Source organism: Sceloporus occidentalis, unplaced genomic scaffold (assembly GCF_023333645.1).
Source record: "Sceloporus occidentalis isolate IW3139 unplaced genomic scaffold, rSceOcc1.0.p SCAF_4, whole genome shotgun sequence".
Lineage (NCBI taxonomy): Eukaryota > Metazoa > Chordata > Lepidosauria > Squamata > Phrynosomatidae > Sceloporus > Sceloporus occidentalis.
In genome coordinates this window covers 176,579,737-176,723,915 of record NW_028316984.1, presented here as the reverse complement: position 1 = coordinate 176,723,915, position 144,179 = coordinate 176,579,737, and the positions used below count along the sequence as shown (strand labels likewise).

Below are 144,179 nucleotides of genomic sequence, written 5' to 3'. Positions count from 1 at the left end.
TTTTGAATGATTTTTGTCTGTATGCCACTCTAAGTCTTATTATAGAGGGATAAATACAGGGAGAGAAAGAGACAGATCGACTGAGGTTACTGCCACACTGCAGAATTAATGCAGCTCGACACCACTTTAACTATCATGGCTCCATCCTATAGTTTCCTGGGATTTGTAGTATGTTGTGGCACCAGAGCTCTCTGACAGAGAAGACTAAGTAGCTCACTAAAACTACAAAACCCAAAATTCCATAGCACTGAGCCATGGCAGTTAAAGCTGTATCAAACTGCATTAATTCTGCAGTGCAGATGCCACTTGAGAAAATGAGAAATAGCACACGAAGAAGAGTTGGTTAATAGATAATCAAGGAGCTCTGAAAACCTAACATTTTATTACACTTCCCAGAATCCTCCAACCAATGACTGAGAGGTGACATGATAGCTCTCTTTAAATAACATTGGAAGATAGGAACAGAATTCAAAAATATCTAGATAAACTAGAAAATTGAGCAGAAATTAATAAAATGAAATTGAGTAAAGACAAACACAAAATTCTGTGTTTAGGCCATAAACACAAATGCACACTTATAGGATGAAAAAGACATGGTTCATTAGTACTACATATAAAAAGACCCTTGGGATTACTGTTGATCATAAGTCAAACATGAGAAAGCAGTCCACCTCCTTTGCTTATAGCATTTATCTTTAGACCACAATCTTTCCTTCCAGCTTCTTGCTCTTCAGCATAAACTTCTTGAACTCAAAAGACTGAGAGGTGACATGATAGCCATCTTTAAATATCCAAAGGAACATCATGTAGAAGATGGAGTAAGATTATTTTCTGCTGCATAAACAGGGACACAAGCTAATGGTTTCAAATGTTAAGAAAAGAGATTCTACCTAAACATTAGGAAGAACTTCTTTACTGTAAGAGCTGTTAGACAGTGGAATTGACTGCCTCAGAGATGGCGAATACTCTAGAGGTCTTTAAACAGAAGTTGGATAGTCCTCTTTCAGGAGTGCTTAAGTTGTGTATTCCTGTATGTCAAGGGGTCCTTGTGGTCCCCTCCAGCTCTAAGAGTCTATGATTCTGTGATTGTACACTTTTCATTCTTACAATATGAGCTCTGACAACAAGAATTGGTAAAGTTACTTTTGGACTATGGAAACCTGTCAAGTGTCTCATATGTGTATAAGTTATATGTACACTGTACATGCAGATACACATGGACATACATATGTACACACACACGTATCTGGAGACATTGATGTTAATGAACTCCCCACAATTTACTAATTAAGCATAACTGTACGACTTCCACTTCATGAACATAATGTAGCATTTTTGTCAATGATTTCTAGATAACCACAACCAGGATGGCAATTTGGGAATCCTGGGTGTCATAATCCAAAAAGCATCCCACCCCAGCTCAGTAGATAACTCAAATATATAACTCTCCTTTGTAGTAAAACATTGAAATTTCTTTTGTACCATGCTGTTCTTTAATAATGATGGACACTGATTACACACACACACAAAGATTGGCTTCATTTTGGCTCTTGGCTAATCAAATGCTTTAATTTCCTTCCTGGTATAACTGAAGCGACTTTTGCAAGAGTGAATATTCCTTAATGGGTCTCTTTCTGTTTTCTTCAGAATCATTACACTAGACTTTTGTCAACCACACATCTGCTTTCAATATCCTGCTGTTGCATATAAATGAGATATGATGACTAAACAAACGAGCCACCCAATTAAAGATGTGTTGCCCCTCACTTTTATGAACATGCATGAAATAAATGGGCAGCTTGCGTGTAAAGTAACATATGGATGGTGAGTTTTTAATAAGTGACTCAAGTAACCTGAGCTGATTGAACTGAGGTTTAATCAAGAAGCATTTACTCAACAAGCATGTTCAATGTGATAATGAGTGTCCTTATTTGATCAAAAAGAACTATAATGTTTTGCTTTTTTAAAAAATATAGTTTACAAAAAGCACTAAGAGGGAAAAATAGAGGAGGAGGGAAATCACACACATGCACATTTTATAATTCTAGCATCTGGATTTTTTACATGAAGCATCACTCAAAATTTAATCAGATCTGCAGTCTGCCTATCAAAGGGCCATAATGGCACCACGGCTTCCCTAGGGAGTTTTGATCCTCTTCGGTTTGCAATAAATTACTTATTCTAAACAGTGCTTTGGGGCTTCTGAAGCCATAGAAACAGCGAGTCTGCTGTGCCTTTAACAGCTACATCCACAGGCACAAATGAGCTGGAACAGGTTTCCAAACCTTTGCGGCAATACTCCAGAAAAAGTAACACCTGCTGATTTCTGCCTGTCTTGCAATGAGAATTAAAGGCCTAATAGCTTGCCTTGCTGTGGGTACTGCTGCTCCAAAATTGTGGAATGACCTGCCGGAGGACATCCGTCTTATCACCACCTTAGATGCTTTTAAGAAGGCAATCAAGATGGATCTCTTCCGGCGGGCCTTCCCTGACTGACCTCTCAAAGAAAGAAAGTTAGCCCCATCCATCTCTAATGGTCCATTAATGTCCACTCCATTGTTATTGATTTAACTTTTAACTGTTGAATTTTTATTACTTTCTAATGGTTGGAGAATTTAGGGGTATTGTAATTTTTATTTTGACCTTGTATTTTTAGTTGTGTTGTAGTCCTGCCTCAATCCACAGGGAGTGACGGGAAATATAAATAAATCACATTATTATTATTATTATTATTATTATTAGGCACCATGAGTTTGAGAGTGGAGCATCATTTGCCATTCAGCAAAATGTTTTCTGTTGGCATGATCCAGCAGTGTTTGTCTGCTGGATTCATGCCAGCTGCACTGTTTCTATTTGGAAGGCAGAATCTGCTCCTGGCACGAGAGAGGACTGGATTTCCTACTAGAATTTCCACCCTATCCTTCAGTTGCTCCATCTGTGGGGAACAATGCACCAAGTACATAACAGCAGCAGACAAACATGGCCAGATCATGCCAGCAGAAGGCATTTTGCTGAGTGGCAAATGATCCTCCACACTCATCTCATGGCGCATAATACCCACAGCCAGGCAACCTATTAGGGCAACCTGGGCAAAATATTGCACAAGTACATCCTGTCTCTGGCAGTAAAAAATACAACAACACAATACACTAACTAAGGAACACTCTGTTTCTCTTTCATGATAGCCAAAATATAACTCAGGGCTTGTCTACACCAGCCAGAATACTCTAGGCTGCTTCCAAAGAATTCTGGCCCTGGAGCTGACCTGGATTTCCTCTGTTGCCTCTGTACTCTGTAGCAATGCTGGCCAGCTGTCTACACACACATTCTTGTTGTGTCACTTGGCACCACCATCTAGGGTCAGAAAAGAGACACTTAGCGTCAATCCCATGGCTAGGTGCATTGTTGTAACCTTAGAGGGAGTAACTTGTGCCAGCAGTGACACCAGGTAACATAGTTGAGACACATGTGTAGACTGCTGCCCAGAGTCTCTGTGGATTACTCTGAGTTTTCCTGCAAAATCCAGAACATTTAAGGCAGATTTGGTGTAGAACTAGCCTTACATCATGAAGACAGTCAGCACTCAAATCAGAGATCGTGAAGTTAGATCACTGTGAAGATGGAATGAGACCATTTTATTTGGCCTGTGTAAATGAGCCCTCACTCTTTCTAATGGCAGAACTGGTCCTGAGTCCAGCATCTTTTTCTCATCAGAGGTCTGGATGTTTTTGTGAACCTCAAATTGTGCATCATCACATCTTGTTGCAGTGAATTCCAACAACAACAACAAAACAAGAAAGGAATAGCTCTTCTCAATTCCACAAGAAGTGGGATTCAGAGATATTTTGCCTCTGAACATGGAAGTTCCACCTAGGCATAACAGATATTAAAAGCTATTGATGGGCCTATCCTTCCTGGATTCATTGAATCCCATTTCTAGAGCCATCTAAGCTGCGGGGGGTGGGGGGGGGGAGATCATCACATCTTTTTGCAGTGAATAACCATGACAACAAACAATAACAAATACAACAATAGTCATTGTGACCCATAATACCAAAAAAAGAGAGCAAGAATGGAAAATCTGAAAATGGAGTGAATAGCGCATACTTGTGGGTGTGTCTAGAAAATGTATTTATAGCACTAAGGATGATCTCACTTACTGGGGCATGACCTATCACAGTTTGCCATGTGGCCCCTTCCTACTGTTGACATTCAGCCTGAAACATGCTTGTCCAAAGCTAATATGGCTCTACATCCCACAAATATCCCCAGAGGGCTAAAGTCTCAAAGACAATCTGAATAAGGACATTTACACTCTGATACATGTTCACTGTAACATTACAATTACAAACTCTCCCACATTTCACAGAGAAAAACTATCATAGTACTCAAGTGGCCAAACGCCACCCGAGTGTGGCCAACATGGCAAAGATTATTACTGAGGAAGAATAGAAAAGCTAAAGACATTGCAGCAGTTTGCTTTTATCTGGGTCTACTGGGAAGGGCAAGACTTTGTCCCCTCCTTTCCTTTCACTGTTGTTGCTAATTGAATGCAAACTACTTGAACATTTTGAAATGAGTTTGCAAACTGAAGTAGGCCAAAGAGAAAGGAGGACATGGAAGGAAGACAAAGAAACTGGGGCATTTAAAAGTGGAACCACAGATGATGAATCAGGCCTGTCCCTTCCAAATTAACTGTTGGAGGGTATGCTTCCTCACACACATTGCTCAGACTTCCAGATCTTAGGGACTGATCCTTCTCTGTACCTCAGAGCAACAGGAAAAATTTCAAGGTAAGAGTGTTGTCTTGAAAAGTGAATGTTCTACTCTTGTGTGTGTTTTTAATGTGAATGCCATACTCTGTGTAGCTGTGATTGATGCTTCATCCGTTGTGCTTAATATCATCTCCAAAGGCTGCCCCTTGTAACCATCGCCAAAACCCGTCTCCTGTGACATCACAAAGAGTTGAACCTAGATTTCACATCTAGGCCCCAGGATCTCAGCAAATGGAAAGGGCCCAAACAGACAGGCCAAAATACAGCTGCTTCAGGTCACTTTGGAGGTATGCTGTTTAAATGGCACATGCATCTTAAGAATCCAGAATCTTAGGACTGGAGCGTGGCTTTTGCGTGGTTTCTGGACTCTTAGGATGCATGTATCATTTAAACAGCACACTTCCAAAGTAGCCCAAAACAGCTTTATTTTGGCCTGTCTGTTTGGGCCCTAACTGACTTAACAACCTTAGTTCCATTGCACCAAGTCACCTTGAGTAGGAATGGGCAATCGCTGACATTTCAAATGTTGACGGATTTGTACTCCCATCATTTTACACTATTTCTCATGCTGGCTAGGAATTCAACATCTGGAAGGCCATAAGTTTCTCTGATGGATTACAATTGATATGCTGAATTTGTTCACACCTTTATTCTAGGACAAGTATACTGTAGTTCTATAGGTCCACATCTTCATGATCCAAAACACAGTGCAGAAATAATCCAGTTTGAGACCGCTTTAACTGCTCTGGCTGAGTGCTAGGGAATTCTAGGAATCATAGTTTATTGTGGCACCAAGGCTCTTTGACAGAGAAAGCTAAATGTCTCACAAAACTATAATTCCCAGAATTCCCTAGCACTGAGTCAGTTAAAGTAGTCTCAAACTCGATTAGTCCTGCAGTGTGTTTTGGACCCACAATTCAGTTACTGTATTTGGGCTGACACATAGCAACAATGGTATATTTCAAGACGCTTGCCATATTTACATTTCTGAATGTGCTTTTCCCTTGTCACAGGCTCCATCAGGTCTCCTTGCATGAGGTTTCATTAAGTCAAGCTGCAGGCAGGCACCATATTTCTAATTATTGAGGCTGGCTGGTTGCCTGGCTACTTCACTCTTGCTATACTGATAGGACTGCCAAGACAGTCCTAAAAACAAATCATTGCATATTGTTAAACCTTTATTCTCTGTGCTCATTCTAGGCAATCTATTTGGCAAGCAATGTGAAACAAATTCTTCTCACACAATCTCAGAAATAGTTCATATAGGTATTTTTCATCCTTTTAATTATTTTGTAAAAGTATTCTTATAGTCTTTTCTCTCCTGGATATCTGTGTTCTCTCTATTTCCTTCTGCCTTTCTCTTCATGGAACAGTGTCACTGTCTCCTTTATATTTTGGCGAAGCTGTTAGTTCAAAAGGAGGCCTGCGAGAGATGGGTAAGAGGATCTTTCCACCTATGTATGCCAGTACTAACTCCAAAAAGAATCTGGTCTCGATGAATAAGAGAGTTTTATTTAGAAATATTCAAAGGTGTGTGCAAACCACAAAACCGATGCAACCTTAAGAACCATACAAGGCTAACGGAAAGAAAGTTGTGAAAGGTTGGATAGAGAGAAATTGGGAATTAGAGGAAGTGATAATTACCAGTCCTGAGGAGAGGGATCCATGGAAGATAGAGAGCACTTTAGACAGAGTCTGAGGGTTATATAGAGAGTGGAACACAGCCTTGGTCTGTAGCAGCAAATTGGCTATGAGTAGGGTGGATATTTATATTCTGTTTTGTGCCCTCGAGGGCTACTTAATGTTCTCTCATGGTGTAATAAAAACTTAATGGTTTTCCCATGGAATTGTCAAAAGGACTCCAGAACAACTGATGGCTTTAGCATTGAAGGGACAAATCTTTGATAGGATTTGAGATTATGAAGATTTTCAGACCAGCACTTAAGCACTGATAAAATGCTACCAAAGCATTTAGGAAGCATGTGTGTGTAAAAGCCTGATGCGCTTCCTAAACGTCAGGGAATCGTTGGTTCCCCTCCGGTGTCCCTGAATAGTTCAGGGAGCAGCAATTTCTTATGAATGGAAACTTCATGCTTCCTAAACATTTTAGCAGCGTTTTATCAGTTTTATCAGCACAGTAAGTGCTGGTCTGAAAATCTTCAACCTCTGGATGGTCAGATAGAAAGGGTTGAATAAGGACACAGCTTACAGTGAGGAGGAAGTCTGGTCTTTAACTACCTTGCAATGGGACTACTTGGTCTTCATGATGAGAGGATAAGTGGAAAGCCAGGGGGAGGATGGAGTGATCAGCAAACCAATTTAGTGCTATTTAGGTCTCCCACATGTCTTTGGGCCAGTGTGCCTTTTCCATACAAAACTTCCTAGTGTTCCAAAGGTCACTGTGACCTTATAAAAACATGTCAGACACTAGATCTCAAATATAAATATATAAAACCCCTTATTCAGTGAAAGGAGTGTAGGGTATGCTAACACTACTAGTAGAACTGACCTGCTGATAAGTCTGTGAATCCTGCTCTTAGGCTGAAAGTGACTTGGACCAAGCTTGCTAAGCAAGGAGTGTCACAGGCCCTGCGATTTCATAGCCAAAACAAGAGGCCTATGTAAAGCCTCCGGTGATGCCACGTGGCAGGGCCAGATAGATTGTGAGGGTAAAATATACACTACCTTGAAATCCTTCAAGGGAAGATGGGAACTGAATTTTAACAAATAAAGTCTGTCATTAGAATGGGATGAAGGTACATGATAATGGGTGCATCTACACTGTAGAAATCATACAGTTTGAGAACACTTTAAAAGTGATAGCTTCATCTTATGGAATTCTGGGGTTTGTAGTTTTTAAAGAGCTTTAGTCTTCTCTGCCAAAGAGTGCTCATGCCTCACAAAACTACAAATCACAGGATTTTGTGGCAGTTAAAAGGATGTCAAACTTCATCCTTTGTACCTTTTGGGGCAAGATTAGTCAGGGGGAAAGGCAAAAGAGTGGTACCAAGCCAGCATGTTTTAACTTAAATATTCTAATACCTAGGCCTTAGGAGTAGGGTTGCCATAACCTGGCTGCACCCGTGTATTTCCTGATTTTAGGGGCCCCGGGCCCCTCCCGGCACGGGTGCAGCCCAAAAACCGGGACCCCCCCCCCCCGGTTGCAGCCGAGTTGCTGCAGCCTGCAGGGCCTTGCTGCCCTCCTCCTCCTCCTCGGGTAGGCGGGGAGGAAGAGGAGGACAGCGAGGCCTGCCTGGGGCGGAGGAGGCGCCTCCCCGTGCACCCGCACCACCCTCCTCCTCCGCCCCCTCGCCCCCAGGCTTCGCGCCCGCCTGCATAGAGGAGGCGAAGACGGATGGAGCCAGCGCCTCTTGCGCACGGGTGCGCGGGGGGAGGAGAAGAGGGGGCGGAGGAGGCGGGGAGGGTGGCGCGCCCGCGTGCAAGAGGCACTGGCTCTGTCCATCTTTGCCTCCCCGCGCGGCCGCGCCACTCTCCTCCTCCTCCTCCACCCCCTCTTCCCCAAGCCGCGCGGCCGCGTGGAGGAGGCGAAGCTGGAGGCGGTTCGCCTCCTGCGCGCAGCCGCGCGCCACCCTCCTCCTCCGCCCCGTCCGCCCCAGCCCCCAGGCGAATGGAGGAGGGGGAGAAGGAGAAGGAGGAGGTGGAGGAGGTGGTGAGTGAGTGGCCAGAGAGGCCTCAAGGTGGGGTTTTTTTTTGGGGGGGTGCTTTTAATGCTAACAAGTCTCCCTTACTTTGACAGTGATAGTGTGGTGGTGATGATGATGATGATGAAGATATGAGTGGGTCAGCTTGAGAGGCATGCACGCACTGTTTCAGAAGCCGAGAGAATGTGACTTTCCAAAGTGCCTTTTCTGTGTGGTTTTGGTTCTGAGGCATGGTCAATGTAAATTGCTGTGATTTTTACAAACTCATGTGCAGTGAAGAAAAACCAAAGTCCCTTGACACACACTTCTGAGAAGTACACTTGGTGCAAGAACGGTGAAACCACCTTGACATGTTCAATATGCATAGCCATGTTAAGCCATGCTAAGTGTTAAACCCAAGGGGTTTGGTTATGGAACAAGCCTCTGATGCAAGAGGCCATGTTCAGTAAAGCCATGTGAAATGCCCAAATGTGCTGTCGTGTGTGTTTTGGAATGGAGGTTGGGGGTGTTTTGCCAGAAAGGGAAGTCCATTTCTGACATCTGTCTAGAAATAATGCCCAAATGTCCTCCATTTTGATCATGCCTAAGAAACAGGCATTTATATTAACATTTTTTTAAAAAAATCAATTTTTTAAAAAATGTGTCCTACATTAGAAAATTTGTCCTACATTTGTCCTACATTTGTCCTACATTTGTCCTACATTTGTCCTGGTTTGGAGGTCCTGACTTATGGCAACCCTACTTAGGAGAGACATTTCAGTCTTACAAAATGAGGAAAATCTATAGAAGTTCTGTGAAATCACCAAATAATGGTGTCAAGGGGAAGAGGCTATGACTTCCCAGGAAAATCAGAGCAAATCAGGTACAGACCCCTGGAGAGGCAGATTTGGCCCTAGGGCCTGAGGTTTCCCACCTAGGGCTGCCATGTGAAATAAAGCACTGGGCTCCTCCTCCTTTAATGGTTGTGCAAAGGAGGGAATTTCAGCAGGTGTTGCTTATCCTACAACAAACAACTAATGAAATTCCCTCTTCTACACCAACATTAAATGGAAAGGATCTGTCTCTCCTGGTGGGATATGGGGGCACAAAACAGCCCTGAGGGACACTTTGCCCACCCCTGAAAAGGGTTCCTCAGCTGTTCCATAAAACTGAATTTTGAAGGCCCTAATCCCCAAATGTTGCTTTTTGGACCATAACTCCCAAATTTTCCAGACAATTGGAGCCGTAGTCCAAAATGTAACTTCTAGCCAGAATTATTGCTGAGGCCAGAGGAAGTGAACAAGCCCCAGTGCCTCTTAACTGGATCAAATGCACTGATCTTTCCATTTAAATTACAATAGAAATACTATTGACCCATGCTTCCTATGTCCAGTACAGTAAATACTTTTTAAAAAAAAATCCAGATAACGTTTCAGATGAGATTTGGCCACTTATTGAATTACTGCTGCTGCTGGAACGGCATTGAGAGTGACACAGAAATAGGAATGTGCTTAATTAAAACTGACAGCCATAATGGTGTTGCTTGTTATAGTGTCAGGGGGTTGTCTGTAGCTGCGCTGAACTAGAAGCACTGCTAAATTCTTAACAAAGAATGCTGGCTCCATTTAGGTCCATGTGGATAACTCAATTTTGCCTTTCAAAATGAAAGAATCCTACATCTTTAGTGAACTGACAAAACCAATCTTATGTTCAGACTCATTGCCAGTTCCCAGGGGGTAGGACATACACTTTATCTATTAGTTGAGTATATATCTTGCTTTTCCACCAGTGAACTTTGAGTGATACACTGTATATTTTTCCTTTTCTCTCCACTTCATCCTCACACACCCCAGAGAGGTGGGTCAGGAGTGATTGGACCCAGGTCTCCCAGTGAGTTTCATGACTGAATGGAGATTAGAACCTAATTTTCTCAAATCCCAGCCAAACACATTGACTGTTACACTACACTAGTCAATAAAGATTTGCTAATAGGAGACAAGAGAAAAAGGCCAAATAGGAAAAGAGGAGGAATAGTATTATATGTCAGGGATTTTTACACCTGTGAAGAGATCCAGGACTTAAATCCTGGAAGCCAGGTGGAGAGCACTGAGCAAACTAATTTTTGGCTGCTCCAAAGAACAGAACCTGGAACAATGGATGCAAACTACAGGAACAGAGATTCCATCTCAACATTAGAAGGAACTTCCTGACAGTAAGAGCTGTTCCACAGTGGAACACACTCCCTCAGAGTCTCGTGGAGTCTCCTTCCTTGTTGGTCTTTAAACAGAGGCTGGATGGCCATCTGTCAGGGATGCTTTGATTGTGAATTCCTGCATGGCAGGGGGTTGGACTAGATGGCCTTTGTGGTCTCTTCCAACTCTATAATTCTATTAGGCTTTTAAAAGAGACTGAAAGCACTTTGTGACAGACTTCTTCCATGACTTATGCTGAAATCTACCAATGAGATCCAGGTCCAAAAGTCCCAAACTTTGATTTGCAGAATTGTTAACCTAGGAATTTCTTCTGTGTTCCAAAACTTAATGATGCCCAGAAACACTATTTCTACACAAAAATTTCCTCCTCATTGTCATAAGCATTTTTCTACTGAAGCAGTGTCATTTAGGATGGAGTGGAAGTTGCTGTTGCTATTGGAGAGAGAGAGAGAGAGCATTGTTCCTCCAAATAAGATATCCCACAGTGAAATTTTACTGGAGTCCAAAAATTTCTAGCCTTGCAGAGAGTGAGACATTGCAAGTTATCTGACCTTCAAGTCATCTGTTGATTTATGGATTAATTTCATTGAGTAGTCTTAGGCAAGGAATACTCAGAGATGGTTTTGCTAGTTCCTTCCTCTGAAATATACCCTACGGCACCTGGTATTTGTTAGCTGTCTCCCATCCAAGTACTAACCAGAAAGTACATGGAAACTATGGCGCGTTACAGACCGCCCAAAATGGTTGGTCTCGTGCCGCTGCCGGTTGCTGCATCTGGGAACCGCAGCAGCCAAACCGTGCTGTTCCCGGACGCAGCAACAAAGAAGCGCCAAAATGGCGCTTCTTCCTGTGCCCCGGAAGAGGCGCCGCAAGTAGCGAGGTGCATACTCGCGGGGCCACTTACGGTGTGCAACGTCCGGACGCTGTGTGTCTGCGATGTCAAAATGGCGGCGCCCATCTGTATGCAGTACTGCCATTTTGACGTAGTTGTTACGCGCGAGGGGCAAGGCGCATCAGGAAGTGCCGCCTCTCACGCGTAACGACGGTGCCCCATAGGGCCCGTCCAGAATGCGCCTTAGCTTCCAAGACCAGACAGGATCTGGCATGCACACCTACAACTCCTTTATGTCTTTGTACAGTATGCCCCCTTTCTTTGGCTGCCTAAACTGTATTTCTAACTCTCAACTCAAGTTTTCAGTTATTGCAATGCTAGTAATTTGGGGACCAAAGAAAAAATTAATTAAGGGGACAAAATCCTTATGGGGTCTGTGTTTCCAAACTCCTCCAAGTGAGCCATGAAACTCACTGCAGGACTTTGGCCTAGTTGTACAACATTATTGTTAGGATAAGATTCCATGTATGTGTTTGTTTTTATATGCTGCTTGGTTTTTACTGATATTTAACTGTATAGATATGTTGTGATAAGTGTTTTTTTGATGTAAGTTTTTTAAAAATCCTGTGAACCGCTTTGATCGTTCCAGAAGAGCAGTATATAAATAAAGTATATTATTATTATTATTATTATTATTATTATTATTTGAGGGAGATAAGAGCATTGCATGCCACCTTCTGCTCTCCTGAAGTAAGAGGGGATGTAAAGATAATTAATCAATAATAAAGTCAAAAAGAAACTGAGATTCAGAAATGCTTCCTAATCTACTGCAGATTACTCAGGCATTCATACCCTCCAACTGTTCCCTTTCTGCAGGGACACTCCCAATTAATCCTCTGTTGTCCACTTTTTCAGGAGCTTTTAAAATGTCCCAGGCGCGTTACAGGCGCGCCTATAGTACTAGGGTTAGGAAGGGGTGTCACTTCCTGACGCCCCTAACCCTAGTGCGTATTGGGTACATAAAAAATGGTGGCGCCCTTTCACATGGTCGCCGCCATCTTGACGTAGCAGATGCATAGCGTCCGCACATCGCATCCCGGAAGTGACGCTGTGAGCGCATGACTAACGCCTCGCGGAACCACTTCTGGGGCATAAAAAGAAGCACCATTTTCAGGCTTCTTCTTGCCGCGTCCGGGAACCACGCGGTTTGGCTGCTGCGGTTCCCGGACGCGGCAACCGGCAGCGCTGGCAGACCGCCACTTTCAGGAGGTCTGTAACGCGCACTAGTTTCTCTCTTTTTCTCCTACTTTCCCCTTTTGACCTCAGCATACATCAACTGCTGCAAACAGAGCCATTAACTCAGCAGTGGAGGGAGAAGAGGAGTGGGACCTCCTGTAAACTTGGGCAAAAGCAAATTGCTGCAGGCTCTCTTAGCTTCCTCATTAATAACTTTTCACATCTTGACCAGACTCTGATATTGCTTGGCTACATGTGTGTCCTGGTTTTTATCTGTTAAATGTTGGAGTGTTATAGGCATCTTCCCAGAGATCCAATTCTACATTTGCCTTACCATTTCCTTCTAGTCTAACAGATCTCTCTGCCTATGCTGCATAGGCATCATGTGTCAGCTGTCCTGACATTTACTGGTGAGCAGTTTAGAATGCCAATTACCCAGTTTTCCCATACTAGAAAAGAAAATGGGCTTGCACCCCTTTTGTCCTACTTAAGATGCATCTTGTGACTATTAACTCCATCAGGGGTGGGAATTTTGAAGCCTTCCAAGTTTTGTTAGACTGCAACTTCCAGCAACCTAAGCCAGCACAGCCAATGGTGGGGGATGCTGAGAACTGCAGTTCAGCAACGTCTGGAGAGCCCTTGCCTCTATATGCTCCTGCATCCTACTCTTCTCCCCATTTGCTATCTTTCAAACCCTCCCTCCCTCCCTTCCTTTTTTTCTTTTATTTTTCAACTAGTTCCAGAGTCTGTCCTCTACTGACTCATTAAGCCCTTTCCTTGCAAAGTCTAGGGTATTTAATTACAACTGTGTTTTACATTGAAATGACAGAGCATGCCATTGACTTGGCTAATGAAGTGTACATATTAGCAAGAGCAATGATTTCCACTCTGTCAATATATTGTCCCATGAGGCAAGCCCACTTGACTGTTGACTGCAGCAGTAGTACCAGTCAAGTACTACCTAACTGAACAAGTAGAAATGCCACGTGTGGGTCTGTATTTGTAACCACAAACAGAGATTTGCAGCAGCCTAACATGAACAGAAAGAGTGGTTGTTGAAAATGATGTTGATGCATACAGGAGAAAACACTCCCTGAGGTATCTTAAGGGCTGATACCTTGAAGTTGATCCAGGGAGGCCTCAGCTGAATTCCATATTCCTACAAGCGTCTTGCCAGCAAATGAGCCCCACCACTACTCATCAACACCACTGGAGTTTATCAAATGGGATGGGAGACTCTCAATTTCAAAAGAGAAGATAGCAAGGTCAATTTGAACATTTACGTAATTACGTGATTACTTATCACACCTTAAATTCACTGTAATGGCCTCCCCGAATGTGACCTAGATTCTGTGCAAAGTAAGCCCTCACATCATCAGTGGGTTCTTAATTGTGAATTGGCACCCTTGCGCATGCTCAGTGAGACTCCAGATGACTGGAGCATAGCATATTTGGGTGAGTGAGAGAGAGGAACCAAGGAACCCCACAATTTACAAAAGAGGTTGGGGGCGGGGGGTGGGAAGAATGGTTGAAAGAACATGTGCTATTCATGTTAAAATTAGCATATATTCACTCTTGTCACGTTAAAACGTGAATATAATGGTTATCCAATAGCTCTGGGTCCATGCCTCTTAATTAGCAGGCAGCAGTTCCCCCCCCCCCCCCCCCCCGGGCAATGCTGGAGGACAAGCGGAAGCAAAATTGAAGCGGAATTGCCACGTGGCTTCATGGGAACCTCTCCTTCCAGATTGGGGGGACCAGGACCAAAGGAGACATGTACATCACACCAAACACCAGTGCCCTGAGTGCGAAGTTGCCTAGGAACAGGGTTTGGGACTTCGCTAGTTCACCGAATTTACTTAACTGCGGATTGACACGTGATTGCATTTGGAGTGCATTTGGACTGCCAGCGATCGCGTGTGGTAACCTTTCATGCAATAACGTCAATATGCATGATTCCATTCAGGATGACACTGGATTATACTTCCAATTTCAGTTGTGTGATATCATCCAGAGACACTTTTCCTATGCTTCTGACCCATTTCTTCACTCATTTGCCTACAACCACTCACTCAGGCTGTGTCTACACTGACAGGAAAATCCCGTTTTATCTTCAGATAACCCTGATCTGCAATAATCATGGAGTTGTCTACATTGTTGCCACAGACATCAGAGCAAATTCAGACGAACTGTTCACATGCTTCTCCCTGTCAAACTCATCCCAATCTGATAAATCCCAATATGCAAGGCCACTCCAGTTTTTCCCTACTCCCATGCATGCAAGTGTAGTATTTTTTAACTCCTCACTATCAGGCCCCTCACTGATATCAATATGGAGTACAGTCCACACATGGACACTCAAATCCAGAATAAATCCCAACTCTATTTGGTCCAGATTAAAGCCCTCAGGTGAAGAAAAGGCTCAGATTCAGCCCCAATTGACCCACATATCATTTGTACAGCTTGCTGTGAAAACTAGTTGTTATTGTTAAGGTATGCCTTCAGCTTGTTTCTGATTTATGGCAACTCTAAGGCAAACTTATGTTGTTATTGTTGTTTTTGCAAGATACTTGTTTAGAGGTTTGCCATTGCCTTCCCCTGAGGTTGAGAATATATGACTTGCCCAGTGACCAAGGTGGCAGTAGAGGTTTGGTCTTCAGAGTCATAGTCCAAAATTCAAATCGCTATGCCACTGTGGCTCCATAGGTGCAATCATTTTGTTTGCACACATGCTTTATTGAGATGTAAACCTGGATGCTGAAGTGTGTCCCAGAAGTAAACCTGTTTGAGTGGGGGGTTTTGATTGACTGATTGAAATTTTATTTCTATACCGCCGTTCCCACGATCACGGCGGTTTACAAGCAATACAAATGCAGTACAATGCAAGTTAAAAAACAAACTTCACAATAAAAACACCCCAATTAAAACCAGCATAACTATACATCATTAAAATCCACATAGAATCAATCAAAATTTCTAATCAATCTAAAAATCCATACAATACAACACACAGTACATAGGGGAAATACAGTCAGGACATGTGAGGGAAAGCTTGACGGAATAAATGAGTCTTCAGGTTCTTCTTAAACGACTCCAGGGAGGGGGCTAAGCAGAGCTCCTCAGGGAGAGCGTTCCAAGATTGCGGGGCTGCCACAGAGAATGCCCTTTGCGCTGTTGATACATATTTAGTCTTAGGGACGCTCAAGAGATTTTTCCCCCCTGACCTGAGTGTGCGGGGCGGATTGTATGGGGAGACGCGGTCCTCCAAGTACTCTGGGCCCAAGCCATTTAGGGCTTTATAGGTCACAACCAACACCTTGTATTGGGCCCGGAAGCGAATTGGCAGCCAGTGAAGATCTTTCAGTATCGGTGTTATGTGGCTGGCCCTGGAGCTACCAGTGACCAGTCTAGCAGCCATATTTTGAACCAACTGCAGCTTCCGAGCTTGGTACAAGGGTTGCCCCATGTAGAGCGCATTGCAGAAATCAAGTCGAGAGGTTACCAGTGCATGCACCACTGTTTCAAGGTCCCCCCGGTCGAGGTAGGGACGCAGCTGGCATATCAGCCGAAGCTGATAACAGGTGCTCCTAACTGTCGCATCCACCTGAGGAGTCAGGTGAAGCGACGAGTCAAGGAGCACCCCCAAACTGCGAACTGAGTCCTTTACGGGGAGCGTGACCCCGTTCAGGACAGGTGGACAGACCTCCTTCCCAAGACCAGGAGAACCTATCACAAGCACGTCCGTTTTCTCTGGATTCAGGCTGAGTCTGTTTTCCCTCATCCAGCCCATTACCGACTCCAGACAGGCATTGAGCGGAGAGATGCCATCCCTAGTCACTGCATCAGTCAGAGACACAGAGAAGACTATTTGGGTGTCATCAGCGTACTGATAACACCGCGCCCCGTGTCTCCGGATGATCTCTCCCAGCGGCTTCATGTAAATGTTAAATAGCATAGGGGACAAAATCGCTCCCTGAGGGACCCCAGATGTGAGGGCCCTCTTATCGGAGCGACAGTCCCCCAGCTCCACCATCTGGAATCTACCCGAGAGGTAGGAATGGAACCACTGCAAAGCAGTGCCCCCGATACCCAACTCTCCCAGGCGATCCAGAAGGATACCATGGTCGATGGTATCGAAGGCCGCGGAGATGTCCAAGAGCACCAACAGGGACACGCTACCCCTGTCCATGCCCAGACGGAGATCATCAACTAAGGCGACCATGGCAGTCTCAACCCCATAGCCCGCCCGGAAGCCGGTTTGAAATGGGTCCAGATAATCCGTATCCTCCAAGACCCTCTGCAGCTGGGAGGCAACCGCCCTCTCGATCACCTTCCCTAAAAATGGCAGCAGTGACACAGGCCGATAATTGTTTCGAATTAGGGGGTCAAGGGAGGGCTTCTTTAATAAAGGTTTTACAATGGCCGTTTTTAAGTTCGATGGAAAAAGGCCCTCCCTGAATGATGAATTGATGATGCGACACAACATTTCTGTTGTCGCCATTCCCCTTGAACTGCCAGCCATGAAGGACAGGGATCGAGAGAGCAGGTCGTCTTCCTAACGCTGCTGAGGATCCTGTCCACATCCTCGGTACTTACAGACTCAAACTGATCCAGTATAACTGAGTCCACTGAAGCTCTGGACGCCTCTACTCCTGATTCTGAACCAATAACAGCGTCAAGATCAGCCCTTAGCCGAGAGATTTTATCCGCGAAGAAGTTGTTGAAATCGTCACAGCAGGCTTTAGATGGCTCCAATAGTGGGTTCAGGGGGGGAGCCAACTGCGTAAGCTCTCTCACAACCCTGAACAGCTCTGCTGGACGCGACTCCGCGGACGCAATACGTGCAGCATAGAACGAATTCTTAGCTGCACCTATTGCCACTCTGTAGGGCTTCAAAAGAGACTCTAGGAGTGTCTTGTCGGCTAAGTCCCGATGTCTCCGCCATTTGCGCTCTAGTCGTTGCACAGCCCGCTTCCTTGCCCTGAGATCTACCGTATACCAGGGCTTTTTATTGGAAGCAGGCCGGAAAGGACACTTGGGAGCGATGCTGTGTATAGCCCTGGAGAGATCAACATCCCAGATGTTGGTCAGGGCATCAACAGAATCGCCGTCAGTTCCAGAGGGTTGATCTCCTCCAAGGCTGGCAATCCATTGATTCTCATAAATGACTCCATCTTGTCTATATTTGATTTAAGGTTATTTCCATACAGCCATCTCATTTGTTTAAAAGGTTTAGCCTCTCAGAGAAGTGATCTCCATCACAGACTACTGCTCATCACAGAGGGTACCAAAGGTGGTCTACAAGGGACTGCATTGTTTGATAAATGAGATCCAACCCCCTGGGAGAGTGAACCCAACAAATCTTTGAGAGAAAGAGAAAGAGCATAGATCTTAATGTTGCCAAATGAACAAATAACATTACAGTGGTCCCTTGGTATCCTCTGGGGTTTGGTTTCAGGACCCGCTGTGGATACCAAAATCCGTGGATGCTCAAGTCCCATTAAATATAATGGCATAGTAAAATGGTGTCCCTTATATAAAATGGCAAAATCAAGATTTGCTTTTTGGAATTTATATATTTTTAAATATTTTCAAGCCATGGATGGCTGATTCCATGGATATGGAGACCCTACTGTATTTACAATTGTGAATTGTAAAGTGTACAATTGTAGTTTGTGCCCTTCCAGTGACCTGTGCCTTAGCTGTGGTGTATTATTTTTCTTGAACTTGCATCTGTATACTATGATCTCAATTATCTTGTTCCAGGTTTAACTGCAGAATACTTCTCTGAGAGTGAGCCATGATACAGAAGTCACTTAATGAGTGCCACATTCTTTATTTTAGGGTATGAGGGCTCAGTGTTTTGGACACTGTGCCTTTCAATCCTTCAAAGCAAAATCAGGGTTACTAGCTTCCAAATTCTCTGGCTGCCTAAGCAAATTAGTTGTAAGCTGCTAATGAGCTCAGGTTTATGCTGATGAGTTGTTGGTCCCCATTGTAATGCAGTGTTGTTGTTGTTGTTGTGTGCTTCCCAAGTCATTTTTGGCTTATGGCAACCTAAAGTGAACCCATCACAGGATTTTCTTGACAAGTTTCTTCAGAGGAATTTTGCCATTGCCATCCTCTGAGGCTGAGACAGTGTGACTTGTCCAAGGTCACCTAGTGAGTTTTGAGACTAACTGTGTGAAAGAAGCTTTCGTAGACGAGGTCTACTTCATCAGATGAAGTAGCATATCGATGGCTATTCATACAGTTTGATTATAAAGGTCCTTTCTTGGCAATGGTTCACTCCATGCATCTCAGGAGGTAGACCAAAGCTTATGCTACAATTTCTTTTGCAGAATTTGGGTCACTACAGACTGGCACTTTGTGCTGGCCTATAGGCAGAGCCATGGCACAGCGTCCACATGCTGTACACCATGATTCCGCCCCATCACATCATGATGCCGTGCACCCTTCTAGATGGCGCATGGCATCATGGCATGGACATCACAACTATGATGCCCTTTAGAGAGCGCAAAAAGGAGCCGGTTTTCGGGCTCTTTTTGTGCTCCCTAGAGGCCAGATCGGTGCCAGAGCATGCAGTTGCTGTGGCACTGATCCGGCCATTAAAGGGGCATGCTGCTCATCTGTCTAGCTCCTTAGTCTCAAAGGTGATACAAGATCCCTTTGCATACTGAAGCTCCTGTTAAATCAGTGGAAGTTATCAAGTGCAGGCTGAGTCTCCCTTATCTGGAATTCCAAAATCTGAAATACTCCAAAATCCGAATTCACCCACATGAGTGGTTGAGATAGTGACACCTTTGCTTTTCTGATGGTTTCATGTACAAAATTATTTAAATTATTGTTTATAAAATTACCTCCATGGTAGGTGCATAAGATGTACTGTTGTTGTTGTGTGCCTTTAAAACATTTCAGATAAGAGAGATTCAGCCTGTACCAACTGTTTCAATTGATCCACTCTATTTGGGATAAATAAAGTTTAGCTTTAAATTATTCATTTTAAAAACACAATTTGACAGAACTTTTACCTTATTATTTTAGATTTTACAAGATTTCCAGCCAGAAATATCCTTAGGAAATCTACTGATCCCAATATTTCTCAACCCCGCCCCCAAGTGTTTCTCATGCAATATAAATACTTGCTCATAGCTAATTTGTACTTTCAAAATTGGCAAGCATTATAATATATTTATAACCTATCAGATTTTCTGGCATCATTCACCAAACAGTGACATTTGTAGATTTTTCCAATATTTTCCAGCTTTTGGACACTGGCCAAAACATTGTTCACCAAGATCTCAGCTGACATGTGGGTTGTTGATGTTTTTTTTTTTGTTGCAGACAGACGAATTCAACACCTCCTTTGCACAGTAACCCCTCCAGCCATCTCCAAACCCACCTGTCTTTTGCTGCTGTTTAATGACTAGTGGAGAGTGGGGGATGGAGTGACTGAGAAGCATCTGACTATGTCCCTCTAGAGCTAGGCATACAATGATGAAGTCATCCTCCAAAATTTGAGGTGTGTGTGTGTGTGTGTGTGTGTGTGTGTGTGTCCATCCCCAGAGGTCCCAGAGGAAGATGTTGTCTGGGGCATAGTGACATGCTTCTTGGCTATGGATGCCATAACCTGGCTGCACCCGTGATTGTAACGGTTTTGGGGGTAATGGCACAGTCACGGTCCGGTTCACTCTAAATCCCGGGTTTGGGTCCTGGCCGGCAGCCATTGCACCTAAAGGGAACACTCGTCCCCTTGAGGCTGGCTGGCCAATGGCAGAGCAGCTGGGGCGGAGCTGTTTTCAGCCCCACTCTGCCATTGGCCAGCCTCAAGGAGGAGGTGGACCCTTGGAGGAGGAGGAGGAGGAGGAGGAGGAGGAGGAGGAGGAGTGAGACTCTGGGCCAGCCAGGGGGAGGGGAAAGCTCCCTTTCTTGGAGTATGGCGAGGAGGAGGAGGAGGGGGAAACAGAAGGAGGAGGAGGAAGAAGAAGAAGAGGAGGAGGAGGTGGGTGCCCATTTTCAAAGGATTCCCCCTCCCCCCCAATGACGCTCATGTATCCATGTATCCCTGGGGAGAGTCCTCCATGACACTCATGTATCCATGTACCCCTGGGGAGAGTCCCCCCAAGCCTCTGAAATATGCAAGAGGCCATGTTAAATAAAGCCATGTCAAATGCCCAAATGTGCTTCGTGTGTGTTTTGGAATGGGTCCAGAAAGGGAAGTCCATTTCTTCCTTCTGTCTAGGAATAATGCCAAAATGTCCTCCATTTTGATCATGCCTAAGAAACATGCATTTATATTAACATTTTTTAAAAAGCATGAAAATTTTTCTGTGTCCGACATTTTACAAAATGTGTGCTACATTTGAAAATGTTGTCCTACATTTGTCCTACATTTGTCAAGGTTTGGCAGTCCTGACTTATGGCAACCCTATTCTTGGCCAACCCTCATTTGAACAGTACCATTCCAGGCGACAGCATTTTTGGGGGGACCTTACTTACATACTTAATTTACTCTTCTGTGTTGTTGTTGTGCAGAGGTGGCCCTACAGAGATCTTAAAGTTCCCATCGCCACCATGGTTCCTTATCAGTGGATATGCTGAAGGATTCCTGAGAATTATAGTTCCCCAAAAATCTGGAGGACGAGAGGTTTCCTATATGTGTTATAACTTTACTGAGATATAATACGTTATTGTCTTTCGTTTGCACTTATTACATTTGCATTTTTCCCAGTAAGCATGGCCTCTTCTCCCTTTTTATCCTCACAGAATCTCTGTGAAGACAATTAGGCTGAGAAACCACAGCCAACCCAATGGCACTTAATAGCTGAACAGGGATGTGAACTAGTTGCATTCCGATACAGCAGTCATTAGTCTACCCTACCAGCAGCACTCCAGGAAATGTGACATGAATGATCCTGCATTGTTCAAATGCTAACTGTTATTATAACTGCAATTTGAAATTTTAAGTAAATTGTAGCGTCTGGGTTTTGTTGTTTCAGAAGAACCGACTCAGTGCTTTCAAGCAATTTTGCTTTGATAATTATTAAGTTCTTTTTCTTTTTAACATTGTTTTATCAGCTATTCAGGTTCACTGCTTGAAAAGTCTCAGAAAACCAACCTTAAAAGCTCTCCAGCAATCTCGGTGGCCCCCTAAATAGGAAAGTTTGCTTTTACAGGCGAAAGTCATCCTCTTTGTGGGATATCGCTGCAAAGAGATGTGGTATAGAATAGTACAGAGGTTGTACAGCAATACAGAGAGAAGTTCCATTTCAGGTGTAATGATAAACTTTCCTGTCCAGGTAAACTATGGCTTAATTTAGCTACTCCCATTTTTGGGAACAGGCAAGAGGTTGTGACTGAGCAGCTTGTTCCACCTAGTTTAGATTCTGAACAATTCTCACTCAGCATTTTGTGTAAATATAGTCAGGTGCTTTACAGAACGCCCAAAAAGGGTGCTCTGTCGGCGCCCGTGATTGCTGAGACAGGGAACTGCAGCGGACAAACTGTGAGGTTCCCCGGCACAGTAAAAAAAAACCGCAAAAAGCGGGTTCTTTTTGCGACACGTAAATGATGCCACAAGGCGCCAATGGCGCACTTGCAGCGTCACTTCTGTGCCGCGACGTGCGGATGCTAAGTGTCCATGATGTCAAAATGGCGGCGCCCATGTGTATAGGGCACTGCCATTTTGTATGTGCTTGACACATACTGGGGTTAGGGGCGTCCGGAAAGGACGCCCCTTCCTAACCCTAGTACGTGCCGAGCACGTACTTTTTGACGGTGTGTAACCCGCCTCAGAGAGTATTCCTGGTTTGAAATAATGACTATCCAGAACGTTGGCATTTGTGCTATTTTTAGGCGATATTACCAGTGCTGTTACTATTTAAGTCTCATTTTTGAAATAAAGTGCTTTAATAAAGTACAGTCGGCCCTTCTTATACACGGATTTTTTATACACGGATTTAAGCATACACGGTTTGAAAATGTTCCAAAAAAGTATAAATTTACCTTGATGTTCCATTTTTTATTAGGGACACCATTTTTCTATGTCATTATACTTAATGGGACTTGAGCATACACGGATTTTGTTATACACGGGGGATCTTGGAACCAAACCCCAGCGTATAACAAGGATCCACTGTAGTTATTCCAGCATCGAAGTGCATTGGCTCCCATGGCAGGACAAAGGTGGGGAAATAAATAAATAAATAAATAAATAAATAAATAAATAAATAAATAAATGTGATAGTAACTTGGAACAGTTAATTCCCCCCGCCTCAAAAATACTTAATTTATTTATTTCCCCATCTTTGTCCTACCATGGGAGCCAATGCACTTTGATGCTGGGAATGAAAGACAGCTAGGAATTGCAATCTTCATCTAGATTTGCCTGGTGAGAATGGGACTATACAAAGTTGCCATGAAATCTCAGAGAGAAAAATAGAAATATTTTTATACATTCACATGTCAGGCAGGAAGTATAAGCTTAAATCCATTTGCTACTGATGAGTAGAGTTGACCTATTGAATCAACAAGGGCTGATGTAGCATTCAACAATTGTCTCAGTGGGTCTCATGGTATTCACATCTACAATAGACCCACTGAATCAACTGCTTAGGCAAATCCCATTTATTCAATGGGGCAGTTCCAGGTGAGACTAGCAATTGGATTTAAGCCACAGTAACCTCACAACTTTGGCACAATGGGTTGTATAGTTCTCTGCTATCTCAAATGTCCCCCACACATACACAAGCATGGCACTACAAGAAAGCTCCATAGATGGGTTCTTTGAGAAGGTCTGATTTCTTTTTTTTAATTGAGTTTTTACAATAAAATACATAAAGTCTATAGAACAATGACAAAAACAACAGCAACTGTTAACTACAAGGGTCAAAGGTATGTATCTGATGAATAGTTATTTTGCAGCAGAATAAAAAAATTCGTTCTCAGCAATAGCCAGAGAGTCTGGTTTGTCAAAGTATAGAGTGTCCATCCAAAGATCCATCTGTGAAGTAGGAGGTTGGATCCGGTGGGAGTGATGATTAACATAGTCAATAAAGATCATCCAGTCTTGAAATGTATCAGTCCTTTTGTGGCCAATGCAAAACCTTGTCATAGCAGACAGTTTCTCCATCAACCACATATCCCAAATTCTGGACCACCAGTTCTCAGTGGAGAGGTCACCTGGCTTCCAACATTTGGCTACTTCTAATCTGGCAGCAGTAATAAGACAAACGATCAGTTTCCTATGTTTCAAGTTAGAATTACCTTTAACAAATATAGAAAGCAAAGATCTGACTTCTAAAGTATCTGCACATCAGTTTCAGTCTTCTCCAAGACCTTGACTGGATAATGTTAAAATAGAACTGGACTGGATTCTCTTAACCCAGAAAAACGCTGCAGCTAAAGTAATCTCTTCATTTAATCTCTTCGTTAGCTTTCCAATGGGAGACAGTAAATAGGATTTGAAGACTAACAGCAAAAGAGCTGCTGTCAAAGCAGACTATATAGCAGAATAAAACTTGTTACTATTCATTATTTTTCACCACAACAGGCACAACTCAGTCAGCAATAAAAACTCTTCTGTCCTATTCACATTTACAGTTACCAGTGAGTTAAATGCAGCTTCAATTTCATTGTACAGTAATCAGAACTAGCTAGCTTTCAAGGAGGACTGCTTCCAGTGTTGCCTGAGCAAACTCCCATACAAAGGACGGTCACCTCCCATCCTAGCCTCTCCCTCCCTCTCTAGTCTGTTGTCTACCACTCAAATCTACTTCATACAGTCTGCTGCCACACTGCAAAATTAATGCAATTTGGCATCGCTTTAACTGCCATGGCTCCCTCCAATGGAATCCTGGGATTTGCAGATTGTTGTGGCACCAGAGCTCTCTGACAGAGAAGGCTAAATATCTCACAAAACTACAGATCCTCCCAGAATTCCATACCATTGATCCATGGCAATTAAAGCAGTGTCAAACTGCACTGATTCGGCAGTGTAGATACAGCCTAAGCCTGATGAAGAAGTCAGTAAAATTTCAAAAGCTTGTGTTTTTAGTGGGCCCAATAAAGGTGTCACTGTTATGTGGATTTTGGATTTTGTTGTATCATCAGTAGTAATTTTTACTTGTCCAAATACCTAAATTGGTAGTTCACATCTTCAGAACGATGTGTGGTTTTCCTTCCCAACTAGTAAAAATGGGAGAAATATGCTAAAAATATGAAAGGAAGGAATGGGCCTGACTGCGTTTGCTCACGCAACTGAATGGAAACCACATGTGTCCTTTTAGTCTATAGAATTTTCCAAACATGTTTTCCCTTTGCTTACTTAACTGCTTTTCTATGGCATGTTTACACAGAAAAGCTAGTCAATAACAGGCCGTGTCAGCTCCCAGCTCACTAGCATTGATAATGATAATAAATAAATAATAATTGAATATAGATATTATTTTGAAAAGATGAATGTCCCTTTCCTTGCCATTGTCCCTGGCTTGATTGCTATCAAACAGTCTGCTTTAATAAAGACTCATTTGTTTTGCCACATGGCCCTGTTGACAGGATACAAAGCAATGGGGGAACACAGTAACCAAATTAGTTCTATCACTAGGATAAACATAGTCGATAAAATGTACACGTCTCTTGTTCAAGAGAGGAAAAACAACACTTACTTTGTGGCCAGTTACAGCACTGCATAATCATCAGTAGCCACAGTTCATCTGCAGGCCTAATATAACCTTAAAAGGTTCAAAAGCTCCCCTAACAGATGGTCATGTTGCCCATATCCAAACAAGGATTCTCTTTATGTTACTGATCTCTGCTGTTAAGAACATAAGGAGACCTGTGTTGGATCACACTAAAGACCTGTCTAGTCCAATATTCTCTTCTCATGGTAGCAAACAACCAGACAACTATGGACACACTGATGTCATGAGGGTTGGTGTCACCCAGTGCGGTAACCGATGGTGTCATCCCCCCCATTGCCAACCATACAGAATCCTTAATGAAGTTCTTTGTACTCATAAAATCATATTTCACATGTATCACCGAAGGTAATGGTAATAGCTGTGGCATAAAACAACTAGAAAAATTAAAATTATACCTTCACATTATATTATTGTACATAGGGCCCAAATGTATTTACGTGTACATAGTTTCATGCGGTGAAAGTGAAAATTTGATAAGATGGGATTTTTTTTTTAAAAAAATTAAATTTTATTGGTAAAATACATACTACAAAACCAAACAATCATTAGTCAAACAGTAACAATACAAAACAGAATACAGAAAATAAAAGAAAGAAGAAAAAGAAGAAAAAGAGAAGAAGAAAAAGTTTATACAAACACTTCCACTTACCAGTCTCTTCTTAAAAGCATCTATCACCTATCTTCAAATTCTTAAATCAATCCTTACTTCTTATATCCAACATGTTTCTCTCATATTCAGTCTCTATCATACCTCAACTTCCTTCCCTTACAACACTAGAATATTTGTCCCTGCTTATGATTTTCCTTTTCACCCCTTTTTCCGACATGTTTGAAGACAAAAATCATTCATCGTTCATCTTACATTACTATGTTGCTGTTCACATTTACATGCTAGTATTTGCACTTACACTTACACATACTAAAGCCCCTGTAATTTAATATCTTTGGCAGTTAAACAAATAAATGAATAGGCAGTTAAACAAATAAATAACCTGCCTTCACATTCCTTCTCCAAAACGTACAAACATAAATATCTCACTTTTAAACTTTATTCCTGTTTAAAGTTTATAATTGCAGTTTCTCCCCATTTTAAAACAAAAAACCAATTATTACTTTACAATATCTATATGTTTGTTTACTTCTGCATTTTGTAACCCTCTAGCCATCTTATCCAGTTCTATTAATAAGATGTGGTGTTTTTAAAGAACATTTTAAAATAATAATTTTAGTTTATAAAAAATTAATTAAAAATAAATTAAAATTTAATTTTAAAACAACAACTGGAGCCTCTCATTGAGCCTAACCTCCCTCACCCCCTCTCTTCAGCATTTTAATAAGAGACTGGAAAGTAGATGTGTTTGTATAAACATTTTCTTCTTTCTTTTATTTTCTGTATTCTGTTTTGCATTGTTTTTGTTGTTGGGGAGCAGTGGTGTCACCCCCACTTAAGGTGCCACCTGGTGTGGTCCATACTGCATGCACCCTCCTAGTGATGCAAACAGAACATGAGCTCGACATTGTGTTCTCTGGCAAAAGTGGCACTGAGAACCATCTTGGAGAAAAATATATAACTATCAGGATTAATAGTCAACGATAACTGCAATTACTGAGATTAGTAAGTGTGTGTGCCTTCAAGTCACCAGTTGATTTATGGTGAACTCCATAAATTTCATAGGGTTTTCTTAGGCAAGGAGGTGTTTTTGCCAGTTCCTTCTTCTGAAATGTAGCCTTTGTTTTTGCTGCTTTGGGCCTTCAAAGCATAACTGTCTTCTGGAGACCCTAAGGAGACCCTATCAAGGAGTTTTCTTGGCAAGATTTGTTCAGAGGGGCTTTGCCTTTGCCTTCCTCTGAGTTTGAAAGTGTGTAACTTGCCTAAGGTCATTGAGTGGTTTTTCATGGCTAAACAGAGATTCGAACCCTAGTCTCCAGAATCATAGTCTAACACTCAGACAACTACACCATATTGTCTCTCACAAATTATAGCCTTGTTGTTGTTATGTGCCTTCAAGTAATTTCTAAGGCTTGACAAGATTTGGTCAGAGGAGGCTTGCCATTGCCTTCCCCTGAGGCTGAGAGAGTGTGTCTTGACCAAGGTCTTTCAGTGAGTTTCATGGCCAAGCAGGAATTGAACCCTGATCTCCAAAATCATAGTCTAACACTCAAACCACTATGCCACACTGACTCTCTAATATATAGCCTACAACACCTGTATTTAATAATAATAATAATAATAATAATAATAAATTTTATTTGTATACTGCTTTTCCACAGATCAAAGCGGTTTACAACCGTAGAAAACCATTACAACCATAAAAAACCGTTACAAAACATCTCTAGATAAAAACCAATTATACAAAATTTAAAACACAGTCATACAGCAAGGTAAGGCAGGGAATCAATGGCATCAACATACACAACTTCATTTATCGGGGGAAGGCTTGACAAAAAAGGAAGGTTTTAAGCCTTTTTTTAAATGTTTCTAGGGGGGGGTCATCAAACGGAGCTCCTTGGGAAGGCTATTCCAGATTCACGGGGCCATCACTGAAAAGGCCATCTGGGATGTAGAAACATATTTGGAAGGTGGAATTTCCATAAGATTCTTCCCGGATGTTCTGATTGTTCGGGGCGGATTATATGGGGAGATGCGGTCCCTCAAGTAACTCGGGCCCAAACCATGTAGGGCTTTATAGGTAATAACCAACACCTTGTATTGTGCTCGGAAGCGAATAGGCAGCCAGTGAAAATCTTTTAAAATAGGTGTTATATGGTCAAACCTAGATGTATCGTTGACCAGTCTGGCTGCCATATTTTGTATTAACTGAAGCTTCTGGGCTTGGTACAAGGGTAGCCCCATGTAGAGCGCATTACAGAAATCTAGATGAGAGGTTACCAGAGCATGTACCACAGTTTCAAGGTCCCTTTGGCCCAGGTAGGGTCACAGTTGGCATATCAACTGAAGTTGATAGCAAGCACTTCTGACCGTCCCATCTACTTGAGATGTCAACTGCAGGGACTGTGGTGGAAATTCCTTGTTGAAATAAAAAGCCATAGAAACATGGAGTCGCTTTGGTTAAAGAAAAATAGGTTTTTAAAATAGAGGCTTGGAGTTTAGAAAAAATTAGAGCAAAGGGGTAAAAACAGCATCATGACCCGTAAGAAGCTGGCACCAACAGAATTAGACATAATATACACAATTTAAGATAAGGATACATTGTTGATGTTCAAAAGCAAGGTTAGAAGGAAAGCTACTAAATTCCTAAAGGAGGGGGTAAGGAGTGATGATGCAGTTTTAATGTATGCATGTATTTCTGTTCTGATTGTAAGAATTCTGTATGTTTAAATTGTAATTAGCCAATCAGGTGTATTGAAGAAGCTTCTTTGTCTTCAATAATATAAAAAGAGCCATTTTGTCTTGTTTGGGATCTCAGCTTTTTGGAACTTGAATTCCACTGAGTTCAATGTTTTCTTTGTCGACAATTGGAAATAAACTTATGGATTTTCAGTCTACTAGGTCCTCTTGTCAATCATTGCTATGCCAGGCCTAGATCTTTAAATTTCCTGAAATTTCTGTTACGAGACGAGTCCAGAAGTACTCCTAAACTGCGAACTTTGTCCTTCAGGGGAAGTGTGACCCCATTCAGGACAGGTGGATAAACTTCCTTCCCTGGGCCTGGGGAACCTATCACCAGTACTTCTGTTTTCTCTGGATTCAAACTGAGTTTGTTTTCCCTCATCCAGCCCATTACCAACTCCAGGCAAACATTCAGAGGAGAGATGCCATCTTTAGTCACTGCATCAGTTGGAGACACAGAAAAACATATTTGGGTGTCATCGGCATACTGATAACACCACGTCCCGTGTCTCCGGATGATCTCTCCCAGCGGTTTCATTTGTTGGCAGACTCCCATCCAAGTAAAAACCAGAGCTGATCCCATTTAACTTCCTAGACCAGATGGGAACTGGTGCCTTTAGGGTATTTAGGCCCTGAGAGTAGGATACAAAGTCATATCGATCTAGAAGGCAACCAATGAGGTTACCTGCTTAGGTCTGGGTCTGGAGTGAATTATTGACAACAATGAAAATGATTGTTTCTGAACTGCTATTACTCATGCATTGCATTCATTTATTTATTTCCCACCTCCTTTCCAATCAAAATAGCTTATAAAAGTTAAAACATCTAAATCTTTAATATTAATGTCATGCAAAAAAAAAATCAAAAATACAATTAAACTAACAATAAAAATAAAAACAGCTTAAAGCAAAACCATTAAAAGAAAACAAACAGAATACAGTACATTCTGGATTGTCCTTTTTTCCCTAAGCAATCAGACACTAAAGGCCTGCTAAAACAAAATGGTCTTTACCTGCTAAGGATAGCAAGGAGGGCGCCAGTTTAATCTCCCTAGGGCTGCTTCTATACTGCAAAATTAATGCAATTTTATGCCACTTTAACTGACATGGCTCAATGCCATGGAATTCTAGGATCTGTAGTTTTGGGAAATATTTGGCTTTCTCTCTCAGAGAGCTCTGGTGCCACAAAAAACTACAAATCCCTACATTCCATTGGATGGAGCCATGATAGTTAAAGAAGGGTGTCAGACCATTAATTCTGCAGAGTTCCAGGGAGGGCGTTCCAGGACCTGAAGCAGCCATTGAGAAGGCCAGCTCTTGTGTTTCCACCAGAGGTATCTGTGAGGGTGGTGGGACAGAAGATCTCAAAGAATGGACATGCTCAAGTGGGAGTATAAGGTCATTCACATAACCTGGACCTGAGCCATATAGGACTTTATAAGTCAAAACCAGCATAGAATCTTAGGGGCAGTACAGACGGGCAGCTAGAAGCCATCCCTGTAAGCCCTGCGTCTGTGCTGCAGCATCCACATGCTGCAGCACAGATGCACTGTCCAAAAGGAGCTACTCTAGGTGGCTCTTTTTTTGCACTGTCATAAGGGCTATGACACAGCCCTATAACGCTTCTTCTGCCCAGAGGCGTGTGGGCACTCGAGCACCCTTATGTCATGAGGCTGAGCCCCGTGTGGACAGGGCCGCAGCCTTGTGATGTAATGGCGCCAATATTAGGGCTCGGCGCATATAATATGGGTGCTGTGTCATAATGAGCCCTAATATCGACGCAAGCGGCTGGTCTGTACTGGGCCATAGAATCCTAGAGTTGGAAGAAACCTCGAAGGCCATCCCCTTGCCATGCAGCAACACACAGTCATAGCACCCCCAATAGATGCCCTTCGAGACTCTGCTTAAAGACCTCTAAAGAAGGAGACTTCACGACTCTCTGAGGGAGTGTGTTCCATTGTCAAACAGCTCTTACTCTCAGGAAGTTCATCCTAATGTTAAGCTAGAATCTCATTTCCTATAGTTTGAATCCACTGCTCTGGGTCCTGTTCTCTGGAGCAGCAGAAAACAAGCTTGCTTCATCCTCAATATAACATCTCTTCACATATTTAAACAGAGCTATCATATCAACAAAAGAGATAAGATTAGTCTGGCATGACTTGTTTCTGAGAAACCCACTTTGAATTGTACTCGTAAACAGGCTCTTTTTCCTTTTCAGCTTCTGAAGGGTTGATGGTGGGGCTGATCCTGCCACCAGCAGTGGTGTCACTGAGGTTGGTGTCACCTGGTGTGAAGGGGAATGAACTGCCTTGTCCTCCCACCGCCAGCCAGTCACCCTCCCAGACCACTGAAGCCCCCCACCCAGAAACGCATTCAAGGTCCATCTCGACTGCAGCCACACTGGATCCAGAAGGCAGTCCCTGCCCCCCAGAAAGGCCTTCAGGGTCTGACATGGCAGCAGCCACACCACACCTGAAGGCACTGCCTTTCCAAGAGCTGCTGTTATTGAAGTGGGTGGTGCTGCAGCCTCTGGAGGCCCCATTGCAGCTACTTGGTGAGTGGGAAAGCACCCTTTCTTGCTCACCCAGTAGCCATGCCAATCCCTCTGGGTGTATAGTCCCACAAGATGATAATCATCTCTTGTGTGTCACCCAGTGCGGTCTGCACCCTCCCCCTCCACTCCTCCTATTAATTCCAGTGGTCACCAATATTTCTAAGTTTCATAAGGTTATTAGGCCAGGAAGATCATAGTAGGGTGCTCCTTGTCATAGTAGGGTGCTCCTTTGGCTTTTTGGACAAAGCCTATTTGCTTGCTGCTTTCTCTTAGCCCTAACAGTGCAGGAGGTGAAGGAGATGACAAGGTGTGCAGAGGTTATTGCATCTTCCCCTTGTTTCTCTCTTTGTTTACTCAGAAAGGATATGTCTACAGACATCAACACAGGAAGGGATAGCAGCAAGTTCAGCAGGCTCTGGGGATTGGAAGTGGGCCCAGAAAAGTGGCAAAGAGCCTTGGCAGTTGCTCAGTGGTACTTGGTTTTAAGAGCATTAGCGATAGTTCCTCTTTAATATTTTATTATGGCTGTAGCAATGTTATCAGTCAAAGACATAAATAGCCAGTCTTGCTCACTCTCATACACACGCACACACATTTTCTCCTTTAAGCATGCATAGTTAATAGTTTTATTCTTATCCTACAGCTATTAGATGTTTTAGAAATTGGATCTTGCTCTTCAACAGATTTTCCCAGAGTGTAGCACAACAAGGATTGTGTGCCTTCAGGTTCTTTCCTACCTATGGTGACCCTAAGGTGAACCTGTCATGGGGGTTTCCTTGGCAAGATTTGTTCAGAGGGGGTTTGCCTTTGCCTTCCTTTGAGGCTGAGAGAGTAAGGCTTGCCCAAGATCATCCATGGCTTTCCATGGCCAAGTGGGGATGCAGACTCTGGTTTCCAGAGTTGTAGTCCAACGCTCAAACCACTACAGCATGCTGGCTGTCCCACAATAATGACAGCGTACAATATAACATCAAACAATAGAAACCCATACATTTAAATCAAGAAGGTTTCACTTGTTAAAAAAAACACCAACATAAATAAATTAATGGTTTTAACACAGAACTAATTTCTCTCAAACATGTCATAGGATAGTGGCTAAAGACTGCAATAGGTAGAGAAGAACACATCTTGAAAGGTATGTTTCGCGGAGTGGTTTATCGATACCTCCTGCAGCTACTTAGAAAAAGCTGGGTTACCATACCATCCAACATTTCATAGATGAAAACTGGGACATGTATGGTCAACATCAGAGTGTGGACAAGATGGCAAAATTTATAAATGAGAAGAATAGACCACCTAGGAGAGGCTGCAGCCATTTGCTTTTGCCTGAAACAACCGGGAAGGACAAGATTCCATCCCAACCCTCCTGTCTTTTCCTCCCTGTTTTGTTAATGGAGTGAAAAATGCTTTTGCACTTTGTACTCAGTTTGCAGCAATAGGGGGAAAGTGGGAGAAAGAGTGAGCAATAGGAATGTTTTAAAGGCAGCTGAAAAAGCAAGATGGCAGAGATTAACTGGGACTGTCCCTGCCAGTCCAGGACAGTTGGAGGATTTGGGTTACACATCTCTGATTGGAAAAAAAAAAGTGGGAACTCTTTGTTGGGGGTACTTCAAGCAGAAGGGATAACAAGGCTCTCCAGCAAAGATGACTGGGGTCTGGAGCAGGGCTGCATCTGCAGTGCAGAAATAATCCAGTTTGACACCACTTTAACTACCATGGCTCAGTGCTATGGAATTCTGGGGATTGTAGTTTTGTGAGACATTTAGCCCTCTCTGACAGCCTTTATTTCAGGGCAAAAGTGATTCCAGCAATCAACAGTTTGGCAGGATGAAAAACCTTGTAGCAGCCACTGAGATCAGCAACCTGGAAGCAGCTGAAACAGATGGAGTCCACAATTTTCATAATGTTTTAAAACCAGAGGTGGAAATAATGCAGACCGTGGGTAGGGTTGCCATAAGGCAGGACCTCCAAACTGGGACAAATGTAGGACACGTTTTTTAAAAAATGGAGGACACATGAAAAAATTGATAATTTTTTTAAAAATGTTAATATAAATGCATGTTTCTTAGGCATGCTCAAAATGGAGGACATTTTGGCATTATTCCTAGACAGAAGGCTGAAATGTACTTCTCTTTCTGGCCAAACACCCCCCCTCCCAATTCTACAAGAACATTTCCCACTCCCAATCAAGCATAGCATTTGCAAGATCACAGGCAGACCCTTGTGCCACTACAAACTACATTTCTCACTTCCAAGCAGCCATAGCATTTGCAAGATCACAGGCAGTCCCTTGTGCCATTGCAAACTACATTTCCCACCCCCAGGCAGCCATAGCATTTGCAAGATCACAGGCAGTCCCTTGTGCCATTGCAAACTACATTTCCCACCCCCAGGCAGCCATAGCATTTGCAAGATCACAGGCAGTCCCTTGTGCCATTGCAAACTACATTTCCCACCCCCAGGCAGCCATAGCATTTGCAAGATCACAGGCAGTCCTTTGTGCCTTTGAAAACTACATTTCCCACTCCCAAGCCTTCTTAGCAATTCCCCCCTTCCTCCTTTTCCTTGCCCCCTCCAACCCCCCCAAACCCCTCGCCCCCTCTTTTTCCCAGGTATGTCTCAACTTAGGAGGGATTTATGGGACAGATCCAAAGCCTTTTTTCTTTTCTAATGGGGGCAAAGCCTTGAGAAGCCCTGGACCCCTGAGAAGAAGAGGAGGGGGGCTTAGAGAGAGGAAGAAAGAGAAAAAGAAGATGAGGAGGGGGAAGAAAGGAAGAAAAAGGAGAGGAGGAGAAGAAAAAAAACGGAGTAACAAGAAGAAGAGAAGGAGGGGAAAGAGAAAGAGGGGAAGGACTAAAAGAAGCTTGCCTGAGTGCAAAGCCCTCCCTGCTTCGACGTTGGAGCATGCCAAATAAGGAGGCAGAGGGCTGGCCAATAGAGGCAGGGCAGAGCAGCAGACCCCGCCCCTGCTAGTTTCAGTCGTCCTGCTGCTTGCTCCAAACATGCTGCACTGCACAGCACTCTGTAGAAGGCAGGCAGCAGCCCTGGGAGCTCAGAGTTGGGCAGCCACCCGGGGACGGGGGCGGGGTCGGGACGGGACCGGGCACGCCCCCCAGGGGGCGGGAAAGTCCCGCCCACCAACGTGAAATGGCAACCCTAACTGTGGGTCACATGTACTCTCCCAAGTCATTTTGTACCCTCTGGACATTTTTCAAACACCCTTCTTCCCCTTTGGTGGGGTGTAAAAATGATAATAGATGGTCCTAGGCTCCATCTGCACTGCCGAAGTAATCCGATTTGGTACCACTTTAACTGCCATGGCTCAATGCTATGGAATGCTGAGAACTGTAATTTGTTTTGGCACCAGAGTGGGGCTCTGGAGCCACAACAAATTACAATTCTCTGAATTCTATAGCATTGAGCCATGGTGGTTAAAGTGGTGTCAAGCCAGATTATTTCTGTCATGTGGATGCAGCCTTAGAAGCTTTGAGAATATGTGATTCCCTTGTTTTAGTGTGTATTGGAGGGGAGTGTTTTGCCACTTTGGATTCCATAGTGGGAGAAAAGTGGAATATAAATCAGATGGATAGCTAAATAAATGAGGAAGTGAATGGCTGGTCACTTCTGCTTTTGAAGAGAAGAAAATCCACATTTTTGAGGCATGCAATCCATAATGAGTTGTGGAAGGGCAAAACTGACTTCTGGACTCCCATATCCCTATTTTAAGACAAAGCAAAACAAACAAAACAAAAAAGGCCACGTTTGGTCAAGGCATATACTTATTTTTAGGCAAAGAGCCTAAATTTCTCAGCCCAAATCCAAGCAACGTTGAGGACTCTTTTCCTAACAAACACCTTGGTTGCATATGACATAGACTGAGCACTTTTCAAAGGCAGGACCATTTAGAGTACATTACAGTAATGCAAAATGAATATAACCAAGGCATGTACCACTGTGGCCAGATCTGACTTCTCCAGGAATGGGCGCAGTTGGTGCACTAGTTTTAACTGTGCAAAAGCATTCCTGGTCACCAATGATACCTGGGCCTCCAGGCTCAGAGCTGAATTCAGGAGTACTCCCAAACTGCGAACCCGAGTTTTCATGAGGCATATAACCAACAGGCTTGGCAGTCCCTCACCTTTCTTGGGTAAGAACACTGTGAAAACACATTAGTGGATTTTAGGTATTCTAATTATAATAAAAGAGAAGGAGGAAGAAACTGACAGCACCCCTCAAATGAATGGATGGACTGGAAAAAACAGTGATGTCACAGAAATCAACCAAGCATTCTAGAACAGGGTGGCAGATGCAGTAAAAAGAAAGAAAGAAATGAAAACACCACTGAGTCCAACATATCCAGGACTAATTTTCTAATATAAGACCATGATTTCAGTTTAGTCAACAGAAAGTAAAATTAAAAGACTTATTACCCATCTCAGTAATTATGGGACTATACAACATCCATCTAAACTAGAGTTCAGATGGAATGAGTCCAGGTGTTGGGGTAATGAGCCTTAATGGAATAAAATGCTTCTTGGTATTCCTGGTTTTTAGATCCTCCAAGAACAGAGAAGAATACTAGTAGTTGAGAGGCTTTTCAGTGTCTCACATAGGACAGTTGTCTGAGGCCAATTTAGGGACTGACCAATGGTAGCAGTTTTGAGACACAAAGGAATGATGGCAAACTCGGAACTCCTAATTGACCTGGCAGTTCCCACAAACGACAAGATAATTTCAGATGTTGAAGAAACAAACTTTGAAATTACTGAGAAAAATAACAAGAAGAACAAGCCCCAGAGCAATGGAATTTTGTACCAAGTAATGAATGGAAAATCCCAAGAAAAAACAATTTCTGTTAAAGAGGTGAAGGAGGAACAATTTCAGAAGCTCAACCAGAAGACAGGTATTTGTAGCAACACAACAAATAATGCAACACTTCTTGGGAAACATTCCCACGACTACAGCCAGCAATTCTTAAGTTCGGATTTTCATAGAGGTCACTCTTCCATTGGCCATCACTCCTTACAGAACCCTAAAATTCTCCAAGAGCAGCATGAAAATGAAGCTAACCCTAAAGATAACAGTGGACACTGGATAAGCACAAGAACTGGCAAAGAACTGCAAGACATGTTTAACCAGACCAGTTTCATCTGGGAAACAAAACCTCTTTCAGAAATTCTACATCCTTCTAGTGAGATACCCCCCAGAAGCAAAAATGCAGGGAGCAAATCAGTGGGTACAAAAGAAGATGGAACTCCAGTTAGGGTGACAGAAAATGAGCAACATTTTTTCCAAGATTACTTTCAGACTTCCCAAGTTTTAGAAGGGGAGAGGTCTAAGAGGGGTAATCAAGACCATTCCATCCCACATCCAGGGGAGCTGAAACCCTGGGAAGAAGCTCAACATCCAAAGGAAGGGCAAAGTGAAGATGATGGCCATCTTCAGCCAACTGAAGGCCAGTGTCTAGAGAGTAAAATACCATCCCAGCTGCAGCAAACAAATGAAATGAGCAATAAAGGTGATGCAGTTTGGATTAGCTCAAAGGTTGGCAAAGAAATGAAATGTAATACTCAGACAAATTTATTTTGGGATGGAAAGACACTTGCTGAATATCTGCACTCTCTAAGCAAGCTGGAGGAAATGCTTGGTCCTGCCATTGGTATTCTTTCTCCTACTGCAATGCAGGGGCCGTCAGTGCAAGAATATCCCTCTCCAAGCCAAGAGCCAGAGGATCAGGAATCCCATCAGAGTATTCAACAACCCGATGGGCTGTCATCACAACATAGCCATCAGCGATCAGCTGAGCACCATCCCCTACGAAGCCAAACAATCTCCCAACTGCAGCAAACAAACAAAGCCAGTATTGATGAGGACACAATGTGGCTTCAACAAAAAACAGGCAAAGACATTAAATACAGTACTACTCAAACAAGCCTCTTTTGGGATGGAAAAAAACTTGTGGACTATCCGCACCTACCAAGTACAGAGAAGGAAACGCTAGGCCTTGACATAAACACAGTTTCGTCTGTGGATACCATCTTGTCAATTCCAGCAACAGCCCTCCTTTCTCCTAGACAGTCAGGAACAGAACAGCCCTTTCTGCTAGCAAGTCCCTTTGCCACCCGATCGTCAGAAAATTATAGAGTCCCAGCACCTTCCCTTGTCACTCAAGAGGTAGAGGATTATGACCCTCCACCTCCTTCTTCTTTCAAATGTTGTTGTTGTTAGTGAAACTCACTCATTTTAAATACTGGCAATAACAATCAACAAATTAAATACTGTGAACAGTGTAAATGAAGATTTATTCCACTGAAAACATACCTGTAGTTCATAAGCATGGGTCACGGTAAGGCAAATGAAAACAAATATGATGCCTCAAGTGCCATTGGTCCTAAGGCAGCACATCTCATGAATGATTCAGCATCTCAAGATCTGAGGAAGTTGCAGAGGCACGCTAAACCAGAGAATATATTAAACAAAGCTAGTTTATCAATGGTGCAATTTGACAAAATGCTTCAAAGTGCCCATAGTACTATGGTTGGTGCCCAATACACATACTCACAAGCACTTTAAATTTTTTTTTTATTGTGATGGCTCTGGAAGGGGTGGTTGTAGATCTTCTGAGACTTGGCCTCAGTTATGTCAGCTGGGTCACAGGTACTGGGAATGCCCAGGGCCATCTCCTCTCTTGGGCCTGAAGAGAAGTGACTCTGGCCCCACAGAACGTTCCTTTTTGGTCTGGCAACGCTACCAATGATGCTATAGCATGAAGTCAGCATTTCATCAGAAGATGTTATATATCCTCACACAGGGAACCATGAGTTTGGAATTGCTCCAGGACACCACTGACCTTAATCTAGCCTTACTTTTAATCCAGAGTTGGGGAACATCTGTCTCTACTGATAGTATCAGAGTGCAGCTCTCATCTGTCCTAGCCAATGACAGTCCTGTCTGCACTGGACAGGATATTCAGCAGCCCAGAGTATCCTGGCCTTGCAGCTGCCCTGACCTGCTCCCATTACCTGGCCCTCCATTCCCATGGCATAAAGGCTTGTTATGCCCCAGTTCTTGTGCAGGATGTGCCAGATGTCACATTTGTCACAAATGTGCCAAATGCACAATTGTATGGACTGCTCAAGAATTTCTCTTAATTTCGAATGAAAAGAAAGTGGGGCCAGAATGCATTTATGTGAATTCGCTAGTTTAGCGAATTTACCTGAATTCAAATTGCATTCGAACTGGCTTCCCATTGCCCAAAAATAGCATGCCATTGCCTGAATTTGCGTGTGATCACCTCTCACGCAATAACGTTAAACCCCATGATTGCATTCGGATTGTCACTGGATTATACTTCCAATTTTCCTTGTCTGATAATGTCCTATGCTAGATGCTAGTGACTTGGACAAGCTTATTTCCTTATCTTCCACTTTTCTTTCCTCCACCCAGTGGCATCACTAGAGGGTGCAGACCGCACTAGGTGAATCCTAAGGTGTGTGTGACACCACTGCTCCTTAAATATGTGTGTTTTGGCAGAAACAGGCTATGGCATTTGCCTGCTTCCTTTCAAAATGCTTGAAGAGATAGTGGGAGTGAGGCTGGGGTCAGATGGAAGAAAACGGAGAGGCCCTAGGATTTTTTTTTAAAAAAATAAATTTCAAAATTCAAAATTTATTTTTAAAATAAATTTATTTATTTATTTTCTTTTTAAATTTTCTTTAAGCACATCACATTTTGCTAGATATTCACTACGTATATGTAAATACATTTATGTATTTGTGCATATGATACTGTAATATAAAGGTATAATTTTAATTTTGATAGTTGTTTATGTCATATTGAGGATGGAGCAAGCTTGTTTTCTGCTGCTCCAGAGACTAAGACCCGGAGCAATGGATGCAAGCTGCAGGAAAAGAGATTCCACCCCAACATTAGGAGGAACTTCCTGACAGTAAGGGCTGTTCGACTGTGGAACACACTCCCTCGGACTCCTAATGCTGGAGTCCCTTTCTTTGGAGGTCTTTAAACAAAGGCTGGATGGCAATCTGTCAGGGATGCTATGATTGAAAGTTCCTGCATGGCAGGGGATTAAACTGGATGACCCTTGTGGTAGTTCCCCACTCTATGATTCTATTATTCTATTTCACAATTATTATCATTACATTCAGTGATATAGGAGAATTACAATGTACAAATAACATTAGTGCATTTTTTTTACTAAGGATTCTATAGTGTGTGATCTGGGAGAAAGTCAATGAGGGGGTGACACCATGAGTTACCACACCAGATGACGCCAACCCTAGTTACACCACTGCCTCCACCCACCCAAATAGCAATAGTAAGTACATTTCTATACTGCTTATCAGTGCACTTAAGCACTCCCTAAGCGGTTTACAGAGTGTAAGCTAATTGCCCCCAACAAGCTGGGTACTTATTTTAGTGATTTACGGAAGGATGCCATGTTGAGTCAACCCTAAGCCCTAAGCCCTTGGCTGGGATTGAACTCACAACCTTGTGGTTGTGAGTAAGTGGCTGAAGTACAGGCATTTAACCACTGTGCCACCAGGGATCCTTACGCAACTTACCCCACAACTAACAATTCAAAATTCCATTCTGGAATTCTAGAAATTCACAGATCCTGAGCAGAACAATTCTCCTTTGGGGTGTATGTCTTAAAATCTTGGCTCTGCATCTGAAGTTACAATGTGTAACATTGTAATAATGATGGAGCTGTATCACTATCATGAGAAACAAACATGCTAGTGAATTGTGATGATGCAAAATATAGCACCCGTCCATACAACACATTCCATTGCACAAGCAAGACTCCTATTGTGCAATGGATGAGTTTGTGCATTGAGACATATTGAATAACAAACTCAAGGAAAACTATGCAAGATACCAATTATAATATTTAAAAATGAACAAAAAGTAACTGTTAGGTGTAGCTTTTCGAGATCCTCCTTTAGTTTCTTTTAAGTTGATATACATATAGTGCAACAGCCATACTGCCAGGCTCCACTTGCTCAATGGTCCTGATGGCGTAACTACATCTCTGCTCCCCTCCTGAGAATATAAACATTGATAATGAGGCAATTCAACTTTAAGTAATCACAAGTTGGTTTATGATGATGTAACTTCCTAACAGAAGGCCATACTTTATTTTATTTTACACACATATATGAATCCTGTGAGTATCTAAAAACTACAGCCTTCTTTTGGAGCAGCATTCAGCCTCCTACGTTCACTCTTACAGAGATGAATTTAAATATCCTTTGAGTTGTATTGTTGAGAATTGGTGGATGGGAGAGTTATACCTCTTTTTGAAACTTATTTCATTCCTGATTCCGGATTGTCCTTAACCTAGGCTGCTGCTGCCATACTGCAAAATTAATGCAGTTTGACACTGCTTTAACTGCTATGAATCAATGCAATAAATTCTAGGATTTGTAGTTTGTTGTGGTACCATAGCTCTCTGACAGAGAAGGCTAAACAGGTCACAAACTACAAATCCCAGAATTCTGTAGCACTGAGCAATGGCGGTTAAAGCGGTGTCAAACTGCATGAATTCTCCAGTGTAGATGCTGCCCTAATGTCTAGTTTTAGTGGACTCAGATGCATGAATCTATTGAAAAATGAGGACGTGAACAAAGTTTTCTTCCTAATGTTACTGTAATAAAGACTCAGGCCAAAATATGTTTCTGCCTAAAGCAGAACAACTAATTACAAGTCCTACCAATTTAGGCCAAGGTGCATTAACCGCCCAAGTTTTTGGCAGATGAGGCAGCGAATCCCATAACCATCATCAACAAGGAAATGAATCAAATAAATAACCATGTGTTGCCCTTCAATGAAACCTCCTACCAATTGTCTGAGGTGACTGCCTCATTCTGCCTGCTGGTAGAGCCAGCCTTGCTTTAAGAAGATATGTAATGAGTCTTTTTTTCAGCTTGCTGTTCATCATGAGGCTATTAAGGATATTAAGCATATTAAGGATACAGCTCTGAGAGATAGAGATGGAAACACGCGCACGCACACACACACACAACAGCAATCCTATGCCTGGTTTGTCTGAGTAGACTTTGATTCATGGTGACCCATGAATGAGACACCTCCAAAAAACTGTGTCCTCAATCACTTTGCTCAGATCATGCAGGCTCAGGCCTATGGCCTCCTTGACTGAGTCTATTCACCTGCTGTGTGGTCTTCTTCTTTTTTGACCACCCTTCACCTTTTCTAGCATTATTGTCTTTTCTAGTGAGTTCTGCCATCTCATAATGTGGCGGAAGTATAACAGTCTCAGTTTCATCTTGGCTTTCAGGGAGAGTTCAAGCTTGATCTGTTGTAGGACCCATTTGTTTGTCATTTTGGCTGTCCTCAGCCCTCTTCCCCAGCACATCTCAAATGAGTTGATTTTCTTTCTATCAGCTTTCTTCACTGTAGAGCTCTTGCATCCATACCTACTGATAGGGAATACCATGGCTTGGGCATTCCTGACTTTAAGGTTCTGTTTTAGATCTTTGCACTTAAGGATCTTGTCTAATTCTTTCATGCCTGGTTAGCATGATGAAAGTCATTTTAGGAAATACAAGATAGATCCTTCTGTTGGTGATACAACTCAACAGATGTTTAGTATGCCAGCCAGCTTGATGAATATGTGATCCAGCATGATGTATTGGGAGCTGCATGAAGTGGTCTCCACCTTAGTCACAAAGTGTGGGACTATTATGATCTGACACTAAAGTAATGTCAGATACAAATGAAAAGCTAAAATGAATTTACACAAAGTTTGGATTGTATCTTTTATATTTTAAAAGATGGTGGACTATAGGGATGTGTGTGTGTGTGTGTGTGTATTAAAGATGACTACGCAAGACTGGGTAGTTCACCTCTGAATGGATAGACAGTGATGTCATAAAAACCATTCAGAAGTTCTAGAACAGAGCAGTACTTACAGTGAAAACAGAAAAGATTCCACAGAAAACAGCACCCAACCATTGGGATTACCAGCTACTGCTGTTATCAATGCCATGATTTGACATCACTCTCAGAAAAAGGCAAAGGAAATGTACCACCCACTTACACCTAAACATGTACCACCCTATTTACGTACAAAAAGGAGCTCAACCGAGAAGCATTGAAGGAGAAACCTTCTGGTAATCAGATAAGAGGGACAAGACCTTCCAAGAATTCTTCATTAATAATTTTCCAAGAGAAGGTGGACTTGTTAAAGAGGGGCTTGCCACTCTCTCAAGTGGCTAGCAGAACAAGAGAGATTTTGCCACAGCTGTCCCACCAATGTAAACTAACTGATGCTAGTAGTTGGGGGACCAACATGAAGAAATGATAGCTGTTGAGGAAGAAATTAATGAGAGTAACATTGGGAGAAACGAATCCCTAGAAAGAAGTATCAGTCAAGAAATAAAGGAAGAAGCTGCTGAAAAATCAATTCCAAGTAAAGAGGCTGAGGAAGAAATTCCAAATGCAAACCCACAGTCAGATACTTCAGATCATATAACAACTTCCAGAAAACACTCTCAGGAGAGCCCTGGAATCCAGGAAATCGAACAAAGTCAACCATCTATTGACCAATACCCAAAATCTCTCCTAGAACAGCCTGCAAGTGAAGTGGACACCAAGGAGGTCAAACCTATGTTAAGCCCAAGGACAGGCAAAGAACTGGAAGACAGGTATAACCAGACCAGCCTAATTTGGGAAAGAAAACCTCTTGCAGAAGTTCTACATCCTTCTGGTAAAATATCCCAGCGTGGTGAAGAAAGAGAAGCCACAAAAGAAGAAGCAAGGTCTGTCAAAGATTTCTTACAAGTGGTTACAGAGGATGAGATACCTTCATTTCATGAATTCTTTGAGCACGCCCCAACAATGGCAGCAGTAGGAACTCATAATGATGATCAACCACCATTTGATCTTAATAGTCAACTGGAGGCAATGAAATCTGAGATCAGTATTACAAATGATGTAGCCTACCCAGATGGACAGGTAGCACAAGTTGACAGTCCATTGTCAGTTGAGTTCCAGTCGCACAAAGAACAGCAAACAAAGGAATCTAGTGCTGAGGAGGGTCCAATTTCAATTAATCCAAAAACGGGCAAAGAAGTGAGATGTAGCTCCAACCAGACCAGTCGCATCTGGGAAAGAAAACCACTTGCACAAATTCTTCAGCATCCAAGTCCTGAAAGTAACCGACTGCTAGAGATTAAGGAATATTTCTTTAACTGGCCAAGTCCTTATGACTACTAATTTATATCTTGCTATCTGGTTTTTTTTGTGGGTGTGGGTGTGTTAAATACCATTTCTGCTACTAATACTAAGGCAGTGTGCATACTGGTAATATCCTTGCTCAGATGAATTTCTGGGAGTTATTATCAGGCATTTACTCCATTGAAAACACACTTGGATGAAAAAGAAACAGGGTGTTGCAGTGCACATGGAAAACTATTCAGTAAAAGCTTCTGTTTCAAATATTTTGACCAGGGGAATATTTCCTAAAGTTCCTGTCAATTTTAACTTTGTTGAAATTCAGTTTGAAATGTTCCCACTCACTCCAAAAGTTGTTGACAAGAAAGCTTTCAGGTTGCGTTCACATGGTAGTTGTTCTCAGCTAGAACTGGTTGCAGTTCCAGGCCTCTGCAAGACGTCATGTGGTACTGAAAACAGAAATGCTTCATTGTTATAAGATAAACTTTATTGGTGATAAATGATGCAGCAAGTGGTTTATAGCAGAGCAAGCATTCAATGTCTGTAATAGATGAGTTCCAGAATCTCCTTGCAGCAAGTAGGCCCCTATACAAGTAATTCTACCCACACTATCATGGTTGACACTGTAGTATCATATGGCTGGCTAAATAGAATTCCTGAGGTGTGGTCCATGACCCACCCACCCCCACCCTGGGGTGATGTGAACTTTACATATGCAAAAGCCAAACAAAGGAAATTGAAGTGTCCAGACATTATTCTTCACCCTTCCTAATAGCTATGAGAACTATACAAGCAGGTTGGTAACACAAATGCTTTCTTCTGCAATCTGTTCCCAGCCTGTGGTCTTTTGTCAGCTAAAGTGACACTATCTGTACTGGCCTACTATGGTGGTCCTTAGGTATCTGCTGGGTTTGGTTCCAGGACAGTTCCCCCCCACCCCAGACGTAATAAATTCCATAGGTGCTCAAATCTCATGATATACAATGGTATACTAAAATGGTGTCCCTTATATAAAATGGCCAAATCAAGGTTTGCTTTTTAGAATTTTAAAAAATATACATTTTCAAACTGTTGGGTGGTTGAATCCATGGATACAGTGGAGGATGGGCTGTACATACAAATTTGCCCCTTGTGTGCTACTGAACAGCTGTTAGCATTTGGCCATGATACTAACAGGAACTCTAACAACCATATCTGTCTGGAGGCCATACTCACTATGGTAGTATTGGATGATGATAAATCATTCATCATAACATTTATAGGGATCCATATTTTCTGATGAAGGGGAAGATAATTTGATGTAGCTTAGAACTGTATTGGCTTAGCTGGTGCATCACATTTCTGATTCATGCTCTACCTTTGATCCACTAAGATTCCTAGATCTTTTCCACATATACTGTTGTCAAGCCACGTGTCACCTGTCCCTATATCTGTGCATTTCATTTTTACTGCCCATGTGATATGTATAGATCATACTTGTGTCATATGTATGCATGAAAGTTAAAAATTACTCTGCATGGTAGTTTGGGGAAATGATAACAGTAGTGGGCTAAGTGGGGAGTCAAATCACTTGCTTAGCATACAGGTGACAGACAGATCTCTGAATCTTTGTCCTGTGATCAGACCACTCCTGGAATAAAGTGCCCAGTTCCGGGTACCATAGGTCATGAAGGATATTGTCAAGTAGGAATACATCCAGAGTTTTGTTTTTGTGTGTGTATGTGTGTTTGTATATAAATACACACACATACTATAATATCTATTTTACTCTCTCTCTGTGTCTATATATATATATATATTCAGCATAAGACATATTTTTCTAAGTTGTTTAGACTATTTTTAATAGAAAACTGTATCATGTTTAAAGAAGTGCCAAAACAGATGGATAAGTTTGTTCTGATACACACATTCATTGAGGGGAGGGAATTAGGCCATGTTGCTTTGAAAAAAGTGTGAACAAAATTCTTGATCATCTTTCCTTCTAAATGATCCTACGTTCTACTACATCTGATTATTAAAGAGGAAAACTTATCTAGAGGGATTGGACTAAAGCTCCACCTGGTAACAATATTCTGATTGCAACAGCAGTCATTTCCTGTGGACTTTTGAGCTTTTACAGGTAGGTCATGAAAATATGGCTTTCATAGAGCACTTCAGGATTTAATAAAGCCTCTGGAGCTGCATGCAATTAGCTAATTGTGTTGTACAGTCCAGAGACAGGCATGTCAATATCTTCTACAGATCTAACTCATTCACCCAGTTGAACTGCTGAGCTTTACGATCCCATTAGATAACATGCTTTTTGAAGTTCAGATTTACTCCATTGTTAATATTGGGTTGAGTAAAGCAGAGTTTTCCATCTAAGGTTCAAATTATCTGGTTTTTCTTTGGCATAAGGATGGGTATATCGAAGCAAAAATACCATGTACCGCCTCCACCTCATGGGATAAAGCACACGAGGCAATAGACATCATTGGGGGCGGGGGCGGGGGAACTCCACCAACTCATGACATTTTGAAACTCCACACACCATTTTGTAGTTAGGCTACTGCAGGCTTTTTATCAGGGAAGATTAAAGCCAAAAATAGCAATAATAAAAAAGAAATCCTGAAATAGAACACCAACAGCTGCTTCAGTGCTACTGAACATTAACTCTTATGTAAACGTAGGATTTTAAAATTCTGTTTGCTACACTAATGATTTGTTGTTGTTGTGCACTGACAAATTGTTTCTGACTTATGTTAATCCTAAGGTGCACTTATCATGGGGCTTTCTTGGCAAGATTTGTTCAGAAGGGGCTTACTCATGTGCTCCTCTGAGGCTGAGAGAATGATTTGTTCAAGGGCACCCAGTGGGTTTCCATGGCCAAGTGATGATTTGGACTCTGTTCTCCAAAATGGTAGTCCAACACTCAAACCTTTATGCCACACTGGCTCTAAAGTTACAGCAAGGAAAAGAAACTGTCATGTAAATAATGAGGTCCCATTTAACTCTAAATTCTATGATTTGATCAGAAAATTGGGAATGTTCGTACAGTAAAATGAAGGTTTTTTTTCAAAATGGAGCAAGGCACAATGGAGAGTAAAGGATGCTGAAACCATGTGGGCCTGCCAATCCTTTTTAGATCCTTCTATTCCCAATTCTGCTATTTCAACCAGCCCTGCCCACATCATCACTGAGATTATACTTGATAAGAACAGCCAATTCAGAAAACAGTTATTTGCTTTAAAATGGGATGTTCAGGGAACTGGATTCTGTGGCTTCATTTATTCAACCATGGCTTCACCTTACCCTTAAGCACTTTTGTCAGAACACCCAAATCTCATAAACTGAAAAAGGGAAACCAGAACCTGGCACTAACAGAAGAACACACATCAAGGGCTTCCTTCACACTACACAGTTACAGCCCTTTTATACCTACCATGGCTGCATCCTACAAAAAACAGGGAGCTGTAGTTTGGTGAACTCTGCAGCAGAGAGTTCTAAATATTTCACAAAACTACAAGCCCAAGATTCCATAGGATGAAGCCATGGTACCTAACAGAGGTGATATGATAGTCCTGTTTAAATACTTGAAGGGATGTCATATTGAGGAGGGAGCAAACTTGTTTTCTGCTGCTCCAGAGACTAGGACCCGGAGCAATGGATGCATGCTCCAGGAAAAGAGATTCCACCTCAACATTAGGAGGAACGTCCTGACAGTAAGGGCTGTTCGACAGTGGAACAAACGCCCTTGGAGTGTAGTAGAGTCTCCTTCCTTAGAGATCTTTAAACAGAGGCTGGATGGCCATCTGTCGGGGATGCTTTGATTGAAATTTCCTGCATGGCAGGGGGTTGGACTGGATGGCCCTTGTCGTCTCTTCCAACTCTATGATTCTATGAAGGACTATGATTGTGTAATGTGAAAGAGGTCAAGGGTGATATATTGATTTGCTGTGTCCAGTGCTCCTGTGCACCGCTGAATACATCAGTGTTTATTTCTAATATTTATATCCTACCATTTCCCCAGAACTGAGATATGAAGGTGTCTCACAAGATTAGTTTAAAAGGGGAATGTATTATTAAAACATAATTGCAGAGATGATAAAAGGTTACTGTATATACTCATGTACAAGTCTAGAAATTTTAGCCAAAAAAACTGAGCCGATTTATCTACAGGTCAATGTAAGTATTGGACTTTAACTCTTATAAAAAGGGAACCATCCCTTGGTGAAAGGCAAAAGTGTACTCATTCTCTGAAAGCAGTGACACCCCCCTCCCCCCGCTCTCTCATCCATCCAGCCTTTAGGGGGAGCACAAACAGTTATGCCTGCTGGAATTTTGTTAAGTTCTTTGGCATCATTTTTGACTTATATATGGGTCATATCAAAATCCATAATCTTAGCCCACAAACCTGCCCTCAACTTATACGTGAGGTCAATTTATAGTCAAGTATATACGATAAAACTATTTTAATTAAAATAGAGCAATAAGAAAAACACAGTACCCCTCCATGAAAGCTGCCTCTGTCCTCTGCAAACAGTCAATCACTAAAAGCTTGCCTGAAAAAAACAGGGTTTTACCTGCTGTACAAGAACAGCAGGCTGGGGGACAGGCTAGCTTCCCTTAGCAGTGAATTTCATAGTCTGGGAGCAATCCCCGAGAAAGCTCTCTTTCACAACACACACACCAGTTTCTGGTGATAGTGGACCAAGAGAAGGGCCAAAAGGAGCATGGATTAGGAGCTCAGCAAATAAGGGAGCCTTGAGGGAAAGAAAGACATCCTGACAAAAAGATGGCAAGCAGTAAATTCCTTTCACTGATCTACTCTTTTGAGCATTTCAAATATGTCTTCATGAGTATCAGTTGGTTCATAAAGAGCTGCTTATAAGCAAGCAAGACTGCAGGAGGCAGGTGTGCTGGTAAAGTCACATACAGAAGTCAGGAAAGTGGTCCAAGTTTTGTGAGCCAAGATGGAATAAGCTCTTGCTGAGGAGAAAAAGTTAACCATGCCACATTCTCACTCCCAAAAGACCCAGTTCTCCTTCTTGACTCTTGTCTCCATTTCTCACTTATGAGTACTGCAGAGGGAGGGAAGGAAACTGAAAGAGAACAATCAACCCAAACTAGGCGGAGATGTCAAAATGGCACAGGAAACTAGTAATGGCAGGTGAAAAGGATGCAATAAAAATGGCATAAAATCAACAGCCATCAGAATTAATTTGAATTAGGATGCTGTTTTTATTGTCTGGCAATAAAATCTGTGGAAGCTCAAATGTCATTAATGATGATTTCATGACACATTTATGAATCTGAGTCTTGCTGGAATTTACAAATCAATCTTTCCCCCTTTCTATTAATGTTAAGGTGGTTACCATGAAAATCTGAAGACAAAAGATTTAATAAGGCAGTTGATAAGCGTTTAAGCGTTGTCATGAAACAAAGAAGAAAAGGCACTCAGTATGTACACAACTATAGGTGTATATTAAAATAAGCATTAAAAATACTAGTTTTCTGCATTACTATGGAAGATACCTTTCCCAAATGGTAAAAGACCAAAATTAAAGCAATGCATAATATATTTTTATTTCTCTTTAAAGCTATTTACAGGAAAGAAATAATTCTATCACAAGACCTGCAATATATGAACATGTTAAAGAAACACTGAATTTATATATTTACAAAGTTTGGAAATGCTGGAACAGAACAGAAGGAATAAATGTTTCATTCAGCTTCCAAGCACAGTTAAATTTCCCTGATTATAGCCCATCTCCTGTAGAATCAAAACACAGGACATATCATATATTTGTACTATCAAAAACAGTGTTATTCTATGCAGATGTGCAGATTGTGCACTAGGAGAGTGATGGAGACAGCGTAGAGGCCACATTTCATCCAATAACCTTTTCCCAAGGAAACCGCTTTTGTTTTATGGAAGTGAACGGTACTAAACTTAAATTGCCTGCCAAATAATTTAAGTTGTCCAAGTCAGCAGCAGAAGAGGTGTAGCAGCTGTCATATTTTTCAATGCCAAAAGCTCTTCCTCTCAATGAGTCATTACCAGTCACTTTTTGTTGTTATTATCATTGTCAGTGAAGTCTCTATTAACCCTGTGGGTATGCTCAGTTCCACATTTGTGTCTTATTTCCCAGTTGGTTTATCATGATGCATTTCTGGGGTGTAGGTAAGCAGAACAATCATGACCCAGAGGTGAAGCGATGCCTGGCAAACAAGAACAGGGATTAGCACATAACAATATGAGCTTTAAGAAACCCAAGCACCCTAGTGCAAAATCTCAAAAGGATCCAGTCACAAGGAGAGCTCAGAACAAACAGGAGCTGCTCAGTCTGACCCAACACTGGGAAGGACCATGGGTTATGAATGTTTTCTTATGGTGAAATTCCATGATGGAATTTGTCATATGCACAGTGGTATTTGTATCCCACTCTTTTTCCACCTATGCAAATATAGGGGCATTCCAGTTGATCTTCATATTCTAATTTTAGAGGAGGAGTGGAAAACCTTTGATCTTGCGGATAGTTTGGGTTTCAGTGACAAGAACTTCCAGATTATGTGGCTAATGATAAAGAATTATAGAAGCTGTCCAAAACAACTGAAGGACCAAAGCTTCCCACCCTTGTTTTAGAAACAATTATACTGAGGGGCAGTGGTTGGTCCAAGGTCAATCCAATAGGCTTTAGGGCAGAATGAGTACTTGTTTGGCTTTCTCCAGCTGCCCAAAATTTGCCTACAGTCGGCCCTTCTTATACACGGATTTTTTATACACGGATTTAAGCATACACGGTTTGAAAATGTTACAAAAAAGTATAAATTTACTTTGATTTTCCATTTTTTATAAGGGACACCATTTTGCTATGTCATTATATGTAATGGGACTTGAGCATACACGGATTTTGTTATACACGGGAGATCTTGGAACCAAACCCCAGCGTATAACAAGGATCCACTGTACTTCATCATGCTGGATCTTTTATTTGCCATGATGACCAGTTGGACTCCCACATATAGACAGAGCTTTGTCTCAAAGCTGAAGATGAAAGCAAATGGGAACTTTCAATATATGAATTCTGATTTTTTAAAAATCTTTCACTGAATCAACAGGGCACAACTTTAAATTGGCCGTTACAAAAGGCCTGTTTGATTGCAAAGGAAAATGCAGTTCCTGACACATTATGAACAGACTTTCAAATACTACAGTGACCTTGTTTGAGTCTCCTGTGGGCAGTGACAATGGTTGCTGGAGAGATTATAGATTACATTGTAGAGAGGCTGATGCCCTGCTGATGCCCCGCTGATGGACACCACAGATACTATCTGAGCTTGGATATTAGTCTAAAGATTTTACTGTTAAGTGGGAGTGGACTTGCTGGTCTGAATAATTTTTAACAGAAGGAGGAAATAACATGGTCTAGTTGATTTAACATTCACAGTTAGCAAGGCGTGTAGAGGAGAAATACAAGTGCCTAACTAAAGTGCTGTTCTGCCCCCTACAGTATTTCAAATACCATGTAGCCTAGAAAAATGGCAGCCTCAGACATTTCAAGAAAGGCATTTACATGGTCAGAGAGAGAAAGTCAGATGAATGTGTAAAGGGCTTGCCCCAAATGGGTGCTCCCCAGATGTGTATGACTATAATCCCCTATCACTTCTAGCCAACACAATAAAAGATTATGCTGTCTGGGTAAAGAAAGTTGTAATCCAACAGATCTGAAGGGCACAATTTTGGAAAAGGATACTTCTGTGACCTTCAGGCACAGTTTCTCTGATACATGGTATAGGTTTATTCTGGGACAGTCAAATAGGTGCATTCTTCATGGATCATCACAGCAACCACAAACTGACAGCAAATGAAGAGAAGTGGAAACACCCAATTTCTAAAGCCACCCTTAATATGTTTAGGATCATGAAAAAAGACCAAAATGTGCTCTTCTGGGTAAAGAAGACAACTGCAATCTTGTAACAAGTGTCACATCTTGGGGAGGCTCTTCAAAAGACTTCCAATGTGTTGCTATTATTGCATACCAAATAGGGGAAGTGTGAACTGGAATAAAACATAACCCATAAAATATATTACCTAAGGTCAGAGAGTACACTGCAGAGTTGGGAAAATACTCTTTTGGATATTAACTCCCAGGATCCCTCAGCTGTGTGGCCAATGGCAATCAATCAATCAATCAATCAATCAATCAATCAATCACAACTTTCCCCAGCACTAGCACATTAGCCAGTACCACACAAATCATGAATGTAGTTCTTCATTCTGCAGAGAGATGATTAGTGGTAGGCACATCTCTCCAGGAATTTCTGCAACTTGGCATTTTGTATTTTGAAAAGCAGGTATCGTTCACCAGATAAGCTGGTTTGGGAACCACACAGGAAGAGAATAGGTGAGGAAAAGTCAGAAGTTATTTTCTGACACTAGGAAAATATAGATAAAATATGTAGGCACTAAAAATGAAAGGATACCAAAATAGGCACAAGAACAGGAAGACTTCTCCAGAGAGGCAATCAAAACATCATAGCTCCCACCAGTTTTTTAGAACAAACTGTCAGATTGTGACTTTGATGGTTCTTCAGCTCTGGGATGCTTTTTACTATGGGCAACGTGCCAGAAGTCTGTCCATGGTGGGAGGGTGGAGTGAGGTTTTGGAACAGGGTCTTCATTGAAACAGTTCCAGACAGTTCGCCAAAGTAATCTTCTCATAAACCATTATCTTCCAAGACTCTCACATGCTACTACATCTTTTGACCTGGAAGCACAGATGCTAAGTTCCTGTGCTACAACAACATAAGGACCTTATTTTGGAAACACTCCATCAGTCAACAGCAGTTGTAAAGTAAGCAGGACAATTATTAATGCTACTACTGGCACATTAGTACTCACAATTAAACATAACTTAAAGTAGTATAGAGCAAGCCATAGGACTTTAAGCTTTGTTATTACTGGAAATTTTTAATCAAATAGAAACTTGCACTGAAATACAAAACATATATTTTTAAATGTGACAATGATTTCAAAGTTATTCTAATCTCTCTTGTGCCGCATGATCACAAGAAGCAGGCTGCATAAGCTACTTACAAAGAATGAACTGCCAAAATTAATTATATCTCATATTTCTTGTATGTGCCACTCAAAGCCTGTCAGATCAAGATTATGTATTATGTAAGAAAGACTAAAAATGCTGCCCTTTAAGTAGATTAAATAGACTCACCATATAAATGATAACAAATACCCTTGCAATGGGATATCGCCGTAGAAAGATTCCAAGTCGAATGCTGTTAAATACAATAGAAATATTAACAATACAAACATATATTTCCTTGCTCAAATTTCTCTCTGACTCAACCACAAACTACTGCTAAATTCAACTTTTAAAAAATCTGCTAGGACAGTATAAATGATACTCCAAATAGCTGTAATTTCATTGGTATGAGTAGTACCTCCATCAATGGATATCACAAGCATTTCACGTGATCACTGTATTCATAGCTGCTATGACCAATTTGTCAGCCAGTATTCAACCTTACTGTAATGAGCCATCTCTGTACTTGGCTTGGCTAGTCCCCAGATGGCAGCCAATCAATGTACCACCAGGGCTGTATCTCAAGCCTTACCAGCTTGGCAGAACCTGCCAAGGCCTGCAGACTTCTAACCAAGCCTTTGAAAACACATGGTCATCTCCATGCCAAAATGAAATGGCAGAAAAGAACTTTGTGGAGGATTAGTATGCCAGGGAAAGTAAAATCCATTCAAATCAAATTCCATTCTTCTTTCCTCTTTAAATTCATACAGCAATACAGTGCCACTAAGGCTGCATCTATACTACACCAACAATCCAGTCTGACACCATGTTAACTGCCATGGCTCAATGCTATGGAATTCTTTGTGAGATATTTAGCTTTCTCTGGTGTCACAACAAACTACAGTTCCTAGAATTTCATAGCATTGACTGTTTAACTAGCACTAAACTGGATTATTTTTGCAGTTCGGATGCAGACTAAGTGGCACATGTGCCTCGGTGGACTGTGAACTGTATCTGAGATGTCTCCCGTCTTCTGAAGTCTGCTCTAGAAGCTGGGGGCACAGGACTTGCAACAACATGGAAACACAGAAGGGTGGTTTTTTTGCAAAAATTAAGAACCCTCCCACCACACACATACACCCTTTCTACTCATGGAAGTCTCCAATGAAACAAAGAGCTTCCCATCAGCAGACAGGACGCAGCTGCATAGAACACTATGGGTGAGAAAGGGTAGGTGAGAAATGGAGAAGACTTTGTCCCCCAAATCTTTTGTATTTCAACTCCAAGAATCCCACGTAAGCATGGCCAATGGAAAGAGACCATGGGAGCTGTATTCTAAAACTTCTGTATAGTTGTAGCGTCTCCATTCCTCATGTAGGTATCTGAAGACCACATCCAGGGCACTGCAAATCATTTTAGAGTTGAACTTAGCTCCTCAGATGGATGGTGGAAACAGATTTAAATGCACTACATTCCGTGTGCTAAGGGTGATAGATGATTCACATATCTGATTTTCCATTTTATAAATAAAAACGTTAGAAATAACAAAAAGCAGATACTTTTTCAAAGTCTTAATATACCAAAGCATATAGAGAAATGGCCTCTTTGACAAAATCAGCAACTGACTAAAGAAAGTAAGGCAGGTGAAGACAGCATCTTGACAGCAACAGTGCTGAAAGCTGCACTGCTTACTTCTAAGATGACCAGATTCTGTATTCATGTATATCATTAATGGACAAACATTAGCCCTTCAGAGGTCTGCAACTACAAATTTTAAAACCCTTTGCCATGCTGCCTAGAGTTTGTGGAAGTTGGAAGTCCAAAACATTTCACCAGCCAAGCTCTCCCCACCCCCAATTTACCCCCTTTTAAAAAATTATTTTTATATTGTCAATTAATTCAAATAGTACGATAAAAGAAAATGGCAAAATTGTGCTATTTCCTCACCTAAACCGGTCTATACTGCTGGCAGCTCTACGGACTTTGCCATACATTCCTGCTACATTCACATCGAGATCACTAAAAAGGACAGGAACGTTTCGCATACGAGTGCCTAGATCAAAAATAATGAGAAAACAATAACATGTGTATTTCTTTTTTATCCATACCTCCTACAGTTCAGCTTCACTGGATACACCAGGTTAAGACAGAGAAAAAAGGATCTTCCTATCTGTTCCCCCTCCCCAAACATTATGCCTACTTTCAGTCACCTTTATCATATTTGCCTCTTATTTGACCCTTTTTAAGGAAATAAAAGGCCCAAACATGATTAATTTTCCTTGTACAAGAGTTGCTCTACTCTCTCGTTCAACTGATTAAATATAAATACAGTGGGCCCTTGACATCTGCTGGAGTTTGGTTCCAGGAGCTGCCATGGATGAAAAAAAATTCATGGATGCTCAAGTCCCATTAAATACAATGACATAATAAAATGGTGCCCCTTATATAAAATGGCAAAGTCTAAGTTTGCTTTTTGGAATGTATATTTCTTTCAATATTTTCAAGCCATGGATGGCTGAATCTGTGAATAGAGAATCCATGGATAAGGAGGGCCAACCGTAAATTGATTAAATAAATGCAGTCTTATCTACTGGCTTGCCATCTGAGGATTTGAGCTTCCACAGATGGCAAGCCCGTTGTTTGTAATGGAATTGTGTGCATGTGGCCACACCAGCGGCCATGTGCACACACCGCCATAAAAAACAATGGGATTTAATGTCCCATGTTTTCTGTTATCTGCAGGGGTGGGTGGGTCTCTGAATGGATCCCCCGTAAAGGGGACAACTGTATAAATAAATATCACCCCTTTCTGTATATATTTCTACTCCTTGCAATGTCACCGGAGTCAAAAAAAGGCTGGGCTAGAACCTAGCTGAAGATTGTAAGATACTGTAATAACTGACTTGATTATAACCAAAACTTCAACCCTAAACATATTTACTTGGCAGGAAAACCCCACTGGAGAAAGGGGGACTTATGTCTGTTTGTTTAAAGTACAGTGATGATATTTTTCTGGATTCTTTTATTCAACAATTACTTTTTGTTGATTCTGTCAGACAATTTGTTTCTCTTGAGCTCTGAGTGGTGCACAAATCCAGATGATGGGATTCAAACTGTTAATGGTGATATTAATATCTGCACCTTCCTCCGACCAGCCCAGTGTTTACCTTCACTGCTTTCAATTCCTGCCATGTTAATGGAGGGACCATTTGTTGAAGGACCTTGGACAGTTTTCATCTGCTGCTCCAGTCGCTCTAGCTGGTAGACTAAGGAGTTCTTCTCTGTGCTGAGATTCTCCAGCATGGTCTGCTTCTGAATTAGCGTTTCTGTCAGTTGGTGCAGCCGATTTTCCAACTCCGATTGGCTGCTGCTGCTCAATGTTTTGTTTGTCAGCTGAAGAACAAGAAAGAATAAAAAGACTGTGGGAGTAGTGATGACAGCTTGCATCCTGTTAGTGAACTGCAATGACATAAGTCAGACTTATGCCACTGTAACTCACTTGTATTGTTGTTGCTTACACTTGGGTTCTATTTCCATGATTCAATTACCAAAATCTCATCAAAACCCACTTGTAAATAGTGCAGCCATGCCCCAACATGGCAATTTCTATGCTATAAAGAGTAGGATATGCATATTCTTCTTAATACATTACAGGGTCATCAGCAAACAGACTGAAAGGATCCCCAGAGGTCTCAATATATGCCTGGCCAAGCTAGCTGGTGGATTCTAGCCCAAAGTAATATTTTCAAGTTCAAGGTCTTGGAACTGACCTCAGGCAAGAGAACCCAGTCAAACACATTCCTCTCCACTGCACAACTTGTGCTAAAAGGAGGTCTGGGAAGAGGAGGCAAGGAAATCCAACCCTCAAATAATAAAACCCCTGAGAATAATTGAAACCATGGGGCATACAGTCCGTGTATATTTTGCACTAGCAAGTTATCTTGTGAGATCATAGACAAGCGAACACAAAATTAAGAAATTTTGCTTTGGCTCTCTCTGTAATCATGTAAGAAGCCTAAACATGATGGCACAAATGCTAACAAATGGTTGGTAGCTATGAAGCAAAAATGAAATAGTTAACTCTTTACCTGGTTTCTCAGTTTCTGAATCTCCTCCTCCCTGTCTGATATTCGACTCTGGAGAGTATTCTTTGTCCGGTACAGTTCTTCTTCAGTATACCGAAGCTCCTAGGAAAATAATAATAATAATAATAATAATAATGATAATAATGATAATAATAGGTTTTATTTATATACCGCCCAATCTCTGGGATTAAAAATAATTGTTTCCAGCATTATTTCAGAGAACATTACTGTTCAGTGAACCACAAGGACTTTGCTGCAACCATGTCCCATTGTTTTTGATGCCAGATGGTGATTTCTTCAGCTACAGCTAATAGCTTACTGCCAACGCTATGTAATGATATTGCCAACACTGTATCCAAGCCTAGAGAAAGAGCGGGTGATAGTGTTACAAGCTGGGGCCAGTCCCAACACTGTTTCTTTAAAAATGCAAAAAACTTGAATGTTCACATCTAGATGTTCCTCAGCTCTATTTCTTTGCACTCCTTTTATGTATCTAAAATCACAGGACAGATTAGATGTGTTAACCTGCATCAGCAAAAGCACTGCTAAATCAGTGGTTCCCAACCTTCCTAATGCCACAACCCTTTAATCCAGTTCCTCATATTGTAGTGACCCAAACCCATGAAATTATTTTCGTTGATACTTCATAACTGTAATTAAATAGGTGTTTTCCAATGGTCTTAGGCGACCCTCATGAAAGGGTCATTCGACCCCCAAAGGGGTCCCAACCCACAGGTTGGGAACCACTGTGCTAAGGCAAAGCCACCTTTGGCTGCAACCATGGAAAGAAATAAACCACTCACTTCTTCAGAAGCTACTGAAGTAGACCTTTCCTTGGAAGCTAAAAACAAAGTATCCAAAACTGAGAAGGTATTGCAGATGACTAAGAGCTTAGATTGAAAGTGGGCAACTGCATGGGAGCTAGAGGTTAATTTCTCTCCCCCAGACCTCCCTATAAGCCTCACCCCAATTCCCAGGAAGCCCAAATACTTGTTTTCCTTTGCAGTCCCTCTCAAAATGGTGACAGGAAGTGACAACATAGGCAGTAAAGGTTCTGGAGCAAACACAGCAATTAAAGAAGTTGTAAGTGTGCACAACAGAACCTGACTGGTTTTGAAAGCTAATTAGGATCAGCTCTAGTTAATACTTGGCTGGGAGACTACCAATGAATATCAGAGGAAAGGACAACCACAACAACCTCTGAGTATTCCTTGTCTAAGAAAACACTATGAAATTCAAGACAAGCAACTTGAAGACACATAATCAAACACACACGCACGCACGCACACACACGCACGCACACACACAGAGAGAGAGAGAGAGAGAGAGAGAGAGAGAGAGAGAGAGAGAGAACAGCTAACTAGATGACTGAGAACCATACAAAAAAATCTGAGGACAAGAACATCCTTTCACCTGGATACCCCTGTAACTGAGGTCTAGACTAGTAGCCAGTAGATGGCCAAGTGCTCACAAGCTGTGTATTTGTATACTATCCCTGCCAAGATACACACACACAGGTTCATAATATGGGTAGGTTCCTAGGCTTTTCTGCTTTGACAAAGCTTTGGAAAGAACAGGAATAGATTCCTATACCACCAAAAAAAAAAAAAGAAAAAGATTAATTCAACATGTTTCAGCAATTTTTTTAAATTAAAAACTAATAAATAGGTACCAATGAAATGAAACAATCAGGTTAGGTGAACTTTGCATAAATAAACAAAGCATACTGAACCTTTTAGAGACCACCTGAAGGCTTCTTCCAAAATGCATCCAGGGATGACTCTCACTTTTCTTATTATTTTCATTTTGCTGAACCAACAGACATGTCTTGGGGCAATGCTAGATTTTGAAATATACAACCTTCACAGAGGGCAGGCAAAGCTTGAGAGTGTTCTCACTTCTAAATCACATACAATAACCCCAGAGAACAAACTGATTTTATTCTGGGATGGGGCAATGTGCTTGCTGGTGCAATCTTTGACGTAAGAGACTCAGCTCCTATGAAAAAGGTTCCTGTTCTTGGAAGTCTCTTGTTCAAATCACCTCATAGCCTTTGCCTTACTCATTTTAAGCTGAGATCATTGAAGCCTGAAACTCTACTTTCCTGAAATCTCTCTCAGATTCCCAGTTTTGATTTTAGATACAGAATCTAATTACTTTTATTTTCTTGGTTAACATTCCAGTTATGTCTGAAAATTAACAATGAGCTTTGGTTAGTCTTCAAAGAAATAACCGTGTTAGTCTGGAAAATCAGTATGCAAAGGGATCTTATAGCATATTTGAGACTAACTGAAAGAAACAAGCTGATAGCATGAGCTTTTATAGACTGAAGCCTACTTCCTCAGATATATGAAGTGGAGGATCCAAGGAAATGGTTAGTCTGTCATCCTCCCCTTTTCACCATTTCAAACAGAATTACTATGTTCTTTGACTCCTCTTCTGGAAAGTCTGGCAAGACTTTCTCATGCTTATCTCCATATAGAAGGGAGCATTTTTTTTCTCCATAGCTGTCCTTTAACTGGCCTTGGGAAAGATCTTTACTCGAGGATCTTCACACTAGGCTCTTCCTGTGTCAATGCAGGCTATCCTGACCCATAAAGTGATTGCTACTCAGTGGTGGCCTATGTACAAGTACTGGTCCATGAGCCACTGGCTCCCTAGCAAGTTTCCAGAAAATAAACAATTATAGTTAATGCACTGAAATATAGTAATGGTCCCAGAACATTGGGGAGGGCAACTGCTGGTCCCCTATATCAGATAATTTGAAAGTCATGGCTCTAAACTGCTCTGCCTTTCTCAGGCATGGTGGTGCATTTATTTCTATATCAGTAATTACATTAGATTCAATTGGCAGTCCAGTAAGATTCTGTATGAGGAATGGAAGTAGAGACACCATCTTGTTCATTGACTCAGGCAGCAAAACGCCTTGGGCTAGTCCTGATGTTATCTGAGGTTTCACCAAAAATGGAAATCCTTTTTTTTCAGATTTCAGATTCGTCAAATGAGTGAAACCAGCAATAGCTGCTGTAGTGACCTGGGCCTTTGCGACCTGGCAGATGGGATTCTGTGTCCTTATTAGCATCACAGCCAAATGTGAACAGATGTCCAGGGGCATGAAAAGGTTCATTTGTATCAGTGACTTTGGTCCTGTACAGATGGGCCATTAAGCACATCCTGGCAACGTACTAGGGTTGCCTTGGGGCATTGCTTATATATGCCCCGCAACCCTAGTACGTTGCCAGGATGTCAAAATGGCAGCGTCCTGTCTACATGGGCACCGCCATTTTGACATAACAGCCACAGCGCGTCCAAACGGCACAGTGCAGCCGTTATGTCCTGGTGCCCTTTCAGCGGCACTGGAAGGAGCTCCGAAATGGAGATTCTTTCATGCCATGTATCGCTGGCGCAGCCTTTACATGGCTGTGCCAGCGATACAAAAGAGAAAGGGGCCGAGCAGCCCCTTTCTCTCTTTCCCTGCTGCTGTTTTGCCGCTTCCCTGAGGCCTGGAAAAGCGGCAGATCGGGGCCTCCGGGGCTGCCACTGTGACAGCTCAGGCCCCAATCCGTCAGGGAAAGGGGCGGGTGCAGGCCACCCCAAAGGGGCGGTCTGTATCCCGCCTTTGTTGGATTTTTTAATATTTGTTTTGCAGTATGATGTTGGAAAAGATATGAAAGCTGAGGACAGATTAAGAGAGTAAATTTTTATCTGTTGCTAATTTGCTTGCACAGTTCTCATGAGGGAGATGGGAGACACTTACACTTGATTTTCTTTATTTGCTTCTGCATGATATAACCCTTGGGAGCCCATCTTCCATCAGACTCTGCCTTGGAGGGGAGTACGCCCGAACCCAGCCCCCCATATATCCAGCAATGGGGACTTTAATTTTGATTGCCAGAAAGTGATAGTCTGTGAAGCACTTGTTTGGGAGCACAGTTCTGCTATCTGTAAGATGTGCTGCACGCCATCATTGAAAGTGCTTCATCTGCTACCTGATTTAACACCAATATAGCTTATGCTTCTCAACCTTTGGTCCTCCAGATATCTTAACTTCAGCTCCCATAATTCCTGGCTGTTGGCCAAGTTGGCTAGGGCTTCTGCGATCTGAAGTCCAAAACAACTGGGGGACCAAAGTTTGGGAACCATTGCTATATAGACTATAGCAACTTATGCCACAGCAATAATGTGTCTCTGTGTTTGGCACCAAAAGAACTCATGGGGACGCCTGGCACTCCATCCATTCTGGAACAATGCAGTAGCAAAACAGGGAGGAAGACTCTGGTAAATTAAGGCAGACAATTATGTGCCAAAACAAACCCATTTGAATGGACAGGCTTGGGTGTACTTAATAGTATTTCCATCTGAGAGCAAAAGGACAAGCTGAAAATACACCATCCGTCAAGAGCATAGCTGTAACAGAACACCACCATCTGGCTTCGTAACAACATTTATAATAAATATTATGCAACTATCTCTGTGGAAGAAACGTGGATCATTTGCCTTTTCATTAGTTCATTCTGCCACTATCTAATTAATATGGACTTTTTGGAGGGACAGGTAATCCTACAAGATAAACTAGTTCTCATCAGGTAAAGCAAATTGAGCGTCTTTCCTCCCATGGCTTTGTCTTTCATCTCGCAACAACTATTCATGATAGAACAAAAAAAGTCTGCAAGGTACGGGAAAAACAATCTCCCATCAAGGATTGGTTGGATAGATTACAGTTTTAAAAAGAGGATTGTTCAGTGACCTTGGCAAGGGTTCATGCAGTATGTGTGAAATGTACCACTATTTTCACTTCATGTATGAACACTAGACCTGCAATGACAGTTGCTGTAGTTGCTTACTCACAGAATTATTACAAATTATAATTTAACAGGATTTATAGTTGAAAGACAGAGCCTTCATTACTTTAGTAATTCTCTCTTTAGCACTATGGTTCCACTTTAACTGCCATAGCTGCATCATTTGTACTCCAGATGATGCCTGACTAGCACAGAATATAATGAGATTACAACTTCTTTTGTCTTGGAAACTACGGTTCTATTAACACAGGCTAAAATATTATTTTCTGCAACATCACACTACTGGATCATGTTCCAGTTTTTGATCAACAATAACTCCAAGGTGAAGTCGAAGGCTTTCATGGCCGGCATCCATAGTTTTTTGTGGGTTTTTCGGGCTATATGGCCATGTTCTAGAAGAGTTTCTTCCTGACGCTTCGCCAGCATCTGTGGCTGGCATCTTCAGAGACAGAATAAACTCTAAAAATTCCCTCTATCTATGTATCTGTGTGTGTGTGTGTGTGTGTGTCTGTGTCTGTGTGTGTGTGTGTGTGTAAAATTACTGGATTTAGAAGAGTTGGTGAAAACAGAGGAACACCGAAGATTCTCAGCATTGGCTAGGGTCAAGTGTACTCCAGAATACACCAAATGGAATTAACATCACAGTCAGTCCTGTAATTCCCCAGCAATGCATGGCAGGGGGTTGGACTGGATGGCCCTTGTGGTCTCTTCCAACTCTACAATTCTATGACTCTATGATTCTATAATACCATTGTGCTAATTATCCAGTAAAACCAAGTTATATGAGGCAGAAAGCATGACAGCTGTGAAAAAAGCTTTCCTTTTCCTTTTTCTCACTTCCTGCAGGACCCATTGTTCTCTTCACGTTTGTTAAGCTGCTATGATTTTCCACAGTTAAGAGAGAATGCAGAGAGCTACAGTGCTGGGTTATCCAAAAACTGAAGGGAATGTATCAGCCAGTGTGTTTGTGTTGTGGTTTGAGTTTTAGACTATGACCAGAGAGCAGGGTTCAAATCCACACTTGGCCATGGAAACCCACTGGGTGACCTTGACCAAGTCACACTCTCTAGGACTCAGATGAAGCCGTTGGGAAACAAATCTTGCCAAGAAAACCCCACAATAGGTTTATCTTAGGGTTGCCATAAGTCAGGAATGACTTGAAGGCATGTCGTAACAAAAAAACAGCCTCACCCCAGTCAGTGAGCAATAAACTCATACTAACAGATCCTCTATAATGAGTGAAGAATAATAATCTCTCCAAAGCTTACCTGTTTCTGTCTCTCTAGTTCAGCTTCTACTTCCTGTTTGGCTGTTTTATGGCCTGCAATTTGTTCCTGCAAATCTTGAATCTGTTCCCTTGTGGACTCGGCTTCACTCATTTGCTGGGCTTCCATATCCTACAAATAACAACATGTTACTATTTATGTCCTTTCATGTACAGCAACCCTTTCAACAAAGCAAGTAGCTTTTCTAAATATGATCATGGTCCCATGTTTCCAAGTCAAATCCTGACCTCACATGAAAGGACTTTCTGCTCCTCTGGTAAACCTCTCTGCCAGTAGTTACTGGTAAACAGGACTATTGTCAGGGGTTATACGTGCACCTTGCATGCTGTGATACATTAGAAATTGGTGTAATGGTTATTATACAATAGAAAATGGCTTTGCTGAGACATGATGATCTCAGATATAGGTGCTGAGATAGTAATGGAAGGGAGGCAAGCTTGAGTCAAGATGTTCAAGATCATTTCCAGAGCCCTCCCCCCCCTTCCAACTGTCATCTTCTGTCCTTAGAGGGAGCGAAAGGACAGGCCCAACGCCATCGGGCCTGAAGAGGAAGAGCCCTTCCCTCCCTCCTTCCAACTGTCATCTTCTGGCCTGGGAGGGAATGAAAGGACAGGCCCAACGCCATCGGGCCTGGCCTTGATTAAGAAAAAGAGCCCTCCCTCCAGTCCATCTGCCTTGGTCCAGGTCTCAGAGAGAGAGAAGATCTGCTGGACCTGATCCCCTCCCTCCCTCACCATTCCCTTCTCTTTTTGTGTCATGTCTTTTTAGATTGTAAGCCTGAGGGCAGGGAACCGTCTATTATCCCCTCTGTTGTAAGCCGCCTGGATTCCCTGTGATTGGGCGGCATATAAATAAATCCTATTATTATTAATATTATTATTATTTCCATGGGAGAATCTAGCTGAAATAATTATGAAGGTGCAGTATGGGAATGAGAGGGACTAAATGTGTTTATAAAATGTAGCCAATAACAACTGAGACTACCCTGAATTTTAACTACTAAAGCCTGGATTTCTGAACTCGGTATCCTGCCAGTACTAACAATTATTTGCTTATAAAACAGAACACACACTCACGCCTAGGAAAATATGGCAACTGGAATGAAGACAGCAAGGGCAACGCATGGAGGACACATTAAAGGATATATTGGGTTAGACCAGAGACTTGCTTAGTCTATTCTGTTACTAAAGTGGCAACAAAATGGCTGTGGAAAACATACATGCATGCAGAGGACAGCATCCTCTCACTTGTTTTCCCTAACAATCTGTATTCCAAAGTATACCATTTTCACCACTGGAATTAATATACCCTCATCATGACTATTAACCATTCATAGCATTATGGTATCTGGTCAAGTGTGGGAATAGACCCAATTTAACTAACAGGAAGGTAACACAGAAAAAGGTTTCTTATCATATTTTCATCCAAGAGATAAGGGAGAGTACTTATATCCTGTTTTTATCTTCACAGAGCTCTGAGTTATGTGAAGATGAACACATCTAAATAGTCATGGGGCACCATGTTAATTGAAAAATTTGAATCCAAGTTTTTCTGGCACTCTAAACACAACAACCACATCAACCCACCCAATGCTGTTTTAGTCAATTAAGCAAAGTACCAGGGCGTGAAACCCAGTTTAGTACCCTCTTTTCAACTATGACAATAAATTGACAGCTATTTGTTCATAATTCATTACTTGCAGAGCACAGTACCTGTAGTTCTGTTTTGAGCTGATGCATTTGTGCTCGTAACTTTTGCATCTCCTCCTTCTGCATGTCCCGCTCATGCCTCAGCTCTTCCAACTCCATGATGCTTGCTGTTTGGCTATCCAGTCCTTCAATCCCAGAACCTTCTTTCAGACTGTTTATCAACTTTTCTTTAGACTGAAGTTTAAAGACATAGGTCAATGAAGTGGTATAATAAATCATCAGTGTATATGTTTGATTACACTCACCTAGCGTGTAAGTATGCCCAAGGGCTCATTTTAAACTTAGTAACACCTTGGTTGAAAGGACCTAATGGCGCCAGCAGACCACCATTGTTTGCAACCCAAGAGACAGATAACCTTGGTACATGGAGTTCAACCATAAACCACAGTCTGACACAGCAGCAGGGATCCTATAGCCATCTACAGTTTTTTGGACTACAACCGCTCCTTTTGCTCCTCACCACTAGCCATGATGGCTGGTGCTGGTGGAATCCAACATCTGAATGGTCAGAAGATCCTCACTCCAGTCTAACACACTCCAGTCTCCAACAAAATTCTGTGATCTAAAGTACTCCCAGTTTGGGATTCCAGCTACTCTATTCCAAACTGATTCCCAAAACAGTCAGTAAACCCATTAAGCATGTCTTATTCTCACTAGATTATTCTGATGAGAAGAGCTGTTCCCAGAGTTATTTTCCCTTTTAAAATTCTTCCCTCAATCCAGTAACACCTCTTCTCTTATGCATGGATAAACCTTTCGGTATAATGTTACAGGCACAAAGAGAACTTAGATCACATACATGTGTTTTCTGATAAGACTTGGATTAGTGTGTGTGCATTTACAGAGACCAGCTTTACCTGGAGAATACGTGTAGCTTTTTGTTTGTAGTCAACCAGTTCTTGCTTAGTAGACTCCAGATTGGCTTTGGCTATATTAGCTTGTTGCTGAAATTCATCTGCTTTCCGCTTTTCTTCCCCAAATTTTCTCTCAGCTGCAGTTACTGCTTCGGCCAAATTCTGACGTTCAGCTTCCATTTTGCTGAGGCGCACAGCAAATTCATTCTGTACAGTAAAGTTTGATTGGTGTTATTACAAACAAACAAAAAACATCCCTATAGAGAGAGAGGGAGGACCACAATGACTATCTGGGGGCCAGGGGAAGAAGAAGAAGAAGCTGCTGGTGCTACTTGGACCTCTGCCTTCCTAGGGGGACTCCTCTCTCTTCAGGACTGAGGCCCTGACTCAGTATATTTGTGCTAGGTACAGAGGGTGAGGTCCTGGCTTTTAGCTGGTTTATTATCTGTTTTGACTGTCTCTGTTCTTATTATCTGCCTGTCCATTTAGTGGACTGTCTTTTAATAGCTACTGGCCTGTTGGCCTAACAGAGGAAAGATGTGCTTTTCAGAGGAGAGAAGGGAGACACAGGTTCAGGGAGCAGCCATTGGAGTCATACAAAGCAGAGAGAGAGATGGAGGGAGGAGACAATTAAAATATCAAGGAAGAGAAAAAGTCATGGAGAGATCTAAATAGATACACAGTGTCCCAAAGATTAAGAGAAAATTACTATAAAGTATACTTTCGTTGGTACATAACCCCAGAGAAAATACCCAAAATCTATAGGAACAAAAGTAATCTGTGCTGGAAGTGCAGGAAAGAGCCAGGATCTTTTTACCACTGTTGGTGATCGTGCAAGAAGGTGGAAAAATACTGGGATATGATAAACAAAACAATGTGCTAAATGCTAGGTGTTGTAATACAAAAACAACCTACTAAACATGATAGATGACAATTTAGAGAAAGAATATGATAAAACACTTATGGCAAGATTAACCTTGGCTCAAAAATGGAAATCTGTAGAGGTACCAAACAAAGAGGATTGGCTAAAGAAACTTTACAAAGTTAAAGAAATGGACAAATTAACACTATTTTGAAGAGGGGAAGCAATAGATAAAATAAATAATGATTGGAGGAAAGTAACAGAGCACTTTGAAAAAATATGGGAGATATAATGAGGCAATGGTTTTATTTCTATATCTGGTCACTTTAATTAATGCATAATTGATTTAATAATCTACCTGATACTATTGGGAAACTCAACTGAAAAACTGTCAGAGAAAGAGGGATTTAGCAGAAATATGGTAGCTAAATCTAATAATAGGTTAAGTAGATGAGGATGATGTAGGCAAATTCTACAAGGAAAAAATAGTAATAGGAACAAGGAAAAAATCAGATAGAATCATAAGAAGCAAGAAGATGAAAGTCAGGAGCGGTAAAACTGTAATAATCAGAGGCTGATAAGAAGGAAGTCAGTGTGAGTGATGTATGAAGGTTAAAGAATGTGATTGAAGGTTAGAGTAAGTGAGAAGAAGGTGAAGAGTATGTAAGAAATGAAGAGGAGACGTGAAGTGGAAAGTTAGAGGAGAAGAGAATAGAGAGGGAGTAAATTAAGTAGAAAGGATTTAGGAAAGGAGAATGAAAACAAGAAAGAGAAAGAAAAAAGAAGTATTAAAAGAAAGGAAAGAATGATTGAGGGAAGATTGTAGATAGAATGGAGGAGAAATGATGTTGATAAAGATGATTCTCGAATGACAATTACTGTATATAATACTGTATACACTTGGTAGGTTAGCAGCACTTCCTCTTAAGTTCCGTTTTTTTTCTTTCTTCTTTTGTATGCTGTTTGTGTTGTTTTGTATATTTTTTAATCTAATAAACTTATTAAAAAATATTTCAACGAAGAGGGCAGCACAAGAGGGTGCTCATTGTCCCCCAAACTGTCTCCCAGTCCAAACAGCATGGATAGCCTTGGTGACAGCCCCCCTGGGTTGAAGATACTGCTGCTGAATGCCATTCAGCTGTCATTCAGGACCTGATGCTGGAGGAACAAGCTGATCTGGCCTGTATTACAGAGAACTGGTTGCATGAGGCTGGGGTGTTAACCTTTCTCAGCTTTGCCCACCAGGTTTCTCTGTATAGCAGAAGGCAAGACCTGGGTGGTGGAGAGGTGGAGTTGCAGTGGTCTATCCTGACCAGATGCCCCCTCACATTATCTACAGGTTTTGAATATGTGCACCCAAAGGTGGGTAGCTGGGACAGAATAGGGATTCTGCCCACCCTGCTGTTCAACAGTCTCCGTTCCTGAGCTACCTGGGGTTGTATTGGGATTGGTGTTGGAATTCCCATGCCTATTAGCATCAGGGGACTTCAACATCCATGCTGAGACTGCCCTTTCAAGAGTGGCTCAGGACTTCATGGCCTGCATGACAACCATGGGCCTGTCCCAAGTGGTATCTGGTGGAGCTGGGGGACTGTCGCTCCGACAAGAGGGCCCTCACATCTGGTGTCCCTCAGGGAGCGATTTTGTCCCCTATGTTTTTTAACATTTACATGAAACCGCTGGGAGAGATCATCCAGAGACACGGGGCGCGGTGTTATCAGTATGCTGATGACACCCAAATATGCTTCTCGGTGTCTCCGACTGATGCAGTGACTAGGGATGGCATCTCTCCTCTAAATGCCTGCTTGGAGTCAGTAATGGGCTGGATGAGGGAAAACAGACTCAGTCTGAATCCAGAGAAAACGGAAGTACTTGTGATAGGTTCCCCTGGCCCGGGAAAGGAAATTTGTCCACCTGTCCTGAATGGGGTCACGCTCCCCCTGAAGGACTCAGTTCGCAGTCTGGGGGTGCTTTTGGACTCGTCGCTCCACCTGACTTCTCAGGTGGATGCAACGGTCAGAAGTGCCTGTTATCAGCTTCGGCTGATACGCCAGCTACGACCCTACCTAGGCCAGAGGGACCTTGAAACGGTGGTACATGCTCTGGTAACCTCTCGATTGGATTTCTGTAATGCTCTCTACATGGGGCAACCCTTGTATCAAACCTGGAAGCTTCAATTAATACAGAATATGGCAGCAAGGCTGGTCACTGGATGTTCCAGGGCTAACCATATAACACCTATTCTGCAAGATCTACACTGGCTGCCCATTCGCTTCCAAGCACAATACAAGGTGTTGGTTATTACCTATAAAGCCCTAAATGGCTTGGGCCCAGGGTACTTGGAGGACCGCCTCTCCCCGTACAATCTGCCCCGCACTCTCAGGTCGGTCGGGAAGCATTTGTTGAGGGTCTCGAAGACGAGATATACATCGACCTCACAAAGGGCATTCTCCATCTCAGCCCCGCAGATTTGGAACACCCTCCCTAACGAGCTCCGTTCCGTCACCTCCCTAGACCTTTTTAGAAAAAAACTCAAGACTTTTCTTTTTCAACAAGCTTTCCCCCATGTATCCTGATATTGTTTTCCCTCGATATGCACATTGTTTTATCCAGCTAGTTAGTATTGGGTTTTAATAGTTGTATGGTTTCAATAGTTTTTAATTGTAATTTTAGTAGTTTTATCATCTGATTATGATTATAATATGTTATGTTTTATTTTGAATTGATTTGTTTTGTTCTGTTGTACACCGCTTTGATCTATTTTGGAAAAGCGGTCTATAAATAAACTGTATTATTATCATCATCATCATCATCATCATCATCATCATCATCATCCCAGGAGGCTGATGGATTCGGATGGATTCCTGAGGGCTCTTGGGAAGCTTTCTGTCACTTTGGCAGGCAATTCTATTGGAGCCGTTGCCAATGTTCGGAATGGGGAAATGGCCAGGGCAGTGGACACAATCGCTCCTGATCATCCCCTCTTACAGAGTAGAGACAAACCAGCCCCTTGGTTCTCCAAGGAGCTGATGGTGATGAAGCTAGTAAGATGGAGACTAGAGTGATGTTGGTGGAAGACTGAAAGTGAATCTGACTGAACACAAGCTAGAGCCTATTTGAAGGCCTACTGAGTGGCAGTAGGTTGGAATTATTTTTTGCTGCCAGCATTGCATCTGCATGAAGTTGTCCAGCAGAGCTGTTGCGAGTGGTAAGGGATCTCTTACATACCCACCCACAAATAGAAAATGTAGACCACTCGGAGGCCCGCTGTGAAGAATTTGCATAGCATTTTGCAGATAAAATTGCTCAGATCCACTCCAACCTGGATACTACAGTTGATACAGTGACAGTGGATGTAATTCTTGGCATCTTTCTTCCAGTGTTAATAGATACTTTTCAACTTGTGCAGCCTGATGATGTGGACAGGATCCTTGGAGAGGTAAAAACCACCACATGTGTCTTGGACCCTTGTCCTCCTTGGTTTATTAAACAGGCCAGAGGGGGACTGCCTGAGTGGGTAAAGGAGGTAGTCAATGCCTCCCTCCAACAAGCCAGAATTCAATCTTGCCTAAAGGAGGCAGTTGTAAGGTCTTTGTTTTAAAAAAGCCATCTCTGAATCCCACAATAATGAATAATTATCAACCAATGTCCAACCTACTATTTTGGGCAAGGTGTTAGAACGTGTGGTGGCTTCCCAACTCCAGGGATTTCTGGATGAAACGGATTATCTAGATCCATTTCAATCTTGTTTTAGGCCAAGCTCTGGAACAGAGACAGCCTTGGTCGCCTTGGTGGATGACTTATGCAGGGAATTGGACAGGGGGAGTTGTCCCAGTTGGTTCCGCTGGACCTCTCTGTGGCTTTCTCCATGGGATTGGAGGTACTGTTTTACAGTGGCTCCGTTCCTTCCTGGAGGGACGAACCCAGAATGTGGTGATAGGGGACTCCTGCTCGACCTCCTGGCCATTGGCCATTGGCTTGTGGGGCCTCCCAGGGTTCTGTGTTGTCCCCTATGCTATTTAGCATATGAAGCTGCTGGGAGAGATCGTCTGGAATTTTGGGGTGCCGATGACACTCAACACTGCTACTCCTTTCCATCCCAATCCAAGGAGGCTGTCCTGGTCTTAAACCAGTGTCTGTCATCAGTAATGGATTGGATGAAGGCAAATAAGTTGAAACTTAATCCTGACAAGACAGAGCTGCTTCTGGTCAGTTGGAGGTCAGATTAGGGAATAGGGTTCCAGCCTGTGTTAAATGAGGTCACACTCCACCTGAAGATCCAGGTTCGCAGTTTGGGGGTACTCCTGGACTAAGTTTTGAATCTGGAGGCCTAGGTTTCTGCAGTAACTAGGAGTGCTTTTCCACATTTGAAACTTGTGTGCCAACTGCACCTGTTCCTTGAGATGCAGGATCTGGCCTCGGTGGTACATGGCTTGGTTATATCCCATTTGGACTACTGTAATGCGCTGTACATGGGGCTGCCTTTGAATAGTGTTTGGAAACTTCAGCTGGTCCAAAGAGCTGTAGCCAGGTTGCTAACAGGGACAGGTTACAGAGATCATACAACACCCCTGTTGAAACAGCTCCACTGGTTCCCAGTTTGTTTCCAGGCACAATTCAAAGTGCTGGTGATGATCTGTAAAGCCCTATATAGCTCAGGTCCAGGTTATTTGGCAGACTGCATCTCCCTCTATGAGCCAGCCTGGGCTGTGAGATCCTCAGGGGAGGCCCTTCTCTCCATCCCACCACCATCACAAGCATGGTTGGTGGGGACACGAGAGAGGGCCTTTTCCGTGACTGCCCCTAGACTCTGAAACTTCCTGCCCAGGGAGACCACAATGGTCCCTTCCTTAATGGCCTTCCATCGACATGTGAAAACTTTCCTCCCAGGCAGGCTTTCAAAACAGAAAGCTTTTAAAGAATAGCTTGGGGTACTATATTGTTTGAAAATGTTTTCATAGAATCATAGAATCATAGAATCGTAGAGTTGGAAGAGACCACTAGGGCCATCCAGTCCAACCCCCTGCCATGCAGGAAATCCAAATCAAAGCATCCCTGACAGATGGCCATCCAGCCTCTGTTTAAAGACCTCCAAGGAAGGAGACTCTATCACCTTCCGAGGAAGTGCATTCCACTACCGAACAGCCCTTACTGTCAGGAAGTTCCTCCTAATGTTCAGGTGGAATCTCTTTTCCTGTAGCTTGCATCCATTGTTCCGGGTCCTGTTCTCTGGAGCAGCAGAAAACAAGCTTGCTCCCTCCTCAATATGACATCCTTTCAAATATTTAAACAGGGCTATCATATCACCTCTTAACCTTCTTTTCTCCAGGCTAAACATCCCCAGCTCCCTAAGTCATTCCTCATAGGGCATGGTCTCCAGACCCTTCACCATTTTTGTCGCCCTCCTTTGGACACGCTCCAGTTTCTCAATGTCCTTTTTGAATTGTGGCGCCCAGAACTGGACACAATATTCTAGGTGGGGCCTGACCAAAGCAGAATACAGTGGCACTATTACTTCTCTTGATCTAGACACTATACTTCTATTGATGCAGCCTAAAATAGCATTGGCCTTTTTAGCTGCCGCATCACACTGTTCACTCATGTTCAACTTGTGGTCTACTTGGACTCCTAGATCCCTTTCACACGTAGTTTCATTCAGCCAGGTGACACCCATCCTATATCTGTGCATTTTATTTTTCCGCCCTAAGTGCAATACCTTACATTTCTCTGTGTTGAATTTCATTTTGTTAGCTTTGGCCCAGCTTTCTAGTCTATTCAGGTCATTTTGAATCTTGATCCTGTCCTCTGGGGTATTAGCTATTCCCCCTAATTTGGTGTCATCTGCAAATTTGATAAGTATGCTCCCAATTCTGTCATCCAGGTCATTGATAAAGATGTTGAATAGCACTGGGCCCAGGACAGAGCCCTGTGGGACCCCACTGGTCACTTCTCTCCAGGATGAAAAAGTGCTGTTGTTGAGCACCCTTTGGGTTCGGCCGGTCAACCAATTACAGATCCATTTAACAGTTCCTTTGTCTAGCCCACCTTTTACAAGCTTGTTTGCAAGAATGTCATGGGAAACCTTGTCAAAGGCCTTACTGAAATCAAGATATACTATATCCACAGCATTCCCTTCATCTACCAAGCTGGTAATTTTGTCAAAGAAAGAGATTAGATTTGTCTGGCATGACTTGTTTCTCTGAAACCCATGTTGACTTTTTGTGATTATGGCATTGCCTTCTAGATGTTCACAAACTCTCTGTTTAATGATCTGCTCCAGAATCTTTCCTAGAACTGATGTCAGACTAACTGGACGATAATTGTTGGGATCCTCTTTTCCCCCCTTTTTGAAGATGGGGACAACGTTTGCCCTCCTCCAGTCTGCTGGGATCTCTCCTGTTCTCCAGGAGTTTTCAAATATGATTCCCAATGGCTCCGATATTACTTTTGCCAGTTCTTTTAATACCCTTGGATGGAGTTCATCTGGTCCCGGAGACTTAAATTCATTTAGATTAACAAGGTGTTCCTCTACTATCTCTTTACTTATTCTGTGCTGAAATTCCCCTATTCTGTCCTCTGCTCCATTATCCTCAGGTTGAGCACCCTTTGCCTTTTCTGAGAAGACTGAGGCAAAGAAGGTGTTGAGTAATTCTGCCTTTTCTCTATCTCCTGTTAGCATTTTGCCATCTTCTCCACGCAGTGGCCCTACCGTTTCCTTCTTCTTCCTCTTGCTGCGGACATATCCAAAAAAGCCCTTTTTATTGTTCTTAACCTCTCTAGCAAGCCTGAGTTCATTCTGCGCTTTAGCTTTTCTGACTTTACCCCTACACATGCCTGCTATTTCTTTGAATTCCTTTTTCGTGATTTCCCCCTTTTTCCATTTCTTATACATGTTCCGTTTCAAACTTAGCTTGGTTGAAAGTTCCTTAGTCATCCATCCTGGTTTCTTGAGACACCTCCCGTTTTTCTTTCTCACTGGAACTGTTTGAAATTGTGCCTTCAGTATCTCCCTTTTGAGAAAGTCCCATCCGTCCTGAACTCCTTTATCTTTTAGTATTTCTGACCATGGAATCGCCCTCACTACTTCTCTAAGTTTACTGAAATCCGCTCTCCTAAAGTCTAGGATGCGTGTCTGACTCTGCCTGGCTTCTCCTCTCCATTGTATAACAAACTCCAGGAGAACATGGTCGCTTCCACCTAAGGATCCCACCACTTGCACCCCATTAACCAAGTCATCCTTGTTGGTTAGGATCAGATCTAAAATAGCTGACCCCCTTGTTGCCTCTTCCACCTTTTGGACCATGAAATTGTCTTCCAGGCAAGTGAGGAATTTGCTAGACCTTGAGGATTTTACTGAGTTTGACTTCCAGCAAATATCAGGATAGTTGAAGTCGCCCATCACTACTACATCTCTCTTTTCTGACTGTGTGGTCATCTGTTCTAGAAAGATATCATCCAATTCCTCAGTCTGACTTGGGGGTCTGTAGTAGACTCCCACCGTAACACCCTTGTTGTTTCCCTCCCCTTTGATTCTTATCCAGATGCTCTCCACCTGGCTTCCATGATTGATGTCCAGGATCTCTTCACTGGTGTAAATATCTCTGACATATAGTGCTATTCCTCCTCCTTTCCTGTTTGGCCTATTTCTCTTAATAAGGTTATACCCCTCTATTTCCACATTCCAATCATGAGACTCATCCCACCAGGTTTCAGTGATGCCTATTATATCATATTTGCTTTGTTGTACTAGGAGTTCGAGTTCATCTTGCTTATTTCCCATGCTCTGTGCATTAGTGTAGAGACATCGCAGACCATGGTTCCCTTTTACTTGCTGCCCTGTGCAAGTTTTTTTGCCTCCCACTGCTGGGTCCTTGCACTGTTTGCCTTGTTTCCTCTATGTCAGTTTGACTATTTTCGCCATCCCTTTCGCCTTCCTTAATATTGTCTCCCTTCCCCTCGGAACTCAGTTTAAAGCTCTCCTGATCAAGTTCTTGAGACTGTTGGCAAAAACATTTCTTCCAACTGGCGTGAGATGCAACCCGTCTGTTGCAAGAAGTCCCTCCTCATGGAACCGCAGCCCATGATCGAAGAATCCAAATCCTTCTCGGCGGCACCATCTGCGAAGCCAGTTGTTCACATCTGCTATTTTCCTCTCCCTTCCTGGACCATGCCCTTCAACTGGCAGAAGAGACGAGATGACAACCTGTACATCCATTCCTTTCAGCTTCCTACCAAGCCCCTCGTAATCCCTTTTGATGTTCCGAATGCTGTGTCTTGCAGTATCATTAGTTCCCACGTGGACCAAAAGGAAGGGGTATTGGTCAGTAGGCTTGACCAGTCTTGTCAGCCTCTCTGTCACATCACGGATCTTTGCACCTGGAAGACAACACACCTCTCGAGACATCTTGTCAGGCCTACAAATCACTGCTTCTGTACCCCTCAGCATGGAGTCCCCCACTACGACCACACGCCTCCTCCGAGGCTTAGCAGCGACTGTTCCCTCGGGTGGGACTCTCAGGCTCCCCTGCTCTGTCCCAGAAGTCTGTCCATGCTGCTCTTCTTCATCCTCCTTGATAAGGGAAAGAGCTTCGAATTGATTCTCTAGCTGCAAGCTCCCCGAACAATTCCTTCTTGGCTTACTTCTCTTTGTGACATTCCTCCAGCTGTCTGCCTCCTCTGTTTGGCAAGTGACCTCTTCCACCCTAGCATCTTCCTCTGCGTGGTACTCATCCAAGATGGTTAGTTCTATTGTGTCCAGGAAATCCTCTTGTTCCCTAATATGCTGAAGTGTAGCTACTCTGGACTCCAGCTGCTGCACTTTCTCCTCCAAGAGTGCTACCAACTTGCACTTGGTGCATGTGAAGTTCTCCACTTCTGTAGGCAAGAAGAGAAACATCCCACAAGAGTTGCAGGTGACTGCGGCAGATCCCTCGTTGTCCATACTGCAAAGTCTTTAGTAATAAATATAACAGTCAATCTACTGGGAATACTTCTTTAAAGGTAAGTACTGGCTGCTATCTTACACTTAAAGGGAAGGTTCTGTTTCAATATCTGATTCTAACCTGATGCCACTTGAGCAGAGTTGCTGAGTTAAAGAAAACGAAAATTCTCTCTGGCCGGACTGTTCTGGAAGGCTCTGGAAGTTGGTATATAAAGCTAGCCTGCTAGCTCCGCCCCCTTGTGACTCACAGATGTGACTCACAGAAGCTCCGTCCCTTCAGCAACGAGCACACGGTCTTGAGCACACGGTCTCAAAATGGCTGCCAATGGCTGCTTATCTTCTTAAAGTATTTGTAATGTGTTTTAATTATTGTAGTAGTTTAATTCTGTTTTGATGTACTATTTTTGTATGTTTTTAATTGTATTATTTTTTAATGTTGTAAGCCGCAATGAGTCCCACTCCTGGGAGAAGGGCGGGATATAATAATAATAATAATAATAATAATAATACAATACAATACATAAAGTTTGAAAAGTTAAACCAGTACTCCCACATTGTGAAAGAAACATGAACAAGAACTTTCTCATATCTATGTCAAAAATGATTAAAACCAGACTAGAATTTTTAAAAGAAGTCAGTAATCTTAGTTCAAATTAAGATTAACATCTACGCTGTAACATTAATGCATATGAACTTGATATTCCAGTAAGGAATAAGTTTAATAAGCCAAGAAGGACAAGGAACCAAGACACATGTGGTAGCTTTTACCTCCCCAAGAATCCTGTCCACAGCATCAGGCAGTACAAGCTGAAAAGTATCAATTAAAACTGGACATTGTCCTTTTATATCTCCACAGAGTACAGCTGTACAATATTTTCCACATCTGTACAGGGCAGAGTAAAGCAGAGGTACTTTTTAGGGACTTCAACTCCCAGAACATGCTTCTGAGAGAGGTTGGCAACTGTAGTCCAAAAATCCCCAAGTACCCCATGCTCTTGTACAATGGCAACACAGAGAGCACTCAGTTGAACACAAAAAGGAAGAAGCTAGATCACAATCTAGTTGTCAGTCTCTGGGTGACTTGCAGTAACCAGAAAAGATTTCTGATTCCCAATCAGATCTTGAAATTATTCATCAAAATTTAACCCACTTCCCCACTTCATTAATGAACATTTTCAACAGTGATTTCAAAATGAGTTAAAGTTAAATGCCAACAACTTTTTTAAAGTAACTATTATAGCTTATTTTTACTTTGATTTGTTATTCACCATTTTTAGAAATTTTAAATGATATTTTTTTGAAAAATCAATTTGTTATAGAATACATTTTTATCACCATTTTAACATCAACATACTAATTTTCTTCAGTGACAACACTGTTTCAAAGCCCTGCTCCCAACTGATTAAATGTTTTTAATGCCAACATTAGGTAAAGCCTACAGTAATTAGAAGTGATCTTCTGCCAAATTAATTCTAGTACTGAAAACAAGACCCTGGGATCAGAATGTGCTGGAAAAAAATGCTGTTTGCACTTGGTTTTGTTTGGCAGATCTTGGGGTTTTAGTGAAAAATACAGTAGGCTTGTCAAACCAAACATTTAGCCATCCCTCCTGCAAGGTTCAGTTTTTTTATTCTGTGAAAAGAAAGAATTTCCAAGTATATGGTTCTGACCTGCATCTGTTTGTAGCCATCTTGCTCCCTTCTAAGTGCAGACTCGGCATCATGTAGCCTTTCCTGAAGGGTCTGGAGAGCTTGATTGTGCAGGCTAGTCCCTTCACTGTTATCCTGAATTATTCTTGACAGGTAGAAATAAAGGTTTGCTATTATAGAAATGAGGTACATTATTTGGTGTTAAGATACTATTCAGCCTTCTATACTCAACTTTTAATTCCTTTAATTCTATCCCTCCCCAAGACCACTCCTTCCTTTACCCTGCCTCCCAAGCAGTTACTGCTGCCCTTAGCAGTAAACAACAACCATGTTTAGTAGTGATTCACCATCCTCAGTACCATATTCTCAATTAATTTCTCTGAGCTCACCTGATCAAGAGTGGGGAAGAGCCAATGGAACTGATACAGCTGGAAAAACTTGGCAGTAGTTCCTGAACTTTGTTCCCCTAATTTGTTGGAGTTCCAGAGTCTTTGACCAGTGGCCATACTAGAAGGGGTTCTGGGGATTTGAACTGCAGCAGTGAGGAAACTAGGTTTGGGAAGTAATTGTCTAGAGCAGTGGTTCTCAACCTTCCTAATGTTACGACTCTTTAATACAGTTTCCCATGTTGTGGTGACCCCCAACCATAAAATTATTTTCGTTCTACTTCATGTGTTTTCCAATGGTCTTAGGCGACACCTGTGAAAGGGTCATTAGACCCCAAAAGGGTCACGACCCACAGGTTTACAACTGCTGGTCTACAGCAATGCTTCTTAAACTATCTGATTGGGACAGTAGAATTTTCTTGCCTCAATGTGCCAGCACCTGGCACCATATATGTGCCCATGTTTCTTTCTCTCCTAGAAAGCTACTGCTGGCCAGGAATCAATAGCTCACAGAATGGCATTGGTGCATGGACCACCACCCTGAGGAAAACTGGCCTAGAAATCATAAACAGATTCTGCCCACCCATCACCCACCCTTTAGTTTGGTTTACTGAGCACCTGTCCCCTACAGTCCTTCTTCAACCCTCAGTGAATTTAAGAACGAGCTTGCAATATTGCTCAGAGAAGATACTGTTGAAACAAAACAACAGCTGCTCAAAATTTATTTGGGCTGCATCTGCACTGCAGAAATAATCCAGTTTGGTACCACTTTAACTGGTATGGCCAGTGGTCATGCTTGTTGGACAATTCTTGGATGTGTCATTCAGAAAAGTAATGTTTCCAAGCTCTGTCCAAACCACCACATAGCTCTCTCTAAACCAGGAGCAGCAGCTCCTATACTACCAATGTATCATTTCAACTGGTTCTTCTTCAACATTCACAATGAACATTCTTCTATGAAGAACAGGGATTGCTATTCAAGCCACTGGCTATTGAAGAGGAAGTAGCAAGTCAGATTACACAGAGATGTAAATGTTATCTCAGAAGGAAAAGCGTATACAGTGAAGATACTGTAGTTTCTAAAGAGCTCTCTGAAATCATGAAATGGCAAGTAGGATTTTGGATACCGTGATTTTTCATTCTGTAGTGCTTCCAGTGCTTTATTACGTGAGTTCAAAAGCTGATCAGCTTCCTGTAGCCTGACTTTGAGGACAGCCAGTTGGGAATCCTTGGCGGCAGCAGCTTCTGTCAGATCATCAACTTGAGCTTGAAGTTCTCGAACAAGCCTGTCATTGTTTGAGTGATCAGCATTCCACTTTTCAACCCTTGCTCGGGCACTGTTTAATTCTGCAAAATTTAGGTTAGCAAATGTCAGCACGGCTGAGGAATTTATTAGCAAGTTCATTTATAGGCTTCATTTCCTAAGTGTTCAGCATAATTCTGACAGCAATAAGAAAGCAGGATGCAAATAAGTAATCAAACTAGTGAGTGTTTGGCTATGTTGGTACAAAGGTTTCCAGTTTCCTTTTTTATTGTTGTTGGATAAATTTTTATTATATTTTCTAACATCATGCTATAATATCCAGTATAACAACTGTCCTCCCAGAAGTGATGCATAAAACATCATTCGGTATTCAGGTACATAGCCATTAAATAAATACCTAAGTGTTTTCTCACACAGTCAACCAAAAGGACCTGAACATCTTTGAAATCCATCACTGTCTTTCCCTTGCCACATATCTATATTATGCTAAAATAATAGTTTTGGGTGTGTCTTTTTTCCTTTATTTCCTTTAGTCATTTGAAATATATTTGCTAATTTTTCAATCAAGCTTAATTGCCACACCTTATTATACCAGCTCATCAGAGCAAATCCCCTTTAAATTCTTCTGCAATTGAGCAATAACCACCAGTTTCTTAAATTAGGCACAGACTAGTATAGGCTTACATCACCTATTCTGTAGGTGAAGATATATCTATTTAGGTAGGCTTTTGAATTTTATTTATGGAGCTGTAATGTGCATGTAAGTGGTTTGCTGTATTTTAAATCTTTTATTGTAACTATATTTTAAATATGTTTTAAAGTGTTTCAGCTGTCTTAATAATGTTTTTAATAATACTGATATTTAATTCTTTTTAACATTTGCAAATTAGTGTTTTAATGGGATCTTTTCAATTTTTTGTAAGCCTTGATTCTCACTTTGGGGGAAAGGTGGGCTAAAAATCCAACAAATAAGTAAACAACTTTCCCACTACCTGTTACTTGATCCAACCAAAATGACTGATACAGTACTTGCCATTTTCACTATACAATCTAGGTATTCAGGGATTACAAAGATCACCTTAGTAATAATTTTGACACAGTCCTGTGAAACCGTTTTAGCCACTGCACAATACTAGTCCACAAAATCTCCAAAGTTATTACCATGGTGTCAAATTTTTCAAACCTTTCCCTACCTGTTTGGGTATCTTTGACTCGCTGAATTAATGATGCCATTTCTTGATTTAAAGATTGCACTTCATTCCGCAGAAGTTGATTCTCCAGGCGAAGATTGGACAACTCGTGTGATTTGCTATCATTAGCTGCAAGGCTGGGATTAGCTTCTACACTTTGCAGGGAATCTTTCTTGATATCCACATCTGTCTCCAACCCAGAACTGGAACTATCAGGAGTTTCTGTATGAAGAGAACCATACTTAACCAAGAGCATTTCTTAGTTCACCTTCTTTCTTTAACAGTGCAAAATCCTATATTCGATCTGAAGCAAGCCATACAGAGTTTAATGGGACTTACTTTCACATAAGCAAGTACATGTTGGGTCTCCCTTATCTGGAAAGCCAAAACCCAAAACATTCCCCCTCACCCCCCAAAAAAAATTCATGGGTGGCTGAGATCATGACACCTTTGCTTTCTGATGGTTCAATTTGTTTCATGCCCCAAATTATTAAAAATATTGTATAAAATTACTTTCAGGTTATGTGTACAAGGTATGTTATTATTTACTATTATTATTATTAACCTTTATTTATGAAGTGCTGTAAATTTACACAGCGCTGTACATGCAATCTTTTTAATTAGATGGTTCCCTGCCCTCGGGCTTACAATCTAAAAAGACATGACACAGAAGGAGAAGGGAATGGTGGCGAGAAAGGGTAAGAGGTCCAGCAGTTCCTCTCTACCTCCGAGGCCTGGACCAAGGCAGATGGACTGGAGGGAGGGTTTGGCTTCAAAATGGAAGGTTAATCTTCATCCAGGGAAAATACATACTCTCAAGCAGGATAATACATATACAATACATAGCAATACAGGAAATGGTTCGATAAACAGGCAACAAAAGAACATCAGATAGTAAGCGACAATTATGCAATGCCTGGGAAGGCTTCTCTGAACAGGATGGTTTTCAACTCCGTTTTGAAGCTAGTTAAAGAAGTGATGGCTCTTGCTTGTGGGGGAAGAAGGTTCCAGGAGTGAGGGGCAGCAAGTGAAAAGGGGCGAATCCGGGATGGGGCAGAGGAAATCCTGGGCTGGGACAGCAGACCTTGACTACCAGAACGGAGGGCCCTAGTGGGAAGGTGAGGAGAAAGAAGGTCTGATAAGTAAGGAGGGGCCAGTCCATGGAGGGCTTTAAACGTCGACAGCAGGAGCTTGTACTGAATATGGAAAGGGAGGGGGAGCCAGTGAAGGGATGCCAACACAGGAGAGATGTGGTCAGAGCGGTGGGTGGAACTGATAATGCGTGCAGCTGAATGCTGAACAGAGATTAAAGGACGGAGGTGAGAAAGAGGAAGCCCAGCCAGGAGGACGTTACAGTAATCGACTCGTGAGACCACTAGGGCATGGACCAGGATCTTGGCAGTAGAGGCGGAGAGATATGGTCAGATTTTGGCAATATTGTACAAGAAGAATCTACAAGCCTTGGCTGTGATCTGGATCTGAGGGATACACGACAGAGAAGAGTCAAAGATAAAACCAAGACTGCGGGCTTGCTGGACTGGTTGTGTTACCCATGCTGCTCCATATAAATTTTGGAATCAATGATAACCCTTAATGACCCCTGGATGAACTCTAGCAGCCTGTCCTCCATTACTGGCAAAGCGAGAGGACATGTACACCTCCCCTGAGGGGGCACCCATATTAACATCTCAGAGGGTCTGGGGAAGTCGCATGAAGGGATTATCTCAAGGCTGGGAAGAGTAAAAGGATTGCCTTCCCTGAAGCTATCAGCCTCCTCCTCGAACCTATTGTCCGAGTGGCATAAGCCCTTTTACTATCTAAAGCAGACATCCAGGTGAGAAGAAAATCCTTAGAACACCTTTGTTTCGGCCAAGCCAGCCTCTTTGCCTCAGGCCAGATTTGGCCTATAAAAAGTCCCCACTTTGGCTGCTCAGCGCGCCACTTTCAAGGTCTACTCACTCCACGTCAGTCAGACCTCTGTTTTGGTAGCCGGTACTTCTGCTCACTCCCAGGTTGCGGAGCAGACCTGTCTCACTGTCCAGCACCCCATTCGCTCCCCGGAGGGAATCTACATTCTGGTAAGCATATCCATTAGTAACGCCTGAAATCTGTTCCCATTTTCCAACCCTAACTTTCCTGAGTCCTGAATGTGTGTGTGAGTGTATGCGCAATGCATGTGTTTTTCCCCTGTTTTAATAAATTAGACATCTAGTTAATAATACCCGCCTCAGCTTTATTTATTGGGATCCCCTGGTCTACTCTGTATACATATCGGGAGACGATTCTGCAAGGGCCGTCGTAGCAGAATATTTGAGCTAATAACAATAATAATAAAATTCCCCTAAACGGACCCTTGGCTACAGTTGAATAGAAATGTTGTCCACAGAGACAGAAAAGGAGTGTTGAAGGCTGGGCTTAGGAGGAAAGACAAGAAGCTCTGTCTTGGACATGTTGAGCTTCAAACGCCGATGGCGCATCCACTGCGAGACAGCTGTAAGGCAAGACGAGACTTGCTGTTCAAGCCTTGGAGAAAGGTCAGGGGCAGAAAGATACAGCTGGGTGTCATCGGCATACAGATGGTAGGAAAAACCAAAAGAGCTGATGAGGACAGTGTGTAGAGAGAAAACAGAAGGGGACCCAGAACAGAGCCCTGGGGAACTCCAACAGATAAGGGAACAGGAGAAGAAGTCTGACCCCCTGCAACTACTGCAAAAGATCTGCCAGACAAGTAAGATCTAAATCAGTCGAGAACAGAGTCTGAGAACCCAAGGTCAGAGAGTATGTCAGTTAGGAGACAGTGATCAACAGTGTCGAAGGCTGCAGACAAATCGAGAAGGATGAGAACAGAGTAAAGGCCATTAGCCTTGGCCTGTAAAAGGTCATTCGAGATCTTAGTGAGAGCTGTCTCTGTGGAATGCCTTGGGCGGAAACCAGACTGAAAGGGATCAAGGATGGAGTTGGTTTCAAGAAACTTAAGACAGCGCAAATAAACAACCCGTTCCAAAACCTTAGAAAGAAAGGGGAGAAGAGAAATCGGACGATAGGTAGACAAAGAGGAGGGGTCAAGAGAAGTTTTTTTCAGAATTGGGGAAATGAGAGCATGTTTGAAGTCCGAAGGGAAGGAGCCTGTAGAGAGAGAGAGATTGAAGATACGGAGAAGCGAGGGCAGAAAGGAGGGAGCTATAGAGATTAGAAGATGAGTAGGAATTGGATCAAGAGTACAGGTTGCAGGTTTGGAAGAGTTCAGAAGTGTAGAGAGTTCATCCAAAGAGGCAGGAGGAAAGACAGAAAATTTGTTAGGCGAAGGCGATAGAAGATTAAGAGCAGAAGAAGAATCAGGAGGGACTATCTCAGAGCGAATGGTGGTAATCTTAGACTTCTGGTGACCCTATCATAGGGTTTTCTTGGCAGGTTTCTTCAGAAGGGGTTTGCCATGGCCATCCTCTGAGACTGAGAGACTGTGACTTGCCCAAGGTCACCCAGTTGATTTCCATGGCCGAGCCAGAATTCGAACCCTGGTCTCCAGTCGTAGTTCAACTCTCAAACCATTACACCATGCTGGTCCCGTACAAGGTATATATGAAACATAAATGAATTTTGTATATAAACTTGGGTCCCATTTCCAAGATATCTCATTTTGTACATATATGCAAAAACACGTATTCCTTAATTTTTTTTTTTTTTAAAAATCCAAAAGCCAAAACACTTCTGGTCCCAAGCATTTTGGATAAGGGAGACTCAGCCTGTACAGGATTGCAACCCAATAGCAAATTCACTACTGTAGCAATAAGGGACATTAGACATCAAGGTTTAAAGGTGTTCTTACTGAAATACTACTCCCATGAATCCATAACTAAATATAAACAAGGCAAATTGCATTGACATTTTAAAATGGAAAAAAATACAGAAATTGGAAAATTACTTTTTGTATAATTACTTTCAGAATCCCTGAACCAGTAAGGCTACCGGCTGTGTTACCTGGGGAATTATGGAATTTGTATTTCAAAGCAGTAACAGTTCCAAGTTCCATAGAAACAGTTAACAAGGCAGCTAATTTAAAAACCCAAATGCTGTCTACCTAAAATAAACCTTGTTTTTGTCATGTGCCCACAAAAACAAGTAAATGGTAGAAGTGTGTGTGTGTGTGCAGGCTACAACCATAGCTGGAAGCTAAATTAGTTTTGAGAGCCAGCATGGCGTAGTGGTTTGAGTGTAGGACTACTACTCTGGAGATCAGGGTTCGATTCCCCGCTTCAGCATGAAAAACAACGTCAACACTGGGTGACCATGAGCAGCTTCAGAGGATGGCAATGACAAGCCACCAATGAAGAAATCTGCCAAGAAAACCCTATGATAGATTCGCCATAAGTAAAAAATGACTTGGAGGTACACAACAACAAATTAGTCTTGGCAGGTCATGTGTTACATAGGATCACAAGTAGCAATAGCAACAGCATTTACATTTCTATACTGCTTCAGTGAACTCAGCATTCTAAGCAGTGTATAGTCTGTAAGCCAATTCCCCCCCCCCCCCCCCAACAAGCTGGGTACTTGTTTTACCAACCTACAAAAGGATAGAAGGCTAAGTCAACCTTGTAGCCCTGGTATCGAACTCACAATGTTGTGGCTGTAGTACTGGCATTTAACCACCAAGGCTCCTTGGGTAGGTGCAGACTGAACCACCTATTTCTTCCCAGTTTACCATTTTTATAAGTGACAAAGCTGATCCCCCAGAAATCTGCATCCTAAAGAGCTGTTCTGGACAGCCTCACATGAAAGGCTGAAGGAGGGAGGACAGATGCCCCACAATCCCTTCTGAGAAAACAATTTCACCAGTGTCAGGCATTCTGCCAGGCTTCTCACCGCATTAAGAATATGTGCCCAAGCTTGTTCATTTTCCTTTATTTCTCCACCACCTTCTATTTTCCTTTGATTTCACATCTTTTGACATCTCAGTTGCTTGCACCTCACATTAATTAGTTAATAGGATATGTCATTCACAAATGCCTTAAGCTATGAAGGCCAAGTGATGGTAAATTTAATAACATTCACAGTAACAGATCTATAGATTTTTAAAAAAAATAAATCAAAATTAACAGCAGGTACAGTGCCGTGCTGGCTATTAACCAGCTATATAATATCATATATTCTATATGAAACTGGAATTATTAGTCAAGCTCAGTTATTCATTCATATGAACAGCCAAACAGTAAAAAAATCTCACTGCACAAACAAACAGCAAGGCTGGGAAATTACAGTATATACAGCCAATGCTGTTTTATTGTTGCTATGCCCCTTCAAGTCATTTCTTATTTATGGTCAACCTCAGGCAAACCTATCATGGGGTTTTCTTGGCAAGATTTGTTCAGAGGCTGAGAGAGTGTGACTTGCCCAGCGGGTTTCCATGACCAAATAGGGATTTGAATCCTGATCTCCATAGTCCAACATTCAAAACGCTGTATCACACTGTATACCTAAAATAAAATACTGATAAATAAGAATATGTATTATCAGCTGATTAGTTTTCATTTTACTTGTGTAAAGATCAAGTCTTTTATTGGACCTGCTATTATAGTTTTGTGGCAGGGATGGGAAGTCTCAGTTTTTCCAAATGTTCTGGAGCACAACTCCCTGAAACCCTTCTAATTGGTTGGTACTTGGTATGGAAATCCAGCATATCTGGAGGGCCAAGGCCCTACTTTATGGCGTAAAATAAATCAGACTTATTTGATTCGGTATCTAATAAAAGGTGCATTGACACCTACAGATAATCTGAGCCATTAATAAATAAAACTGAAAGCATATTTTTCAAATATATATACGGTCATCCCTCCCGATCTGCAGTCTTGCCATTCACGTCCCTCGGTCTTTCACGTATGGCAAGCCAAGAAGGACATAATGGCACGTGTGCCTGATGCGCACGTGCAGTGCCATACACAGGAGCGCTCCCCCCATTGGAATCACAATTTAAAATACTCATACTAACACAATTTAAAATACTCATTTAAACATATTCTTTAACAGCCGTAGTTATGTGTAGTTACCATTGCCTTGGCTCTGAATTGAAGCATCTTCGGTTTTGACACTCTGTGAACTTGCTGATGCAGAGCTAATGCTAGAAGTCCGAGAATGATTTTGAGCAACAGCCACTCTACTTTTCTCTCTTTTAAGATCTTTTTTGCCATTAGGTTCCTTTTCAGAGCTATTGAGAAAATCAAATAAGAGTTCATCATTGGGTTCAGACTTTTTCTTTCGCACAAACTGGGAAGATGGTCTGTGCACAGAAACAGTTTCCAAGGGGGGAGATACTTCCACAGATGTTCTGGGTGCTGTTTTAACATTGGCAGTTCCTGCTAGGATTGTTGCTTTCTGATGCTTGATGTTATCCGCAGCTGAGGAGATAAAGCTTGATTTAGCTGATGCCTGAAATTGCTGCTCCCCCATTTGCTGGAACAGTTTGGGGCACTCACTGACCTCATCCAAGTGACTACTGCTATAAGCTACAGGACCAGGATTCTCTTTTTTGTTTAAAGCTGAGGCAGCTCCTTGATCTACCCGGTTGAGAAGGTCCTCTGCCTTTCCAGCCAGCTCAGCAAACCAAGACATGTTAGAGATGGCGTTCTATGCGGATGTCAATCATCAAATGTTCACCCTTGTGAAAGAAAGATGCAAACAGAAAGTTAGATTAAACAGACTGCAAGGATCAAATGTAAAAAAACTAGCCCACTTGGGTGCTATATCCTTATTGTCACAACTAAAAGCTAATTTCATATCACTGTGTTGAGGTGATCACATCTATAAAAACCACAGCTGAAATCCAAACATATACCAAACATATGCCAAGGTTTAGAAGCTTTTACATTCATGTCTTGCTTGTGGACTTTGCATGGGCGATTGGATGGTTACTGTGTGAACAGAAACCTGGACTGAATGGGCTGCTGGAATGGTTCAACAGTATTCACCTCATGTTGTTAAAAATGTAACAACTACAGGTTAGGTCTATCTTATCCGAAATATTTGGATCAGAAGTGTTTGGCATTTTGAATGTTTTTGGATTTTGGAATATTTGCATATACATAGTGAGATATCTTGAAGGTGGGACCCAAGTTTAAACATGAGATTAATCTTATAAACATAGCCTGAAGGTAATCTTATATACAATATTTTAATAATTTTATGCATGAAACAAAGTTTGTGTACACTGAACCATCAGAAAGTAAAGGTGTCACTATCTCATCCACCCAGGTAGACGATTTTGGATTTCAGAATTCCAGTTAAGGGAGATTCAACCTGTACTAAATCTGAGTAGAATGGTGTCTTCAGATGATTTCAACTGCTAAACAGTTTCCACTGAGAAAGAATTATACAAAATACTACTGGTTAAGAATGCATATCTGGCAGATTCATCTGCTTTACTGGAACACATGACCAACAATATGAATAAAGTTCTGTTAAAATATTTTAAAATTCATAGGTATGTTGGTCTAGAAATTATATAAGGCTCGTAAATCTAAGATATGATTGTAGAAGTCTGAAAGAGTTCAAAAAATTGCTAACACTGTTATATTTTTATTGCCAACTTATACAGTACGTTTCTTGTGTGGTACTCAAAATTTCCTAAACATTCCACACCTGATAAAAGGAAAAACAGTCCTTGCCTGTAGGATTACAGTAGAAAAAGATGCACTAGAAAAGTAAAACACAACAGGGAGAGATAAAGATCAAAGCCGCAAAAAAAGAGATTCCACTTAAGCATTTGGAGTAACGTTTTGACATTAAGAGCTATTTGACAGTGGAATGTACTGCCTTGGAGGGTGGTGGATTCAGAGTGACCAGATGTCCTAACCACAAAGGAGGACAAGGCACCACAAAATGTAGGACATTAAAGAAAAATGTAGGACATGACCAAATAAAATCTAGAAAATACTCATACCAACATAAATTCATGCTTCTTAGCCATGCTCAGAATGAAAAACATTTTGGAATTCCTCCTGAAATAGAAGGCTGAATGTAGGACATGTTCTGGGAAAAGGAGGACACCCTGCGTGGGCTGTCGTTCATTAGAGGCCTTTAAACAAAGGCTGAATGGCCCTCATTCGGGAGTGTTTCAGCTATGTATTTCTATATGGCACAGGGCTGGATTAGATGGTCCTTGGGATCATTCCAACTCTATGATTCCACAATTCTGTAATCAAAAAAACACATTCAGGAAGATGGAGCTAAGTAATCTTTCTAACACAGAGTGGAAAATAAGTTCCGGCAGCTACCTCTGTTCTGGCAGTAGGATGGGGAAAACTTAGTCTCCCTGAACCAGGATATTCTTCCTAGAAGGGAGGAGATATAGCTTTTGCAACTGGCACTTGGAGCGGAGAATTTTTTCAGGCAGAATGAGGAGGGAGCTGCTGTTTCAGTAGCCAATGGATGCTGCCAGACTGGTCTCCTCCTTGCCATGATGTTCTGCCCACAATACAAATGTCAGCCACAGATGCTGGCGAAACATCAGGAATAAACTCTTCTAGAACATGGCCACTTAGCCTGAAAAGCCTACAAAAAACTATGGATGCCGGCCGTGAAAGCCTTCGACTTCAGACTGTAAACTGAACAGTCACAGATACGGGTAACACCTTATCTCTGGATCATGACAGTAGGTTTTCCATTCCCTACCATCAGGAAGCCACAGCTAGGCGTATCAGTGACTGGTCAGTCCACATTCTACACTTGCGCACAACAATGAGCACCAGAAGACAGCTTGCACCTGAAGGAGAAACATTTCATCAGCTGACCCTTAGGCAATTATGTGAATATGGCCTTGCCATATTTAAACACATTACACTTTTCACTTTATGAAGTTACACCCTCACCTAACCTGTGCCTGTAATAGGTAGATTTGTTGGTGAACTGGAAGGGAAAAAAATATGTGGGACTAGCAAAGAACCATAATCACTGTCACATACCATTTATATTTGCACATGCTTCTGTAACCAGTCAATCTGCACGACTCTATTTCTCCTGCTTTTTGCTCATGTTTAAATACCTAGCCCTACACATTAGATCCCATTCCGTATAAATTCCTCCTGCCAGAGATACATCAGCCTTAAATTCTGCTACTTGCCCTCATTTACTTGTCTTCAGTTCATAAGACCCCTACTCCAACCTCTTTAGCTGCAATATTCCATATTATTCTGGCTTCACTTATCTCCTATGCAGAACAACCACATTCTCACTACAATTACCTTTGTACAGCAACATTAATAGCTGCATCCGCACTGCAGAATTAATGCAGTTTGAGACAGCTTTAGCTGCCATGGCTCAATGCTATTGAATTCTGATATTCACAGTTTTGTGAGATATTTAGCCTTCCATGTCGGAGAGCTCTTGTGCCACAGCAAACTACAAATCCCAGGTTTCCATAGAATGGCAGCATGGCAGATAAAGCAGTGCCAAACTGCATTAATTCTGCAGTGTGGCAGCAGGCAATACCACCCCTCTACAGTGTTGCCATCTTCTGTTTTTGGTCTGGTTGAGATCCTATGTCTCATTCAACTTGTTGTTAACTGCACTGGAGTCTACCTTGATGTATGGTGATCCTACAGGTGAGATCTCTCCAAGATCTCCTGTCCTCAACTGTTCTGCTCAGGTCCTGCAAATTTACAGTGCTTTACAAATAAAGTTTAATAATAATAATAATAATAATATTTTCCAGCTTACTGCTCATCATGAGGATCAGCATATTAAGGAGACAGCTCTGAGAGACAGAGATGGAAACACCACCACCATCACCGCCCACACAACAGCAATCCTATGCCTGGTTTGCTGTGGTTAACTGCCTTCAAGTAGACTTTGGCTCATGACAACTCCATGAATGGGACACCTCCAAAAAACCCTGTCTGCAATCTCTCTGCTCAGGTCCTGCAGGCTAAGGGCTCTAGCCTCCTTGATTTGAGTCTATGCATCTGGGATGCTGTCTTCTTCTCTTTCTACTACCCTCTTAAATGTTGGGAAGCCGCTCTGAGCCCCAGTTCTGGGAAAAGAGTGGGATACAAATAAATAACCTTTGACTGACTAGGTCATGAATGGCTATGGAACGCCCTTAAAGACATGGGAGTGCCAACACATCTGATAGCCCTAAAGAGGAATCTGTACTCAGGACAAGAGGCTACTGTCAGGACAGAACATGGAGAAAGAGAATGGTTCCCAATTGGCAAAGGAGTCAGACAAGGCTGCATCCTATCACTCTATCTATTCAACTGATATGCAGAACATACTGTAAGGAAAGGAGGCTTGGCCATGGAAGAGGCAGGGGCGAAAACAGGAGGAGGAAACATCAACCATCTGAGATACACGCCGACAAGACCATGATACTAGCAGAGACCCTCACAGACCTGGAACTCTATTGAGGAAGATCAAGGAAGAGAGTGCAAAGGCAGGATGGCTGCTGAACATAGATAACAACCTCCGAGGGCCTTCACAAGTTCAACCCAGACAGCGAGGAATAATGAGGTCAGGAAAGGGCTAGGGATGTGGAAAGAGAGGGAGGCCACACACGAGGAGGCATCGATGGCCTTTATTAAACAGCGCATGCACATGAGTTTGCAGGAGCTGGGCCTGAGAGATCTCATCCATAGGGTCGCCATGGGTCCAGACTGATAGGAAGGAAGATAACAAGCAAATACAACAACAACAACAACAACAACAACAACAGAGGCCCCCATCACTAACTACAACCCAATTGGCCCATACAGCCACATCTCAGTCTCTTCTTCTTTTTTCTGTTTAGGGACAAAACACACTGCAGAGATAACCCGCTTTAACTCTTTGTCTTTGCTATGGAATTCTGGGAGTTGGAGTTTGTTGTGGGGTCCAGAGCGGACTCCAACTCCCAGAATTCCATAGCAAAGAGCCAGATAGAGTTAAAGCGGTCCCAAACTGTGTTATTTCTCCAGTGTGGACGCAGCCCTTTGTCTCAGCCCACCTCCTCCTTCCCCTTTCTCCTCCAGGCCTCCGCTTACCCCGACTTCCAGACCGAGCCTCAGAGGGAAAGCCAGGCTCTGGAGCCACTGCCAGGCCCCAGCCTCGCCATCTTCCGGGAGACGTGGCCACTCTCAGCCGAGGAGGGCGCTAGGACCCAGCGGCATCCTTATCCCTCTGCCTTTCACTAAGGCGCCGGCGCAGGCAGGACTTATGCGGAAGTGAGACGAACGCGCATGCGCCGCACCAAAAAAAAAACCCTTCGCGGCGCATAGAGCTAGGAAAAGTATAGAACGAGACATAGATCTATTCTAATAGAAACCACCCACCCTTTCTTGGAGCAGGGAAGGAGGGACAAGTATGGTTCCATGCCAGCGTTCTCTGAAGATCAGTCAACAGTGCGATGCGGCATCTAAAAAGGCCAATGCGATTTAAGCTGCATCAATAAAAATATAGTGTCTAGATCAAGGGAAGTCATAGTGCCACTATATTCTGCTCTGGTCAGGCCCCACCTGGAATACTGTGTCCAGTTCTGGGCACCACAATTTTAAAAGGCCATTGAGAAACTGGAGCGTGTCCAGAGGAGGGCGACAAAGGTCTGGAAGCCTTGCCTTATGAGGAACGCCTTAGGGAGCTGGGGATGTTTAGCCTGGAGAAGAGAAGGTTAAGAGTTGATATGCTAGCCCTGTTTAAATACATGAAGGGATGTCATATGGAGCAAGCTTGTTTTCTGCTGCTCCAGAGACTAGGACCCAGAGCAATGGATTCATGCTAAAGGAAAAGAGATTCCACTTCAACATTGGAAGAACTTCCTGACAGTAAGGGCTGTTTGATAATAGAGCACCTCAAATGACTATGCTGCTCTGTTATTCTAGCTTTCTCCTGCCTGGAGCATTTACTTATATATGACAACTTGCAGGGTCAAATTAATATATAAATTAGATCGTAGGAGAGACAATTAGAAAAAGACTGCCATTTGTATTCTTCCTTGGATGGAGGGTCAACAAAAGTTTGGAACTTCAAGGATAGTCTGCAGCATGGACAATTCGCACATGGAAAATGTCCTGTGGGACCCGCAAGCGAGTTAGACACCCCATGAAGCATATCAAAATGTACCAACATGTCTTTCAATTTGTTTTTGTATGACTATAAGCAGTAATAGGGAGATTTTCATAGCCTTGACTATGTTCGATTAAATGCCAATGATTATAACACTTTTGATACTATCAGCCATAAGGAAAAATGTTAGACCACACTATGTTTTTTTAGGAGTTTTACATTTAGGTCTAAAAAGATCCTTAGCTCTCTGTAATGCTTGATTGATGACTTGGGTAGGATCACCTCTGTTCAGAAATTGTTTAACCAAGGTATCTGTTTCATATATATATATATAATCTTGTTCTGAGGTATAGTTTCTCTTAATCATAGAACCATATAGAGTTGGAAGAGAGCACAAGGGCCATCCAGTCCAACCCCATTTTGCCATGCAGGAACTCCCAGTCAAAGCATCCCTGACAGATGGCCATCCAGCTTCTGTTTAAAGACCTCCAAGGAAGGAGACTCTATCACCCTCCGAGGGATTGCATTCCACTACCGAACAGCCCTTACTGTCAGGAAGTTCCTCCTAATGTTCAGGTGGAATCTCTTTTCCTGTAGCTTGCATCCATTGTTCCGGGTCCTGTTCTCTGGAGCAGCAGAGAACAAGCTTGCTCCCTCTTCAATATGACATCCTTTCAAATATTTAAATGATTCTATGATTCTATGATTCTATAATCCCTTTTGTCATTTTATATAAGGGACACCATTTTACTATGCCATTGTATTTAATGGGGAGTTGAGCATCTATGGATTTTGGTATCCATGGGGGATCCTGGAACCAAACCCCTGCAGATACCAAGGGCCCACTGTTATTATGTTCCCCTAGTTGTTTAAGGAAACTAACATCACACCAACACCTGTCTCAAGTCTAGATAGACATTCAGTTTTCATCCACCAGAGGACACCCTTTGAAACCTTTTAGTGTTCCTGAAGGTTTTAGTAATGGAGCTTTGCAGGGAAATAGAACTGTGTACTCTCACTTCTATACCACTTCTATCACTTCTATATCACTTTAACTGCTAGGGCTGCATCCTGTGTTACCTGGGACTTGTAATTTGGTTAGACAGTGGAGATGTTGCAGAGAATGGTAAATACCACATGAAACTACAAATTCCAGGATTCTATAGGGGTGAGTCATGGCAATTAGAAAGGTATCAAAAGGTCTATAAATGTTTACTGCGAAAGCAACATAACACATAAACCATTCCAAGGATTGTTCTGGGGCTTTGATGCATTAGTCCAGTTTAGATCTTTACATTTTCCCCAAGAGGTTAATCTTCCCCCTTTCCGCCAAGGAAGTAAGAAGGGAATGAAATTGGGGTGAATTTATGTTGTAGATAAGGATTTCTCTTTTACATTTCGCAGCAGAGTGAGGGACAGACATTCAGTCTATTGGGATAACTACGGTAGTATTTAATTTGGCAAATTGTGCACAGACAGGCTATTCACCACCAGAGCCAGCCTATGACATTTTTGCTGCCTTAAGTAGAGCACCAAATGCCACCTCTCTCCAAGTCAAGACATAAACTGCATCTGCAATGCAGAAATAATCTGATATCACACCACTTTAATTTCCATGGCTCAGTGTTATGGAATACAAACTACCATTCCCAGAATTCCATAGCATTGAGCCATACCAGTTAAAGTGGTGTGATACCGGATTATTTCTGCAGCGCAGATGCAACAATGGAGTACTTAAAGCCAGCTGAGTTATTTGAGTCAGGAGGCAGCAAATCCCACAAACAGCTGTCTCTCTTCCTGTCAGTAAAAATGGAATCATAGTAAATTAACTCTTCAATTTCTTCCAAAATGGGAACAGCACATAAACATTAGAAAAAGGAGCGAGTATAAAAAGAGAGATAGGGTGGTGTATGGAGTTAGTTAAGGTCAATGTTTTAATGTGCCCTGAGAGATTAAGAGCCGTTGCGGCTAGGATAGGCCACTGTGAGGGATATTTAGGAAGGGTTTTAGATACCCAGGAAAGGGGCAAAGAGTGTTCTTAATTAAGTTAGTATAGTGTCCTGTGGGAGATATAGTGCTTGGCGATTATAGTGGAGCCACAGTTAACTGGATGGGTTAAAAGAAAATAAAGATTAATATAGGTTCTGAGAGATGCAGGGGTTAAACAGATTGGCATTATACGCCAGTGTATGGGGGAGGAACATGACATATGCACACCGGCTGCCCCATGCCAGATCATGCTCTGTACCCAGCCACATGTTGGGGGTGTCACAGTGCTCCATTGGCACAGGTTTTAGATATGCTGCACCAAAGGAGCGCCGAAAAGCTGCCACTACAAAGTGCCAGATTAAGGCCATAGCGTGCAGTTGCCATAGCCCTGATCAGGCACTGAAAAGGGTGGCAGGACACTACTCCAAAGGGGTGGTCTGTGAAGCCCCTTCATTTGTAAGGGAACATATATAAAGTTATAACAAAACTATTACAGAAATAAGTTAAGGAAACCAACGAACTGTGTCTCTACTAATGCATTTAAACACCGTATCCATAAAAGGGATACTATATTCAGCCTGACTTGTAAATAAACCCATTAACAAAAAACTGTCTAGAGTAATTTAATTTCAAAAGTACTTTAAAAACGCTACCAACCTTTAAAAAGTTTGGGACACATTAGATGGTGGGATAGTGGCCATACCTGTCACAAATAGGTGGCAGCGGTTGCACACATTAGAAAGGAGTAAAAGATTTTGAGAGATCTTGGCAGTGCCAAGTTGTCACTGTCACAAATCTTCCAAGACAAACAGGCTTTTGTTGAGAAATCAGACTACATGTGCCAAACAGCTTACTGGACAGCAATCGTAGTGGAAAGGGGGATGACTGATACAGGTTCTTTCTGAGACAATTGGCTTCGTATTACTGTAAACTATGGGAGTAATAATTTGAATGTTGGACAAGGACCAAGGTGACCATATGTCATAATTGCAAAGGAGGACAAGGCACTGCAAAATGTCAGATGTTCAAGAAAAATGGAGGACATTACAAAATAAAAGCTAAAAACACTCATATAAATATAAATTCATTTCATGTGGTTTATTTACAGCTATATTACACATACTGTATTATGTGCTCAGCCAGATTTTTCTTTTTCTTTTTTTTCTTTTATTAGTTAAAACACTTAAAATGAAGCATACATATATAAAAGAACAAAAGATATATACAATATGAAAACTTAATACCTCCTACCCCAAACCCTACTTCCTCAGCTATTCCTCGGTTTCATAGTAAACTCTATAAATCTGTACATACTCTTATTATGCTTTAACTATATTACCTAGGAAACTTATGCATTTTTTATGTCAACCCATCTGTTATATTAATTCTGGCTTCAGTATTAAATACATATGTAGATATCAGTCTCTAATAAACTATAATACATTTCTCAACTATCTACAGTGTCATTTACATACTTTCAGTAATAAGACAGAAGTGCAACTACACCACTCAATTATCACAGTTGTGCAGTTAATCTGATTGAGTCTTGTCAAACCCGTTCTTAACCCCCTCCTACTCCTTTAATGCTATACTTCTAATGGGTTTCCCTTCTAATTTAGGCTTGCCATATCCCGCCTGTGGGCGGGACTTTCCCGGTTTTGGGCGGCTCCGCATGGTCCTGCCCCGGGTTGGCCCCGCCCCCGGGCTTTGTTGCAAAGTGTGCAACAGCGGTGGTGGGGGAAAGAGACAGAGGCCTCTGTAGGCCTCTCTCCTTTGGCGGGGGGCTTCCCTCCCCTCTTTGGCTCCGCTGGAGCCGAGGGAGGGAAAGAAGCCTCGCCTGCCGAGGCCAGACTTCTTTCCCCGCCTGAGCTCCGCCGGCAAAAACAGAGCCAAGGCGGGGAAAAGAAAGCCTCCCTGAGGGGAGGATTCCTTCTCCGCCTGGGCTCCGTCCTTGGTGAGAACAGAGCCCAAGCGGAGAAGGAATCCTCCCCTCAGAGAGGATTCTTTTCCCCCTGGGCTCCGTTGGCAAAAACGGAGCCCAGGGGGGAAAGAAAGCCTCCCTGGGGGCTGATTCCCTCTCCGCCTGGGCTGCCTCCAACGGAGCCCAGGAGGAGAAGGAATCCTCCCCTCAGCGAGGCTCTTTTTCAAATGTAGGACCAAAAAAAAAAAAAAAAAAAAAAAAGGTCCTACATTTGAAAATTTTGTCCTACATTTGTCCCGGTTTGGAGGTCCGGACTAATGGAAACCCTATTCTAATTGTACATAAGAAATCCATGCACTTCACTCTTTTTGGAAATTTTGTGTTGAATTGTCCTTCATAAGACTTGTTAATTTATCCATTTCATACATCTCATAGATTTTAATTTTCCATTCGTCTATCGACGGGATCTCTTGTGATTTCCAATGTCTTGCGTAGAGGGTCCTCACAGCAGTTATTAGTAGGAATAGCAATTTGCCATTCACCCTTTCCATCTCATTATTGTCTATTATATTTAGAAGATACATCTTTGGGTCTGGATGTGCACTAAATTTAAATATTGTTTTTCATTTCCTCGTGGATCATTTTCCAAAACTGTTTTGCCTTTTCACAGGTCCACCAACTATGCATATAAGTACCCAATTCCTTATGACATTTCCAGCATAACCCTTTCATACCCTTATACATTTTGGAAATCTTATATGGTGTCAGATACCATCTGAAAATGGATTTATAACAACTTTCCCTAATTTCTATACTCATTGAATATTTGATCCATCTTCTCCATGTCTTTTCTCACTGTTCCAACATTATATTTTGGTTCTGATCTTTTGCCCACCTGACCATATAATCTTTGATAACCTCTTCCTCCAATTCAAATTTCAAAATCAAATTATAAAATTTTGATATCCTTTTTTATTTTTGGGTCATTTTTAACAATCTTTTCCAATTCTGGGATAGCAGGAGCAATACCAAAAACTTTTTGATCCATTTTGAATCTTTTGCACAGTTGTTTATATGAGAACCAATTTAATACAAAACCCTCATCAGCAATTTCCTCCTGTGATTTAAGTTTTTGTGTACCTTGGTGTAACTTAATTATATCACTATATCTGATCCATTTGTTTTCACTATAAACTTCCCTCTTTAAAAAAGCTTCTCCTGGGGATACCCACGATGGGATTTTTGGGCACCATCTTTGTTTAAATTTCAGCCAAATTCGCAATAAAGTTCTACAAACAAAATGATTGTTAAAGTCCCTATCCACTTTGGCTTTATCATAGAATAAATAAGCGTGTAATCCAAATTTCAGCCCATGGCTTTCCAACACCAAATTTCTATTATCATCCAATTTAAACCAATCGGTCACCCAGTCTAATACGCATGCGTAGAAGTACCACTTTAGATTAGGGAGGCTCAAACCACCGTTTTCAGTCCTATCTTGCATAGTCTTTACTTTAATTCTAGGTTTTTTATTCTGCCAAATAAATTTTGAGATATCTTTATTCCAATCCTTAAAAATCCCGTCTTTCGTAATTATAGGTATATTTTGAAATAGAAACATCAATTTGGGTAGCACGGCCATCTTTATTGCGGCTATTCTACCTAGCCACGAAATGTGTAAATGTTGCCACCTCCTCAGGTCCAGTTTAATTTCCTTCCACATTTTTGGGTAATTATTTTGATATAATCCCGTGTTTTTCACTGACATAATCATTCCTAAATACTTTACCTGTTTCTTCCTTTGAAAGCCTGATTTCTCCACTATTCTTTCAATATCCTTATCAGAAATATTCATAGCTAACATCATTGTTTTTGTTTGATTAATCCTATAACCTGAAATTTTACCATACTCCTTAAGGATCTTCATTAGGTGATCAGTGCATTCAAGAATATTAGATACAGTAAGCACTACGTCGTCAGCGTAAGCCCGCAATTTATAATTTTGATTCCTCACCCAAGCTCAGCCAGATTTTTTTTGATGAACTTATCTTCGCTCAAATGACTTCTTGGCTTGCAATATCCTTGTGGAACTGTGAGCAAGGCAATTGCTTTAAATTGTATAACAACAAACCTTTGACTGAATTGACATTTAACTTATTCCTTTCATTTGTCCACTGTGCTGAAATTAAGGGGGAAAAACATTTCAAAAATGCATTGTGACCTCAAGGCTTAACAGCTGCCATTTTCCTTCCGAGAAACAAACATGGCCTGAGCTCTGGGTGTGAATCTTGTCTGCTGCTGCTTTTTCCTTGGAAAAGAGAGCTTTAGAATTTCATCCTGTCCCCGCATTTTCATCAAGGACAGGCTGCCAAGTAGACACATTTCTTGACGGCCGGGGAACAGCAAACGTGGTGTTACTCAGTGTAATTCTTTGTCATGCTTAAAATGGAGGACGTTTTTCAATACTTCCTGGACAGAATGTTGAAATGGAGGACATCTCCTGGAAAAGGAGGATATCTTGTCACCCTGACTAGAACACTGGGAAACCAGGGTTCGAATCCCTGCTCAGCCATGGAACCTCATTGGGAAATCTATTGGGCAAGTCTCTCAGCCTGAAGAAGGCAAGGGCAAACCTCCTCTGCACAAATGCTGCCAAAAAACTCAGTGATAGTTTTTAGGGTCATCCTAAGATAGAAATGAATTAAAGGCACACAACAACAGAATTATGAGTATTTAAGTTTATTCATTTATTTACTTTTTCTCATCAGGTTTTTAATTGTATCTGCTTTATAACTTTGTTATAAGAGAATGGCAGGATAAAAATTAATTAAAGAAATAAACAAGACTTTAGTTAATTTTTGTTATTACTGCACAGAAGTCTGCATTGGTAAACCACTTCTGAATGTATTTTATCTATGATGAGACAAGCAAGATTAGAACAATACTATGCTTATCTACTCAGAAATAAACCCCACTTACAAAGCTTACTTCTAGATTAGTGTGACTCATACATAGCGCACATGACTGATATGAAACATTTCTTCATAAACAGATCTTGAAGTTCACTTGCCATATAAGCCTATATCTGTCAACTCAGAGGCCCCATTGTGTTCAATGGGACTTCCTCTCAGTTGAATTTATAGGATTGTAGTCCTAGTTACTTGAGGTGGGGTTTGTCTTACTGTGCTAGGTTCAATAGTATTTACTAAATTGTACATAACACTCTCTCTTATGTCTGGTATTTGCAAATACATATGCCTTAGTGAACTCTGGAACTGAACAAGCATGCCTAAGATCCCAAACACACTGCAGAAACAATCCAGTTTGAAACCACTTTAACGGCCCTGGCTCAATGCTAGGGAATTCTGGGAATGGCAGTTTTGTGAGACATTTAGCCGTCTCTGTTAGAGAAATCTAGTGCCATGATTCCCTAGCACCAAGCCAAGGCAATTAAAGCAGTCTCAAACTGGATTATTTCTGCAATGTGTTTTGGACCTAGGGTAGGGGAATGAGCAGATAAAGCACAGCACACAACCGAATCCTAATTTTGTATATTCACTCAAAACTAAGTCCCAATGAGTTGCACCAATTATTCCAAGCTAGCGTTGCCTAGTTTTCAAAACAGCAATTAAGGGGTGGTGAACATTCATGGCTGGCAGGGTTGGCAATCAGGAACAGCTCTTAATGAGGGAGTAGCATTAAGAGACACCTAACAGCTGAAATAGCAGTTTGTAAAGGAATCTTGTGGATCTTTTGAGGCTAACCGTGCAAAGTGCAAAAGAAGTTGTAGCATAAGCTTTCGTAGCATTGGTCTGCCTCTGAGGAAGTAGACTAAGCCTAGGAAAGCTCAAGAGGCTACAAGATCCCTTTGCAATCTGTTAAGAAGTACAGTGGATCATAGGTATCTGCTGGGGCTTGGATCCAGATCCCTCCATGGATACCAAAATCTGTCAATGCTCAAGTCCCATTAAATACAGTGGCACAGTAAAATGGTGTCCCTTACATAAAATGGCAAAATCAAAGTTTGTTTTTTGAAATATAATATATAAATGTTTTCAAGCTCTGGATGACTGAATCTGCGGATAAGGAATCCATGGATATGGAGAGCTGACTGTATGTTTTCTTCTTACAATATGGAACCTGGCAACCCTATTCCCAGGCAGTTTCCACACACACACACACAGGTATATATAAATCCTGTATTTAAGATCACACACACATTAGCATCTTGTTTTTGGACCTGTCTTCAAGGAAAAGCTTTCCCATGCCCCTTACAACAAGGACCCCCTGGCAACTCTATTCCCATGCAGTTCCCATCTATATCTATCCTGTAGTTAAGATTACACACATCTATCTATCTATCTATCTGTCTGTCTGTCTGTCTGTCTATCTATCTATCTATCATCTATCTATCTAATCTATCATAGCATCTCGTTGTTGTCCCTGTCTAAAAGAAAAGCTTTTCTGCCTTCCTCACATTAAGGACCTCCTGACCTCCTCTATTTAAGATCTCCATATATATATATATATATATATATCCACCCATCTTACACACACATATGTATATATATTATTAGCATGTTGTTGGCCCTGTCTAAGAGGAGAAGTTTTCCCACCTCCCTCATAGCAAGGACCCTCTGGCAACCCTATTCCCATATACTGTGTGTGTGTGTGTGTATACATATATATATACACACACACACACACACACACACACACCCATCTATATCTACTCGTGACATCCCCGTCCCCATGGCGTCTCCCTCCCCAGGGCTCCTCCCTTCCATCTTGTGACCCTGAAGAGAAGCCTCTCTTGTTTTGGGCCAATTGCCTCCAAGTCCCGGCATGCCCTGCGCTCCGCAGTAGGACGATCCCAAGGGAATGGTCCTATAGATCCTTGCGCAAGTGCCTGACCCAATGGCCCGCCAATCACGCCTCCTTGGCCACGCCCCCTGCCTCCTCTGCTATAAAAGGGCTCCGGCGCCTGGGCTGCCCTCAGACGGGCGGCGGTCGGTTGTTTGTTTGTTTGTTTGTTTGGCTTGCGTCTGTGGAGGTGAGGCCGACCGAGAAGGGACCCCCGCCGCCTTCCTCCGACCCTGGGTAAGAAGAAGGAAGAACAGCAGCCAGGCTGGGTGGGTCTGGAAATGGGTTGGGCTTTGCTAGATAATGATAGCAGCCCCCATTGGGCTACTAGCCACCAATTGGGTTACACCTCAGAGGTGCGTCCACACTGTAGAAATAATGCGCTTTGACACCGCTTTAACTGCCACGGCTCCATCCACCACCTTTCAGAAATTCCTGGTACTTGTAGGTTGGCAGAGAAGGCTAAAGGCCTTGTAGAAGTACACATCTCAGTAATTGTGTAGGTGGTTGTTGCTGCTGCTGTGTGCCTTCAAGTTGTTCCAGACTTATGGCGGTCCTGCATGGTGTAACGGTTTGGGTGTTGGGCCAGGAGGCCATGGTTCGAACCCTGTCTCAGTCATGGAAACTCACTGGGTGGTTTTGGGTAAGTCACACTCTCTCAGCCTCAGAGGATGGCGATAACAAACCTCCTCTGAAGAAGCATGCCAAAAAACCCCATAGTAGGTTGACTGTAAGTCAGAGGCGGCTTGAAGACACATAACAGCAACAAGAGATACTCCTCCCACGTTCCTGTTTATGTTGTCACCTGCCTTCAAGTCATTTCTGACTTCTGGAGGCAGAACTGTTATGGCGTTTCCATGGCCAAATCTGTTCAGAGGACTGAGGCTGAGACAGTGTGACTTGCCCAAGGTCACCTAGTAGGCTTTTGTGGCTGAGCTGAGATTTGAATCTTGGTCTCTCAGTGCCCTGGTCCAACACTCAAGCCACTACACCGCATTAGCTTTAATCCTTAGTTAAATTTTAATTAGAAGGCACCTTGAGTGTTTGTTTCAAAAGCCTGTCTAAGAAGGGCAGTTGAAGCAAACCTGCCCAGACTGGTAATTTGTGATGATAATTACTCTGCAATTAAAACAAAAATTTCCAGGATGTGGCAGCGCCTTCCCTATTCATTTTCCTTTGCAAAGACATAATTGTCTATCTTCTCCAAGAGGGTGAGTTTCCGGTCCGTTCGGCCACCACTCATCTGGGCAAGGGTTAAACTGGGATCCTTGGAGAATTCTGGGCGGAGGAGTGTAAATGAGATTTTCCTGGAATCTAATGTTTCACCAATTCTGGCCAAGTTACCATTGGGTGGGCCGGCTGATTGTTCGGGATGCTGGGCTGACTCCTTCGCTTCAGGATTAGCTAACTAGTATAATGAAAGCGATGGGAGAAAGCTGGTTAAAATCTCATAGTGCAGCTGTTTAGAAGGGAATATGCTTTGGAAGATCGTAATTTGTAATTGATAACAGCTGAGAGAAGACGTAAAGTGCTGGCTAGTTCAGTGAGAAGTCCAGTGGCATTAGAATTCTACCCTGCTGCATTAAAATCTCAAGACTATAAAGGTGTTTACAATTTGGGACTACAGTGGTCCCTCCGCATTCACTGGGGTTAGCGGTGAAGGACCCCTGTGAATGTGGAAAAACCATAATCAAATGCTGTTCTTTTTACCTAAGAGAACACCCCTCCAGAAATCTCTAGGCCCTCCAGTGCAGCTCTGGTCAACATCTGCCAGAAGTTGATCATAGACTCATGTTGGGAAGACCTACCAATGCCTGGAGAAGTGTTTTCTCTAGGAACATTTAGGTTCCCAGCACAACTCAATGGGTCAACGTCTGGCCGAGTTGCACCGGAGCACCTAGAGATTCCTAGAGAGAACATATTAATCAAAGCCGCAAATAATCAAATCTGCAAAAGGCAAAAATGCAAATGTGAAGGGCGAACTGTACAGTCAGCCCTCCGCTTTTGCGGGGATCCATTCTGGAAATTTGCACATATTCAAGCCCCATAGGTTTGAATGGGGGGGTGTGCCCCATTTTAATCCCCTCTGTTTGATCCTCGCGAGTAAGCAAGGGTCGCAGATATGCAGTCAGCGCAAACGGAGGAGCAACTATATTTTATTTTAAATACTGTATTTGATTTTAGCTTTTGGTCTTTACAAGAAAGGACCTAACATTGGTTTAAATTAAACATCCCCTTTTCTTTGGGTGGATTTTAAAAATTGTTAGCCCAGGATTGGAAGAGTTACTTTTGGGACTGCAGCACCTCAGATCCCCCAGCCATCATATCTGTTGGCAATACTGGCTAGTAATTTAGGGATTTGTATGAAAAGTCACTGTTTAAGTTCTTTCTTAGACACTGAAGATTCTTGTACGAAAGAAAATTGTAGAAAATCAGTGTTGACCACTGATGCTTCACTAGAGGAAGAGTAATGTGGAGGAGGTAGGGTAGGAAGGGAGAGAGTTGCAGAGGAGTGAAGCAGTGCAGCCAAACAGTCTGTAATACATACTTTAAAAGATTTTGCAAGCCTTAACTTTGTATTTAATTTGTAAGGCCAGTTAATGGTTAAACTGGTTTCTCCTGTAATCTCAGGTATAGCACGTGATGGCAGAAAAAATGTACTTTCACCTTGCCATTCTGTAGTTTCAGCACAGTGAAGGGATATCCTTATCCTGTTATGTTTCTGAAGCTGTGGGCCAAGGACCTCTGAGAGACTTCATAAGGGAAATGAAGATTGCCAGACAAACAGCAATAGAGTTTTCCCCCATTGCTGAAGTTCTTGGTTAGGGAAATTTTATTTTTTTAATATAAAAGGAACACAAAACAGTTAACAAATACACATAACTACAAACAAATACATTACAAATGGCTGCATGATAGTACATATTGACCACAATACCTGACACTTATAAATATTTACATAAATACTTCCTGAACTTCCATGCAGACTCCATTGCTGAGGTTCTTGTATGGATAGGCATAAAAGATAAACACAGTTCTCCTGGGGTGGGGGTGGGGGGTGGGGATATAAACCATGGGGGTCCTCCAGAGGATTCTGCTGGTACTGGTGCTTTTAGTTTTTTCATAATGATCTCGAGTTAGGTGTGAGTATGAGAACTAGCATGGTGTAGTGGTTTCAGGGTTGGACTAGGGTCCAAAACACAATGCAGAAACAATCCACTTTGAGACTGCTTTAAGTGTCCTGGCTCAGTGTTAGGGAATCCTGGGAGTTGTAGTTTATTGTGGGACCAGAGCACTCGAAAAGAGAAAGCTAAATGTCTCACAAAACTACCGTTCCCATAAATCCCTAGCACTGAGCCAGGGCAGTTAAAGTGGTCTCAAACTGGATTATTTCTGCAGTGTGTTTTGAACCTATGACTCTGGAGACTAGGATTTGAATCCCTGTTTGGCTATGAAAACCCACCGAGGGACTTTGGGCAAGTCACACTCAGTCTCAGACGATGGCAATGGCAACCCCTCTCTGAAGAAACATGCCAAGAAAATCCTGTGATAGGTTTGCTTGTGGTAGGGTCAGCATAAGTAAAAAATGACTTGAAGGCAAACAACACACACTGGAATGGCCAGTGAAATGTCCAGGTTTGCAGAGGGCAGTGAATTATTTAGGGTGACTAAAACAAAGGATGGCAGAGAGCTGCAAGAGGATTTTTTCCAAACTGGCGGATTGGGCATTAAAATGGCAAGTGCAGTATAAGCTAGTCAAAAGTGATCAACACTGGGGTGCCACCCCCACCTCAAGACAAACAAACAAACACTCAGTATGTTTACTCTTAGGATCTGAGGTAGCAGTGACTAACCAAGTGAGGGATCTTGGGTTTTATGGTGGAGCTCAATGAGAATGGTGATCAGTGTGCATCTGTTGTGAAAAAGACAAATTTTGTATTGGGTATTATTAGACAATGATACAATGAAACTAGACAATGAAGAAAACAAAATGGTAAAAAAGTTCCTGTACCTTTGGTCAAACATTGTTCAGAATGGGGACTGCAGTCAAGAGATCAGAAGAAGACTGGGAATGGAAAGGGCACCTATGAAAGAATTAGAAAAGATCCTAAAATGTAAAGATATACAACTGAGTACAAAAGTTAGAATTGTATAAGCCATTGTTTTTCCTATTACCATGCATGGTTGTGAGAGCTGGACAGTGAGGAAAAGTGACTAAGAGGAAAATATTCATTCAAAATGTGGTGCTGAGGATGCCATGGACAGACAAAAAGACAAACATATGGGTCCTAAAACAGATCAAGCCAGAAATCTCCCTGGAAGCCAAGATGATAAAGTTGAGGTTGTCATACTGTGGTCACGTCATGAGTTGTTGGAAAAGACAATACTAGGAAAGTTGTAGGGATGTAGAAAGAGGACGACCACCTGCTAGATGTATGGACTCTATTAAGGACCTCAAAGGCATGAATTTATAGGATCTAAGCAGAGCAGTGGAAGATAAGGAATAATAAAAGATGTCTCCTCTATGGGGTTGCCATGAGTCAAGATCAACTTGAGAGCAGTTAACAACAAAACAGTAATCATTACTAAAGGAATTGAAGATAAAACTAGCAATATTCTACTGCATTGACACAAATCTATCGTGCAACCATACTTGGAAATCTGTGTACCATTCTGGTATCCACAACTGAAGGAATATTGTAGAGTTAGAAAGGAGTAACCAAAATGGGCAAAGGGCTGGAGCAACTCTCCTCTAAGGAAAGGAACATTTGAGCAATCAAGAACACAATATAAAGATGTATAAAACTAAGCATTGTATGGAAAAAGCAGGCAGAGAGCAGTTTTTGTTTTCTCTCAGAAGACAAGAATCCTAGACTGCCAAATGACAATAACAATAATGGTGGGACATGGGGAACAGGCAAAAGTTGTATGTAATGAAGCAATATTATCTTTCCTTCCCGTTGCATGATCAGAAGGGTGTGTCAAATGTGCCAAATACTGGAAGGCCCAGCAAGCCTAACCAGTCTTCTCAGATGGCTGAGTGTGTGCCCAGAATACCCTGCTGCAGAATCCTCCAGCACCTATTCTGTGGGTTGATGCCCTCTGAGGTTTTTTAACAGGCAAATCAACACAGTTTGAGCTAAAACCTCTCTCACCAGTGGACAGTTATGGCATAAAACACTTGTCATGATGATGATCAGAATCTTGCACCCAGTGTGGGGAACTAATTATAATTCCCTTAAGGTTTTACTTCAAGACAAATTGTTCTTGTTAGTATTTATATAAAAAATAATTATAGTTTGTTGTATGAGTTTCCTGAGTTGTCCAGTGAGTTTGGATTTTTATCTGTACAAGGAAGGTAGTTGTGTACAATAACACTTTCTTATGGTCATTTCTCCAGGTAGGATAGACCTGTGTTGGGCCACTTTCATCAGGAATCTTCTTCAAAACCTGAAAGCCCAAGTTCTTATACAGATGCAGTTTACATGTAAGAAGGAAAATACCGCAAAAATTAGTTAAGAAGATTCTGGAATGTACTACTACACATGCTTGATGTGAAGACAGATGTATTTACCTATGAGAGATAGTAGACTTCAGATGAAAGGCAGTCACTATTTTTTGGTTTGTAATTCAGATTGTCAGTGGCTTTGTTTGCTCTTGTTCTCTTCTAATCAAGTCTGGGATCAGATTAACTCACAGTTTAATACCAGTTGCATGCACTGCAGGAAGATAATGGATCTTTTTATGTAAAACAAGCTTATCCTTCACAGCAATCTCTAAATTCTTTGTTACAAGCAAAGTTGCAGAATAGTTTGTTGTAGGATTTGTCCTTATCAGAAGTTGATATATATGCATAGTTATCCTAGTCTCATGACTGGATCAGCACAGCCTTGCTATGAGGTTCAAAAGACACAGATATATGCATAATGGAACTTCTTGTCTAGATGGAATGAAATGTAACTGCAGGGCTCTTGGTCTCTCATTCATTTCCAAATGCTTTGGACTTCCGATCCCATAAATTGCAGGCAGCCTGGTCAGTGGTGGAGAAAATTAGAAATTGTCATCTAGTTATAGAAAATGTTTCCTTTTAGACTCAGGTTGCTGAGAACGCATTCCACACAAGTTGTATGCTGATCTTCCCTTACTGAAATGAACTATGTGCAGAAGAATGTCCTGTTGGATTGTGTTGAGTTGCCATGAAGATTTATGGACAGAGATAAATGTTTAACCATTTTGACAATATGCCAGCGGCTGCTAAAAGTTCTAAGCATTCTCATCTCCTTGCTGAGAATAAGACAGGGCTATGGTGTCTGTACCCGAAACCTTTGACTTCAACTCTGATATCTATATTTTTCTACTGTCTTTGATTCCTTCATAAATAGAAAATGTATACTAATTAGTAATACATTTGGTGTAGTAAAATGGTAGCACAAAGCATTGCATCACTACCAGGCTGCTTTGATTGAAAGAATATAAAAATATTTATTTGATTAAAATATCTGAACTTTCCTAAATTCCTATGAAAGTACATATGAAACAAATTTAGCATTTAATAATTATTTTTTAAAAGGTGAAAATATAAGTATAAAACTGTACATTTAACAGTTATAATATTCAGTTATAATGTTACAAATGGGCCTAAAAGTGCGTGCTCCGCGCGTGCTAGGGTTAGAAAGGGGCGTCCTTTCCAGACGCCCCCAACCCTAGCACGTGCGGAGCGCGCACAAAATGGCAGCGTCCGTTCCACACGGCCACCCCCATTATGATGTCATGACCGCGCCGCCTCTATAGGGGTGGGGCGGACGTGACATCATCACGCTGCGCCAGGGCACATAGTGCGCCCCTTCCCCGGCCGCAAAAGGAGCTCTGAAACAGCTCCTTTTGCCATTTGCGTCGCTGGGCGCAGCCTTCAGACAGCTGCGCCCAGCGACGCAGAGGAGAAAGGGGCCAAGTGGCCCCTTTCTCCTCCTCCCCACCGCTGCAGGGTGTCCTTGGGGCTTGAAGCCCCAAGGACACCCCTTTCAAGGCTGCGGGGAAGGGGCCTTTTGCCGCTTCCCTGCGGCCTGGAAAGCGGCGGATCGGGGCCTCAGCGGCTGCCGCTCTGGCCACTGAGGCCCCAATCCGGCTGGGAAAGGGGCGGGTGCAGGCAGCCGCTTTTCAGCGGTCTGTAACCCGCCTAAGTTTTTATTTTATTCTGATGCCAGTCAAAATGCTTCTGACTCCATTGAGAAGAGTTATTCAATATGTTTACAGTAGCAGTAATACTGCATGTGAGGAAATTGAAGGGTGTAGGCACTCTGTCATAAGAAAAATGATTGATAAAACTGTATGACTTTTCAGAAATTGACAAATGCACAAATTTGATTAAAGAGAGATATGTTAGTAACTTCAAAAAAGAATAGGAATTGATAATTGACTTTATGAGAAAAAGCATTGGGGGAAAACAGCAATTTTAGGACTTGAATTTACATAAATAGGTTGAACAAAAAAAGATAGAAGCTTATATGTTTGTTTAGAGGAGGTAAAGATTTTAACAACTGCAACCATCATTTACTAAGTTGGAAGTTGTTGTCGCGTGCCTTCAAGTCATTTCTGGCACAACAACCCTAAGGCGATCCTATCACTGGGTTATCTGGGGCTGAGAGTATGTGATTCACTCAAGATCACTCAGTGGGTTTCCATGACCAAGCAGGGAATCAAACCTTGGTCTCCAGAGTCGTAGTCCCAACGTTAGAACAACTACACCACAGTGACTTTCATATGCATCTCCTTTTCCCAGTTATTGTCATTATGTGTAGTGCATTAATGTTGGTGTTCGTGTATGTATTGTGTAGATGTAGAAGTAATTTTTCCCATGTGTATTGTCTCAAAGGTTGTGTTTCAGTAAAAAAAAAATATGAAAAAAATGCTTCTGACAGATTCCACAGCCCTGGAACAAGGCCTATGGTTCAATTTGGAGCTGGTCAGAAGTGTTTCTGGATGGGAATATGTCTGAACCGCACTCTTATTGTTTTCACCATTTGGAATTGGTTGGTAGACATACTGACTTGTCCTAGAGAGAATATTTCTGCCTGAGGGCCAAATTCAGTTCCAGATAAGTTCTCAGAGGGTTGCATTCCAGCGGAGAGGCAAGGACTTAAAGCCATTGTTGCTGGTTAGTAGGGGACTTCTAGTGTTTTGGAACATGGCAATAACCTATAGGGGAGCCATTGTGATATAGTGGTTTGAGTGTGGAACCAGGTCTCTGGTAGTGTTCAAATCCATTCTCAGCCGTGGAAACTCATTGGGTGACTTTGGATAAGTTAGTCTTCCCGCTTCAGAGGAAGTGAATAAATCTTTCCAGCAAAGCCCTAGGATGGGGTGCTGCATTGCAGCTGATTTGAAGGAGAACAACAACAACTTTTACAAAACATGGAAAGCAATCAAATTATAATGTCATGGTCTACATGACCTTGGGAATCCAGATTTTACTCCAGGCAAACTCAGTTTAGCCCCTGTCTTAGTTTTTCCACCTGTGGCTAACAGAGGTGATTAACTGTATCATGTATGTGAAGATCTTGGAATGTGTTCTGCCAATCTGATTAAATACTGTATGGTTATTACTAAAATAGAATCAACTTATGTTGTTTATGTGTTTAATTCAGGGGTGCACAACTGAATTATGTGTTTAATTCAGGAGTGCACAACTGAAACCCTCCAGATGTTCTTGGATGGCTACTCCCATCAGCCCTTGCCAGCATAGCCAATGGTGTCTCAGTACTTTGAATTCTGCTTCAAAATAGCTCTGTAAAAACAAAAACAAAAAGCTTTTAAAATGCATACCATGTTAATAAATGTTAATTTCTGCTTCGTTTTATTTTATTCATGCCCCACAGTTCCTGTAGTTCTTGAATCAAGAGCAACCAAAATGATCTTGAAGATAGCATTATTGCTTACCTGTATCCTGGGAATCAGAGCCTTTCCCTCCCTTCGGGAGGACCCTGAAGATGGAGGCAAGCATTGGGTTGTTCTTGTAGCTGGTTCAGCTGACTGGGTGAACTACAGACACCAGGTAAGAACAGCAATCTAATGTTGACTGACAGAATGGAGGGCCTTTCATGAAATCTAGCCAAATCTTTCCTTATCAAAGGCCGGCTCTCTCCCACTGCCTGTTTTAGCGGGGGGGGGGGGGGATTCTGAAACATCAAGTTCAAAAGTAACACTATCAAGCACTGCTCTTGTATGCATGTGCATCATTCAGATTTTTGTCAGTGGTTAAAAGTACCAGCAGATTCTCACTTAGAAAGACTGATCTGTTCATACAAAATTATTATTACCTGTGTTATTGTTACTTCTTAACCATCTTCCTGTGGATCATGTTGGAAGAAATTTTGCATTCTCTCTTCCCCTCCTTAGATAGATGGGGGGGGAGGAACCGGCGCATGCCAGTTGCTCCTCCCCAGAGACCTTTCCTGGCCTCCAGCTATCTCCAGAGGGACAGCTGGAGGTCAGGAAAGGTCTGTGGGAGGAGGAATGGGCACGTGCCTACTCCTGCTCCTCCGCACGGGCCCTTCCTGACCCTCACCTTCCTCCCTAGGAACTGCTGGGGGGCAGGAAAGGTCAGGGGGGAGGAGGAATGGGTTTGTGCCCACTCCTCCTCCTCCCCAATTTTCTTTTCTGACCCCCAGCTTCCTCCCCAGGGATAGCTGGGGGTCAGAAAAGGTCTGAGGGAGGAGCATTCCCACTCCTCCTTCTTCCCATGGCCCCTTCCTGACCTCTTCATCTGTCTCTCAGCAGAAGGCCAGGGGAAGGGCAGGAGGAGGAAGAGCAACGATTGCCCCCTGTCTCTTCCCTCCAGGACCTTCCTCAGCTTCTAGCTGCCTCTCAGAGACAGATGGAGGGCGGGGAGAAGTCCCACCCCAGAAGCCCCACATCTGGATGATGGAACTTCTGCCCTCATCACCTGGGGTGCAGAAGCCCCACTTCCTGCATGCAGTCCCAGAAAGGTTTGCCATCACTGATATAGCCTCTATGTATATGTAGATTCAAGCCATTAGTAAACTTTTGTTTAAACTGCAATTTACTTGTGTTTGTTTTTTTAGTCAGTTTCAGTTCTTAGAGAAACATAGTTAGACAAGAACACATTTCTGCTACTCTGCTTATTGAAAGCTAGACTCTAACAGGCTTGGCTTTAATATTTTTAATATTTAAATATTTTTGTTTCCTTGACAAAGGCTGAAGCCTTAGGAAACTTTAATTGCCCTACAGAGGAAAGCAGGGAACAAAACACAACATAAAACATTACATCAGTTTAAAAATTTGGCATTACAGGTTTGTGCAGTAATTGAACCAATTAATTGACTAACTATAATAACACTGAAAAGGTCTGCAAACAAAGCTTTGTGAGGAACAACTTAGGGGGCTGGGTATGTTTAGCTAGAAGAGAAGACTGAGAGGTAATATGGTATCTGTCTTTAAATATATGAAGGAATTTCATGCAGAACAGTGCTACTCAAAAGTGGTGGTCCAGAGACTGGTGCAGGTTCCTTATCCATTGGTTGCTGATTCCTGGAGAGTTTCCAGGAAGGAAAGAAATAATTGTGACTGAGGCCCGTTACAAATGGGCCTTAAAGTACGCGCAGAGTGCGTACTAGGGTTAGGAAGGGGCAGTGCTTCCGCACCCCGCTAACCCTATGGCAGCGGCCGTTCCACACGACTGCCGCCATCACTACGTCACGACTGTGCCGCCTCCAAACGAGGCGGCGCGGTTGTGACGTATTGGGGCTGCGCCTAGGGCGCGCTTTCCGCAACCTTGGAAGGAGCTCCGTTTCAGAGCTCCTTCTGGGTTTGTATCGCTGGGCGCAGCCTTCAGACGGCTGCGCCAGCGACGCAGAGGAGAAAGGGGCCAAGCAGCCCCTTTCTCCTCCTCCTTGCCGTCGCCGGGTGTCCTTGGGGCCTGAAGCCCCAAGAACACCCCTTTCCAGGCCGCAGGGAAGCGGCCTTTTGCAGCTTCCCCGCAGCCTTGAAAGTGGCGGATCGGGGCCTCGGAGGCTGCCGGTCTGGCAGCTGAGGCCCCGATACAGTGGGGAAAGGGGCGGGTGCACGTCGCCCCAAACGGGAGGTCTGTAACCCGCCTTAATGCCCTAAAATATGATACCAGTACCAGACATACTGAGACAAAAAAAATTCTGGTCATCCACATCAGATAGCTTGGGAGGCACTCAAGTAGAAGATGGAGCAAGCTTGTTTTCTGCTGCTCCAGAGATTAAAGCGCAAACTAATGGATTCAAATTATAAGAAAAGAGATTCCATCCAAACATTAGGCAGAACCTCTTGACTGCAAGAGCTTTTTGGCAGTTGAATGGATTAACTTAGAGTGTGGTGAGATCTTTTTCTTTGGACATGTTTAAATAGAGGAGTGCACTCTCAGGAGGGCTTGTAGTTTTGTACTCCTGCAGGGTAGAATCATGATTCTGCTGAAACAAGGATGGGAAATACGTGTCCTTCCAGATGGACTACACATCCCATCAACCCTTGCTGTTGGCAGCAACACCTAATGGGCCACAACCCTCTAGTTCGTCCACTCTACCCCAAGTTTAAAGTTTGTCCTGATGATCTGAGGAGGCTCTTTCCTGATGCATAGTGATAGAGGGAAGGTATAATGGTTCTGTGAACTTCTGCTTTATTAATATTCCAAAGCTGAAAGCCTTGCAAAATGCTTAGCACTCACACATGTCTTCCTTCCCCATTTGTAATGGAGAAGCAGGATGGACCACACAGAGGTATGGGTGATTCCTTGTGTAGTTTGATCAATGTAAAAGTAAATTGCAAGCAGTGTAGGTGAGGGAGGGGCAGGCAGTATAAGAAACAAAAACATTGGCAGCTGAGCAGCATTATGTTGGGAGGAGAGGAAGGATTAAGTGTTGGAGGATAAGGACTAGTAGGTGATAGTCTACCTTGTTAAGTGAAATTGTCACAGACAGCTTATAAGGGCAAACATGCTTCAGTGACCTAAGAAAATGGTTCTTAACATTTTTTTAAACCAGGGATCCCCTTTAAATATGTTTTGTTACCACTCTCTTCTAAGACTTAACTCTAGATATAAAACCCCAATAATAAATAAATAAATAATACTTGATCATTGAACCACTGATTTGAAATTGGTTGACTGGCCAAACCCAAAGAGTGCTCAGCAATGGCTCCCTTGCATCCTGGAGAGAAGTGACTAGTGGTGTGCCAGAGGGTTCTGGCCTGGGCCCAGTGCTGTTCAACATCTTTATCAATGACTTGGAGAAAAGAATAAAGGGCATGAAATTTGCAAATAACACCTGATTAGGGGGAGTAACTAATACTCCAGAGGACAGGATCAAAATTCAAAATGACCTTAATAAAGATTTTACATTTCTTCCTGGATTTCAACAGGAAGAAATGTAAGGTACTGCATTTATACAGAAAAAATATAAGGTACTGCATTTATATAGAAAAAAAGGAAATGCACAGCTACAGGGAAGGGGACACCTGGCTTTGTGGACTGCCGGTGGGGATATTGCAGCCCCTTAGGGGAGGCAGACCACAGGTTAAGAACGTAGGATTTTACACCATTTCCAGTCTTGGCTTTTTCCACAAGTAATCCTTCAGAGGGGTTTGTTTAGCTGAAAAATACAGCCAAACTACACTGATCTCTTTTGAAACCAATCTAATAGCACTTTGGTTTTAATTTTCTTCCACTGATACTGTTTGCCCTTTATTATTGCATTCGAAAGGAGGTAATTCTTAAACATAAGCTAAGCTGCATCTGGGATACATGCCAGAATAAACAGAAAGTGAAGAAACATGTGACTGCTCTTTAAGAAGGGTCAAATTCTGTCAGTAGAAAGGTCAGGTTTCAAAATGGAACATGGAAGAGATAACTTCCACACACCCCAAACTGAAGGACTGCCCAGAAATCCCTGCCTATAAAAGATAAGAGCTATATTTTTCCTAAGTTGGGGGTATACACACACACAACACATACACATTCTCACAGAGGTATCAATCTGTGGTACAATGCAAGCTGTGTTCCCTGGTGTTCTGTTTATTTTATTCTTCTAAAATATTTTATCCTGCCTTTTAAGACAAGACTGTTCCCAAAATAAAGCATTTAAAATAATAAAAATACAGTAAATTAAATCAACACCTTTTATGTATTAATTAGTAGTAATGGTTTTATCTTTACCTTTAACAGTTCTACCTTTTTAATAGTACCTTTTAATACCTTTTACCATTTATTAGAATGGTATAAAAGCTGAACAATTCAGGTAAAAGCAGTCAGGTCTTTAAGGCCTGTGTGAAAACAGTCAGGGAGGGAGCCATCTCTTGTGAGCCGCTTTGATTGTCTCATCACAGAAAAGCGGGATAAAAATAAAAGTTTTATTTATTTATTATTTTATTATTCTACATAAAAAGCAATGTTAGGGGGGAAAGATCCAAGATATTTGCAATCCAAATGTAAGCAGTTGGGGAATAAATAAGAAAAAGAGCAAGGATAGGGTTTTCACACAACTGCATGGGTCCCTCCCTTCCTCAGTATCTTTAGAATAAGCAGATTGTGTCAGTCACAGTCTCTTTAGAAACAAAATCTGTGCTGATTTAAACAGGATATTGGGAGACAGTGCTAGAGGGTTAGTGGGATACACACACACACACACACACACACATATATATATGTAATAGATGTTCCTGTTAACTCAGCTCTTAAATTACTTTGAAAAACAATTTGCTGCAGTGTGTTGTGAAATGTAAATACAATTGTGCCTGTTGGCAAGTTGGACAAAGGAGTGAAAATATTTTTCAGATACTGAACAGCATCCAACATTGAGAACTTGCCACAGTATTAAAAGTTTTCAAAGGGGTTGTTCCCACTAGGTGAAACCCCGCGTTCTGAATCGAATCCAAGGAGTGGCGTTCCTATTAGGATCCGATTTAAACCTAGAACGGTTCTAGAGCAACCCGCAATCGTCCCCACTACAAATCGAATCGTAGAGTGGGATAGAAATTTAAATCGAGCTTTCCTCATTTAACGCGTGTTAAAAAAACACTAGGGTCTGACCTACGTTTTTCCATTGATTCGAGTTAGGAACCGGAGTATTTAAATAGGAACGACAGCCTTTGAATCGTGTTAGATGGATGGGAGGAGCGGACTGCGATGGGGCTGGCCTTGGGGGAGTTGCCCTTTCTGTCCCCATCTGTCATGGCTGTCGCCATTTTTGCTTCCCTCACCCCTCTGTGTGGGGAGAGCCCATTTCTAACGGAGGAGAGGCAGGAAGGGAAGGCTCCTCTCCAAGAGGCATTCCCTGCCTCTGATCTCGCCCAGACAGGGAAGGGAAGGCTCCTCGCGAGGAGGCATCTGATCTCGCCCAGGCAAAGAAGGGCTCTGATCAATGGGGGGGGGGGGGGATAGAGCCTTTCTCCCTCCCTTTCTCAAACGGAATCTGCCTTCTCCTCCAACCCTGGAAAGAGAATCTTTGGGAAGAGTGCTCCCTCCCTGCTTTTCCAGCAGCCTCCTTCATTGATCTCTGTGCTCTCTGAAGGGATTCTCCCTGGCTGTCTTTTGGGAGACATGAAGAGGGGATGCTGTCATGGAAAACCTATCCCATAGTTCCTCTGGAAAGAGCTTGGGTTTCTTAAATTCGCTTTGCCAGAAGCCTCCCCCATTGATCTCTGTGCTCTCTGAAGGGATTCTCCCTGGCTGTCTTTTGGGAGACATGAAGAGGGGATGCTGTCATGGAAAACCTATCCCATAGTTCCTCTGGAAAGAGCTTGGGTTTCTTAAATTCGCTTTGCCAGAAGCCTCCCCCATTGATCTCTGTGCTCTGTGAAGGGATTCTCCCTGGCTGTCTTTTGGGAGACATGAAGAGGGGATGCTGTCATGGAAAACCTATCCCATAGTTCCTCTGGAAAGAACTTGGGTTTCTTAAATTCGCTTTGCCAGAAGCCTCCCCCATTGATCTCTGTGCTCTCTGAAGGGATTCTCCCTGGCTGTCTTTTGGGAGACATGAAGAGGGGATGCTGTCATGCAAAACCTATCCCATAGTTCCTCTGGAAAGAGCTTGGGTTTCCTAAATTCGCTTTCCTAAATTCGCTAAATTCACAAACAGTCAATGAAATGGAAACGATGCCAAAAGATAAATCACTTCCAAATATTCCGGATTAACGTTACGTCATTCTGACGTACTATTGATTGACAGCTCCAAATAAGGTATGGAGGAGAAGAATCGCTTTATTTAAACACCGATTTCATGCCAAGTAGGAACGCTTGCAGGTAAAAACTTCGATTTAAATAACCAGATGGGAACGATGAACAAAGCGATTCGGATAGCGGGATAAGAACAGTGTTATTTTGAATCGATTTTATTAAAAACGTTGTATTTTAAATCGTTTCAAATCTTAAGTGGGAACAACCCCAAAGAACATAGGAGGAAATGGGTTGAAATCCAGGAAAGCTCGTGCTAAAGTAAATAAATTTTAAGGGTGCTGCTAGATTCATCTTCCTCCCTCCACTTTTCCCTTTTATGCTGAAGTCTTAAGAGGATTTCTCTTGGGGTAATAGCGAGCAGTCCTGAGTCAAGACTCCTGGTTTTGAAACAGAATATGTTTAGATTGTTCAGCATCCTTTTTAGCCCAACAGCACAGAAGCATCATTCAGATGATTGGTTTCTCCTCGCCACATGCACATTAATCCCACCTTGTTCTCATTTGGCACAATGTAAACTTTCTACAGTAAGATTTCTTTTAGAAGTTATACTTCACAATGAAAATTCCTTTGGTTGTAGTCATGTTGGATTTCTTGTGCGGCTGACTCATGACATCAGCATTTACAGTGTTTTATAGATGCCTGGTTTTTCCTTTCTAGCTGGGGGCTCAAATATCAGATGCTATGAATTCAATAGAATATAAATATGCATAACAACTGTTTCTAAAATCAGAGTTATGGCCAGGCTAGCTGGGGTTTACTGGGAGCTGTAATCAAAGAAAGTAACACTCTCTGAGCCTGTTCCTGAACTGCCTTTTTGCCTTTCTTCCTCTACTTTGAGGTTGTATGCAGACATAATTTCAGATTGCTACCTACATCTAGTCATGTACACCCATAACTGCGGAGTTCAGATTGCTCCTCTGCTTTGAGCTGTTTTCATGAGAAGTCAAGGTAACACTGGTAGATTATGAATGCCTTGCAGTCTTATCCCAGGGTAGCTATCAAGAGGTGATTTATTAGTCTTGAGGAAGTGTCTTCTAGGAGACAACTGTGTCTTGCTTCCACATTTACGGGGCTTAAGGCATAGGACTCCACAAATAAAAAAACACTGGTTTTTAGCCTAAGAAAACACCTCTCTCAGAATCTCTTAAGTCCTCTCCAATATAATTCTATGGTCAGCATCCATTAGAAGTTGACCATAGAATTGCACTGGAGGACCTACAGATGCCTAGAGAAATGTTTTATTTAGAAATCTCTAGTTCTTTCAGTGGATGTCTACGGTCAACTTCTGACAGAATCATGCTGGAGGACTCAGATTCCTAGAGAGAAGTTATTAATCAAATCCACAAATAATCAAAGATGCAAAAGTCAAACCACCATTGTGGAGGGCTGACTCTACTGTGAATGAGAGAGATCTGCAACAGAATGTTGCAGTGTGTCTTATTACCCAGTCTTGGTCTCTGAGAGAGTAATCCCACCTTCCCCTATTCAGAATTCTGTGCCCACTGAATTTGGCCAATCATTGGCATGTGTTATTTAATCTTTTAATGTCCTCTGTATTTGTTCTTGTAGTTAATGCAACTCATAGGGTTCCCTTATGTAAGCTTCTCTGAGAAACTGAAGCTTACAACAGCATGCGGAGGTACACAGATCTATAGCTGTTAGGATAAAAAAAGCTGCTCACAGCATTTATGTTGTTTTGCACAAACATAGCAGGATACTGGTTTGGCTAATGAGACCTGTAGGCATTTCAATTTGAGTGTGCTCCGAGGATTGTCCTGTGTGTGTTTGGACACTTTTTCTCTCTCACAGTTTTCATTTGAGAATTGGTAGACATAAATTCTACAAATTCTACAATGTTTTCTCTGCTGCTAATAGTTTATTTAAAGGCAGCCAATAAAGAAAAGTCTCTTGTGTCTTTCAGGCTGATGTATGCCATGCTTACCAGCTTATACACCGGAATGGTATTCCAGATGAACAGATCGTTGTTATGATGTATGACGACATTGCCTATAATGAACAGTAAGTTACAAAATTTGGGCCAGTGTGTGTGTCTCCTTCCTTCTCTTTTTATATATATACGGTCGGCCCTTCTTATATACAGATTTTTTATACACGGCTTCAAGCATACATGGTTTGAAAACGTTCAAGAAAAGTATAAATTTCAAATATCAAACCTTGATTTTCCATTTTTATAAGGGACACCATTTTGCTATGTCATTATATTTAATGGGACTTGAGCATACATGGATTTTGTTATACATGGGGGATCTTGGAACCAAACTCCAGCGTATAACAAGGGTCCACTGTATATAAATGTGCATGTGTATGCACACACAAATCAGCAGACCTACTGTAGCAATAAATGAAGTTTGCATTTCTGTAAAATGCTTTAAAAGTCTTGTGACCCAACACTGCATCCATATGTGCATATGTGCCTGAGTGGAAATTATTATTACATAACTGTGTTGTTCAGTCACAAGACTTTTACAGCATTCTATAGGATGGCAAGCTTCACTTCCTGCTAGTATGGGTCCAATGTCTGCCCAGGGCAGACTTTCCATCCTCTTCACAAGAACCGAGTCAGGTGCTTAGCCTTCTTTGTATTTCACAAAGTCCCGAGTCAGGTGCTTGGCCTTCTTTGTATTTCACAAAGTCCCAGGTCCCAATACATTTCAGATCACTTTCCCAAGTAAAGACACAGTGAAAAACTTGACTTAATTCAAAACCTAAAGTGGAACCTACTTCCTTTCCATGCTGGTTGTGTTTATAGATGTGAGGTGGGTGGGAATAGGCTATAGGTGCATGTTAGCCTGCTTTTGTAATCCTGGTTTTTTGAAAATCATAACTCCACAGCTGTGGATATATATTTCTTAATTTGCATATTAGTTTTGTTGTTGTGTACCTTCAAGTCGTTTTGCCATTGCCATCTTGTGAGGCTGAGAGAGTGTGACTTGCCCAGGGTCACCCAGTGGGCTTAGATGGCTGAGCCGGGATTCAAACTGTGGTCTCGAGAGTCATAGTCCAACAGTCAAACCATTACACCACAGTGGCTCATACCACCTAGTATATGCTTTACAAAAACTAAATATTGGTCTATATGCTTCATCTTGTAGGTTACTGCTAATCTTCAAAATCCTGAATGTCTCTGTCCTTGATATGCCCATGGCATTACCCACCCTCATCATAAAAGCTGAAAAAGTAATAGGTTCTACATTCCCATCCCAACTTGAGAAAGACCAAGAGTGGATTACTTAAGCCCTTAAAAATGCTGTTGGACTGCAGCAGTAAACACCAAAATTGGGCTGCTGTGGTTTGAAGGTCAACTCAATGCTTATTGTGTTACAATTTTGTAGATACACCCAGATATGCCAAAATATAATGTGGGAATTTGCACTTGCTGGCTGTGTGCATGAGGGCTAAGACTGTCCAATGGAAGGAATAGTTATGTGAGAACTGCCAAAGCTTTTCTTCTGACTTAGGGGTGTGCAGATGCAGAGGAGATATGACCAGACTTTCACCTCTGAACACATAGCTTCCCAATACAACCAGCACAACCAGCATTGACACTGCATCACTTCCAGTTTCAATTTTAGCTGATTTTTGTGCCCCCCTCACCTGCTTTTTGAGGTTGTTGAGGGCTGAGGAGAGGACAAAACTGCTGCATTTTGTAGTGGATATAAAGGGGGGGGGGGCAAAATTGCCAGTTGTTAAAATTGATCTGGAGTCTTTGGGGCTATGGATAGGGCTGCCATAATTGTCCACTTTTACCAGGGACAAAATGTAGGACAAATTCAAGACCAAACTGTAGGGCAACTGCAGGACAAAACTCAGCTCAAAATGTAGGACATTTAAGGTCCACCATTTTTCTTCAATGTCCTACATTTTGGGCTGAGTTTTGTCCTGCAGTTGTCCTACAGTTTGGTCTTGAATTTGTTCCACATTTTGTCCCTGGTAAAAGTGGACAATTATGGCAACCCTAGCTATGGATCACAATTTGCCTCCTCCAGTTCTAATCCCCAACACCTGCCTTGGCCTGTTCTCTGTTGAAAACCTGAATTATTCAGTCAGTAGGCAATTTATGACCCTCCAAAAGTTGTTGCATTGCAGCTCCCATCAGCATTATCTATCATAGACAGGACTAAGGGATGATGGTGGCTGCGGTCCAAGAAAGATCTGGCAGGCCATCAATTATCTACTACTGATCCATAGCAGATATAGGTGAAGTGAGTAATATGACATTGGTTTATATGGAAGGTCTGCTTTGGTTTAAACCTTTATTGGCAGGTAGCCCTTGAGACAGAGGGCTCAGTATTTATTATATTGTCTCAGTCTTTATTATCAAACACTTCATATGTTCTAGGTGCTACATGTCAATAAATACAAATCCCAACCTGTGGGCTGAGAATAAAAATGATAATAAAAAGAATTGGAGCAGAAGGGAGATATGTGGGAAATGGATTGAGAATAGAGGAGTAGTCATGCTTGAAACTATACAGTGTGGCCTTGTTATCTGCTGGGGTTTGGTTCCAGGATCCCCCATGGATAACAAAATCTGTGGATGCTCAAGTCCCACTAAATATAATGGCAGAGCAAAATGGAGTCCCTTATATAAAATGGAAAATCAAGCTTTGCTATTTGGAATTTATACTTTTTTGAAATATTTTCAAGCTGTGGATGCTTGAGTCCATAAGTAAAAAAATCTATGGATAAGGAGGGTCTACTGTACTAGATCAGTGCAAGAGGTGTGAGTGGTCAAAAACATGGCATAAATGATGAAGTATAGAGCAATATTGAAAATGTTCAGATGTGACAAAAAGGGAAATGGTAATTCACTTTGCAGAAGCTTGGAATTGGCTGCAGCTGGGACTCAAAGCAGCAGGTGATGTCCAAGGTCACAGTGTGTGCCAGAGAGCATGTAGCGATATGTAAATATACTGTGTCATCTTTGCAAGGGGAAAAGTATTCTCAGACGCATAGGAACTTGTGCAGAAACTTGTGCCCTAACCCTAGTGCGTGCTCATCACGCACTAAACGGCGGCGGCCCTTCCATACGGCCGCCGCCATGAGGATGTCACGGCCGCGCCGCCTCTAGACAGGGCGGCGCGGACGTGACGTCCTTGCTCCGCACCAGGGCGCTTAGTGCGCCCTGAACACGGAGCAGGAAGGAGCTCTGTTTCGGAGCTCCTTCCTGGTTTAGTCCGCTGGGCGCAGCCTTCAGACGGCTGTGCCCAGCGGACTAAAAGAGAAGGGCCAAGCGGCCCCTTTCTCTTCTCCCCACCGCCGCGGGGTGTCCTTGGGGCTTGAAGCCCCAGGGACACCCCTTTTCAGGCTGCGGGGAAGCGGCGTTTTGCTGCTTCCCCGCAGCCTGAAAAGCGGCGGATTGGGGCCTCAGCGGCTGTCGCTCTGCACACTGAGGCCCTGATACACCGGGGAAAGGGGCGGGTGCAGACCGCTCCAAATGGGCGGTCTATAACCCGCCATAGTTTTGATTGATTGAAATTTTATTTATATACCGCCGTTCCTGTGATCACGGTGGTTTACAAACAGAATAAGATACAATATGATACAGGTTACAAACAGAGTACAATACGAATCACAGTTTAAAAGTCAACATTAACAGCGAAAGTCCTTCATAAAAAACCATATACTACTATGCATTGCGCTAGTCAAGTCTGTGGTCCGATCCACCATGGCTCTTATGCTAATAAACAGAGATGTCTCATAGTAGCTTGATTCCACTATCATGTCTTTATTCTTTTGGGTTGATGCAGAGGGAGCTCACTGCCTTTAAAAAAATTTAAATCAAGTTTTTGAAATTTTTAATATTCCTTTTCCTTCCCCCTCCACCTCCAGGAATCCAACCCCAGGCATCATTATAAATCGGCCCAATGGCACAGATGTGTACAAAGGAACACCAAAGGACTATGTGAAAGAGGTAGGGCTCAAATTTCCTTATTCTGGCCCGGTACAGATGGGCCTCGACACATGTCTTGATGACATGCTAGAGTTGCCTTGGGGCGTCACTTACAGATACCCCGCAACCCTTGCACGTATTCTATATATCAAAATGGCGGTGCCCTGTACAGAGGAACGCTGCCATTTTGACGTCATAGACACTTAGCGTCTGCAAGTCACGGCGCAATACTAACGTCGGCGCACTGCGGCATCAGTATCGCACTGTAAAAAACCCCGCTTTTTGCGGGTTCTTTTTACACCGGTGGGAAACTGTGCGGTTTGTCCACTGCGTTTTCCACCCAGTGGAAAACTAGGTGCCAGCAGACTGCCATTTTTGGACCGTCTGTACCGGGCCTAAGTTACCCTGGAATGTTGTTGGCTTTGAATTTTACATTTTTCCAAAACTATATAAAGTACAATAGGACTCCAGAGGTTTTTCTTAGCTGAGCTAGAAAGTTTCACTCAGTCAGCAGTGAAATTTATCCTCCCTTAAATGTAACACAAGTTTTGTGTTTACATCGTTCAGGATTGGCAAGGATAAGTACCGTATTTTCCTGCGTATAAGGTGACTTTTGAACACTGAAAAATCTTCTCAAAAGTCGGGGGTCATCTAATGCACCAGATACAGATAGATAATCTTGGGCTTTTTAGTTTCTTGCTGCCAAGAGTAGAGTACATTATGCCACAAAACCCACCCCTTTCCCTTTGGCCGAGAGTCTGGCAAAATTGCAGAAGCCGGCGGCGGCGCCATCCCCACTCTGCCTCTTCTTCTTCTTCACACAAAAAGGGAAGCGCTGGACTACAATTCCCAAGAAGCCTTGTGCACCGCAAATAGCATGGCAGAGGATGAGGCTGCCTGGGCTGGGCGGGGAGGAGGGGGCTAGCTCCTTTGGTAGGTGCCTTAAAAAATCAGGGTATCAGAATGGTGGTGGACCTACCGGCCGCCTCCCTCCCTCTCTCCCTTTCCGCAGCAAGCCTCGGCTCTTTGTCTCCTCCGTTCCCCTCAGGTCCTCCTTCAAATGGGGCTCCTGGGGGAGTTTGCTGGGAATGTTCTCAGAGAGGGATTGCGAGACAGGTGAGTGGAGGCTCTTTTAAGGGACTTTGGACTTCAGCTCCCAGAAGCCCAGGCTATTGGCCAACATGGCTGAGGCTTCTGGGAGCTGGAGTCCAAAATCTCTTAAAGGGAACAGTTTGGGGGACTATAATATTATATATCAATGGTCCCCAAACTGTGCTGTTCAAGAGCAAACTCTGCTTTTTAAGGGGATTTAAACATTTTTAAGGGGTTAAGGCTCTAAGGCAGTGCTTCCCAAACTTTGGTCCTCCAAGGGCTTGGGACTTCAGCTCCCAGAGGCTCAAGCTAAACTGGCAAACAGTCAGGAATTCAGGGAGAGGAAGCCCAAAATATCTAGAGCCCAAAGTTTGGGAAACATTGCTATAGGCCACAATGCTCCCCAAACTCTTTTTTTAAGGGGATTTTGGACTTCAGCTCCCAGAATCCCAGGCTATTGGCCAACATGGCAGAGGCTTATGGGAGATGAGGTCCAACATCTCTTCAAGGGCACAGTCGGGACCACTGCATAGGGCAAAAGATAACCTCTTGGGTTCTTCAGTACATGTCTTTTAAGGTTTAGAATCATAGAATGGTAGAGTTGAAAGAGACCACAAGGGCCATCCAGTCCAACCCCATTCTGCCATGCAGGAACTCTCAATCAAAACATCCCCAACAGATGGCCTCCCAGCCTCTGCTTTAAAGCCTTCCAAGGAAGGAGACTCCACTACACTTTGAGGGAGTGTGTTCCACTGTGCAACAACACTTACTGTCCCTTAGTTCCTCCTAATGTTGAGGTGGAATCTCTTTTCCTGTAGCTTGCATCCATTGTTCTGGGTACTAGCCTCTGGAGCAACAGCAAACAAGCTTGCTCCCTCTTCAATGTGACACCCTTTCATGTATTTAAACAGGGTTATCCTATCACCTCTTAACCTTCTCTTCTCCAGGCTAAAAATACCCAGCTCCCTAAGTCTTTCCTCAAAGGGCTTCATGGTTTCCAGACCCTTCACCATTTTAGTTGCCCTCCTTTGGACACATGGCTCCAGTTTCTCAATGTCCTTTTTGAATTGTGGTGCTCAGAACTGGACATAATATTAATTAAAAATTAATTTTTAAAAAACCAAAGATACACTTTGCACAATTCCTTTTGCTTCAGGGACTCAACAGTTCCACAGTATTTTATCCTCTCAGCATTCCTGTCAGGTAGGTTAGGCTGGTGCAGTGGCTTGAGTGTTGGACTATGGTTCAAAACACACTGAAGAAATAATGCACTTTGAGAGTGCTTTGACTGCCCTGGCTCAGTGCTGGCTAAGTGACAGTTTTCCTGCTAAGCACCTGCATGTCATAACCATTTGAATTAAAATTACTACCATATTGAAATCAAATCTGATGTTTTTTTAATTTTTATTTGGTGTGCATTGGAAGAGGGGTAGCCTTATACGGTGAGTATATCACAAACTCTATATTTTAACTGGAAAAGTTGGGGGGTCGTCTTATACGCCCAGTCGTCTTATACACCGGAAAATACGGTAATTCAATGGTGATGTATGCTGTGGACCTCTTGTACATCAAAATCATGGCACCTGCTAAAGGAACTCGATCTCACAATATGTATAAATCAGGTTACAGATTCTAAATTCACTACAATGTTCTTAGTGTGGTTGATCTGTCTAAATTGTCAGGATTGGAGGACCCAGTTCTGAATAACCGACAGCATCATAGTGTAGTAGAGACTAGAGATTTATTTTGGATATCAAGACAGTTCCCCATCCCGGGTTCAGTGTCAGAACTGAAAAAGTCCCCCCTAGGACCATCACAAATACATTCCCGTCCTCCAGCCCCCCATTCCAACCCCAGTCGCCCCTCTTTGATCCAGATCAAAGGGCCCTTCATGTTTCCCTTTTTCTCCTCCCGTGTTATCATTTCATTTTCCTTAAGCAAGTTTCACAGCTCAGATCCATGGCAGGATGATTGGCGTCATAAAACTACAACTCCTTTCTTCATACAACTACAACTCCTTTCCGCCGCTGGCCATCTACCACATTTGTTTCCTAGGTTTAGATTTGACATACTTGATATCCCCTTCTCAATAGTCAACATACTATACAGTCTTAAATCACCGTATCATCATGCCCTCATATCTTCATCCCCTAATATCATCATATCAACATGACAGAATCATGCATATTTATTCTGACATAAGTAATTGCTTCAGCTCATTTGCTTTCACTCTACAATCTAAGGTCCAAAACACACTGTAGAACTAATTCAGTTTACGACTGCTTTATTTGTACTTGCTCAATGATAGGGAATTCTGGAAATTGTAGTTTTGTGAGACATTTAGCCTTTTCTGTCAGAGAGCTCTGGTGCCACAATAAACTACAATTTTTACAATTCCCTAGCACTGAGCCTGGGCAGTTAAACTGGTCCTAAACTAGATTATTTGTGCAGTGTGTTTCGGATCTAACTCAGACATGTCCCAAGAAGTTCTTCAAACTCCTCTTTACAAGCAATTTTTTCACATTTAAAAGCAGTTTTCTACATTTGATGGGCATCACTGTTCATTGAAAATCCTTTGAAGTCTCCCTAGATGAATTAAAGATGAATGGATTTTGGCCATAGTGCACAATCACTGTTGCTGTGTGGAACTCATCCATACTACACAAATATAGAACTATATTTCACTTTAACTGTTATGGCTGCATCCTGTGGACTCCTGGCATTTATCATTTGGTGAAACACCCACAATCCTAGTTCCCTCTCTAGATGTGCTCAGGGGCTTGTGCGTACATCTTGGTGTTGTTACTTTTTGTAACAATAGCAACTAATCCTGTACGACAAGTTGATTTGAAAACTCAATGAGGGAATAGGAAGAGGCTTGGGGCAAGAAAGGAATGTTGTATTAGAGCACAGAACCTATCTGTATCTGTCTGAAGCTCCATTGCACACAACAAGGTAGTCAATCTGATCATTTGATATACCATCATGGAACCATCAACTCTTTTCAAGTGCAGTTTCCAGAACCTTCCATTTGGGACTTGTAGTCCAAAAAAAAATTCTACATGAACTTCTCTTCCAACAGTGTTGCATAGAATAGAGGATCTCGAATCACTTTACAGGGCATGTGTTCAGTTCATGACTAGTTTTCCAGCCCTGTCCAGGTACCTTTGTTTCCTCCACCTGCATCTATATGGGATCTAGAAACTCCCAATGCAGTCCACATGAAGGAGGAGGATGTGCTTGTGTCCCGCTTCCAGTGGCGTTTGGTCAGCTGCTGTGTGAACAGCATGCTGGTCTAGATAGAACGTCCTCTGATCCACCCAGGCCCTTTTTTGGATTTTACAGTTCTAGAATCCCATAGTTTTGGAAGTTTTGTAGGGAGCCCAAAAGATACATGCTTGCTGCATTTAACTACAGATCTCCAACTATTTGTAGGATGTTACACCAGAGAACTTCCTTGCTGTGCTGAGAGGTGATCATGAAGCAGTGAAGAACAAAGGATCTGGGAAAGTATTAGAAAGGTAATATGCAAGAGAAATGAATGTGTGCAAGAAAGATTTACCTTCATTGTATAGTAGAAAAGTTTCAACCTTAAATGATCAGAAAAATCCAACAGATATTTTATCTCCCTCTTTGCAGTGGCCCCAATGACCACATATTTGTGTACTTCACTGATCATGGTGCCCCTGGAATAATAGCTTTTCAAGGCAATGAAGTAAGTAATTTCCCCATCTTCTCTAAGACAGGTAACTATTAATGTATTGCAAGTCTAATGTTTTTAAGCTTTAAATTGTCATCTTTTTGCAATATATAATATACAAAGCTGCCTTTATTGTTGGTCAAGTTAATGGTTCCTCTGTCCTGATGTTGTCTGCTGCAACTGAGAGTGTATTTTCATGGTCTTTCGCATAGGACTTAAGTCCTGATGCCTGAAAACTTGTAATGTCTCTGCTCATTATATATACTGTGACCAGATTGTTGGCTGCAAGTTACAAGGAGGGTTCAAGTGCCTTTATCCAGCAGCCTCACTGCCTACCAGTCTACCAATTTGTTGTAGTGTGTCTTCAACTTGTTTCCCCCTTATTGGGACCCTAAGGCGCTTCGTGTTGGAATATGACTCTTGAGATCAGGGTTCAATTCCCCATTTGGCTTCTGCAAAGTGAATTACCATTTCTCTTTTTGTCACATCTGAACATTGTAAAACCTCATTATAAAGTGTGGGGCGCAAAGTTTTAAAAGCATTAAATAATACAGTTAAATTCATGTTGTAAACAATTTAAAGTACATAAAGTACATACCATTCACTTTGGCACGTGGGATTGCTTTAAAGGTGACTTTTAGTCTGGCCGGGTGCTGTCTTCAGTTCATTACTCTTAATTCCTTTGAAAAGTTGTCTAGTCTCTAATATGCTTATATTTTTACTCTGTATTGGCTTTCTTGTTGGCTGACTTAAGTGCCATTTTTAAGGGACAAAAGACAGGCTGGAAAGCATATAAGTAAACTTATTTATTCAATAACTTGTCTTTCCATTTATATGAGAGCCAAAGAGACTTACAAACATATAAATGCATATACTATTCCATTATTATGCATTTTGTGCAATATTTCATGTCTGAAATATGCAACCTATAAGAGACTTAGTATGTGCGGGTCAGTAGCTCTTCCAGTTTGTGTTTTTCTTAATTTATATTTTTAAATTCCCCAAATGGCAGAAGTAGTTTACTGGATATATTACAAGGTGCTAGAGGAATTCAGTGTGAAACAATATGTGATACAATAGTTTGGTATAAATCCTACCAAGATACTGTAGAAATTAAGGCTGCCCTGCTAAATATATAGATGGTCACAGTCATAAATGCTGAAAAAACATAGGAGCAATTTTTTACTACCCATTGTTTCTATTTTGATTGTAACTAGGATTTTAACTGTGTATAAGATCTCTTATAATGGGGTAGGCCAACGGGAATGCACAGTCCAGTGAGATACGTAGCAGAGTTCAGATTGAATTCTGAATGATCAGCCCTTCTCCCAATCTGTAACGTGGGGACAGTGATAATAATGGCAGCCTGTTGTGCAATGAAGATTTAAAGATTGCTAATAAAAGTGCTTTGAATTTCAGATATATGTTATACAGTATAAAGGCCTGTTTTGTGTGTTTTAGGGTATATCCATACTGCAGAAATAAAGCAGTTTGACGTGATTTTAACTGTTATGACTCTATCTTACAGAATCTTGGGATTTGTAGTTTGGTAAAACACCACAGCTCTCTTACAATCCAGGCTGAATACCTCGCCAAACTGCAAACCCAAGGATTCCACAGCATGGAGCCATGACATTTAAAGTGGTGTCAAACTGCTTTATTTCACATTGTGCATACACCTTTACATGACATTTCTCTTTCCTTTGTGGGATGGCAGTGCAATATGAACAAGTACTGTCTTGTTTTACAGCTTACAGCAGAAGATTTACAGAAGACCATTAAATATATGTACCATCACAACAAGTACAAGAAGGTAACATTGTAGCCTCGCACATATGGGCAGTATTGATCTTAAGGTGTGCAGGGACATGGTGCACATGCAACAGTCTTACTTGGCTAAGTGCTATTGCTTGTGTTGCCAAACAACAGCACCAAGATGCAAGAGGAAAATACCAGCAACAGAGGTGCAAAAAGCTTCACAAAAAAGTGCACAAGGTCCAAATTCCCCCCAAAGAGCCTGGTGACATCATTTGCCAAAGCATTTCTTTACTTGCCTAGCTTTTTTTCCACATAGGATTTCCTATGTCAAACTAAACACTGAGTGAAATAAGAATAATAGTAAGATTGGTTTATTATTCTTTCTAATCCACTTTTTCAAAAAAAGTAGCTTGAAATATTAATAAGTAATCCAATTTAAAATAATGACAAAACTAAAGCTGAAATAGGAAAAAGGGGGAGGTACTACTACTAATAATAATAAAATTTATTTCTATACCACTTTTCCGCAGTGATCAAAGCGGTGTACATAGTGAAATTATTAAAACAACATAAAATTAAAACCACATTACATTAATTACAATATACAATTAAAATCCAATTCATAGGTGTATGTAAGTGAGAGGGAGAAAAGGGGATCGAACATAACTTCAGTGAAGTACTCTGTCATACTTTGGTTTTGCTCTCAGACATGGTGGGACAAATTCAGCTGTTTAGCTTCCATAATAGATTACAGAATTTGCCTGAAAAATTTGGAGAAGGAATAGGCAAAATATTGTGAAACTGGGAAGTGAGCAAAGGGAGTGGAGGAGGGCTTGAAAGAGGAAAAACAGGTGACAGAAAGTAGAGAAAAACAGGTTTTCATGATCGAATCTCTTTTCACATAATCTCTTATGTGTCTCAAAAACTACAGCTCGTATTCTACATTGAGGCATGTGACTCTGGATCAATGATGGAAAGTCTACCTGGTGATATCAATGGTAAGTGATCAATCAGCATTTGGCTAAATGAAAAAAGGTCTTGGCCTGCTGACAGAGAGTAGAGAGGGGGCCAACCTAATTCACATGGAAGGAAGTTCCACAGCTACCCAGTGACATGGCTGGCCTTATCCCCTGGATACTGACACACCTATTGCGACCATCCTGCTTAAAAATCCAAGTATTTCAGTTAAACCAGTCTAAACGTCCTTTGAACTGAGTTGTAGATCTGACTGCATGGACAAGCTCATCTAACAACTGCATGTCAGCAATGAGGAGCAAGTCCATTAGTGCTTTTCTTATTTGCCTTGCAGTTTATGCCACTACTGCTGCCAATGATCATGAATCTTCATATGCATGCTACTATGATGATTACAGGAAAGCCTACCTTGGTGACTGGTACAGTGTAAATTGGATGGAAGATTCTGATACGGTGAGTTGCTGTGCCTTTTGAGTTAACAGAGCTATCCAATGGTACATTAATGTATTTGATTTTTTTGTTTTTATTTATAAGCTATCTTTCTCCTGGAGTGGGACCTAAGGTGGCGCACAGATAAAATTGGTTAAAAACTTAACAGTAGAAATAAAAAAACTTTACACAAACATAATTGTTTGATTAGTACATTTTCTGAGTACAAGTGTGAGCAGTTTCTTCATCACTGAGAACCACCTTAGCTTCTGTACTTTAGAAGCTTGATCTCTTCTATGAAACGTTTGTTTCCTTTTCCTATAAACAAAAGTTTACTTGATGGCGCATATAGTATAGTACTCCAGATTGAAGGTAGGTGAGTGTATTATGAGGTGTGTGGAAAGCTAAACTGCCACATTTTGGGGCAATTTTGTATCAGCTGGGGGCCAGAGAATCAGCTCCCACCACAAATGCAGTGGGGAACCACATATGGCTTGTAGAATCAACTTTCTCCACCTCTGCCCCATTGGTAATATGTTAATTCTGAACCACAACTCCACAAATCTCCCACCAGTCAGCATGGGAACTCCAGTCCAAACAAGTAACTTTTCCAAGCACTAATCACAGCATAGTGAAAATGCACTATACTGGACTCTGAATTTATTTTGGCCACAGTGACTGAAGGATGTCCTGCTCACATTTTTTTCAACGGAACTTAGAAAAAGATATTTTCTTAGACTACAACTCCCAGAATCCTGCAACCAGCATGTGAGTGAGGGGATTATGGCAGCTGTAGTTCAAGAAAGTACCCCCACCCACACACACACATTCCTCAGTTCTGAATTCAACAGTATTCAACATAATGGTTATTTCAAGTTAAAGTCAGAAGCATGGGGAGGTAGGAGTTTTAGAATTAGAGGATATGAATCCATAGTGTGCTAAGCATGGTGATGGATGGGTTTAACCAAGGATGGGGACATTGTCTTCTGCCTACAGGAGGCCTCTTTGTAGGTTGGCTAGCTGCCTGTACTGGTGCACTAGTAGTTCCTTTCTTCCAATTTCCTCAGTGTTATTGGATAGGAACAGCCCTGCTCATGATGTTGTTAGCACAGTTCTGGTGGAATCTTCAGTATGGTGCCAGTATTGCACATAATTGCTTCTGTTATATAGACAAAATCCCAACTCTGTCATAAATATGTTAACCCTGCCATATAGCAGGTAGCCAGAGGGAAAATCTAGCTTTGGAGAATTCCCATACAGTGAAGTATAGGAAAATAGGAAGTTCATGCTCCAAAAGATCAGTCTTCTCACCAAATGTCGGTAGAATGTTGTCTGGATGTGATTCCTCTGCTTCTTGAAATAGGAACATTGGTGTGAGTCACATGTTTGGAGTTCTCCAAACACAGCTCTGTGGCTGGTAGGGATTAATACATAAGCATTTGTCATCCTCCTGACTTTTTTGTTTCTTATCCTCCCACGCATTCTTTCCTCTTCTCTTGGCAAGTGCTTTTTAACCATATCTGTAACCATCCAGGGAGTACAGGATTGTGTACCTGGGCTTAACCCACTTTATCTTGACAACAACTTGGTGATGTAGACAAGACTGAGACCCACTGGGCTTTTATATTTGAGCAGGGTTTAGTGTTGGTCATGGCAGCCTAAGTTCTGAACATTGTTCATTACTCCCACTCCACAATAACTGTGTCTGCAGAAATGGAGAGTTGTAAATAGGGTGGTATCAAACCTGTTTCATGATTGGCTTAAGTAAGGAAAATGTCTTCTTTTAGCACAGAAGGTATTAGTGTTTGAGACCTTAAGACTAGACAAGAGCAAAAGGTATCAGAGCAGAAATCCAAGTTGAATGCCTATGTAGCTCTGTGCAATCTCAGTGGGCAAGACCAAGAAATTTCAGCTACAGATCTTTATAAACAGTATTGTTGAGGATACTGTCATGGAAGCATTTTGTGTTTATAGATGATGGTTGGGCAGATGCTGCCCACAAATATCTGAAACAGTTCCAGTCCTATATAACATAGGCATAGTCTTAATGATCAGTCAATGGAAAGCTCACTTAGGGAGTTTGCATGGAGAATTCTTGGAACTGTAGTTCAAAAAGTAAATGTTTTCATCACATGATATCATAGAGTTTCAAATACCACTTCAAATTCAAGTTCTTTAATGGCATTTGTGTTTGAAATGACATTTTAATCTTGTTGGTGTCTTGTCAGCAGCTCTCTCTCTCTCTCTTAAAATTTCCCAGCAAGGTCATTGTGTCTGAGCACTGATGGCTTAATCAAAGGCAAATATGTTTTTCTGTTTTCTTTTGTCTGCAGGAGGATCTGAAAAAGGAAACTCTCCACAAGCAATTTGTGTTGGTAAAGAATCACACCAACACCAGCCATGTGATGCAGTATGGAAACATAGTGAGTAAATGAATGGGTGCTAAGGGCAGAACCTGTGTTTGGTAATCACTATGTAAAGCCAAGGGAAAGAGGTGGCAAAGTGTTTGGAAATTTCAGCTAGTCCAGAATGCTGTAGCTAGACTGTTAACTAGAGCTGATTACAACAAACACACAACTCTTATTATTACTATTTCACTATCTGTGTCTTTCTGCACACAATTCAAAGTACTGATTTTCACCTACAAAACCTTGGCCAGGCAGAGCAGTGGAGGACAGGGGGTCTTGGAGATGTCTCATCCACAGGGTCACCATGAGTTGAGGTTGACTCAAAGGCAATTTACAGTAACAACAGCAAAGGAGCTGGATCCTACAACACTTGGAGAGCCACAGTTTCCTGTCCCATCCCAAACAACTTAAAGACTATATGGTGGTTGCTCCCTGGATCTGAGGCTATATTCTCCCATATTAGCCTGCCCAGGTTTTTAAAAGGCTGAGGAAGGAGTCCCATTGACCTGAAAAGCAAGGTTGATAGAATCAGAGCTTTGAAGTAGCGTATTCAGTAAGAATGTCCGCCTTGGTTTATGTGGGGGATCCGTTCCGGACACCCCCCCCCCCCGCGTAAGCCAAATATTGCACGTGCTCAAGCCCCATTCAAGTCATCTTGAATGGGTCACACCACCCCTTGCATCCCACCTGGCTTTCAGCGTATGCTGAAAGCTGCGTATAGCATGCCCGCATATGACGCAGACGCACTGTATTTGTCATGCATTCTTTAGTGTAGAGGCGGAAGTGTTTATTCATTTATTCAGTTTATGTGTTGCCTTTCTCAGCAAGGACCCAAGGCAGTTTACAATAATTTAAAACAGACTAAAATGTTATATTACAGATGTTAAATACATAAAACTATTGCCAATTAATTAATTAAATAAATTTATATCCTTCATTTCCTCCAGTGTGTGGTACCTGTAGGGCAATTTGAGTTTCCTAAGGCTTCAGCTTTTGGATAGGAAACAAAAAATATTAAAATATCAAAAATATCAAAGCCAAGCCTATTAGGATCTAGCTTTAAATCAGCAGAGTAGCAGCAATGTGTCCTTTTCTAACTATGCTTCCCTAAGAACTGAGACTGGGTCAAAAACAACACAAGTAGCTTGAAGTTCAAACAAAAGCTTACTAATGGCTTTAATCTATATATACATAGTATTTCACCATCTTTCCAAAGAAAGCTGATGGAGAACGAAGATGGAGGGCCAAACAGGTCAGGAGAAAATCTTTGAAAAAGTGTGAGCAATTCCTAGAAGGGGGAGTGGCCTAAATCACATGGTTAGTTTGAATGAGGGGAGAGAGAGCAGAGTTTGCCTGCAGGGAATCCCTATCTAAGAAGGGGGAAAGAGAATGCAAAATCTTTCAACAGTACCCAAGGTGGTTCACAACATGGATTAAAATGAGGTACAGTTAAAACTCTAAAGATTGAGGCAATTAAAAACAATGAAATGAACTACCATACTAAAACATCAGGACCTTAAAACAACGTTAAATCATTTAAACACATAACTGTAACAATAATAATTAATTAATAATAATTTGTTTTATTTATATACCGCTATTCCAAAGATCATAGCGGTGAACAGCAAGTAAGCTAATTTGCCCCCAACAGTCTGGGTACTCATTTTAGCGACCTCGGAAGGATGCAAGCCTGAGTCGAGCTTGGGCCCTTTTGCTGGTCTTGAACTCGCAACCTTGTGGTTTCGAGTAAATGGCTGCAGTACAGGCATTTAACCACTGCGCCACCAATAAGAATGCATTGCAGCCCCACCCCTATTGAAAGACACTTTTCTTTTCCTCTTTCTAAAATGACCACAGCAACACTGTGTAAGTAATTAAACTGAGTAAGGAGGAAGTGTCTAACCAAGATCACTTTAGTTCTGAGCAAGGATTTAAACTCCAGGTTTTCCAATTCTGTGTTCAATTAGGGTTGCCATTCATCAGGACCTCCAAACCGGGACAAATGTTGGACAAAATTTTCAAATGTAGGACACATTTTTTGTGTCCTACATTTAAATAGGAGCCTCGGAGGCTTTCCCTCTCAGCCTGGGCCCCGCCCTCGGTGGGGGCGGAGCCCAAACAGGGAGGGACTCCTCCCCTTCAGGGAGGCTTTCCCTGCAGGCCTTGTCCCAAGCTGCGAGGGAAAGTCTCCCTTAGCTTGCCATATCTCGCCCGGGGGCGGGGGCAATCCCGGGGGCGGGGACAAACCGGGGCAGGACCGTGTGGACCCGCCCCAAACCAGGAAAGTCCCGCCCCCAGGCGGGATATGGCAAGCCTATGTTCAATACTCTATAAGGTAGCTTCCTGTATTCTGTCAATCTGTTCCTTAAGAAAATCTGCCCTTTAAAGAGTTCCAAGTCTTATACTCGCTAGGGGTTTTGTATGTGGTGTGTCTTACGGTACGGTGGCTGTTATTGGGTACATATATTAAGAGCTAGGCTTAGAAGAAGTTAAGACACTATGTCTAACTTAAGAGACTATGTTCCACAAAATCCTCTGGCTGGTACAGTCATTAGTGATGTTGGCTGGGGGATTATGGGAACTGTAGTAAAAAAACTAACTTTTCTAGGCTCTGGGTTCAAATGCTTGCTTTTATACATAAAACCCATTGAATGGCCATGGGCAAGACTCTTTCCATCAGCCTAACTTAGGAATACAGCAAGTGATCTACTGAGTAGAACCTTGAAAAGTTACCTTTCAGGACTATAGCTGCTAAAATCTCCCGGCCAGCAGAACCAGTCCAAAAGAAGTAACATTTCTGTGTTCTGGTACATTGCCACATGCTTGGCTGGTTAGCCCAGTATTGTGGAAACTGACTGGTAGAGGCTCTTCAGTGCTTCAGGCAGGATTTTTTCCCTTGTTACATGGAGATGACAAAGATTTAATCTGGGACTGTCTCTGTGTAAACCATGTGCTGCACTCTTGAGCTATAGTTCCTTTCCTCATGTGCCCCTTATAGTTGCTACAAGAACAAAATAATAGGACAAGTCCCAGCAATCCTCTCAAGCTTTGCAAGTTTTAGAAAATCGTACTGGCCCTTGAATATTCTTCTACGCCGGTGAAGTTGATTGATTGTTTGTCCTCCTTACTTTCCAGTCCATTTCTCACATGAAAGTGGTTCAGTTCCAAGGCACAAGCAAAGCCTCCAGTGCCCCCATTTCATTGCCGCCAGTAAGTCGCTTAGACCTCACGCCCAGTCCCGATGTACCACTCGCAGTCCTGAAGCGCAGACTGATGGCCACCAATGATGCCAATGAGGCTAAGAACTTATTAGAAGAGATGAAGAAACTTCTAGAGGTAAGAATGAAGATACACAGCACATTCATGACTGTGTAACTTGGACTTCAATAGTAGTAAATAGTGCTGATACAAGTGAAGGTCGATAGGAATAGGACAATGTGCCAGTGAGCTACTGAAAATGCTTAAGGTAAGAATTTTTTTAGCTGTTCATGCAATCTTGAAATCCCATCTTCAAAAGGTGTATTGCATTGGTATTCTACATGTCTGCCATAATAATAAATTTTATTTCTTTCACACCTCCCTCAAGGCAGGGTACATCATGTTAAAATAGAAGACACTATTAAAAACACATAAACCCAGTTAAAATACAATACTATAAAATTAATACATTCATAATAGGACATACACAAATTAAAAAGTCATGATTTAAAACTGACTGGATAGTCCATATAATGGTATAGTTAGTATGGCAGATTTCTGTTTTTATTTCTATTTCATGGTAGAGATAGAGAGAGTAGCCAGCACAGTATCTACATTCACATCATTCAAATACTTTCCTTTTGCCCCGGAATTGCCTCCAGAATTCTCACAATTACCAAAATTCATAATTATGTTTTGCATATTGGGCACATTTTCTGGCCATTTAAATTTGAATGTAAGTTGCCACTTGATTTCTTTATCTCCACTTCCTTCCTACTCATATTCTGAGCAATAATGATTCTTGGAATATCTAAGTTATGTTGGTAACCAACCAGGTTATTCTTTTATCTTCTTGTACAGGCCAAAGAATTAATCCAAAAGACGATGTACAAGATTATATTTTTCATAACAAATTCTGAGGCGCGTACTGAACATATCTTGACAAACAGATTGCTGCTGAGAAATTATGACTGTTACTATGCAGCCATGGATTACTTCAAGAAACATTGCTTCAACTGGCACATTCCTGTGGTAAGATTTCTCAGTCTCAGGGTACAGAGTCTGTTCAGATACAGGAACATCCACTGTATAAAATTTGCCTGTGCCATGAGAAGGAGGGGCCTAGTCCATCCCCAAATTTATTCATAATTGCCCACTTGTTTCTCTCTGCATTGGCAGGGAAGACAGTTGTAAACATGTTTGTGCCCTTTTTTCTGGCACAACATGTGTAAATTGAGATTAGTGCTATTTAGTGCGTACTAGCCTGGATGACTATATGACATCCAGTATCAGAGGCGGTATGATTATTTATATCACTTGCTGGAGTACACAAGAAGGAAGGTGCAGTTGCACCCATCTCCTGCTAGCGGACTTCCCATAGGAAAGTGGTTGTTCAGAAGCAGGACCACACAGACCTTCAGTCTATTCCACCATTGCTCTTATGTTCCTATTTTTCATTTCTATGTGAAGGAACTGGCTTGAAGGTGCATACGCATATTTGAACAAGGTATAAGATGAGAGGTAGACCTTATATTTGAACGGCTTCATTGTGATGAGAAAGGATTTGCTTCAAGACATTGCTTTTAAAAAGCAGAAGAGTAATCTTGTCTATGGAACTATTGTGATGTAGTTGCTTGAATATGGAACCAAGACTGTAGGAGATCTGGGTTTGAATTCCTGAACAGCCATGGAAACTCAGTGGGTGGACAAGTTATGCTCTCTCAGATCAGCAGAAGGCAGTGGCATGCCTACGCAGAATAAATATATAATAGGGTTTTCATAAATGGGAGTTGACTTGAAAGCACATAACAACAACAGAATGTTTGTCTTGAGAGAGACTGAGGAGCTTGGAAAGGTGATTTTTTTTTAAAAAAAAAGGTGACAGCTCACTAAAACCTTCAATCTTCATTGTTTGGGGAGCAACTTTATCAAACTTTTGGGAAGAAGATATACTTTACCTAGTCTACCATTTGTTAAGGCAGGGTTGCTTAAACTAGAGGTAGGTCATCTGTAACCCTAGGACAACATATGACCTTTATCTTAATATCCCTCTGGGTCAAGTTTCTTCAGATTCCAGCTTGCTAGGTGTGGCAGGGAGTGGCAATGGAAAATGTAGTAGGCAGAAAAGAAAAGTTGGCAGGAATAGTTTTGTCTCATACCTGTCTGATTTCACCCATTGCTGGCATACAGATCTGTGATACAAGTAATAAATTCCAATGGAAAGAGAGAGGGGTCACAGCATCTATCAGAAATTCTTTATGCCTACAGATAGAATGAGGAAATAACTTGCGATAAATATGTAATATTTCTTCTGCTTGCTTCCTTTTTTCAGTATGAATATGCTCTGAGACACCTGTATGCCTTGGTTAATGTTTGTGAATCGGGATATCACATTGACAGGTAAAACGGCGCATGAAACTGAACTACTTGTGGAAGTACTTTTAAGAATGAGAAATCAATGGACCTGCTGGTCTAATAGTTTTGTTTGTGTGTGCACGTACACACACAAAGGGGGAGGAAGAGAACAGGGTAGTATGTGTAATGAGGGTGCTCTTATATTTAAACTGTTGTTTGCTCTTGCAGAATACAATTTGCCATGGATCAAGTATGCAGTGGATATTAACACCAACACCAACACTATCCATTGAGTAATCCAGGAAAAAGTGATTATGATGTGAATGTAAACAAAGCAGGATACAAAGCAAAAACAGGCTAGTTTAAATGCATCCACTACTAACCATAAGACAGATACCATGGGAGCTCTTTTGGACAGCTCTGACCATGTTTTGCACCTTAAAGCCTTTACTGATTGTAACATGATAACACTCAACAGGCATTTCACTTTGAAAGCTGTTTCTGAAGTCCCCCTTGACTTGACAAATTCGTCGAAGTTATCATAATTACCATGTATATACCTTAGCTCCATATTTGACAATTTTGAAGTTATGTTAACATTGTACTATAAATGGACTGACTTGCATAAGTGCTCATTTTAACTGAACTGGGGTTTTGGTGTTTTTTTATTTTGTTTTTAAAACCTTCAGGTTTTTGATGATTTTGAGTATTGTGTGATGAATGTCATAAACAGGTCTGTAGTGAAAACTGTATTTTTGTTTTCAGTTTAATAATTGGAAATTGATTCTTTAATGACCCAAGTTAACTGAAAGTTTTTACAGAGTGTGGCTCAAAAATAAAAAGCCATAGGTTTTGTTTCTTTGATTTTACAGATTTCATTTTGCTTTAAAAATTATCAGGTTTTCATAGAAATTAATCAAGTGAATTCCATTTGTGATGGAGACATTTTCCTCCCTCTGTTGAAGGAGATGGCCTACTACTGTTATGTTTTGGATTCTAATGTAATTGTATGTTTACACAATGTGGTGGGAGATTTTACAGTATTTGGAACAACCTGTGTATAATAAAAACCTTGAGCTGCTGACGCAGCACTTTAAGCTCATGTTTTTCATCTCTCTTTCCATGGGTGATTAAGTGAGAACATGTGCCTCCAGAGTGTGTACTTTCTATGGCATTGAAATAACAAAATGTGGCCTCCATCGTTGCCGCCGCTTCCTCCTCCCCTGCCGGCCCCTCCCCTTCCTCCCCCTGCCTTTCTCTCTTGGCTCTCCCCTTTGCATTCTGCTGCCCTGGTGAGGCCTAGGCCAGGGGGAGAGGCCTGAGGAGGAGAAGGAGGGAAGGCCGAGGCTGCCAAGGCTCCATTAAGCAGCCCCTGAGGCCGGAGCGGAAGGGGGTGGCAGGCTGAGGAGGATGCCGTCGACGACCAGAGGGGCCGGGCAGGGAAGGAGGAGGAAGGAGGCAAGGCCGTGCTGCCGCCATGGCTGACAATGAGAAGCAGCTGGACTTTCAATGGCATCGCTTTGGATTCAGATCAGAAACAAACTGACAGCTAGCACAGCTCTTTAAAGATCAGTATTATGTGTTGTCTAAATAGTATGCCAATCCACATCTTGAAAAACTCACCATGTGTACATACACACATGCACATATATACTTAAAAACAGCTCTCAGGGGCCTACCACCATCAGACTTATAGCTGCGGCAAAGAGCCTTTGGAGACATTGTCAGAAGTTGCGTATGGACCTTGCCTGCCATAATACTGTGGGGAAATTGTTATGATGGGTTATACAGTGGAAAGGGATATTGCTGAGAGGGGGTGATCTCAGACCCAGTTGCTGTGATAACAATGAGAAGGAGGCAAGGATGAATCTAGCATGTTCAAGGCCATTTCAGTGAAAGAATGTGATTGTAGTAACATGGAAAGAGTTGGTATGGGAATGAGAAGGGGGAACTGTATTTACCAATTACAACAAATAAGAATTAAGTCTGCCTGAGATTTGAAATTGTGTGTTAAGTGGACCCTTGGTGTCCCCTGGGGTTTGGTACAAAAATCCATGAATACTCAAGTCCTATTAAATACAGTGGCATAGTACAAAGGTGTCCCTTATATAAAATAGCAAAACTAAATTTTGCTTTTTGGAATTTATAATTTTTAAAATTATTTTCAAACTGAATGCTTGAATCCGTGGATTAAAAAAAAGTGTGGATAAGGAGGGCTGATTGTAGTTTAATTAGGCAATTGTAATGTTTTCTAGTCAGTTCTGACAATGAACGTCACTGGATGGAATCTACAGTTTCTTAATAAAGGTTTGCTGAATTTTAACCAATGAAACCTGGATTTTCTAAATTTGGTATCCTGTCAGATTTGACATAAATGTACTTGGGGATATTTGGAAGTGTGCTCTCCTTCCTTCAGCTGTGCAAAGGCAGACTGATAGCACCCAGCTGCACTTCCATGTCCGGGGATGGGCACAGCAGTCCCTGGGTGCCATCCAGCTGATAGTGTAGAGCTGGGGGAATGATGTTCAAGGTGATATCAAAAATCTACCTGTGCAACATGTGAAAAAAACCTTGTTGTGATCTGCCCTGGGCTCTGTATCAGGAGATAATCATGATATAAATAAAATACCGTATATACTTGTCTATAAGTCTAAACATTTATGCCTAAAAATTGACCCCAAAATCCCAGGTTGACTTATTTATGAGTCAGTATGGTAATGTGATAGCAGCTCTTTCAGATTTCCCCATGCGGTGGGGTGAGAGTTTCTTTCTGTCTTGAGCCAAGCAGAAAGAGTCTTGGGTGACTGATTGCTCTTAAACAGAGTCCCCCTCCTGCCCAAGCTGGCTGCTGCAGCCTGGGGAGTCAAGGATGAAACCAAAGTTGAAACGCTGAAGCAAAAAGCCTCATTTGGAGTCCCTGTTGCTTTGCACACATGTATACACACTGAAGGAGTCTCCAAATTTTACCATTGACTTATCGACAGGTCATGGCAAAATCTATAATTTTGGCCCCCAAACCTGCCCTCAACGTATACATGAGGTCAACTTATAGTCGAGTATATATGGTAAGATAAACATTATTTTTGTTTTATTAAATATGTACAGGTCATGCAAGGAGACTCCATCCTCATTGTCCTCATCATCATTGTTATCTTTATTTGTATCCCACTCTTTTCCCAGAACTGGGGCTCAAAGCAGTTCCCAACATTTAAAGAACAGTACAATTAAAACACAGAAAAATGGTACATTAAAATGGAATTAAATTATTGCAATATAAAAATAAATAGCTTATTCAAAGAATAAAATACAATTTAAAGAGATTAAACTGTTTAAAACACTTTAAAATGACACAACACCCCAAGTTGGTCATTTGAAAACATTTTGTTTTGAAAGCCTGTCTGAATAAAAATCTCTTATCCTGCTGACGGAAGGTCAACAAGGAAGGGGCATTCTGGTCTCCCTGGGAAGGGAGTTCCAGAGTCTAGGGCCAGCCACAGAAAAGGCCCTCTCATATGTCCCCACCAACTGTGCTTGCATTGGTGATGGGACTGAGAGAAGGGCCTCTTCTGACAATCTCAGAGCCCAGGCCAGCTCATACAAGGAGGTATGGTGTGCCAAATAGCCTGAGCCTGAGCCATATAGGACATTATAGGTCATAACCAACACTTTGAATTGTGCCCAGAAACAAACTAGCAGGCAATGGAACTGTTTCAATAGGGGCATTATATATGCTGTGTAACTTGCCCAAGTTAACAGTCTGGCTACAGTTCTTTGGACCAGTTGCAGTTTCTGAACACTCTTCAAATGCTGCCCTGAATATTGCACATTACAGTAACCAAGGCATGTACCACCAAGGCCAGATCCAGTGTCTCAAGAAACAGGCACAGTTGGCACACAAGTTTTAAATGTGCAAAAGCACTACTGGTCACTGCAGAGACCAGGGCCTCTAGGTTCAAAGCTGAATCAAGGAATACCTCAAAACTGCAAACATTTAGGGGTGTGTAACCCTATCTAACACAGGCTGGATCCCTACTCCCTGATATGCCTTCTGACCGACAAGGAGCAATGAGGCAATGAGGAAGTTAAACAAAAAGAAATAATAGAAGAAAGGAAAAAGAACCCATAAACATATGTACATTCTTTTATAAATATAAATAAAAATATACAAAGTCAGCGGTAATACCCTATATTCAATTTCCATTTTTCAACATCTCTAGGCCATAACTTTTCTTCAACTTTAATCTTCTCAGTTCCATCTTCATTTCTAGCTTATATTTGCATGCTCATTCTTTCATATCTAACTTTCTTTTTATATCCTTCATGGCATTCTTTAAACTGCTTACACCACCCTTCCTTCTTATTTCCTCTAAGGGTAAAATTATTTTTAAGAGCAAAAGTAAACAGTAACATGTCACTGAGAGGATTCAGGTTTCCTCAGTCTCAGGAAATGGCTTTTGGAGTACCAGAAGGAAAGCATGATAAAATCTCAAAAAAATAAATAAATTAAATTCATAAAATGCTATCTAGCATAGCATGTTCCTGTCTTCAAGAATCCATTGCCCAAAAGATTGCTGTCCTATTATACCATCGCAAGAATGCTGAGGATACCGTAGACAGCCAAAAGGAAAAAGAAATGGATCCTTGAACAGATCAAGCCTGAAGTCTTCCTAGAAGCCAAGACGATTAAACTGAGGCTGTTGTAATAATAATAATAATATGTTTTGTTTATATACCGCTATTCCAAAGATCATAGCGGTGAACAGCAAGTAAGCTAATTTGCCCCCAACAGTCTGGGTACTCATTTTAGCGACCTCGGAAGGATGCAAGCCTGAGTCGAGCTTGGGCCCTTTTGCTGGTCTTGAACTCGCAACCTTGCAGTTTTGAGTAAATGGCTGCAGTACAGGCATTTAACCACTGCGCCACCAGGGCTCCTTGGTGTACTTGGCCACATCATGAGAAAGCATCACTCATTAGAAAAGGTAATGGTGCTAGGACAGACAGAGGGCAGTAGAAAGAGAGGAAGACTGCTTACCAGATGGATAGACTCAATTAGGGAGACCACGGATTTAAGCAGAGCTTGAGAAGACAGAGTGTTTTGCAGAAGTCATCCACAGGTTCACCATGAGTTGGGGACGACTTGAGGGCATTTAACAACAACCATAATACAGTAGGGGAAATAGTTCCAACTGGCACTTATGTGTTTTGGGTAAGAATCTGAAGGACATTGGTTTAAGAACTGCCTGGCTCTTTCATAAATGTGACTCTCTTCTGCTGTTTGTCTTTGCACCTTAGATTTCAGCAACTGAGTGCTTCCCCTAACTGGGCTGGGAGCAGCTTCCTCTTCTCCGTAATATTTATAGGGGACACCACCCAAATGATGTTTGCAGTAAACTAAAATACTACTCTGGTGTCAACAAGTATTACACCAATCCTTCCTCTCTTCATATAACTGCACAATTGCCACTTTCCATTTTTGATAAGCAGCTGCTGTATAGTCCATGCTCCTAAATGAAAAGAATGCTTGCACATGTTGCTGCTGTTGTTTGCCATCAAGTCAACTTTGACTTATGTCATCCCTATGAGTGAGAGACCTCCAGGAACCTAGCATCAATCCACCTATAATGCAGCCATCCTCTTTTCCTACTGCCTTCCACTTTTCCAAGCAGTATCTTTTCCAGTCAGTCTCATCTTCTCAAAGTACGCTAGCCTCAGTTTGGGGATCTTTACTTCTAGCAGAGATCAGACTTGAAGGCTATGTGCACATGAGCCAACCTTTAGTCATTTCTGTACCATCTGTGTATCCCTATAGCATTCTGGTCACCACTGATAGCTGGAGTGGAATATTATGAATGGGATATTGTTCAACAAGAAAAACACACGCAACACCCTTCCTCTCCCAGGCTTTGTGTTCATAGTAAGCTGATCAACTGCATTAGGCTGCTTTCAGCATACTGCTGGTTTCGTATGACAAGGATCAGTGAACGTGACAAAAACCAGGTCCTATGGGGCTGAGTATTGTTCTTCAGTGGAATTTGTCCACCAGGAATAGAACTACAGAAGTAGTTTTCAATCTGGTGATTTTATCCAGTTGGCAGTAGTACTCAGGACTGCTGAAAAACCCAGAAGCATCCCACTCATAGTTTGGAGCAGAACAAATTACTTACAGATAGATCGTGGTGGTATGCTTGCTTCTAATGCTTTAGCTAGTCAACTGGGATTCCCCCCCCCCCCCCATCCACCAAAATAAAGGAAGGTAGAATAAGGGATTGCTGCACATGATTCCATTTATTGTATTCACTCTGTTTTCACCTCAAGCAAATAGGTTGTGCAGGATTTTGAAACTATTTGGAAACCAACACAACCTATTTACCTTAGGTGAAAGAGAGCATCATGAGGAAATTCAGTGGTGAGAGAAAAAGAAGAGACTGTAACTACAGTGGGACAGGGAATGAAAAAATCCTAGCCCTAGGGGTTGTCCACCCCTGTAGTGGGTCAGGTTGCATGGAAAATACACTAATACACATGCAGAGCATGTATACAGTTATGTGAATTACCTACAGCTAAAGGCACCAGATACCATCTGATCTTGAAAACTAAGCAAGGTCAGGCCTGGTTAGTACTTGGATGGGAGACCACCAATGAATATCAGGTGCTGCAGGCTATATGTCAGAGGAAGGAAGTGCCAAACCCACCTCTGAGTAGCCCTTGCCTAAGAAAACCTTACGAAATTCATGGGGTTGCCATAAGTCAACAGGTGACTTGAAGG

General features: G+C 42.1%; 3 protein-coding genes across 6 annotated transcripts; 2 read left to right on the top strand and 1 right to left on the bottom strand.

Annotated features, from left to right (window-relative positions):
- The first annotated feature begins 35,980 nt into the window (after nt 1–35,980).
- LOC149315060 (uncharacterized) lies at nt 35,981–37,531 on the top strand. The gene has a single exon (XM_089523168.1). The coding sequence runs from the start codon at nt 35,981–35,983 to the stop codon at nt 37,529–37,531; it is 1,551 nt and encodes a 516-aa protein (XP_089379294.1).
- An 11,528-nt stretch (nt 37,532–49,059) lies between these two features.
- Nucleotides 49,060–90,734, bottom strand: GOLGA5 (golgin A5). 2 transcript variants are annotated; one of them, XM_089522423.1, is made up of 13 exons: nt 90,580–90,733; nt 85,615–86,222; nt 79,574–79,792; nt 78,244–78,463; nt 76,752–76,875; nt 65,282–65,485; nt 64,428–64,598; nt 62,698–62,826; nt 56,631–56,729; nt 55,710–55,935; nt 54,490–54,595; nt 52,732–52,795; nt 49,060–49,720 (listed from the first exon to the last, which is right to left on the bottom strand). In XM_089522423.1, exons 2-13 carry the CDS (start codon nt 86,174–86,176, stop codon nt 49,640–49,642), a joined length of 2,205 nt encoding a protein of 734 aa, XP_089378549.1. In that variant the 5' UTR covers nt 86,177–86,222; nt 90,580–90,733; the 3' UTR covers nt 49,060–49,639. The 2 variants fall into 2 exon arrangements, with proteins under 2 accessions (XP_089378549.1, XP_089378550.1); XM_089522424.1 differs by lacking the exon at nt 54,490–54,595 and having other exon boundaries at nt 90,580–90,734.
- A 9,788-nt stretch (nt 90,735–100,522) lies between these two features.
- Nucleotides 100,523–138,510, top strand: LGMN (legumain). Of its 3 annotated transcripts, none has more exons than XM_089522421.1 (14): nt 100,523–100,607; nt 109,247–109,422; nt 117,506–117,603; nt 121,438–121,519; nt 126,026–126,111; nt 126,230–126,305; nt 128,041–128,103; nt 128,980–129,046; nt 129,358–129,476; nt 131,786–131,875; nt 134,996–135,196; nt 135,920–136,090; nt 137,391–137,458; nt 137,642–138,510. In XM_089522421.1, exons 2-14 carry the CDS (start codon nt 109,279–109,281, stop codon nt 137,679–137,681), a joined length of 1,305 nt encoding a protein of 434 aa, XP_089378547.1. In that variant the 5' UTR covers nt 100,523–100,607; nt 109,247–109,278; the 3' UTR covers nt 137,682–138,510. The 3 variants fall into 3 exon arrangements, with proteins under 3 accessions (XP_089378547.1, XP_089378548.1, XP_089378546.1); XM_089522422.1 differs by having other exon boundaries at nt 100,523–100,639; XM_089522420.1 differs by lacking the exon at nt 100,523–100,607 and adding an exon at nt 105,804–105,858.
- Nucleotides 138,511–144,179: the final 5,669 nt, after the last annotated feature.

Bases quoted from the DNA above. Each gene is read 5' to 3' on its own strand.
- LOC149315060 (XM_089523168.1), top strand. From the start codon at position 35,981: ATGGCAAACTCGGAACTCCTAATTGACCTGGCAGTTCCCACAAACGAC.
- LGMN (XM_089522420.1), top strand. The intron at 129,477-131,785 runs GTGAGTTGCTGT...TTTTGTCTGCAG, and splicing joins GGATGGAAGATTCTGATACG to GAGGATCTGAAAAAGGAAAC. The intron at 137,459-137,641 runs GTAAAACGGCGC...TTGCTCTTGCAG, and splicing joins TCGGGATATCACATTGACAG to AATACAATTTGCCATGGATC.
- GOLGA5 (XM_089522423.1), bottom strand. From the start codon at position 86,176: ATGTCTTGGTTTGCTGAGCTGGCTGGAAAGGCAGAGGACCTTCTCAAC. The intron at 79,793-85,614 runs GTAACTACACAT...CTCTTCATACAG, and splicing joins AATTCAGAGCCAAGGCAATG to AAACTCCTGATAGTTCCAGT. The intron at 64,599-65,281 runs GTAAAGCTGGTC...TTTAAACTTCAG, and splicing joins AAGCTACACGTATTCTCCAG to TCTAAAGAAAAGTTGATAAA.